This window comes from Pongo pygmaeus, chromosome 10 (genome assembly GCF_028885625.2).
Source record: "Pongo pygmaeus isolate AG05252 chromosome 10, NHGRI_mPonPyg2-v2.0_pri, whole genome shotgun sequence".
Lineage (NCBI taxonomy): Eukaryota > Metazoa > Chordata > Mammalia > Primates > Hominidae > Pongo > Pongo pygmaeus.
This window is the reverse complement of record NC_072383.2, coordinates 10,232,152-10,344,095: the sequence shown is the minus strand read 5'-3', so window position 1 is coordinate 10,344,095 and position 111,944 is coordinate 10,232,152. Positions and strand designations below refer to the sequence as shown.

Here is a 111,944-nt window from a genome sequence, read left to right as displayed (position 1 = left end):
GTGAGCCACTATGCCCGGCCAGATTCAGTTTTTTTAGATGTTGAGCTGTTCAAAGGATTTCTTCTTCAATGAGCTTTGGTGGTTACTTTCTTTCAAGGAATTTATGAGCTTCATCTAAGTTGTTTAATTTATTGGCATACCATTTTTAAAAATTATTTGAATATCTGTAGAATCTTTAGTATTGCCACTTCCTTCCTGATAGTGTTAATTGTATCTTTTTTTTTTTTTTTTAAACTAATCGGCTTAGCTAGAGATTTATCAATTTCATTTTTCCTCTCAAAAAAGCTATTTGGTCAACAGAGACAAGATGGCCAAATAGACGCAGACAGGAAGCACCACTCCCGCTGACAGAAAGGGAGACTGGGAACCCTGTTCAGGTTCTGGAACACCAGGGCCAGTTCCTGGCCCTGAACAACCCTTGGCAAGGCAGCCCACTCTTGCTGTGGACCTCTAGGATTCCAGCCACAAGAGATCCCACACTCCCCATAAACATTCGAACTGGCATGGAGATACGCCCTACAAGCAGGCAGAGGCAGAACTCCGGCCTGCATAGAGCCCGCTTTTGTTGTTGTTGTTTGTTTGTTTGTTTTGCGTTGGGGGCAATTCCAGTGGAACATGGCCATACGCACCCATCCCCCAAGGTTCCCCGTCTTCTTCCGAATAACTCTAACCCCACTGACTGCTGTGCATGGAGAAAAGCAGGGTCGACTTTCCATTCGGACTGGGGCACTTCCGTTCCGCACGACCTCCTGCCCTCCAGCCCCTCTCAAGTCCTCTGCCTGGCCGCTCTAGGAGCGTGTCAACGGTGCAGACTCCACTGCCCATCCTGGGTGCTTTGCAGGCCAACATGCCTGACTGAGTTCTTTCCCAACCGCTTGGGAGCACTTCCAACGCCCCTTCGCAGCCCTGCCGGAACCTAGGGTGCAGGATGGCGGATGTGCTGGCTGGGGCCAAAGCCCTGGGCTGCCGCGTGCAGCGCCGCAGGGCGGAGCCCAAATTCATGGCCTGCGCTCCAGCGGGCAAGGAGTCCCGAGTCTCAGAAAACCGAGGGAGTGGTATGCCCAGATTAGGGGCAGGCGCGGAAGGTCTGCCAGCTACGGGTGTCTGCCTGAGGGAGTTGCCCAGCCTGAACAACCTAGCAAAGGAAATGCGGGCATGACGGTGGTGACTGGAGAGGACTCTCCGAAGGCTTGAGAGCTGAGCTGGTGGGGTCAGCTCCCGGCGCTGGGCCACACCACAGGACATTGCCGCGAACTCGCTGAAACGTAAAAAAGACCCGCAGCGCTGGCCGTTACTCTTATGCGCCATCTGCTGGATGATAGCCCAAATTACACCAAAAATATTCTGCCAATATATTAAATATTGGTCTGTGAAACTCAGGGCAAGAATCCAGCCACAAAGATCTTGTACAGAGCCTTGGCCCTCTGACAGCACTCATAAATGAAGCAAATGACTATATTCAACTTACACCACAGTTAAAGGAATACCAGCCCTCTCAGAAGAGAATGAATTTTGCCAATTAAAAAGTAAGAGTGTCCCCTTACCTCCAAATGAGCACACTAGCTCCCCAGCAATAGCCCTTAACCAGAATGAAATGACAGACACAGAAATTAGAACCTAGATGGAAAGAAAGCTCACTGAGACTCAGGAGGCTGTTGAAACCCAATCCAAGGAATCCAGTAAAATGATCCAAGAGCTGAAAGATAAAAAAAACTTTTTTTTTTTTTTTTGAGATGGAGTCTTGCTCTGTCACCCAGGCTGGAGTACAGTGGCACGATCTCAGCTCACTGCGACCTACACCTTCCAGGTTAAAGCGATTCTCCTGCTTCAGCCTCCCAAGTAGCTAGGATTACAGGCGAACACAACCAGGCCTGGCTAATTGTTTGTATTTTTTGGTAGAGACAGGGTTTGGCCATGTTGGCCAGGCTGGTCTTGAACTCCTAACCTCAAGCGATCCACCTGCCTTGGCCTTCCAAAGTGCTGGGATTACAGGGGTGAACCACCACACCCAGCCTGAAAAAAATCATTTTAAGAAAGAACCATACTGAACTTCTGGAATTGACAAATTTACTACAAGAATTTCATAATACATTTGGAAGCATTAATAGCAGAATAGACCAAGCTGTGAAGAAATTCAAAGACTGGTTCTTTGAATCAACTCAGTCAGACAAAAATAAAGAAGAAATAATTTTTAAAAAATGGACAAAAGCCCAGAGAAATATGGAATTATATAAAGAGACCAAACCTATAACTCATTGGTATTCCTGAGAGAGGAGAGAGAGTAAGCTATTTGGAAAATATATTTGAGGATACAATCCATGACAATCTCTCCACTCTCACTAGAAATATTAACACACAAATTTCAGAAATATAGGGTCTGGTGTGGTGTCTCACGCCTGAATCCCAGCATTTGGGAGGCCAAGGCGGGTAGGTCAGTTGAGGTCAGGAGCTCAAGACCAGCCTGGCCAACGTGGCAAACCCGTCTGTACTAAAAATACAAAAATCAGCTGGGTGTGGTGGTGCATGCCTGTAATCCCAGGTACTTGGGAGGCTGAGGCAGGAGAATTGCTTGAACCTGGGAGGCAGAGGTTGCAGTGAGCCAAGATCGCGCCATTGCCCTCCAGCCTGGGCAACAAGAGTGAAACTTCATCTCAAAAAAAAAAAAAAAGAAGTACAGATAACCCCCATAAGATACTAGACACAACAAGCATTCCCAAGGCACATAGTTATCAGATTCATCAAGGTCAATGCAAAAGAAAAAATGTAAAGGCATCTAGAGAGAAGGGTCAGGTCGCTTACAAAATGAGGACCATCAGGCTAGTAGCAGACCTCTAAGCAAAAACCTTACATGTCAGAAGAGATTGGGCCTATTTTCAGTGTTCTTAAAGAAAAGGAATTCCAACCAAAAAATTTATGTCCTGATAAACTAAGCTTGACTGGTGAAGGGGAAATAAATTTCTCAGACAAGCAAATGCTTAAGGGAATTTGTTACCACTAGACTAGCCTTACAAGATGTCTTTATAGGAGTGCTATAAAGATGGAAATGAAAGAATGATACCTGCTATCACAAAAATACATTTAACCACATAGCCCACCAACAATATAAAGCAACTATGCAATAGAAACTACAAAGTCACCAGCTAAGAACATGATGACAGGATCAATGTCACATATCAATACTAACTCTAGGCCAGGCACAGTGGCTCATGCCTGCAATCGCAGCACTTTGGGAGGTCAAGGTGGGCGGATCACTTCAGGTCAGGAGTTCACAACCAGCCTGGCTGACATGGTGAAACCCCATCTCTACTAAAAAATATGAAAATTAGCTGAGCATGGTGGCGTCTGCCTGCAGTCCCAGCTTCTCAGGAGGCTGAGGCAGGAGAATCACTTGAACCCAGGAGGCAGAGGTTGCAGTGAGCCAAGATTGTGCCACTGCACTCCAGCCTGGGTGACAGAACGAGATTCTGTCTCAAAAAAAAAAAAAATTATTCTGGTGTGGTGGTGCATGCCTATAATCCCAGCTACTCGGGAGGCTGAGGCATTAGAATCTCTTGAACCCAGGAGGTGGAGGTCACAGTGAGTTGAGATCGTGCCACTGCACTCCAGCCTGGGTGACACAGTGAGACTCTGTCTCAAAAAAATGAAATAAAATAAAAAATAAAAATATAATCAAAGAGGAACTGAATGAAATTGAGTTGCAAAACACCATATGAAAGATCAATGAAACCAAGAGCTGGTTCTTTAAAAGAATAATCATGATTTATAGGTCATAAGGTAGATTAATAAAAGAAATAAGCACAATCAGAAATTACAAAGATGACATTACAACAAATTCCTCAGAAATACAAAGGATCCTAAGAGACCATTATGAAAACCTCTATGCAAATTAAAAATCTAGAGGAAATGGATACATTCCTGGAAACATACAACTTCCCAGGATTGAACCAGGAAGAAAGCAAAAACCTGAACAGACCAATAACAAATTCCAAAATTGAAACAATAATAAGAAATCTACCAACCAACAAAAGTCCTGAACCAGATGTCTTCAGAGCTGAATTATAGTAGATGGACAAAGAAGAAGTAGTACAAATTCTACTGAAATTATTACAAAAAATTGAGGAGAGGGCTCCTCCCTAACTCATTCTATGAAGCCAGTATCATTCGGAAACAACAAAAAAAGAAAACTTGAGGCCAACAGCCTCAATAAACATAGATGCAAAAATCCTCATCAAAACACCAGCAAACCAAATCCAGTAGCAAATCAAAAAGTTAATTCATCACAATCAGTTGGGTGCAGTGGCTCATGCTTGTAATTCCAGCACTTTGAGAGTCTGAAACAGGAGTATTGCTTGAACTCAGGAGCTCGAGACCAGCCTGGGCAACACAGCGAGGCCTGTCTCTAAAAAGAATAAAAATTAATAATACAAAAAAAGTTAATTAACCACAATGAAGTAGGCTATATCTATGATTCAAGATTGGTTTGACATAAGCAAATCAATATATGTGACTCACCACATAAACAGAATTTAAAATAAAAATTATATGATCCCATTTCAACAGACATGGAAAAAGCTTTCAATAAAATCCAACCTCTTCTTATGGTTTAAAAAAAAAAAAACTCAACAAACTAGGCATTAAAGAAAGATAACCTCAAAATAATAAGAGTCATCTATGGCAAACCCACAGACAACATTATATTGAATGGGCAAAAGCTGGAAAAATTTCCCTTGAGAACTGGAACAAGATAAAGATGTCCACTTTCACCACTCCTATTCAACATAGTATCAAAAATCCTAGCCAGAGCAATCAGGCAAGAGAAAGACATAAAAGGTATCCAAATAGGAAAAGAAGTCAGACTATCTCCCTTCACTGACAACATGATTCTATACCTAGAAAACTCTAAAGACTTTGCCAACATGCTCCTAAAACTGATAAATGATGTTAACAAAATTTCAGGATACAAAAACAATGTACACAACTTAGTAGCATTTCTAAACACCAGTAACATTCTAGCTGACAGTCAAATTAAGAACATAATCCCACTTATAATAACCACAAATAAAATGATTATTGGGAGTACCACTAAACAAGGAGGTGAAAGGTCTCTGCAAGGAGAACTACAAAACACTGCTGAAAGAAATCAGAGCCAATACAAATAAATGGAAAAACATGTCATGCCCATGGATTGGAAGGATCAATATTGTTAAAATGGCACACTGCCCAAAGCAATGTACAGATTCAATGCTATTACCATCAAATTACAAGTATCATTTTTCACAGAATTAGAAAAAACAATCCTGAGATTCATACAGAACCAAAAAAGAGCCTGAATAGTCAAAACAATCCAAAGCAAAAAGAACAAAACTGGAGGCATCATGTTACCCAACTTTAAACTATACTATAAGGCTACAATAACCCAAAGAGCATGATCGTAGTACAAAAACAGACACATAGACTGAATAGAGAACCCAGAAATAAAGTTGCACACCTACAATTATCTGGTCTTTGACAAAGTTGACAAAAATGACCAATAGGAAAGGACTCCCTGTTCAGTAAAAGGTGCTGGAATATACTGGCTAGCCATATGCAGAAGATTGAAACTGGTGAAACCCTACTTTTCATCATACATAAAAATTGATTCAAGATAGATTAAAGACTTAAGACCTCAAACTATAAAATTCTAGAAATAAATCGAGGAAATACCCTACTCAGCATCAGCTAAGGCAGATAATTTATGGCTAAATCTTTAAAAACAATTGCAACAAAAACAATAATCAATAATAGGACCTAATTAAACTAAAGAGGTTTGCATAGCAAAAGAAACTATCAACAGAGAAATTAGACAATCTACAGAATATGAGAAAATGTTAGTAAAGTATGCATCTGACAAAGGTGTAATAATCCAGAATCTATAAGAAATTTAGGCCAGGCGTGGTGGCTCACACCTGTAATCCCAGCAATTTGGGAGGCCAAGGTGGGTGGATCACCTGAGGTCAGAAGTTCGAGAGCAACCTGGCCAACATGGTGAAACCCAATCTCTACTAAAAATACAAAAATTAGCCAGGTGTGGCGGCACGCGCCTGTCGTCCCAGCTACTCTGGAGGCTGAGGCAGGAGAATCACTTGAACCTGGGGGGTAGAGACTGCAGTGAGCCGAGATTGCACCATTGCACTCCAGCCTGGGCAACAAAAGCGAAACTCTGTCTCAAAAAAAAGCAGCAGCAGCAGCTTAAACAAATCAGCAAGCAATAAACAACCCCATTAAAAAGAGGCAAAGGACATGAACAGACACTTCACAAAAGAAGACATACAAGTGGCCTACAAACATATGAAAAAATGATCATCATCACTAATCATTAGAGAAATGCAAATTAAAACCACAATGAGACATCATCTCTCACCAGTCAGAATGGCTATTATTAAATAGTCATAAAACAACAGATGGTGGCAAGGCTGCAGAGAGACGAGAATGCTTATACCCTGTTGGTGGGAATGTAAATTAGTTCAGCCACTATAAAAAGCAGTTTGGAGATTTCTGAAAGAACTTAAAACAGAACTGTGATTCAATCTGGCAATCTCATTTCTGGATATATATCAGAAGGAAAATAAATCACTCTACCAAAAAGCACATGCACTCATATGCTCATGACAGCACTATTCACAATAGCAAAGACATGGAATCAACCTAGGTGTCCATTGACAGTGGATTGTATAAGGAAAATGTGGTACATATACACCATGGAATACTACACAGCCATAAAAAAGAATGAAATCATGTTGTTTGCAACAACATGGAGGCAGCTGGTGGCCATTATCCTAAGTGAATTAACATAGGAACAGTGAACCAAATACTGCATGTACTCACATATAAGTGGGAGCTAAGCATTGAGTACGCATGGATGTAATAATGAGAACAATAGATACTGGGGACTACTAGAAGGGGGAGGGAGGGAGGAAGGGAAATGTCAGCTGAAAAACTACCTATTGGGTACTATGCTGTCTTCCTAGGTGACAGAATCATCTGTACTCCAAACCTCAGCATCATGAAATTTACCCATGTAACAAACCTGCACATGTACCCACTGAATCTAGAATAACAGTTGAAATTGCTTTTCAAAAAGGCTCTTTGTTTCATTGACTTTGTCTATATATTTTTGTTTCCTATTTCATTAATTTCTACTTTGATTGCTATTGTTTCTTTTTTCTACTTAGTTGGGTTTTAATTTCTTCTTTTTCTTGTTTCTTAATATGGAAGCTGAGTTCATTGATTTGAGGCATTTCTTCTTTTTTATATAGTCATGCAGTGCTTTAAACTTTCCTTTAAATATTGCTTTGGTGGTATACAACAAATTCTGATATGGTGATTTTTCACATTTATTCAGTTCAAAACACTTTCTAATTTCCCTTCAAATTTCCTCTTTGATTCATTGATTATTTAGAATGTGTTAATTTCCAAATACTTGGGAATTTTCCAGAAATCATTATACCATTGGTTTCCATGTGAGAAGAAACATTTTTAATGACCTAAATCATTAAATTTATTGAGACATTTTATGGCCAAAAATATGATCTATCTTGGCAAATTTTCCGTGTACACTGAAGAAGAATATGTAATCTGTTGTCGTTGGATGGAATGTTGTTAAAATGTACATCAAATAAATGTGGGCAATAATTTGATTCAAGTCTTTATTTATTTATTTATTTATTTTGAGAAGGCATCTCAGTCTCTGTCGGCCATGCTGGAGTGCAGCGGCGCAGGCGCAACCTCTGCCTCCAGAGTTCAAGCGATTCTCCTGTCTCAGCCTCCTGCGAAGCTGGTATTACAGGCATGTGCCACCATGCCCAGCTATATATACATACATATATATCTATTTTGTTTTTTGAGACAGAGTTTCACTTTTGTCCCCCAGGTTGGAGTGCAATGGCGCGATCTTGGCTCACTGCAACCTCCACCTCCCGGGTTCAAGTGATTCTCCTGCCTTAGCCTCCCAAGTAGCTGGGATTACAGGCATGCACCACCACAGCCCTCTAATTTTTGTATTCTTAGTTTCATCAAGTTGGCCAGGCTGGTCTTGAACTCCAGACCTCAGGAGATCCACCCGACTCGCCTCCCAAAGTGCTGGGATTACAGGCGTGAGCCACCATCCCCGGTCTGGTTCAAGTCTGTTATATCCTTGCTGATATTTTTTGTCTATTATCATATCAATTATTGAAAAAGGAGTATCTAACCTTTGATGATAATTATGATTTTGTCTATTTCTCCTGTAGTTCTATCAGTTTTTGCTTTGTATATTTTAAAGCTCTGATAATCAAGGCATAAATATTATGGATTTCATTCTCTCTTGATGAATTGACCTCTAATCAAGTAAACTTTTTTATTCCTGTTAGTAATGTTTGTTCTAAAATCTATTAGTCTGAAATTAGTACAGCCACTCCTGCTTTTCTTTGATTAATATTGGCATGATATATCTTTTTTTATCCTTTTACTTTTAACCTATTTTTTTGTCTTTAAACAGAGTATATTTCTTTTAGCTGACATACATTTGGGCTTGCTATTTTACATCATTTAACAATTTCTTTTGGGTGTTTAAAACATTTACATTTAATGCAATTTTGATATAATTATAGTTAAGTCTGTCATCTTGATATTTGTTTTCAATTTGTCTCAACTCTCCTTTGATCTTTTTCCTGTTTTTTTATCCTGCATTCTTTTGGATTAATTGAATTTTGTTTACTATCCTATTTATCCTGTTGGCTTATTAGCTATTACTCTGTTTTATTTTTTGTTGCATCATGATTTATAAAATATCGAACTTACTGCACTCTACATTAAAGTGGTATCATACAACTTTATGTTTAGAATAAGACTCTCACAATGGTATACTTCTATTTCTCTTCTTCCGGTCTTCATGCTAATGTTGTTATATAATTTATTTTTATGTATGTTATAAACAAAATTATTTTTATTATTTTTGTTTAAGTAGTAAATTGTTTAAAGACACTTAAATAATAAGAACAAAATCATATGTATTTACCTATGTAGTTACTATTTCCAAAGATACTCATTTCTTTTTCGAGTCCTGCTTTACCATCATTTGACATTGTCATTTTTCCTGAATAATTTTTTTTTTTTTTTTGAGACGGAGTCTTGCTCTGTCGCCCAGGCCGGAGTGCAGTGGCGCGATCTCCGCTCACTGCAAGCTCCGCCTCCCGGGTTCACCCCGTTCTCCTGCCTCAGCCTCCCGAGTAGCTCGGACTACAGGTGCCTGCCACCACGCCCAGCTAATTTTTTGTATTTTTAATAGAGACGGGGATTCACCGTGTTAGCCAGGATGGTCTTGATCTCCTGACCTCGTGATCCGCCAGCCTTGGCCTCCCAAAGTGTTGGGATTACAGGCGTGAGCCACCGCGCCCCGCCTCCTGAATAATTTTTTAAATGTTTTCTTTACTGAAAGTCTGTTTGTGATTAATTCTGATTTAAGATGTCTGAAACATTATTATTTCATCTGTACTTTTAAAAACGAAGCCGAGGCGGGCAGATCACGAGGTCAGGAGATTGAGACCATCCTGGCTAGCACGGTGAAACCCCGTCTCTACTAAAAATACAAAAAATTAGCCAGGTGTGGTGGCGGGCGCCTGTAGTCCCAGCTACTTAGGAGGCTGAGGCAGTAGAATGGCGTGAACCCAGGAGGCGAAGCTTGCAGTGAGCCAAGATTGAGCCACTGCACTCCAGCCTGGGCCACAGAGCAAGACTCTATTAAAGACACTATTAAAAACGAAAAAAGATTTTCTAAATATCCTACTCAAAGCCTCACTGAACATCTTTTCCAGCCTTGATGTTGGGAACGGGCACTGTTCCTTGCTGTGTGTGAGCACTGGGAAGTGTTTCTTCTAATCAGTTTGGATGTTTCTTTCCTTGGACCCTCTGGTAGCTCCTCACACTTGTGCTTTGATCTGAACTCTGCTGAGTCCTCAAGCAAGATCCTGTGTAGATCTCTGAGGTTCTTTCTTAATGCAGCCTACTCTTCTCTTGTACTCTCCTCTGAACTCTGTTTACCTTTTTCTTTTCTGGCTTTCAACTTTATATTTCTTTAATCCATGCAGTTTACCAGCCTCATCCTCAGTTCCCCTTCCCTGTGTGTGGCCTGGAAACATTCTAAACTTGGTAAGCTAGGGCGATTATAGAGCTCACCTTGCTTGTTTTCCATCTCTCAGGAATCACTGTCCTTGATTACTTGATAGCCAGTGTTTTAAAAACTATTGCTTTATATATGTGTATTCTTTTGTTTGTTTTAATTTGGAAGGTGAATTGAGTCCTTGTTACTCTATTGTGGCTATGAGAAAAAGTTCAAGATAACTGTTTTGTAATTAGGTATTTAAGTTTCTCTTTCTGTTAGAGCTACTGATATCATTGAACAAAGATAAGTTGAACTGACAGTATCCCTGGGGAAAAAAATTGTACTTCAATACTGAAAGATGGATTCTTGACTTTGTGTCTGGTAGTTTCTATTTCAAAGTTGATGACAGAGCTATCTTCTTTAGCCAAGCTGACAGTGCCTGTGAGTCATTGTCCATTTGCCCTTACTATTTCTGTCTTCAATCTTTATAGACACTGGTGCATTATTTTCTTAAACCTTAGATTCAGAGGCAATTGCCATGATCTGATCTATCCTGGGGATGACTCTTTCTATTAGTTCCTATACTGCTTTTTGATCCCAACTATATCATTTAAATCAGGGCTACAACTTCAGCTCTTGGCCTGAAGGCTGTTATGTGCATGCTGTGATCTAAGACTAATTTTTACATTTTAAAAGGGTTATTAAAAATATGTGCAGCAAAGACTGAAAGTGGACTGCAAAATCCAAAATAGTTACCCTCTCTCCCTTTTCAGAAGATATTTACTGACTTCTGATGTAAGTAATCTATTGTTCATGCATGCATTTCTTTAATGAGAAATAAATATGATAGCTTAGCACAAGGGCTCTGAAGTTGAACTGAGTTCAAATCCCAGTTAATTACTGAACATTTCTGTTGTCTAAGGCAAGTTATGTACCCTCTTAATGCCTTGAAGTTCTCAATTGAAAGAGGAATACCACTAATAGCTACCTCAGAGATATTTGAGGATTTAATGGAATGATGTTTATAAAGTCCTTCGCAATGTGCCTAGAATTTGGTAAGAGTTCAAGAAATGTTAGCTACTCATATATTTGTTTAATTTTTTTATCTTCTTAAGGCCCTATAAATATTTCTGGTTTTGATTGTCGATTCTTAAGTTCTTAGAGCATATGGGTCAAATAATCTAAAGGACCTGTTAATTAGGTTTAATTGCATTGGTAAACATTGCTTTGGATTCTTTGTTGTTGTTGTTGTTAAAATAGCATGCTGTGGAACCTATCCTGACTTGGCCCTTCTTTTACTAACCATAAAAAGTAACGTCCAGCATTTCTGCGGTTTTTTTTTTTTAATTGTGGAGATTTTTCTGAGGTTTATTGGGGCTCTGAAAGAAAACTTGAGTTGGTATGGGAATAGATGGTATATAAGTGAACGTAATTTCAAATATCTAATTACCTTAGAGTATTTCATACAGTAAACTTTAGGCTGTGCTGGCTTAGCAGAATGTGTATACTTTCCTGAATTTATTGTTTACGGTTTTTTGTTTGTTTGTTTGTTTATTTTTTTTTTGAGACAGAGTCTTAGCCATCCAGGCTAGAGTGCAGTGGCATGATCTTAGTTCAATGCAACCACCATCTCCTGGGTTCAAGCGATTCTCCCGTCTCAGCCTCCTGAGTAGCTGGGATTACAAACACCCGCTATCATGCATGGCTAATTTTTGTATTTTAGTAGAGACAGGGTTTCACCATGTTGACCAGGCTGGTCTTGAACTCCTGACCTCAGGTGATCCATCCGCCTCGGCCTTCCCAAGTGCTAGGATTACAGTCGTGAGTCACCGTGCCAGGCCTGTTCAAGTTTTTAAAATGTAACAAGTAAAATGAGCAAATTTAAGACATTCCATCTTTATATTAATACCTTCAAATGTACTTCCTTTGCTTCTGTGTTTATCTCCCAGATCCTCTTAATCTCCACTTTTCCATGATCCCCCTCATCCCATGATGGATAACACCTGTAAAAAGGTGCCATAAACCATAACACTGATGGAGTACTCGTTTCCTGGAAGTAAATTAAAAATATATGGACATATTTTTAATTGTTATTCTTTACATATACATATATTTTAATTGTTATTCATATATATATAAAAGAAGTGAGGAGTTCTAAGCATTGACAGAGTTGGGAAGCACAGAATTAAGTAGAAGTATCATCCATCTGACTTGTATGTGGACCATAAGGAAATCTGAGGGCTTTGATAATTATTAAACTGAACTTCAGTGACAACACAGTTAAATTTAACGGTCCATGTTATATTCCAGCAAACAGTCCCATGTCTCAGATCTTCCCTAGTTCTTTTACTCCTTTAACAGCACAGCTGATAGATAATTTGTGTCTCAACTCTCAGATAACATACAATCCAATAGCAATATTATAGATAATTCAAATTCAATAAAGCATCCTATAATACTGATAGCAGAAATCTCAGTATATTCATAAACATCAAATGATCTGCCTTTGCTAAGCTTACACAACATTTTCTTATTTATTTACAACAAATACCAAACTTTTTACAAATTAAAATAATTACTTATGCCTGTCTTATTACTTTGTTATATTTTGAAAATGCTATAGGATATCTACTATGTAATTTTTTTTTTTTTTTTTTTTTTGAGACAAGGTCTTGCTCTGTTGCCCAGACTGGAATGCAGTGGCACGATCTTGGTTCACTGAAACTTCCGCCACCTGGGTTCCAGTTATTCCTGTGCCTCAGCTTCCCGAGTAGATGGGACTACAGGCATGTACCACCATGTCAGCTAATTTCTGTATTTTTAGTAGAGATGGGGTTTCACCATGTTGGCCAGGCTGGTCTCGAACTCCTGGCCTCAAGCAGTCAACCCACGTGGGCCACCCAAAGTGCTGGGATTACAGGTGTTAGGCACTGTGCCTGACCAACTGTGTAATTTTTAAAAGGCTGAATATATACTTCAGTAAGTTAGATAAAAAATAACAACTTCAGATATTTTGATTCCCCTTTACTCTTATTTTGACAAAGATATATGGATTAGAAATGTTTTTTTCTCATTTTTTGGTTTATTCATTAATTCATTTATTTAACAACGCTCTAGTGAATACCTTCTTTCTTTAGTGCTAACAGGGTTGATAGTAATGAATATACGTAGAACCTGTTCTCGTGATGCCTACAGTGTGGTATGGAGGAAGAAAATAAACAAATGAAAAATAGCTAGATATATGATCTTATTCATCCATTTAATGTAGTTAATGCATCACTCTAGGCACTGGGAATTGGTACTGAGAAAGATATGTTCCCTTCTTTCTGGGAACTGACGGTGGCAGAAATTTAAAATTAAAAATAAATGTACATGGTAATTATTGAACTCTAACAGATGATCTTAATAGAAGCTAACTCTTAATGATGATAATTCCTTAGGAATGAAGAACCATAGATGCCTTTTAGCAGAATGAAAGTGCCATTTTTATTATGAGACAGGTCTAGCCTGCAGAAATTTTTCAGTTTTACTTGCAAATGAATAAAATAGATTACCTTCCTCCAACTTACCTTGAAATTCCTAAAACAAAGCAGCAGATGGCACCATCACCTCATTCACGCCTGCTGATTTTGCTACATCATTTTGGTTAACTCATGCTGGCTTAGCTTAGCTCAAACACCACAGGGGAATCTATTTTTATCAGTTTTTCTGTACTTATCTTATTTGCTATACAAGGATCCCAACAGAGATTTAAGACCCATTATCATTTTACTGGTGAAGAAGCAAGCATACACAATTAAACAATATATCTAAAGTCACACAGTCCATCAGTGACAGAGTCAGAAGCAGCAATGCCACATGCTGCATTTACTGGGTAGAACGTAGACTCTGAAATTCAAAGCTCTACAAGTAACTTGAAGTTTTTTCCTTCTTATGTAATTTAATTCACCTATATTGAGCTGTTTCTTTTTTTTTTTTTTAATTAATTATTTATTTATTTTGTTTTGAGGTGGGGTCTCGCTCTGTTGCCCAGGCTGGAGTGCAGTGGTACAGTCTCTGCCTCCCGTGTTCAAGCATTTCTCTCACCTCAGCCTCCTGAGTAGCTGGGATTACAGGGGCGTGCCACCATTCCTGGCTAATTTTTGTATTTTCAGTAGAGATGCGGGTTCACCATGTTGGCCAGGCTGGTCTCGAACTCCTGACCTCAGGTGATCCACCCACCTAGACCTCCCAAAGTGCTCGGATTATAGACGTGAGCCACCGCACCCACCTTTTTTTTTTTTTTTTTTTAGACAGAGTCTCACTCTGTTGCCCAGGCTGGAATGTAGTGTCAGGATCTCAGCTCACTGCAGCCTCCGCTGCCTCCCGGATTCAAAGGATTCATGCTTCAACCTCCCGAGCTGCTGGTATTACAGGCCTGTACCATCATGCCCTGCTAATTTTGTATTTTTAGTAGAGATGGGTTTTTGCCATGTTGGCCAGGCTGGTCTTGAACTCTTGGCTTCAAGTGATCTGCCCGACTCGGCCTTCCAAAGTGCTGGGATTACAGGTGTGAGCCACTGTGCCCGGCCTGTTATCTCTCTGTTAAAAAGTGAATGGAATTTGTCAGGTGAATAGCTTCCAAATATTTTCATAGCTCAATTGCTTTTCTTCTAAATGAAATTGTATATAAAATTTCCACCTATCAAAAAAGCAACATCAGAGATGCTCTGGTTGAATCAATATTGGGACAGTCCAGAGACCTTCCTGTTTGGCCTGTCCTGCATCACATTCTGCTGTATTTTTCTACTAAAGATGATGCTGAGTTATAGGACACAGGACTGAAACATGGATGTCCAATAAAGTAACAAAAGTGAATGCAATGGAACACAGAGCCGCTATGGGTAAAATAAAGAGGGATGACCCACAGGTAACCTAAAGCAAACAAATAAACATACACAGCTGAATTTTGCTTCCTATGCCATTTTTTTCTTGACTCCCACATTTGGAGATGCTTTTTTTTCTCTTCCAAGGTTTCTCCATTTGTACCCACAACAGGAACGGTCTATTTCGAGGGTATATTTTACCCCCATGCCATTGCTCAAGAGTCTCCTGAAACTATCTCCCGCAGTCAAAGTGAAAACGGCCAGTTTGGGACTCAGTGTCCTTGGTCAACTGCCTTGTTCTTGCTTCTTCCAGTTTATCTCACTGAACCCCAGGACTCCTTTTCCCAGCTACTCGGGAGGCTGAGGCAGGAGAATCGCTTGAACTCGGGAGGTGGAGTTTGTGGTGAGCCAAGATGGCGCCACTGCACTCCAGCCTGGGCAGAAAGTGAGACTCCATCCCCCCGAAAAAAGACGATTCAAAATTCAAGTAAATGATAAGTTTAAAAATACCAAAACTTGGTTTCAGGATTAATTCTAAAATTCATTTAATTGAATTTTTCTCTAATTGTACTCTTGAAAAAGAAGTAAGTGTAATATCATATTGAAATGGTCAGAAGAAAAGGAGGGAGGAGAAAAAATAACACTTTTTAAAAAAAGAGGTGGACATAGAAAACTTATAAATAGGCTGTTTATTTACTGTATATGAAATTCACTTATAAACTTATAAATAGCCTATTTATAAGTTTTCTATGTCCACCTTTTCAAGGAAAAGGAGTCCTGGGGTTCAGTGAGATAAACGGGAAGAAGCAGGAACAAGGCAGTTGACCAAGGACATTGAGTCCCAAACTGACCATTTTCATTTTTGACTGCCCAAGATAGTTTCAGGAGACCCTTGAGCAATGGCATGGGGGTAAAAATCTACCCTCGAAATAGACCTTCTCTATTGTGGGTACAAACGGGATTACAGGCACCTGCCACCACACCCAGCTAATTTTTGTATTTTTAGTAGAGACAGGGTTTCATCATGTTGGCCAGGCTGGTCTTGAACTCCTGACCTCAAGAGATCTGCCCACCTCGGCCTCCCAAACTGCTGAGATTACAGGCGTGAGCCACCACCCCCAGTCTGAATTGCCTTTTTTTCTTCCTATTTCCTTCTCAACATTATTTCTAGGTTCCTTACCTTATCACAAAACCTCCATGTGTATCTTCCACACTGTTCTTTCCATTTTCTTACTACTTAACATATCTGGTTGCACTTCTTTATTTTTTCCTCCTCTCATTACCATGACTACAATCCCTTCTCCTGAATCTTTTGAATTTTTTGGCTCTGTCAATTTAGATTTTCATTATAATCTGACTTCCTGAGAAAAAAGAAATGTCAAGTTATTTTGTCCTCTACTTAAAACTAATTGCCAGGATGCTCTGCAGCTTGAAGTCAAACTACCAGGGAAGTCTTTTAGGACAATGCCTCATACTCTTCTGTTTGATTTGTCTTGCTCTTTTTTCTTGTTTGTTTGAGACAGCCTGTAGCTCAGGCTGGAGTGTAGTACTAGGATCTCGGCTCACTGCAGCCTCAATCTTCTGAGCTCAAGCGATCCTCCTGCCTCAACCTCCTGAGTAGCTGGGACTACAGGCACATGCCACCATGCCCGACTAATTTTTTGTTGGGGTGATCGGACCCAACACCGGGTCATGGGGGTGACGAAGTCCAACAGAGTCAAAGGGATGAGAAAAGAGTTTGAGAGAGAAAGTGAGTCCAGGGGGCCAACACTAGTTATGGAGGCTGCGAAGGCTCTGAGCTCTGGAAGCCCAGACTGTTTATTGGTGATCAAAGAAACGGGTGGTGAGAACATGGGGGTCAAAAGGGAATGTTGCATTAAGCACATGAGTTACAGCTGTGATGGTTTAGCATTTATATGGCCAATTCTAAGACACAATCCATCTAGGAGCCTGGTAGGGCTAGAAGCAAGGAGCCAGCAAGTCTAGACACATTCGAGAGCCATGAGCCCTGGATTCTATCCAAGCCACGAAGGGTTTTATGCCCTGGGCTTAGATTATGGTGCATCAGGGTAGCCTTCCACCCTTAGCACAGAGCTTGGTGTTCCAAAGGCCACGAGGGGTTTCAGACTCTGGACCCCGGACATGTTCCAAGACTGTTTTACGTTATGTCAGTCATGCAAGCCCTGCCTCAGCTTCTCCCAACACTCATCTTTTCCCAACAATTTTTGTATTTTTTGTGGAGACAGGGTTTTGCCACGTTGCCCAGGCTGGTCATGCTCTTGAGCTCTAGCTATCCTCCCACTCTGGCTCTCCAAAGTGTTGGGATTAAGGTGTGAACCACCATGTCTGTTTTTTTTTTTTTGGCTTTTTCAATCAAAATGTCATTAAAGGCAGGGTGAGGTGGCTCACGCCTGTAATCCCAACACTTTGGGAGGTTGAGGCGGGTGGATTACCTGAGGTCAGCAGTTCGAGACCAGCCTGACCAACATGGAGAAACCCCGTCTCTACTAAACATACAAAAAGTTAGCTGGGTATGGTGGCACATGCCTGTAATCCCAGCTACTTGGGAGGCTGAGGCAGGAGAATCGCTTGAACCTGGGAGGCGGAGGTTGCAGTGAGCCGAGATCACGCCATTGCACTCCAGCCTGGGAAACAAGAGCGAAACTCCATCCCAAAAATAAATAAATAAATACAATAAAAAGTCATTAAAGATTAATTTATATGGAATAGTTTACAGTACCCATTCTCAATTTTGAACTTCAGGGACTATTAAAGGGAAGACCAAAGGCCTCTGGAGGGGGGTGCTGTGAAGAACAGATGCTCTGTGCCCTGGCAGTGAGTCCGGCTCCTTTAAGGAAGTACTGGAGACCTGCCAGGTGTCAGTTTATTTGATGGCAACTAAATGTTAAAAGCAAAGTCACAAAGAAGAAAGGAGGAGCATGGGCTTGGCAATTGGGAGCTGGGGATCCCTGGCAGGGAAGGTTGGAGAGCTATGAATGACTACACCATCTAAAATGAAGCATTTGTAAATTGTGAGTAAAGCTAAGTAAATTTGGTGCTTCAGTCAATCCAAGGGATACTGAAGTAATTTTTTTTACATGTCTTTCTTCCTCAAATACAATGAGAAATGAATTAGGATTGGGATTGAGCCTCAGGTTTCTTTGTGAATATAGTAAATGTTCAGTAGATATTTAATTGTTAATGGATGAATAGAGAAAACAAGGAAAGGAAGGAGGCAGAGAGTGAGGGAAGAGGAAGAGAGGAAAGAGGCCCAATTTAGCATTCAAATTGGAAGAGAAATTTGATTTTTTTTTAATTGGGAAGGTGCTTTGAAGTGTTGCTATCTTCTGAGGACTGAACATGTTTTTCTGCAGTGGTTCTTAAGTTTAATGCCTAGTTTGGTTTTAATAATCTTGTTTTCTTTATTTTTATTATTTTTTTGAGACATAGTCTTGCTCTGTCACCCAGGCTGGAGTGCAGTGGCTCCATCTTGGCTCACTGCAACCTCTGCCTCTGGGGCTCAAAGAAACCCTCTCACCTCAGCCTCCCAAGTACTTTGAACCACAGGCACGTACCACTATAGCTGGCTAATTTTTTGGTTTTTTTTTGGTAGAGATGGAGTTTTGCCATGTTGCCAGACTTGTCTCGAACTCCTGGACTCAAGCCATCCGCCTGTCTTGGCCTTCCAAAGTGTTGAGATTACAGGCATGAGCCACGGTGCCCAGCCATAATCTTTTCTATTTAATTCATGTATCCATTTATTTCTATATATTTACATGTTTACTTATTTCTCTTCATTTATTTGTATGAATTTTCCAGAAAGTCACATTAGACATGTGCAAAATAGATATTTGTTTGAAAAGAATGCTATTTTTTGAGGTTTAATTCTGAGAGTAAACACTACTACTTAATGTATATAGCAGTGAGTGAGCAGACTGACTCAGCTATTCTTTTATTTTTTATTTTAACAGGTTTTGGGGAGCAGGTGGTGTTTGGTTGCATGGATAAGTTTTTTAGTGGTGATTTCCTATATTTTTGTTGCACCCATCACCTGAGCAGTGTACACTGTACCCAATGTGTAATCTTTTATCTCTCACCCGCCTCCTGCCCTTCCCTCCAAGTCCCCAAAATCCATTGTATCATTCTTATGTGTTTGTATTTTCATAGCTTAGCTCTCACTTATAAGTGAGAACATACAATGTTTTGTTTTCCATTCCTGAGACTCAGCTATTATGAATTCGGTTCTTTCAGCTATTTTATTGATGTAATATTCAATCTACCTCTAGGTTTCACTAATTATAATTTTAGTTTATAAAATGTGTTTTTCACTTCTAAGAACTCTTCTCAGATTGCTCACTTTTCTTTTGTTCTTTTCTTTTTTTTTTTTTGACAGAGTTTTTGCTCTTGTTGCCCAGCCTGGAGTGCAGTGGCATGATCTCGGCTTACTCTTGGCTCACTGCAGCCTCCACCTCCCGGGTTCAAGCAATTCTCCTGCCTCAGCCTCCCAAGTAGCTGCGATTACAGGCATGCACCTCCACGCCCAGCTAATTTTGTATTTTTAGTAGAGACGAGGTTTCTCCATGTTGGTCAGGCTGGTCTCGAACTCCTGACCTCAGGTGATCCACCCGCCTTTGCCTCCCAAAGTGCTAGGATTACAGGCATGAGCCACCGCGCCCAGCCAGATTGCTCATTTTTCTTGGAAGACCCACTTGTTTTATGGATGCAAGTTTTCAATAAACTTCACTGAAAATGTAAATTAGATCATTGGTTTGTTTTTTGTTTTTTCTTTTTGTTAGGATGGTTTGTTTCCACCTGTTTCTTTCTTCCTTTCTTTTTTTTTTTTTTTTTTTTTTTAGAAGGAGTTTCACTCTTGTTGCCCAGGTTGGGGTGCAGTGGCACGATCTCGGCTCACTGCAACCTCCACCTCCTGGGTTCAAGTGATTCTCCTGTCTCAGCCTCCTAAGTAGCTGGGATTACAGGCACCTGCCACCCCACCCAGCTAATTTTTTATATTTTTAGTAGAGATAGGATTCCATCATGTTTGCCAGACTGATCTTGAACTGCTGACCTCAGGTGATCCACCCGCCTCAGCCTGCCAAAGTGCAGGAATTACAGGCCTGAGCCACCATGCTTGGCCTTCCACCTGTTTCTTGCATTAACATTTAATGAGGGGTATTTTTCTCTGAATACACAGACTATCTCTCCCACTGTCTTGAAATACGAAGGGTATTGTTTTTCTAGTTTGTCAATGATTTGTATAATTAATGTTTAATTGCTTTATTTTAGACAGAGACAAAAAAGGAGAATAATGAGAATTAGACTAAAGTTTATGTTTATTGAAAAATTTCTTTGACAACTTAGAGAGTTAACTGTTTTCATAGGATTGTGATTAAACACAGGGTGACAGTCAAAGTCACTATAGGGAAAAACTCTCCCATTGGAGGTCTGATTTGATAGTAAAGACAGCTTCTTATTACTGACTGCAAGGTACTCCCCTCATTATTGTTCTCTAGTTCTCTATTTCTATTTAGGAGGTCGACCCTTCTTCCTGGAGCCAATTTATTCACTGTTTGAGAAATTCCATGGTATCCCTTTGCAGGGGTGAAAGATTCCTTTTCCTCACTCATTGCTAGGTTCATGGCACCTACAATAAAACATAGATCAACAAGAGAATAGCATCCAAATTTATTTAATAGAAGTTACCTGAACAAACAGGCCTTGTTAAGTTCTACTCAGCTTATTACCATTAGATTATATCCTTTTGTTCTCCAATCATACTTCTACATGACAGTCCATAGAAATACTCAGTTTTCCCTGCGTCTTCATTTCAGAAGGCTCTCTTGTCATATAACATTTACATGCTTTTGTTTTGTTAATCTGTCTTTTGTTATAGGGGTCTCAGTCACGAACCTGGTGATGGGCAAGGAAAAGATATTACTTTTTCTCCCCTACGTTGGACAAGGAGGGTATGATCTAATGCTAATAAACTGGAGGGAGCTTAGCAAGACTAATTTGTTCAGATTCTTCTTGGCATCTCTGTATCTTCAAAGAAAAGGAAGTTTCTTTCCTCTAGGAAACAATACTTCTAGAATAAGGGTCTTATGATTTGCTTCAGGGCAGAAATATGGGGAAAGGTGTGAGAGTGAATTTCCTGATTCTGCTGTTTTCTCAAATGCCAAGAATCCATATTTTGGGGTTGCATGTCCTGAACCTCATACGCTGCTTTCCAAGCACTGCATTATAGGACTGAAACACTGATGAACGTTGAGATTAAGATCCACATTACCACTTTGCAACATGTCTACAAAAACTTAGTAAAACTTTTGTGGCAGCTTAAGTAAGGCGGGAAGCTCATTTATGCACTCTCTTGAGCTCTCTTCCATTTTGACAGGTGTTAGACCGTCAGAACTGCAGAGCCCTCATCATATAACAACTCCTCCCAAATCTCTGCACTAGAGACTTGGCAAACTCTAGCATGTCTTCTAGTAGCCTAAGGCAAGGTCCATAGGATGATTCGGCACTACTTAAAATGCCAGCCTGAGGAAGCCCAATGCTGCTAGGAGAATTACTTTTTGTGCCAGTCAAAACTTGGTTAACAGGCCAGGCGCGGTGGCTCAGGCCTGTAATCCCAGCATTTTGGGAGGCCGAGGTGGGCGGATCATGAGGTCAGGAGATCGAGACCATCCTGGTTAACACGGTGAAACCCTGTCTCTACTAAAAATACAAAAAATTAGCTGGGCGTGATGGCGGGCGCCTGTAGTCCCAGCTACTCAGGAGGCTGAGGCAGGAGAATGGCGTGAACGCGGGAGGCGGAGCTTGCAGTGAGCTGAGATCGCGCCACTGCACTCCAACCTGGGCGACAGAGCGAGACTCTGTCTCAAAACAACAACAACAAAAAACTTGGTAACAGATAGGCTCCTGAATTCCTTTTAGAGCAGTTACTTTAGAAAGTTTACAGTTAGGCCAGGTGCAGTGGCTCATGCCTGTAATCCCAGCACTTTGGGAGGCCGAGGCAGGCGGATCACCGGAGGTCAGGAGTTCAAGACCAGCCTGACCAACATGGAGAAATGCCGTCTCTACTAAAAATACAAAATTAGCTGGGCGTGGTGGCGCATGCCTGTAATCCCAGCTTACTCAGGAGGCTGAGGCAGGAGAATCGCTTGAACCCGGGAGGTGGAGGTTGCGGTGAGCCGAGATCGTGCCATTTGCACACCAGCCTGGGCAACAAGAGCAAAATTTCGTCTAAAAAAAGAAAAAAGAAAAGAAAAAGAAATCTTACAGTTAAATTCTTTCTCTGCCCTTTGAGAAGCAAATCTACCACACAGAACTGTTTCAAGGACTTGGGAGCTGTTTCTTTGAAATGCAAACGTTCAGGGAGATAAATCTTGCTCTTTCTTTCAGATGGAGCATAAGGACCAACTTAGCTGGGTGCTTCACTTCAACTATCACCATGTCCTTCTGTCATATAGATAGGTGAAGTTTCTCTCTCCTCTGGATAAGGGCCAATTAACAAATCCAGAGGGTCTAGTCACATTAACTTTCCTTAACACCACTCAGTATCTTTTCCTCAGCAAACTCCACTTTAAAATGTCATCAGCTTTACTTTTGGGGAAGTTGAGTTCAGTTAATGCTGCACTGGTTCCTGTTGCAATAGTATTACTGAATAAAACCTGTCCTGACCACATTAACTAGTATCCAGATTTGTTGATCTTCGACAATACTCAGATGTCTCCTGCACTCTACTGGCTTCAAGGTCTGGTAAATGAGTTGAACACTTCTTCAGTTTCCAGCAATGTTAGGTGTTTTCTATATTTCTTTGATTTGATCATTACTATGGAAACTGGAAGGCAGGGAAAAAAATCAAACATCTAATATAATATTTCAGTCTCAACACCTTCCATATGCTGTTCCTTGCAATATAAATGTATGGAATGATGAAAGAGGCAGTGTAGTGTAACAGAAAAGAGCACGAGTTTTGCAGCAAGAGTCAGCTTTGATTTGATTCCTTGCTCTAAATTTTTAAAATTAGCTTCTTAAACCTGAGAGACTAAATTTTGTCTGTCTCATTTTTTCATTTGAAAATAGAAATAATAATGCCTACTGTATAGACTTGGAAAAGTGAGATTGAACAAGAAAACATGTGCAACATGTAGTACCTAGCTCATAGTAATTGTTCAATAAATAATTATTTTGTGTTAATATCTGATAATTCCCAAAGAGATTTGTTTTCTCTGTCTGTTGTTACAACAGTGCACCTCCTCATGCCATCCCTCATTTACCTATCTATATATTTCCTCTATTAGGCAATGAGTTTCTTCATAGGTATCATTTTTCCTTGTATTCTAAGCTCCTGCCAATTGAAAAGGTGGGCATTCAGTACCTGTTTATGTAATTTAAAAAATACATGAATAAATACATGAACAAAGTTATGGTAAACTTAGAGCACCAAAACTGTAATAGTTTGCATCGGTTAAATTAATTAATGTCAGATTTAGTTGTGAGAGTAATGAAGGCAGCATAAAATTTCTGCATTTTTCTTACATTTGATCTGAAACAAAGATTCATCTGCTACGCTGCCTTTCAGTTTTCGTGACTCAGCAGTCTCAGAAACAGGATCTAAAGGTACAAATGGAAAATTACCACAGTATAGTTTCATTTCCTGCTCTTGAATATCTGGTTGAACTACTTAGGCTTAATTTGTTAAACTCCAGTAAGTACCTAGCCCACATGATTTGACTCAGAGATTCTCTTTCGTCCACAGACAGTCATCTCAGGAGCAGAAAGAAAAGAGCTCCCAAATGCTATATCTATTCAGGTGCTCTCAAGAACAATGGAATATCATCCTGATTTAGAAAATTTGGATGAAGATGGATATACTCAATTACATTTCGACTCTCGAAGCAATACCAGGATGGCTGTTGTTTCAGAGAAAGGTATATATATGTTTTTTCTAATGTATGCCTTTTGCTCTCCCGTTTGAAAAGATATAAGGGGAGGCTGGGCACGGTGGCTCACACCTGTAATCCCAGCACTTTGGGAGGCTGAGGCAGGTGGATTGACTGAGGTCAGGAGTTCGAGGCCAGCTTGGCTAACGTGGTGAAACTCTGTCTCTACTAAAAATACAAAAATTAGCTGGGCATGGTGGCGCACGCCTGCAGTCCCAGGTACTTGGGAGGCTGAGGCGGGACAATCACTTGAACCTGGGAGGTGGAGGTTGCAGTGAGCCAAGATCACACCAATGCACTCCAGCCTGGGTGGCAGAGCAAGACTCCATCTCTGAAAAAAAAATAAAAATAAAAAACAAACAAACAAAAAAACAAAACAAAAAGATATAAGGGGAGAAAATTTGAGAGGCTCGTGATGTGTACATTTTTATGGATATACTTTTAAAAGGCTTCAGATGTCACTGAAGATAATTTGAATGCACCCTAAACCTTTTTTCATGAAAATTATTCAGTGACCAATTATTCGTATTTAAATTAATTATGTCTGATGGGAGAAAATAGAATTTCTCTTTTCTATAGATATAGACATTTCATCAGTGAGGAATTGGTAATAAGTGGGATAATACACAAAGATAAAGGATTTCTGTATGAGTGACTTGTTGCTTGTTTGATAGAAAGGCTAGATTATTGAATGGAGGCCGGGAAACTTAAAGAAGCATATATATGAACAACATGTTTTTTTGTGGCAAGAGATTAATTTAAATTGTTTTTAAACAAAAACAATTATTGGTATACCAGTGATGGAAAACATATGAACATATGGTAGATAAAAACATCCCATCAGCAGGACATGAGTCTTAAACAAAGTGTAAACGAAATGAAATAGAAAGAAGGGCATTGGAGGGTCTCTGTATTCATGGAATGGGTGATTTAGCCTACTCTATGATTCTCCTATGTGACAATTCTATGAAATGTCCTGACAGCTTAGTCTCAGTGGAAAGCAGAAATACGTTCTGGTTATGGCAATGTTCATACAAAATTAGTTCCCTATTATCTTTGAGAGAGAGAGATCATTTGTCGGTTTTGACACCAGAGTTTGCTTTCTTCTGCTTTCTGGTTATTTACACTGCACAGATATTTTCCTCTCAGCACTGATGTAATTTAATCTATTGAGGAAGGGCGGAAAAAGTGGATGAGGCAAGAGGTAGGGAGACATGCGCATGTTTATGCATATGTGTGGGCAAACGGTATCCTGTAACAACACACCTATCATGTGCTAGCAGTCTCTAAACAAGGTGCTTTTATATGTGTTAGCTCATTTAATTCCCACAATAATCCTTTGAGATATTTTTACCCCAGTTTCACAAAGAGGAATAAAAAACAACAAAGGGAGTAATTTGCCCAGGGTCGTGCAACAAACATATGAAAAGGGAAAATTACCCTTAGTAATCAGTGCTATCTCCCCAACATTAAGCTATTTCCTCTAAGAATCAGTGGGATTTCAGGGATCCTACTAATGTCAAGACCTGTAGATGTCAATGGGGAGCTGAAATTAGGAGCATACAGATATCAAGGCAATGTGCTGCAATTACAATTCCAGCAATTGAAGAAGAAGGTATCCTTACTGGTGGAGAAGCACAGTGAATCCTAGATGACTAGATAACCTAGGCAGTGATTAATAATTCACTTTAAAATTTGCCAGTATTTGTTGTTGTTGTTGTTGTGTGTGTGTGTGTGTGTGTGTGTGTGTGTGTGTGTTTTAACAGGGTATCACTCTGTTGCCCATGCTGCTCTGGCATTCCTAGGCTCAAGTGATCCTCCTGCCACAGCCTCCAGAGTAGCTGGGACTACAGGAGCTCACCACCATGCCCAGCTAATTAAATTTTTTTTTCTTTCTTTTTTTTTGGTAGGGATAGAGTCTCCCTGTGTTGCCTAGGCTGGTCTTGAGCTCCTGGCCTCAAGCAATCCTCCTACCTCAGTCTCCCTTCTGGGATTGCAGGTGTGAGCCACTGTGCAAGGCCAGATTTTTTATGAACTGTAGAATTAAACTGCCTCACCATCCGTCATTCTCTTTCTTTATTCCATTTCTGCCCCCTCTGGCTCCTCAGGATCGTGTGCTGCATCTCCTCCTTGGCGCCTCATTGCTGTGATTTTGGGAATCCTATGCTTGGTAATACTGGTGATAGCTGTGGTCCTGGGTACCATGGGTGAGTATTTGGTGGAGGAGATTAACAGCAACAACAGACAATTTAGTAAGCAATTATTATGTGCCAGGCACTATTTTAAGGGCTTGACATGCATAATCTACTTTAATTTGTATATAATCTGGTTTTATCTGTATTGGGTTGGTGCTGTTAATGCCCATTTCACTTACAAAGGGTGTGAGAGACTGAGAGGTTATTTTACCTTTCCAGGGTTATAAGCTAGTTAGTGGTGGGACCATGATTAGAAATTTGGGTGACCTGTCTAAAAAACTCATACTCTTAACTACATTGCTGTCCTACCTCCCTTGCACAGCTGGTTTCAAAGCTGTGGAATACAAAGGATAAATTAATGAAGGAAACACATGGAGCTGAAGAAGAAAGTACAATATGGTGCTGTCTTCTTAATGAAATAAATTCATAAATGGACATTAAGCTATGTTTATGAGTCACATTATTTAAGGAAATTATTTCTGATCTTTAATATAAACCTTTGAATACACCAGAAATTTCCTGAGGCACTTGGTCTTAAGTCGATATTTTGTAATGGGTGAATTTTTTTTTTAGATTTTATATCACATGCAATCTGTTGTTAATCACCTTCAGAGAGTCTTCATGACTTTCCTTAATTAGTCAAATGTTTATTGAGTGCATTCTATGTCACAGGTACTAGGCAGTTTCTCAAGGATCTCTCATTTTTAAATAATAAAAGAAAGGTGAAAGATGTTGCTATTTCAAATCTGTCATGGGTCTAATTGACTCTATGACATTTGCCTCTTGCTACCTCCCTCATTCTATTTCTTCTTCTCCTCCTCCTTTTTTCTTTTCTTTTTTTTTTTTTAACTATACCTCCTTTATGAAAGTTATGTATTTCTTTTCATCTATTCTATCAATCGTCTTTATCTCTCCACAGCAATATGTCATCTATTTATCACTAATCAATAATGTATTCTTTTAGTCAAATAGCATATGGGTTTTGGGATTTTAATTTTCAAACACAGCAGAATGACATTTTTTCTGTCACTATTATTGTTGTTGGTATATGAAGCTATTTGGAGATCCAATTCAGGAAGCAACACATTGGAGAATGGCTACTTTCCATCAAGAAATAAAGAGATCCACAGTCAACCCACACAATCATCTTTAGAAGAGAGTGTGACTCCTACCAAAGCTGTCAAAACCACAGGCAAGGGCATAGTTAAAGGATGGAATCTTGACTCAAGAGGGTTAATTCTTGGTGCTGAGGCCTGGGGCAGGGGTGTAAAGAAAAACGTGTAGATTCAATGATTGTACACTTAAGGCAAATACACATATTAGTATTACCTTAGTGTAATGTATGCCTGTCATATATACAATAAGGTGAAATTATAAGTACCCTATGCACTTGGCTGAACAGTTCTAAATTGGACTTTATTAATTTTTAAAATCAGTAACTGATTTATCACTGGCCATGTACTTAGATCTACAGGAGATCATATAATTTGATACAAATAAAAGAGAAGTGTTCTCTCTCCTTACAGAATTGACATTTTAAATGTGATACAGTTAGAATAGGAAATATGACATTAGAAAGGAAGAATGACAGGCAGAAAGGAAAGAAGGGAAAATGTTGCCAAGAATAAGGAAGCTATATTAAAAATATACAAAAGAGGTAGACCTAATACACATGTCCCTGAAAACTCATCAAATTTGTTTAATCATACAATTTCATTTACTTAATTACAATTCTATACACACTTGACTTTTACTTCTAATTGCATCATAATTGACTATGACTTAATGTTTTCACTTCAATTTTTCATCTCTGGACCCGTACCTCCTCACTATTTTTATTAAGTAGCTAATAATATATAACAGAGATAGTGTGTAATATGAATAATTGACCTATACTTTTCTCATTTGGAAAGTCACATTATGAAGTAGATCTTACATCATAAAATAAGTTAAGTAACAATATGAAATTGCTGTGTACCTCAATGATTGATTGTGAGTAGACTTATTTTAAGGAGTTATTAAGGAGAAAGGTAGTTTTGAGCTGAATTAGAAGGAATAGAAGACAGGTCAAGAAAAAAAGGATGGTTGGCTGCCTAAAATACCATTTATAGTTAATTCATTTCTAAATTTTAAACGAATAGGAAGATTTGAATGTATTCCCATCTGTAAAATCATAGCCCTATAGTTTGAATTGAAAATGAAATATAATAATGGCAACTCATTGGTTATTTCATAAGCGTCCTTACGATGAATGGTGTTCACACTAAAAGAGTGAATTGGTATGCTATGAACCTCATGGTACTAATCTTTTATTTCCAGGGGTTCTTTCCAGCCCTTGTCCTCCTAATTGGATTATATACGAGAAGAGCTGTTATCTATTCAGCATGTCACTAAATTCCTGGGATGGAAGTAAAAGACAATGCTCGCAACTGGGCTCTAATCTCCTAAAGATAGACAGCTCAAATGAATTGGTAAGTGTAGACTTCTGTTATAGTTATCTGTGGTCTGTATCCAGAAGGAAGATAGAGGGAGATTCCAGGTAATGACAATTTTTCCTAAAATGAAGTCTTTTTTTTTTTTTTTTGAGGCAGAGTCTCTCTCTGTTGCCCAAGCTAGAGTGCAGTGAAGCCTTGACATCCCAGGGTCAAGTGACCCTCCCACCTCAGCCTCCTGAGTAGTTAGGACTACAAGGTGCACCACCACGCTCATCTAATTTTTTTTTGTATTTTTCATAGAGACGAGGTTTCTCCATATCATCTGGGCTGGTCTCAAAATCCTGGGCACAAGCGATCTGCCTACCTCGATCTCCCAAAGTGTTGGGATTACAGGTGTAAGCCACCACACTTGGCCAAAAGTAATTTTTAATATCTCTATAATTATAATCATAGCATGCCTTAAACACACAAAGTGCATAGTATATGCTTTTATTTTTAACTAATTAAAAAAAAACTATGTTTCACCTTAAAACAAATCCTTTCAAACACACTCCATGTATGCATGACTACAATAATCAGGCCACTACCCATTTTTGTGAGTTTGTATTTCAATTTTTAAATATGGTGGAACTAAAGTAGAAAATTCTTCTCCTTGTCATCATAATTATCAAGAAAAATGGTAACAATGATAATACATGTTTAGAAATTATTTACTCTTTGCAAGATACGGGGAAATCAAAGAGGGTTAAAACATAACCCTGCTATCACAGGACACATATAATCTCTTAAGTAAAAAAAAAGCAACTCAGCAGCTATTAAAAGTTAAATATCTGGCATTAGCAATAAATGCTATAGGAGTTTAAAGAGATCCCCGTGTTCTTAAGAAGTTTTCAGAAAAAGTGGCACTTATAACGCATCATGAATGAAGGGTAGAGCTTCAATGAGGTAAGATAAGGGGGTTAATAGGAAACATTCTACGTTATAAATCTAAACCAGTCTATAACTTCTACACCTACTTTCACTATTCTCATTTTGTTTTTGTTTCTGTAATGTCTTACCCAGTAGTAATAATTTATATTAAAGTTAATGGAACTAGATATATGGCAAAGAAAGAGTATTGGATTACAAGTCTATCTGACTTTTAGGCCAGCCTATAATTGAAAATAAATTGTTATAGATTTGTAAACAATTCAGATATCTTCACTGAACCTCAGATTACTTATTCATAAAATATACAGTTAGACTAAATTATTTTTAAGTTGTTACCTAACTCTGAGAAGTACTTCTTAACAAAAGTAGCATCAATTTATTTCTTCAACTGGAGGAGAAGACAGTGGCTAATCATCCATGAAAACTGCCTAGAGGGACTGTCATCTGGGATTTTGTCAGATAGGTTGAATGGAGGCGGTACAGTCTTCACATTACAAATCTATTCTTTTGGAAAATTAAATGATAATTACTTTAAATAAATAAGATAAGCCTTTTGAGACATTCAATGACATTCAAAAATTGACACTTCTCTCTAGGTTGATGTCAGGTTAGGCAAGCATTCTTTACCAAAGTGATTCAATCAGTTGTCTTTTTCTCAGTGTCCATGATAATAGTTTCTTTCTCTCTCTCTCTCTCTCTCTATTATATATTTGTATATGTTTCATTACAGGGATTTATAGTAAAACAAGTGTCTTCCCAACCTGATAATTCATTTTGGATAGGCCTTTCTCGGCCCCAGACTGAGGTACCATGGCTCTGGGAGGATGGATCAACATTCTCTTCTAACTTGTAAGTGTTTGGAGAGACAATGCTTCATCCTCTTTCTCAGAGAGGTTTCCACCTCATCTACGAAAACCTCTGTCAAGCAGCTAAGAACCTGATTTCGTGACCACATATGAGAAAGAGAGAAAGATATAGAAGAAGAGAAAGTGAGCTAGGACAAGAGGAGAAAGATGACGAGGACCTTAGAGTGAAAAGGAGCGAGGCCATCTAGTAGCATCAACACAGATATTCTTTTGGTTTTCTTACTAGGGAGGCATCGACATGTTTGAAGTCGTCCAGGCAAGGAGCAGTCACTGTCAGTCAGTGTAACCCCCTGGTTAAGAGCATGGGTTTTGAAGCCAGGCCTCAGTTTGGGTTAATGATTACCCCACTCACTGATTGTGTGACAATGGGGATAAGTCACTTTTCCTCTCTGAGTCCCATTTTCCATAAACAAGAACAGAAAGGTGCTCTTGGCCAGGTGCAGTGGCTCACACCTGTAATCCCAGCACTTCGGGAGGCCCAGGTGGCAGATCACTTGAGGTCAGGAGTTTGAGACCAGCCTGACCAACATGGTGAAACCCCATCTCCACTAAAAAATTAGCCAGGTGTGGTGGCATTTGCCTGAAATCCCAGCTACTTGGGAGGCTGAGGCAGGATAACAACTTGGACCTGGGAGATGGAGGTTGCAGTGAGCTGAGATTGCACCATTGCACTCCAGCCTGGATGACAGAGTGAGACTCCAACTCAAAAAAAAAAAAAAAAAAAAAAAGAGTGCTTTCCTCTTAGAATTGTAAGATGGGTATAAAGTAAAATAATTTAGCACAGTGTCTTGTACACAGTTAGTGTGTGATACTTATTAAGTTAAAAAGCAAACACATTTTCACATTTTGCATTTTAGAAATATATTTTAAATGTATTTCACATTTGCATGATTATATATTATTCCTTATTATGTGTTGGTCTTTGTCACTGCAGTTGTCATTCATTTGCTTTTTAATATCTGCAGAATATGAAATATGTCCCTTTTAAGTTCTTATTATTAGTGTGTGTGTGTGCACACCTGTGTGTGTTTTTTCATCTGTCTCAGTGGGAGTACTGTTTAATTCAGTTTTTCAAAGAAAATGACTTTTGACTTTGTTGACTGTCTCTTTTTATTATTTCTTTCATTAACTTTGATTCCAATCTGTATTACTTACTTCCATCTAATTTATTTTTATTTTATTTTATTTTATTTTTTTAAGACGGAGTCTCCCTCTGTCACCCAGGCTGGAGTGCAGTGGCGGGATCTCGGCTCACTGCAAGCTCCGCCTCCTGGGTTCACACCATCCTCCTGCCTTAGCCTGTAGCTGGGACTACAGGTGCCTGTCTCCATGCCCAGCTAGTTTTTTGTAGTTTTAGTACAGACGGGGTTTCACCATGTTAGCCAGGATGGTCTCGATCTCCTGACCTAATTTATTTGTTTTAAATTTGCTATTCCATCTCAAACGTCTTGTATTGGGTGCTTGCCTCATGAATTTAAGCCTACATCTCAAGTATGTAGATTTAAGGCTATAAATCTACATATAAATCTACATATAAATCAAGTATGTAGATTTAAGGCTATAATTTTAATGTATTTTCATTGTCATTCAGTTCAAAATACTTTCTGATTTCCACTGTGAGTTGCTCTTTGACCCAGGAGTTATTTAGAAATGTATTTCTCAATTTACAAACATATGTGTTTCCAGTTATCTCTTTGTTTTAGGTTTCAGGCTTAGTTCCACTGTGATCAGAGAACATGCTCCACGTGCTTGTAGTTCTCTGATTTTTACGTGCTTCTTCCTCTTTCCATATGAAAAAAATTGTGTTGAAATCTTCCGCTGCGATTCTACTTATAGTTCTGTAAACATTTTATTCGATGTGTTGAAGCCGTGTTATCAGGCACATAAAGATTTAGAATTGTTACTTTTTTTCCCCTTCTTTCCTCCTTTTTGGACTGATTTTACACTTTTTCTTATTTAGTTTTTTTTCTGTTCATTTGGAATGTGCTCTTTCATGTCTTTCACATCTCTTTTACTAATCTTTTAGTAGTTGTTCTAGGAATTACACATATATACTTCACTCATCAAAGACTAATATTAACTGACATTTTTATGTTTTTCCTGACCAATATAAAAATCATAGAGCATTCCTTTACTCTGTTGACTCTCTCCTCAATTTATATGCTATTATATTAATGTATTTATTTTTATTTATTTATTTTTATTTTATCGCCCAGGCTGGAGTGCAGTGGGGCAATCTTGGCTCGCTGCAACCTCTGCCTCCTGGGTCCAAGCGATTTTCCCACCTCAGCCTCCTGAGTAGCTGGGACCAAAGCTACCCGTCACCAGCTGGGTGTGGTGGCGGGCGCCTGTAATCGCAGCTACTCGGAGGTTGAGGCACCAGAATTGCTTCAACCAGGGAGATGGAGGTTGCAGTGAGCGGAGATCGTGCCACTGCACTCCAGCCTGGGTGATTGAGCCAAACTCAGTCTTAAAAAAAAAAAAAGAAAGAAATAGCCCTTGGGCCGGGCGCGGTGGCTCGCGCCTATAATCCCAGCACTTTGGGAGGCCGAGGCGGGTGGATCACTTGAGCTCAGGAGTTCGATGCTAGCCTGGCCAAAATGGTGAAACCCCATCTCTACAAAAAAAAAAAAAAAAGATTCAAAAATTAGACAGACATGGTGGTGCACAGCAGATTTACGCAGTTAGTATTCATTTCAATTTGCCCACATATTTATGATTTTAGTTGTTTATTTCTTTCTTCCTTTCCAACTGTACATTACAGGTATTTTTTCTTAAGACTGATATTTCCAATAACTATAGGATTGCGGTTTGTTGTTTTTCCTCTCAGCCACTCAAATATATTATTCCACTGTTTTCTATTTTTTAATTGTTGTTTTTGAGAGGTCATCTGTTTGAATGTAATATATGTTTTAAAACTAATGTGTTTACTCAGCACTGAAAAATTCTCAGCCATACTTGCTTCATATTTTGCTTTTCCCAATCTTTTTTCCCTTCTCCTGGAATTCCAGTTACATTCATTACAGACCCATTGACACCATCCTATATGTTTCTTTTGCTTTTTCCAGTGTTTTCATTCTTTTTTAGCTTTTTGCTCCAATCTATGTAATTACCTTTCACATATCTTCCAGTTCTATTTTTTCTCATCTGTGGCTAATCTACTGTTAAAAGCCTCTATTAAGTTGTTTATTTTGTTTGGTGACATTTTCAGTTTTATAATTTTAGTTTAGTTCTTTCTCAAATCTATTATTTCAACATGTATACTTCTACTTTTTCTTCCAACATTCTTAGGATTGTCTTTTAACTTTCAGAATACACTAACCATAATTGTTTTAGCTTGTGTCTGATAATTCCAATTTTCTATATGTATGTTTCTGTTTTTTTTTTTTTTTTTTTACTGTTTTTCTTTTGTGTTGATTAGTTTTCTCTTATGTCAGATTGCTTTTTATAGGGTTAACATTGTATCTTAAAATCTTTGTAGAATTAATTTGAAGTGTTTTTTCATTTGCCTTTGTTCTCATCACTAGGTCTGTTCACCCAATAGTGTGAACAGTACAAACTGCTGAGCATAATCACTTAACTGTTTTACTTCTACTAGGCCAAGTACAGTGAATTTATTAACAAACAATCAGCCAAATGTATTTTCTACTTTCTTATACCACTTGTTTGTCTTGAGTTTTCTTTTGCTATTTTAAACTTATGACTAGAGGACTCTTTCTATAATCACAAGTGGGCCCAAGTTAACATTTTGATATGTTACTACTCTTTGGTTTTCTGGGTGGCATTTATTTAATCTAGCTGTGTCTATGCCCCCAAAACACTTAGAGGTCAAGGAAAATTTTTAAGGAATAATGCTGGTCAGAGTTCTCCCCGAGGTCTGAATCTGAGTGGTTAATCTTAGCCTTAGTCATCTCTAAAGCAAAGTTTTCTCAATCCTCCAACCTCAGGGTCAAGAGGGAGAGACAGATAACCAGGACAAAGAGTGCCAAGTCATAGCTTTTGCACTGAGGCTCAGTGATACTCTTTGAGCTTGGCTAATTAACACTGCTACTTAAGGAGATTGAAGACCAAATTGAACAGGACCATGCCTGCGTTTACCAGTGTTGATTTCCATAACTGTCAAGCATTGTATTGTAATATAATTCTGCTTCCAGGATACATTAAAATGTACAGAGTTGTTTGTGCTACCTTTAAATGGCCTGGGCATCTCTGATTCTCTTTTTAGTTCTAGATCCCTTTTAGCATTAATGCTTCTACTTGGTCTACTCATTAAGTATATCCAGTAATAATTTAATTAAACTGTTACTTGATTTGATAAAGAAACATTTAAGTAATAGGCTGAAAGATATATAAAGAACTTTTTATAGAATATTAAATGATTTTTCTTCTTTTTCAGGAACTTTTTTTTAAGTTTATGCAGCTAGCAGCATTTCTTGAAAAAAAATTAAGTCATTTTTCTGCCTTAATAATGGAGACTATTCATTTAACCACTTGAGATTCACAACAATTTAGATTTAAGCCTCCTTTTCCAATAATAGAAACACTTCAGAACTCTTTTCACCGACATCCTTACTAATTTATTTGTGTGCCATGTAGACAGTGTTCCTTAACATTTGTTCTAATAACCTCACTATATTCTATTTTAACAGATTTCAGATCAGAACCACAGCTACCCAAGAAAACCCATCTCCAAATTGTGTATGGATTCACGTGTCAGTCATTTATGACCAACTGTGTAGTGTGCCCTCATATAGTATTTGTGAGAAGAAGTTTTCAATGTAAGGGGAAGGGTGGAGGAGGAGAGATAAATATGTGAGGTAGTAAGGAGGACAGAAAACAGAACAGAAAAGAGTAACAGCCAAGGTCAAAATAAATGCAGAAAATGTTTAGAGAGCTTGGCAAACTGTAATGTTAACCAAGAAATTGAAGGGAGAGGTTGTGATTTCTGTATTTGTCGACCTACAGGTAGGCTAGTATTATTTTTCTAGTTAGTAGATCCCTAGACATGGAATCAGGGCAGCCAAGCTTGAATTTTTATTTTTTATTTTTTTGTTTTTTTTGAGATAGGGTCTCACTTTGTCACCCAGGCTGGAGTGCAGTGGCACAATCTTGGCTCACTGCAGCTATCTCTCGCCTCAGCCCCCAAAGTAGCTGGGACTACAGGTGCATGCCACCATGCCAGGCTAATTTTTGGTGTTTTTTGTAGAGACTGGGTTTTGCCATGTTGACCAAGCTGGTCTCTAACTCCTGAGCTCAAGTGATCTGCCCGCCTTGGCCTCCCAAAGTGCTGGGATTACAGATGTGAGCCACCACACCTGGCCCCAAGCTTGAATTTTCATTCTGCCATTGACGTGTCATTTACCTTGGGTAAGCCATGAGCGAATCTTAATTTCTGCCTCTATCAGAGTTGTTTCATGCTCAACAATGCCATTGAAGTGCATGGTGTGTTGCCACGATTTGACCCTCAACTTCTAGCAGTATATCAGTTATGAACTGAGGGTGAAATATATTTCTAAATAGCTAAATGAAGAAATGGGAAAAAATCTTCACCACAGTCAGAGCAATTTTATTATTTTCATCAATATGATCATAATTATGAATATCGTCTTTAAAAAGCAGGAACTCCTACTTTTTCTTTATCAATTAAATAGTTCAGAGAGTACGTCTGCCATATCTCTAATAGAATCTTTTTTTTTTTTTTTGAGACGGAGTTTCGCTCTTGTTGCCCAGGCTGGAGTGCAATGGCACGATCTTGGCTCACCGCAACCTCTGCCCCCTGGGTTCAAGTGATTCTCCTGCCTCAGCCTCCCAAGTAGCTGGGATTACAGTCATGCACCACCACACCCGGCTAATTTTGTATTTTTTTAGTAGAGACAGGGTTTCTCCATGTCAGTCAGGGTAGTCCCGAACTCCTGACCTCAGGTGATCTGCCTGCCTTGGCCTCCCAAGTGCTGGGATTACAGGCGTGAGCCACCGCGCCCGGCCTAGAATCTTGTATAATATGTAATTGTAGGGAAACTGCTCTCATAGGAAAGTTTTCTGCTTTTTAAATTACAAAAATACATAAAAATATATAAAATCTAATGATGAATATAAAAAACTAACCAATCTCATTGGAACAAGTATTAACATTTTGGAATATGAAACATGTTTTATTAGTTTTGTGATGTACTGTTTTACAATTTTTACCATTTTTTCAGTAATTACTGTAAAATGGTATTATTGGAATGAAACTATATTTCCTCATGTGCTGATTTGTCTTATTTTTTTCATACTTTCCCACTGGTGCTATTTTTATTTCCAATGAATATTTCTGTATTACTAGGGAGGCATTTACAGTCCTCTAATGTTGATTAATATGTGAAAAGAAATTGTACCAATTTTACTAAATTATTCAGTTTAAAATGGATGATTTTGTTATGTGGATTTCATTTCAATAAAAAAAAACTCTTATCAAAAAACCCGTGGCCTCTAAATTATGTGCCTGTGTGTTACAATCACTATCACAATTTGCCCTCTCCCCAAAAATGATGATGAATTTGGTATGGGTGCAGTGGATATTTATAGTAGATATTTTGATATTAAAGCATTAATTCGCGATCTTAAAAATTGTAAAAACCTAAGAGAAGATAAAGATTTTTGTGAGGTTTACTATTGTTGTTTTAATATGCAAATTTGTTTTCATTACTTAAAAAAATGTAGAAAGGGAAGAGATAGATAGGTGCAGCAAACCACCATGGCACATGTATACCTATGTAACAAATCTGCACGTTCTGCACGTGTATCCCAGAACTTAAAGTACAATTAAAAATACATACATAAATAAATAAATGATGTAATGTATAACAAACTTAAAAAAAGAAAGGGAACAGATAGATCAGGCTGAGAACATGAGGAGTATGGTTAACTGTTTTAAGTAGTTAAAGCATAGGATGGAGTTTGGAAGAGATATCTAGTATTTTAATTTTGGTTTTGTTTTGATTCATTCCTCCTGGGTTCCCAGGATATAGTAGATGAGTCCAAGAAATTATGGTAATCAAGGTAAATAACTGGATGCTGAAGATCCAGCTGTACTAATCTAGTGAACAGACAGGCCAGGCAACCTAACCCATGATGTGGGTATCATGAAAGTGATGGTGTAAAGTAAGATTGCTCTAGGTTGTGCAAGACATACAGTACCTGACCTGTTGAGACACGTTTATATCACATCTTATACGGAAATATACGTGAATAAACAGAAAACATCCACACTTTCCAAGAGACAGAAAAGGTGAAATAGCTGCTAGCCGAACCTCAGTCTAAAAGTTAAATTCGAGATGAGTAATGGTCACACCAGAGGACATGCTGAGGGGCCACCATATTCACTTGTTTGGATTATAGCAATAATTTTTGAAGTAGTCTCTGAGCCTTCACCCTTGCCCTCTACAGTCTATTTTCAAAAAAATCAGAGTGAGACCATTAAATTTAAATAAAATCATGTCGGTTCTCCACTTAAAATTCTCATCAACTTCTCATGTATCTCAGAGTAAAAACAAAACAACACAAAAATGAAATACCTTTGTAATTATCTATAAGACGCCACATATTCTGTCCCTCTTAACTTTGAGCTAACCTCCTACTTTCTTCATCTTTACTCACTGCACTCAGGACGCTGGCTTCTCTGTTGTTTCTCAACCATGTCAGGCGTGCTTCCACCCCAAGGCATTGGTGATTCTTATCTGCTTTACCTGAATGATTCTTTTTTTTTTTTTGAGACGGAGTCTCGCTCTGTGGCCCAGGCTGGAGTGCGGTGGCGAGATCTCTGCTCACCGCAAGCTCCGCCTCCCGGGTTCCCGCCATTCTCCTACCTCAGCCTCCCGAGTAGCTGGGATTACAGGTGCCCGCCATCACGCTTGGCTAATTTTTTTTTGTATTTTTTAGTAGAGACGGGGTTTCACTGTGTTAGCCAGGATGGTCTGGATCTCCTGACCTCACGATCCGCCCGCCTCGGCCTCCGAAAGTGCTGGGATTACAGGTGAGCCACCACGCCTGGCCACCTGAATGATTCTTACCCGACGAAGCTGCAGGGCCTGGCCTCTCACCTCGTTCCCATCTCTGCACAAACATGACCTTCTTAATGATGCTTACTCAGATAACTCTGTTTAAAGTTACCAACCCTTTTTCCCTACATTCGTCATCTCCCTCACCTCTGTTTATTCACCATAGCATTTATTAGAGTTTAATATACTCTACTGTTTACTTACTAGGTTGGTGCGAAACTGCGGTTTTTGCCGTTGAAAGTATATAGGATGAAATTAATGGCAAAAACTGCAATTACTTTTGCACCAGCGTGATACTTATTCTCTTTCTTTTATATTGTCTTTCTTTCTCTTTTTTATATATCTCTTTCTTATATATCGTCTGCCTTTCTCCGTAGAACATAGTCTCTAAAAGGACAGACAGCTTTGCTGTACATGGCTGTATCCAAGAGTCTGAGAATAGTATTTGCCATACAGTTGATAGTCAAAAATATTCTTTTTGAAAAAAAAAAAGCTTTTAAGGAAAAGTAGTATAAATGTTAATGTAGGTTGTTTATCAAAAATTATTAGGAACATACTTGAATAACTGAAGCTTGGGAAATAGTTCTAATTGCTATTTTATGAGTATCATAATTACAGGCACCTCCTAAGTGCCTTTTTTTCTGATTCTAGCTGTTGTAATTTTTAACATTCTTTCTCTGTTTTATTCACATAGGGGCTTTACATAACTTCATCTTCACAATTTTGACTACCTTCTCTTTTATATGGCTCTCTGATATCCAACCCAATGCAAACAAATAATTTTTGATTTCCTACTTCTTACAAGGCACTGTGCAAGTGGAAGATATTTTTATTTTTATTTATGTATTTTTTATTTCAATAGCTTTTGGGGTACAAGAGGTTTTTGGTTACATGGATGAATTATATAGTTGTGAATTCTGATTGTAATGCACCTGTCACTCACCTGAGTAGTGTACATTGTACCCAATATGTAGTTTTTTTATCCCTCCCCCTCCCTTTTCACCTCCTGCTTCTGAGTCATTATATCACTCTGTATGGATTTGCCTACTTATAGCTTAGCTTCCACTTGTAAGTCAGAGCACACGGTTTTTGGTTTTCCATTCCTGAGTTACTTAGAATAATAGTCTCCAGCTCTAACCAAGGTGCTGCAAAAGACATTATTTCATTACTTTTTATGGCTGAGTGGTATTCCATGGTGTATATATACCACATTTTCTTTATCCACTCATTGGTTAATGGGCACTTAGGTTGGTCCCATATCTTTGCAATTGTGAATTCTGCTACTATAATCATACATGTGCAAGTGTCTTTTTCATATATAATGACTTATTTTGGGGTAGATACCCAGCAGTGGGATTGCTGGATTGAATGGCAGATCTATTTTTAGTTCTTTAAGGAATCTTCATACTGTTTTTCATAGAGGTTGTACTAATTTACATTCCCACCAGCAGTGTGTAAGCATTTCCTTTTTACCATATCCATGCCAACATCTGTTGTTTTTTTGACTTTTTAATAATGGCCATTATTGTAGGAGTAAGGTGGTATCTCATTGTGGTTTTAATTTGCATTTCCCTGATAATTAGTAATGTTGAGCATTGTTTCATATGTTTGTTGGCTGTTTGTATATCTTCTTTTGAGAAATGTCTATGTATGTCCCTTGCTCACTTTTTGATGGGATTATTATTATTTTTTTCTTGCTGATTTGTTTGAGATCCTAGTAGATTCTGGATATTAGTCCTTTGTTGGATGAACATATGTTTGCAAATATTTTATCTCATTCTGTGGGTTGTCTATTTACTCTGCAGATTATTTCTTTTGCTGTGCAGAAGCTTTTTAGTTTCATGAGGTCCCATTTATTTATTTTCATTTTTGTTGCATTTGCTTTTGGAGTATTAGTCATAAATTCTTTGCATAGGCTAATGTCCAGAAGAGTTTTTCTAATGTAATCTTCTGTGATTTTTATGGTTTCAGTTCTTAGATTTAAGTCTTTGATCCATCTTGGGTTGATTTTTGTGTAAGGTGAGAGATTGGGATCCAGTTTCATTCTTCTACATGCGACTTGCCAGTTTTTTCAGCACCATTTATTATATAGGTTTATGTTTTTGTATGCTTCATCAAAGATCAGTTGGATGTTAAGTATTTGGCTTTATTTCTTTTTTATGGGGGGGTTAAATTTTTATTTTAAATGCTTGGATAGCTTCAATATCCAGGTTGTGGCAAAATCAGGACACGTGTAAAATACCTTACATTAGATTCCCCAAAGGTACCAAAAAGTACAGTAAAATTAAGACTTCCATTACAGGAAATGTATGACATAAATAATACAAAATGAAAAGGTGACACTGGTTTCCTGAGATACAATTTACTCTTTACAACCAGGGTCCACAGGACCAGGCCGCAGAGTGCGGCAGCAGGAAGCAGAGACTGCCATTTTGTTCTGGGGGACCTGGTACGAAAAATCAGCCCATAATGCCTCTCTGGCCTCTCAGACACCACACGCTGCCTAAATAACTAGATCTCTGGAAATAGTAAACAAGAGAGTGATTTCCATGGGGGAACTTTTAAATAAGATGCACATGGGGCAAGCCATAGAAAGTTTGTCAGGTTAAATTTGGTACATAATTGTGTTCACTCCATATCCAAACACAACATGTGTGCGGTCGGTTGATCTCTCCTGCTGCTGCTTCAGTATGGCTTGTAGGTATTCTGATGGCCACCATGTCGCTGGCTCTTGCTGTAGTTTGTGCCCTGACCTCCACCTCCACCACCACCTCCGCTGCCTCGGTTCCCTCGGTTGTGGTTTCCACGGTCCCCAGAACCATACCGTTGCTGCCAATAAACTTTGGGCTGGGCCACCTTGATCTCACGCTTACTTCCACTGATAGTATGGAACTTTTTCTCCAGAACTTTCTTCATAGGTTCTTCTTTTTTAAAGGAGATAAACACAAAACCTTGTCTTTTGTTCAACTTTGGATCCACTGGAATTTCAATGGCCTCGATCTCCCCAAACTCGCCAAAGTACTCCCTGATCTTTTCCTCAGTGGCTTCAGGATTCAGACCCTCGACGAAGATTTTCTTCACCCGGTCCTTCTTCATAGCCATGGCCTTTTTAGGGTCAATGACACGGACATCCAGCCTGTACTCCTTCTGGTCTAGGACCTTCTCCACATTGGTTGCATCTTTGAACAGGATAAACCCAAACCCTCTTGCCCATCCAGTGTTGGGATCCATTTTTATTGTACAGTCAATGACTTCTCCAAATTTAGTAAAACGGTCCTTTAAATCCTTTTTGCTGGTATCCCAGCTCAGGCCACCAACAAGCATTTTTCCTGCGTCTTCCTCGTTCTTGCTGGCGTTGATCTGTTCGTCCTCGGCGATTTTTGATTTTGATTCCCGCTCGAAGGCGCTGCGGTCGCTCCGACGACTCGCCTTCGGGGCGGCCTCGGTTCTCGGTGGCGCCCGTAGTATCCAAGGACTTGATAGGCCGAGTCGCGGCAGCTACTAGCCCACTTGTCCCCACCCACCGGGGAAAGCGCTTTGGGCTGGGCCGTGCTCCAATTCGCGCTGCTGAGGTCTGGCCTCCACCAGCTGACGGAGCCGCTTCAACTGCAACCCCTCCTCCTCAGCCGCTGCAGCAGGGAACCCACCGACCCACAAACCAGCTCCCGCCGGCGTGGTGCCGCTGCCTCCTTTTTGTTTTCTGTTTTTGTTTTTGTTTTGTTTTTGGAGATGGGATCTTGTTCTGTTGTCCAGGCTGGAGTGCAGTGACACAATCTCAGCTCACTGCTGCCTCCGCCTCCCAGGTTCAAGCGATTCTCCTGCCTCAGCCTCCTGAGTAGCTGGGATTACAGGTGTGCACCACCACATCCAGCTAATTTTTGTATTTTTAGTAGAGAAGGGGTTTCGCCATCTTGGCCCTGCTGGTCTCGAACTCCTGGCTTCAAGCAATCTGCCTGCTTCGGCCTCCCAAAGTGTTGGGATTACAAGTGTGAGCCACCTTGCCTGGACATTCGGCTTTATTTCTGAGTTCTCTTTTTCTATTCCATTGGTTCATGTGTCTACTTTTATAGCAGTACCATGCTGTTTTGGTAACTATAGACTTATAGTAAAATTTGAAGTCTAATTATGTGATGCCTCCAGATTTGTTCTTTGTGCTTAGGATTGCGTTGGCTATCCAAGCTCTTTTTTGGTTCCATATGAATTTCAGGATTGTTTTTTCTAGTTCTGTGAAAAAATGATGATGGTATTTTGATGGAAATTGCAATGAATCTGTGGATCACTTTGGGCAGTATGGTCATTTTCACAATATTGTTTATTCCAATCCATGAGCATTGGATGTGTTTCAATTTGTGTCATCTATGATTTCTTTCAGCAGTGTTTTGTAGTTCTTCTGGAGCTCTTTCACCTCCTTGGTTAAGTATATTCCCAGGTATTTATTTCTGCAGCTGTTGTGAAAGAGTTGAATTATTGATTTGACTCTCAGCTTGGTTGTTATTGGTGTATAGCAGTGCTACTGAATTGTGTACATTGATTTTGTAACCTAAGAGTTTACTGAATTTGTTTATCAAGTCTAGGAGTCTTTCAGAGGGGTCTTCAGAGTTTTCTAGGTATACAGTCATATTGTTGGCAAAGAGTGATAGTTTGACGTCCTCTTTACCAATTTGGAAGCCTTTTTTTTCTTTCTCTAGCCTGATTGCTCTGGCTAGGACTTCTAGTACCATGCTGAATAGAAATAATGAAAGTGGGTATCCTTGTCTTGTTGTAGTTCTCAGGAGGAATGCTTTCAACTTTTCCCCTTTGGTATGATGTTGGCTGTGGCTTTGTCCTATGTGGCTTTTATTATTTTGAGGTAAGTCTTTTCTATGCTTAGTTTGTTGAGGGTTTTTATCATAAAGGAATGCAGGATTTTATTCAATGCTTTTTCTGCATCTATTGAGATGATTGTATGGTTTTTGTTTTTAATTCTAATTATGTGATGTATCACATTTACTGGCTTGCTTATGTTAAACCATCCCTGCATCCCTGGGATGAAACACACTTGATCATAATGTATTATCTTTTCATATATTTCTTTTTTTTTTTTCTTTTTGAGACAGAGTCTCATTCTGTCATCCAGGCTGGAGGGCAGTGACATGATCTCAGCTCACTACAACCTCCACCTCCCGGGTTTGAGTGATTCTCCTGCCTCAGCCTCCCGAGTAGCTGGGACTACAGGCACGTGCCACCACACCTGGGTAATTACTGTATTTTTAGTAGAGATGGGGTTTTGCCATGTTGGCTAGGCTGGTCTTGAACTCCTGACCTCAAGTGATCCGCCTGTCTCAGCCTCGTAAAGTGCTGGGATTACAGGCATGAGCCACTGCGCCCAGCATTGTACTATCTTTTTGATTGGCTGTTGGATTCAGTTAGCTAGTATTTTGTTAAGGATTTTTACATCTATGTTCATCAGGGATATTGGTCTGTAGTACTGGTCTTTTTAAAATTATATTATTTCCTGGTTTGGGTATCAGGGTGATATTGGCTTCATGGAATCATTTAGGGAGGATTCCCTGTTTTTCAGTTTCTGAATAGTTTCAGTAGGATTAGCATCAATTCTTTGAATGAATGATAGAATTCAGCTGTAAATTCATCTGGTCCTAGGCTTTTTTTTGTTGGCTTTTTTTTTTTTAAATTACAGATTCAGTTTTGCTGCTTATTATTGGTCTGTTTAGGGTTTCTATTTCTTCTTGATTTAATCTAGGAGGGTTGTATTTTCTAGGAATTTATCCATTTCTTCTAGGTTTTCTAGTTTGTGTAATTAAAGGTGTTCATAGTAGTCTCAAATGATTTTATGTATTTCTGTGGTATCTATTGTAACGTTTCCAGTCTCATTTCTTTTTTTCCCTGGAGGATAAACTATTTATATTTTATTTGTTACTGTATAACATATTGACTGCTTCAAAAAGCAATCAAACCGAAACCAAACAAAAACCTAGAAATCCAGAATTTGACAGATACAAATGTGTGACTGTTGCCTTATGCTTGGGAAGCTATATTTCTATATCAACAATGTCAAATTTGCAAAAGACACAAAACTAGAAAAAACAGTTAACACTCTTTTCGTAGATTGTATTATTCTCTTTTTTTATTTTTTATTATTTTATTTTTTTATTATACTTTTATTATTATACTTTAAGTTCTAGGGAACATGTGCACAACATGCAGGCTCGTTACATAGGTATACATGTGCCACGCTGGCCTGCTGCACCCATCAACCCATCATTTACATTAGGTATTTCAACCCATCATTTACATGAGGTATTTCTCCCAATGCTATCCCTTCCGCTGCCCCCCACCCCATGACAGGCCCCGGTGTGTGATGTTCCCCACTCTTTGTCCAAGTGTTCTCATTGTTCAATTTCCACCTACGAGTGAGAACATGTGGTGTTTGGTTTTCTGTCTGTGATAGTTTTCTGTCCTTGTGATAGTTTGCTCAGAATGATGGCTTCCAGCTTCATCCAGGTCCCTGCAAAGGACATGAACTCATCCTTTTTTATGGCTGCCTAGTATTCCATGGTGTATATGTGCCACATTTTCTTAATCCAGTTTATCACTGATGGACATTTGGGTTGGTTCCAAGTCTTTGCTATTGTGAATAGCAATAAACATACGTGTGCATGTATCTTTATAGTAGCATGATTAATGATCCTTTGGGTATTGTAATGAGAACACTGGGTCAAATGGTATTTCTGGCTCTAGATCCTTGAGAAATTGCCACACTGTCTTCCACAATGGTTGAACGAGTTTACACTCCCACCAACAGTGTAAAAGCGTTTCTATTTCTTCACATTCTCTCCAGCATTTGTTGTTTCCTGACTTTTTAATGATCACCATTCTAACTGGTGTGAGATGGTATCTCATTGTGGTTTTGATTTGCATTTCACTGACGACCAGTGATGATGAACATTTTTTCATGTGTCTGTTGGCTGCATAAATGTCTTCTTTTGAGAAGTGTCTGTTCATATCCTTTGCCCACTTTTTGATGGGGTTGTTTGTTTTTTTCTTGTCAATTTAAGTTCTTTGTAGACTCTGAATATTAGCCCTTTGTCAGATGGGTAGATTGCAAACATTTTCTCCCATTCTGTAGGTTGCCTGCTCACTCTGATGGTAGTTTCTTTTGCTGTGCAGAAGCTCTTTAGTTTAATTTGATCCCATTTGTCAATTTTGGCTTTTCTTGCCACTGCTTTTGGTGTTTTAGTCATGAAGTCCTTGCCCATGCCTATGTACTGAATGGTATTGCCTAGGTTTTCTTCTAGGATTTTTATGGTTTTAGGTCTAACATTTAAGTCTTTAATCCATCTTGAATTAATTTTTGTATAAGATATAAGGAAGGGATCCAGTTTCAGCTTTCTATATATGACTAGCCAGTTTTCCACACCATTTATTAAATAGGGAATCCTTTCCCCATTTCTTGTTTTTGTCAGGTTTGTCAAAGATCAGATGGTTGTAGATGTGTGGTGTTATTTCTGAGGGCTCTGTTCTGTTCCATTGGTCTATATCTCTGTTTTAGTACCAGTTCCATGCTGTTTTGGTTACTGTAGCCTTGTAGTATAGTTTGAAGTCAGGTAGCATGATGCCTCCATCTTTGTTCTTTGGGCTTAGGATTGACTAGGCAACGCAGGCTCTCTTTTGGGTCCATATGAACTTTAAAATAGTTTTTTTCCAATTCTGTGGAGAAAGTCATTGGTAGCTTAATGGGGATGGCATTGAATCTATAAATTACCTTGGGCAGTATGGCCATTTTCATGATATTGATTCTTCCTATCCATGAGCATGGCATGTTCTTCCATTTGTTTGTGTCCTCTTTTATTTCGTTGAGCAGTGGTTTGTAGTTCTCCTTGAAGAGGTCCTTCACATCCCTTGTAAGTTGGATTCCTGGGTATTTTATTCTCTTTGTAGCAATTGTGAATGGGAGTTCACTCATGATTTGGCTTCTGTTTGTCTGTTATTGGTGTATAGGAATGCTTGTGATTTTTGCACATTGATTTTGTATCCTGAGACTACGCTGAAGTTGCTTATCAGCTTAAGGAGATTTTGGGCTGAGACAATGGGGTTTTCTAGATATACAATCATGTCATCTGCAAACAGGGACAATTTGACTTCCTCTTTTCCTAATTGAATACCCTTTATTTCTTTCTCCTGCCTGATTGCCCTGGCCAGAACTTCCAACACTATGTTGAATAGGAGTGGTGAGAGAAGGCATTCTTGTCTTGTGCCAATTTTCAAAGGGAATGCTTCCAGTTTTTGCCCATTCAGTATGATATTGGCTGTGGGTTTGTCATAAAAAGCTCTTATTATTTTGAGACATGTCCCATCAATACCTAGTTTATTGAGTATTTTTAGCATGAAGGGTTGTTGAATTTTGTTGAAGGCCTTTTCTGCATCTATTGAGATCATCATGTGGCTTTTGTCGATGGTTCTGTTTATGTGATGGATTACATTTATTGATCTGTGTATTTTGAACCAGCCTTGCATCCCAGGGATGAAGCCAACTTAATCGTGGTGGATAAGCTTTTTGATGTGCTGCTGGATTCGGTTTGACAGTATTTTATTGAGGATTTTTGCATCAATGTTCATCAAGGATATTGGTCTAAAATTCTCTTTTTTTGTTGAGTCTCTGCCAGGCTTTGGCATCAGGATGTTGCTGGCCTCCTAAAATGAGTTAGGGAGGATTCCCTCTTTTTCTATTGATTGGAATAGTTTCAGAAGGAATGGTACCAGCTTCTCTTTGTACCTCTTGTAGAATTTGGCTGTGAATCCATCTGGTCCTGGACTTTTTTGGTTGATGAGCTATTAATTATTGCCTCAATTTCAGAGCCTGTTATTGGTCTATTCAGAGATTCAATTTCTTCCTGGTTTAGTCTTGGGAGGGTGTATGTGTCCAGGAATTTATCAATTTCTTCTAGATTTTCTAGTTTATTTGCATAGAGGTGTTTATAGTATTCTCTGATGGTAGTTTGTATTTCCGTGGGATCAATGATGATATCCCCTTTATCATTTTTTTATTGCATCTATTTGATTCTTCTCTCTTTTCTTTTTCATTAGTCTTGCTAGCCGTCTATCGATTTTGTTGATCTTTTCAAAAAACAGCTCCTGGATTCATTGATTTTTTGAAGGGTTTTTTGTGTCTCTATCTCCTTCAGCTCTGCTCTGATCTTAGTTATTTCTTGCCTTCCGCTAGCTTTTGAATGTGTTTGCTCTTGCTTCTCTAGTTCTTTTAATTGTGATGTTAGGGTGTCGATTTTAGGTCTTTCCTGCTTTCTCTTGTGGGCATTTAGTGCTATAAATTTCCCTCTACACACTGCTTTGTGTCCCAGAGATTCTGGTACATTGTGTCTTTGTTCTCATTGGTTTCAAAGAATATCTTTATTTCTGCCTTCATTTCGTTATGTACCCAGTAGTCATTCAGGAGCAGGTTGTTCAGTTTCCATGTAGTTGTGAGGTTTTGAGTGAGTTTCTTAATCCTGAGTTCTAATTTGATTGCATTGTGGTCTGACAGATGGTTTATTGTGATTTCTGTTCTTTTACATTTGCTGAGGAGTGCTTTACTTCCAACTATGTGGTCAATTTTGGAATAAGTGCAATGTGGTGCTGAGAAGAATGTATATTCTGTTGATTTGGGATGGAGAGTTCAGTAGATGTCTATTAGGTCTGCTTGGTGCAGAGCTGAGTTCAAGTACTGGATATTCTTGTTAACCTTCTGTCTCATTGATCTGTCTAATATTGACAGTGGGGTGTGTGTTAAAGTCTCCCATTATTATTGTGTGGGAATCTAAGTCTCTTTGTACATCTCTAAGGACTTGCTTTATGAATCTGGGTGCTCTGGTATTGGGTGCATATATATTTAGGATAGTTAGCTCTACTTGTTGAATTGATCCCTTTAGCATTATGTAATGGCCTTCTTTGTCTCTTTTGATCTTTGTTGGTTTAAAGTCTGTTTTATCAGAGACTAGGATTGCAACCCCTGCTCTTTTTTTACTTTCCATTTCCTTGGTATATCTTCCTTCATCCCTTTATTTTGAGCTACTCCTGCTCACACTTGGTTTTCATTTGCATGAAATATAATTTTCTACCCCTTTACCTTGAATTTATATGAGTCCTTACATGTTAGATGAGTCTCTTGAAGATAGAAGAAATTTGGTTTGTAATTTTTAAAACTGATTCTGCCAATCAGTTTCTTTTAAGTGGAGCATTTAGGCCATTTATGTTCAATGTTAATATTGAGATGTGAAGTACTGTTGTACTCATATTAATTGTTACCTAGATACTTTGTGTTTTTCATTGTGTTGTTGTTTGATAGGCTTTGTGAGTTTTATGCTTTCAGGAGGTTCTATTTTGGTGCATATTGAGCTTTGTTTCAAGATTTAGAACTCCTTTTCACATTTCTTTTTTTTTTTTTTGAGACGGAGTCTCACTTTTTTGCCCAGGCTGGAGTGCAGTGGTGCGATCTTGACTCACTGCAACCTCCAGCTCCCTGGTTCAAGCAATTCTCCTGTCTCAGCCTCCCAAGTAGCTGGGACTACGGGTGCCCACCACCACATCTGGCTAATTTTTTATTTTCTTTTTTTTTGAGATGGAGTTTTCCCTCTTGTTGCCCAGGCTGGAGTGCAATGGCGTGGTCTTGGCTCACCACAACCTCCACCTCCTGGGTTCAAGTGATCCTCCTGCCTCAGCCTCCCAAGTAGCTGGGATTACAGGCACCCACCACCACACCCAGCTAATTTTGTATTTTTAGTAGAGATGGGGTTTCACCATGTTGACCAGGTTGGTCTCAAACTCTTGACCTCAGGAAATCCTCCTGCCCTGGCCTCCCAAAGTGCTGGGATTATAGGCATGAGCCACCAGGCCTAGCCTAATTTTTGTATTTTTAGTAGAGATGAGGTTTCACCATATTGGCCAGGCTGGTCTCAAACTCCTGACCTTGTGATCCTCCTACCTTGGCCTCCCAAAGTGCTGGGATTACAGGCATCAGCCAAAACACCCAGCCCTTTTCACATTTCTTGTAGTGCTGGTTTGATAGCACTACAAATTCCCTCAGCATTTGTTTGTCTGAAAATGACTTTATCTCTCATTTCATTATATCTCTCTTTCATTGAGTTTTGCTGGATACAACATTCTTGGCTGACAGTTACTCTGTTTAAGGCAGCTAAAGATAGGGTCCCAATTCCTTTGGGCTTATAAGGTTTCTGTTGAGAAGTCTGCATTAGTCTGATAGGTTTTCCTTTATAGGTGACCTGATGCTTTTTGTCTGACTGCTCTTATATTTCTTTTCTACATGTTGACTTTAGATGGCCTGACGACTATGCCTTGGTGGTGATCTTTTTGCAATGAGTTTCTCAGGAGTTCTTTGAGCTTCCTGGATTTGGATATCTAAATCTCCAGCAAAGCCAGGGAAGTTTTCCTCAATTATTCCTTCAAATAAGTTTTCCAAACTTTTTGTTTTCTCTTCTTCCCTCAGGAACACCAATTATTCTTAGGTTCGGCTGTTTTACATGCTATCATATTTCTTGGAGGCTTCATTCATTTGATTCTTTTTTCTTCATTTTTGTCTGATTGGCTTAATTTGAAAGCCTCATCTTTGAATTCTGAAATTCTGTCTTCTACTTGTTCTAGTCTATTGTTAATACTTTCCACTGCATTTTGTAATTCACTAAATGTGTCTTTCATTTCCAGAAGTTCCTTTTTTATATTTAGCTCTCTAGAAAATTTTTCATTTATAATCTGAATTTTTTAAAAAGTTTCTTTATGTTGGTTTTCACCTTTCTCTGGTATCTCCTTGAGTAGCTCTCATACAACATTCTGAATTCTTCATTTGGTGTTTCTAAGATTTTATCTTAGTTTGGCTTCATTGCTTGAGAGCTAATGTGATCTTTTGGGAGGTGTTATACAACCCCATTTTATCATATTAACAGAATTACTTTTCTGGTTCTTCCTTATTTGGGTAGACTATTTCTTCTAATTATTCTTAAATTTATTTTTGATTTGACTGTGTGATTTTATTTCTTATTTTCTTTCTTAAGGATTTGACTTTAATGTTTATAGTTTGTTATAGCCTAATTTGATTCTTGGTGCTTTTAGGGGTGAAAACTCTGTATGATTTCCTTGGTTATAGAGAAACTTTGTATGATGGCTTTCTCAGATGCTAGACATAGTAGTAATGTGCTGAGTGTGTGAGCAAACTTACTGTCTCTGGAAGCTTATCTCATTCCAATGTGGTATGCACTTTTAAGTTTATTTACTTTTCCCCAGTATTTTATTCACTGGGTTGATGGTTCAGGCTTCAGGCCGGTAGTGGAGGTGTTCCTAGGTAGGAACCAGTTGCGGCTAGAGAAGGTGGGTAAATGCAATACCCAATGGTGGGCAGAGGTCTCAGCCTTGACAAAGGGGGGGAGCTGTCAGAGAGACACACTGAAGTCTTATCGGGGGAAGGGTGGTAGCCACCTTAGCTCCCCTGTCAGGTCAGCTGGGAAGCTATCCATCTCCCAGACTCACATCTGTCCCAATATTCTGGCTATTCAGATCAGACAGGCCTCTCTTTTCATCTGTTGGAATGTTAATGTTCCAAGTAGGGAATTGTGACTCTGCCTCTTATGTAAGTCTGAAACTGGAGGGTGCTTCCCCTGTGGGGATGCAGTCACCCTGAAGTGTTCTACAAAGTCTGTCTATGGGTGCACCGATGCTGAGCTTTTGTGGGAGAAGACCCAGCTGTGTCTGCAGTGGTGGATGAGGTTGTTAAGAAGTCCCCTTCTCCAAGATCCTTGATAAGCACCAGGGCTGTCTGACTGTTGGGACAGCTGTAGACATTCCCTGCTGAGCCCAGCACTTCAATTCTGCCTCTATTGAAAGGAACTTCCCACCAGTGGAACAATCTAATCCTTAAGACCTGCCATCTGGATTCTTTATTCACACAGGGTGTTCCCTTGATGTGGCACGCTCTCCCTTTCCTTAGGAGTAGAAGTTCTTGAGAGACAGACTACTATGAGTGCTGCTGCTCCTCAGGGTCTAGCCACTCAGTGACTCCAGACTGGTGCTGGGGGATGTCTGCTAAGGATCCAGTGATATGACCTGTCCTCCAGTTTTCCAGCAGCCGTTATCAGCACCAGGTCTGATGGGGGTGCCAGAGGCGTGACATAGACCTGTGAGATTCTTTGATTATAGATAACTTTAGTGTGTTGTCTTTCTTGAATGCTAGTTCAGGTAGTAATAAACTGGTCATGTGGATAGACTCAGGACCTCCTGGTTAGACAGGGTGGTGCAGGAAGTGGTAATAGCTGAGGTCACACAGTAGTTTTGTCCTTCCTGAGTGCAGTGTTATTCCACCTACAGATGCTGCAATGGACTGTGTTGGTGGGCTTCCAGCTACTGGGTGGCATTTGCAAAAGAGTATCAGGTGTGGTAGTAGTAGTGGGATTTGTGCTTGCCTTATGTTGCCCAGGGTAGGTAGTCTGGCTTCTCAGGTGATGGATGGGGCTATAAACCTCCCCAGGGTTTCTATCCTTTGTATTAAGTCCTTTGTATTAAGCTACCACGGCAGGTGGAGGGGCAAAGCCAGATGAGGGCTGTGTTAGGTAGGTCTGCACTCTGAGTCACGGCAAGCAGCGGCCCCTTTTGGAGATGTGGTTGCACAGGGAGTGGGGAGTAGCAGGCAGCAGTAAGCCTAACCCAGATTTCACACAGTTGTCAAGGCAGATCTGGCTCCTGCAGTACTCTGCTAGCAGCAGTGAGCTAAGTTCCAGGCAGTCTGCACTCAGAGCTCACAACTACCTGAGGCCATAAACTTTTCCCGTGGTGATAGCAACTGCTGGCGTTCAGGCCATGCCCCTCTCTGTCCACCCACACAGCTGGCACCCAGATCCTGCACTCATGGCTGCAACACATTTCCCACTAACCTTTCTGGTTCTGGCCAAGGGAGTTCATCTTCACTTGAGGTTATATTGTGAATTTCAGTTGGGAGTTTTTACAATGTGCAACTCCTGACTGAGCTAGTTGGCTGAGTTCCATGAGGTTGTCTGTGAGGTATAATAAGGAATAGCTTCCCTTGGTTCATGCTGGAGACTGGGAATGCACACAAGCTTCTTCCTGCTGCTGCTCTTAATTTTGTATTCATCACAGCTCTTTTAATTGGTTCCAGTGCTGGGACGGGTTAAGGCCTTCCCCCACGGCATGGACTTTCAGGTTCCCCAGTGGGGGTATGTATCCTGGAGCCAGTCTCTTCACCTCGCACTCCCTGGGAGCTTATAGCTTTTCACCTAGCTCATGGTGTAGGTGTAACCTGCCGCTTCCTTCAAAGAGTCTGGATTCTTTCAGTTTTCCTGTTCAGTTCCTGCGTTGCTTCTTGGGAAAAAGTTCACAGTGAGAAGGTTTTTTTTTTTTTTTTTAGATGGAGTCTCGCTCTGTTGCAGTGGTGTGATCTTGGCTCACTGCAACCTCTGCCTCCTGGGTTCAAGTGATTCTCTTACCTCAGCCTCCCCAGTAGCTGGGATTATAGGCACCCGCCACCATGCCCTGCTGATTTTCATATTTTTAGTAGAAACGGGGTTTTGCCATGTCAGTCAGGCTGGTCTCGAACTCCTGACCTCAGGTGATCCACCCACCTCGGCCTCCCAAAGTGCTGGGATTAAAGGCGTGAGCCACCATGGCTGGCCCACAGTGAGCATTTTTTACTCGCTGTTTTGTCTTTCCAAGTGGTAGAGTCATGCTAACACTGCCTCCAATCTGCCATCTAAAAAAAAAAAAATCCAGTTTTTAAAAAATTTAGAATAATTTGATGAACAACACACAGCTTGAAACACATGTGAATCCAGAATGTGCACTTCCTCAAAGGTCTTTTATATGGTCTGGCTACCCCAACTGGAGCATTCTGACACTCCTTCATATTTAGTGTGCTTCATTTTGCCCATCTATCACTTAACATCTGGAAAAGTTTTGGTAGAGTAATATAAGTCTATTGTACAGGTTCAGGAAGAACTTTTAGACATTATCTAAAACAATCTTCTTGTCTTTCAGTTTAGGAAATGTAGACGCAAATTGTTAATTGTCCTCCCAAAGCCACAAGGTTGTCACTGATACCTATCTTACTATGGTTTGAATGTGTTTCCTGCAGAATTCAGGTGTTGCCAATGTGGTAGTATTGAGAGAGGTGGGGCCTTTAAGAGATGATTAGTCCCTGAAGTCTTCTCTCTTGAGGATGGTATTAAGGCCTTTATAAAAGAGGCTACATGTAGCATTTGGCTGTCTTGACCTTCTGCTTTCTGCCATGTGAGAATAGCCTTCCTCCTCTACAGAGAGTGCAGCTCTCACCTGACATCCAAACCTGTCAGTGCCTTGATCTTAAATTTGCCAGCTTCTGGAATGCTGAGAAATACATTTCTGTTGCTTATAATTTATCTGGTCTCACGTATTCTGTTGTAGGTCAGCACAAACAGACTAAGACAGGGAATATAATTCTAATGTACTGATTCAGGAAGAATTTTTTCACATTACCTAAAACATTTTCTTCTCAGTTTAGGAGATTTAGGCACAAACTTAGTGGCTTCCCCAAACCACATGGTGGTTAGTGATAGTTTTAAAAGTTTTTACTTCCAGTAAAATGTATAATTCCTCACGATCATAATGTACCAAATGTGCTATAAAATGTTAAATCAAGTTCAGATACTATAAGAAAGATCACTACTCTGTTCTTGGAGAAAGGAAGGGGCTAGGTCCTATAATCTCTTTTCTTTTCACAAAGGCACAGAGAGGTTAAACTAAGTGACTCCCTAAAGGATGGGTAAGAAACAGGGATGTGTGTCCTTCCAAGTTATTATTATTCTGCAGACTCTGAAAGAACCACAGTGCTACACCGTGCTATTGTAAGTTCTTGACTTCTTTACACTGAAGTTACATGAGAAATGCAAACAGGTAAACAAAGGAGACCTGAGAAAGGCCAACTTTTTGATAACTGTTTAGACAGAGACTGCCTAAACAGAAAACACATGCTATTTCCCCTCAGCCTGACTGATTTGGCATTCAGAGTACAAGCTCACAGGACAGGGGCTGGGCCTGTCCAGTCAGGAACTGCAGCCAGAGACTTCCCCTGCTACTTGCTGGGAAAGAACATTAGGAATGCCTTTTAGTGCCTTGCTTCCTGAACTAGCTCACAGTAGCCCGGCGGCCCAGGGCAATCTGACCACATTTCACTCTCACCGCTGTAGGAATCCAGATGCAGGCCAAGTACAGCAGCACGAGGGACATGCTGGATGATGATGGGGACACCACCATGAGCCTGCATTCTCAAGCCTCTGCCACAACTCGGCGTCCAGAGCCCCGGTGCACAGGTACGCTGTCTCCTGGAGTCCAAATAGACCAGAGTGCTTGTGAAATGTGTGAGATGAGCTGTCCCTCCTAGAAATGGATATATTTAGCTTGCATCTTGTAATTTTATTTCCAATTACTCACCCTGTGACATAGTAGTGATTTTTTTTTTCAGTTCTATTCAGTTCCATAATTCCCACACTTAGAGAAGGATTTTATTTCCTGGGCCACTCAGCCAATCTAAAGCTAAAATATGACTTCAGTTCTAGTGAAAAGGACTCACATGGTCATATACACAGGACTAGGTTCTAGGTCCTAAACCAGGTACGCCACTTTCCTTCTGTGTAACTTTGGACGAGTTATTTAAGTATCCTGGTAGCATCATATTCTTTATTTATAAAATATTAAAGGCCACAAACATGTATAAAGGGCTCATTATGTGCTGGCAGTGTTTTAAATACTTTAAGTATATTAATTCATATTAACTTGAATTAATATTAAATAGAAGTAATGAAACTTCCTTTACAAGGTGGTTGTGAGTACTGAGAATGATAAATTATGTAAAATATTTGAATGTCTGTCTGATCTGATATAGACTGACACAAAATTGCTAAAAGGAACACTTTAGGAATTCTTAAGAAATGGAATGTTGAAAGGAATCCCACATTTTAACATTCATTCAGTGCCTGTATTTTAATATGTCCTTTCCCTTCTGATTATATCATTGTTTTCTTCACCTTTGTAAATCTGGATATACCTTTAAAAAAAAAACTATCCTGTTGCTTATTTCTTTATCAAATAACTTTTAGTTTTCTTTCCTTTCTCCTACTAAACCCTCCATTCACTTTCTATTTATTTCTATTTATTAAATGACTCTCCACCTGAAACCTACTAATATGGCTTTTTTTTTTTTTTAACTAAACTACCCAGTAAGCTGTTAAGGGACATTGGGGATTTCCAACCTCTTTGAAATGAAGCTAAGTGACAAAAGTAGGGATGTCAGCTTCTGTAGCCACAGGATATGTATAATAGGATGCAAAGTGTTTTCCTCCAAAAAAACTTAGGAAGAGTCCATTTTTAGGGCTGTGGTTTTGAGTAGCTTGTATATAACTTCATTTTCCACCTTTGACTGGAGCCAGGAACTCTCTCAAGGATTAGTGATCAGCATAATTAAGAACAGCATGTACAAATAAGTTCTGCTGAGGTTGAAGGGTGGAGAGGGAGGTGGAGCAAGATAAAACACTAGCTGCAATATCTGGGAGCTTCTTTGTAAGAAATGGATATTGAAACAGTAGAAGTGGAGTTTACAAAGAATTGTCTTGGAAGAAATCATCTGGAAATAGTTATCTTACGCAACATATATGAGATCTTGTTTTCATCTTTTTATGGTAATACAAACATTGAGGGGAATGCCATCATAGAAGTATAATTATTTCTTAGATAAACATATCTGATATACCTTCACTGATAAAAATAACAGCAGAAATCACTCAGAAATTTTCGGCAATGTGGAGGATTCAGATTCAACGTAATGATGTGACACCATTAAGAGCTGGCAACTTTTATTTTTTAGAATTAATAAAAATAAATCACACATTCATTTAATTTCTAGACTTTTGTCAATAACAATTGATGTAACAACTATGTTTGTGTTTAAAAATGTCAAACAATTAAGATAGTAAAAATGCCAAACAATTAAGATAGTGAAAAAGAAAAACAACAACCTCATACATTTTTCACAAACTTATGTCTGGGGTCATGTTATCCTAGTACTGAGGATATAATGTCCAATGTGATATGGTCCCTGTTCATAAGGAAATTGAAAGTCTAATACAATTCTCAACTAAGGAATAAGTATAATAAGGTGCTATGGCAGAAGCATGTACAGTACAGCTGAGAGCTTGGTTATTTTTACCTAATTAAGTAGAGGAGTTCAGGAAAGGCTTAACAGAAGGAGCGACGGTGGAGTTGAGTTAATTTTAAGATCTTCCACATAATAAGGAATCGGGAGTGAGGGTGTTTGAGAGGCTGGGGACACTACAGACAGAGAGACATATGAAGGGAAAGTCATGAAGGTTTTCAGTAGCTTTGTATTTTTAGAGAACTATAAGCAATATGTATGGCGTAGGTGTAGAGTTGGAGGAGGGAAACTTGGCAAAGGGGTAAATCTGGCAAGTTAAGGAGGGATTTTAGGGCATGCTGATCTATTTTAATTCTATTCAATAGTTAAAATGAAGTCAATGCAGGATTTAGATAGGGAGAAACAGAATTTTGCGTTTTGGGAAAACCTTCCTGGCTGCAATGGAAAGGATAGGTTGAAGGTATATGAAACTGCATGTACCGATACCAAATTTTTTCACTAGTCCAATACAAGAGTAAAAGAACCTGAACTGAGGCAGTATAGTAAAAATGAGGAAAAAGAATCAGATATGAAAGATGTCGAGGTGATGGAGTTTAGATAATCGGTGACTGGCTACATGTGAGGAGACAAGGAAAGGGACCTCGGTGGTAGGTTGACTAGGTTCTGTCTGATGTAATGTGGATGGTGCTGCTGTTAACTGAGACAGAAACTATAGAAGGGACAGGAAAGACGATGAATTGAGTTTGAGTTTAAGGGGTCTGCAGAAGGAGGGACATGAATTTGGAGCTGTCCAAAGACACCTGTATATGCAGGATGTGGATTGGGCTACATATACATGTGGGAATTACTGGCATAGTAAATAAATAAATAAATAAAGTAAATGAGGTACCTAAGTCATTAAGTCAAATAAATGGATAGTAATTAAAATGTATGAGAGTGAGTGAGATCACTGAGGGAGGGAATGTAAAATGAAAACATGAATGAACAGAAGAATAGAGTGTCAAGGAGATAATCTGAGGGAATATCAACACCTGAGGAGCAAGAAGAATGAAAGATTCCAAAAGGAGCTACTAGGGATGAATAGCAGAGAGTGGTACAAGCAGGAGTCTTGGAGAGAGGCAACAAAGGCATCAAGAGGCAATAAATTCAAGAGTAATGGAAAATTAGAGTAATGGAAGAGACAATAAATTCAAGAGTATTGGAAAAGTCAATCATAATGACTGTGAGTTTTAAAAACAACAAATAACAAATACTGCAGATATTTTAAGCAAAAGGAAGACTAAAATGATTATTTAATAATTTATCAATAAGGAGGAAAATATTTAGTTTTGATAGCAGTGGTTTGAAAAGGAACTGATGGTTACATAATAAAATAAACAATTTAAGTCATTTTCTCTTTTTCTTTCTCTCTTTTTTTTGAAGATAAAATGGGTTATTGCTGAGGTATTACAGGGTTAGGTGAAAGATTTTAAGAATTATTTTTTAAGATGTGGGAAATTCTAACTCAATTGTAGATTGAAAATAAGTTCAGGGAGAGAACTTCACATTAACAGTACAGTAAGAGGAAAGAGGATGAAATAACTGACAGGCTGAGATTCCTGCCAGAGACTAAATTTTATCCTATCAAAAGAATATGAAAAATTACTTTGGTTAAATAATTTAAAAAACATTTAATAATAAATTCAAGTTCCTCTTTTCCCTTGTTCACATTAATTACAGTACTATTGAATTTCCCAGCGTTTTAGTTTTATTTCCTCAATTACAGTATAAATCCCTCGTCACAGTCATGACATAAATCACTGTTAACTGATTCAACAACTCTTTAAATCAAACCTACTAATGACAAGACATTATGGGATGTACTAGAGGAGCCTCTTTTTCAGGTGCTTAGAGAAGTGGAAGGAATACTCTAAATCAATAGTTGTAGTAAATGTCATTTAGTGCTATTAAATCAATGTTGGAGGCCGCAGAAGCAATATAGGAATGAATGAGTTACTGATTGAGTTTAGTTTTGCGAGTTCCCAGAGGAAGTGACGTGATCTGGACCCATGAGGCTAAGAAGTATAATGGGATCCTATTAGGAGGAGCCTGATACAGCACACTAAGAAACTGATAAAACAGAATGAGCCTTGGGAAACTTTTCTTCCTATGGAAGAGAGGAAGTATGATTAAATTTATGCTTTCAAAATTCATCTTGCTGGTAGAGTGGACATTTCATAATATAGAAGGGAAAAGTTGCAAGCTGCTGTCGTTCTATGATTCCAGATGCACTGCCATGTATAAATATTGATCTGAGATGTGTTGGGAGGATAGGAAGATGATTGAAAATGTCCAGCTCTGGAATCAGTCAGCTTGGGTAGCTCTGTGCAACTTAGTGACTTAGGCAACTTAAGTGACTCCTTGGTAATTCAATTTTTGTAAAGGTTGTTTCCAGTGAAATAAAGTGTATCTAGAACACACTTATAGTTACTATTAATAACTATTTCTCTCTCTCTCTTTTTCAATATTCTCCATCCAATCATTCTATATAAAGACATGGAGAAACACAATCCTGGGGAGTTACTAATAGTTCATTAGTAACTATTACTAATAGTAGCTGTGTGTTCCTGAATAAGCTGTCTAAACCTGCTAGCCTCAGTTCCCTATCTGTAAAATAAGATAATAATATCTACCTTATAGGGGGTGTTTGTGAGGCTAGATGAGAACATTCATATAAGACATTTTTCTCAGTAACTCAAGAAATGTGAGCAATTATCATTAATGGTAATGTTGTTTTTGAATTATATTTCAGTAAATAATATCTGTTGATGGGGATATAAAATTGAGTCACCTAACTTTTACTGAAGAGGAAAAATATAATTAAGTTTCTAAATACTGTGAATTGGAACCTCAATGATATTCTAGAAATAGCTCATATGTTTTTAGATGTATACTCTTTTCAAATAATAGGAAGGATAACACACATTTTCATTTAGAGAGTATGAAAATAGCAATATTTGAAATAGATTCATAAGAGAAAAGAAACCTGCATTTACATGAACACAGAAAAGCAGACTCAACCCATGAACTCAAATTCCCATGAGGAGGTTTCCTATGCACTACATGTGAGGATTAAGGAAACAAAGACATTTACATTTCAAAATACAAAGGGATCAAAAAGTGCTTTCTGAAATATTATGTACATTGCCACCAGTTTTGCCCCCATGTCTCTGTGACTCCTGACTGGCTCACGGAAAAGTGTGCAAAATATAGCGTTAAACATAAGGATTTAATTCTAGCTCTGCAACTAGTTTGTAACATGCACATTATTTAAACTCTCGGTGTCTTCCCCAGCTTTTAAGACCTTTTGCATTTCATAGGTATACTAATAGACTGTATATGGTAATGTCAGCTTAGTTTCTTAGGTGGAAAACAAAATTTTCCCTCTCTGACGCCTAATGAAGGGTAACTGGTTAAGTCTGACAACTCTCCACTCACAAAGTTTCATATAATTACACAGTAATTGGTATCCAAAATTTGACCCTAGCACTAAGACCTTTTATAGTATGGTTAATACTAAGAGGATACAGGAAAGGTTTTTTTTTTCTATATATATCTTATTATTCCTAGGGGTGTTTATATCATTCCTTGGCCTGTCCACACCCCTTTCTAAACATGCCTCAGGAGACACCAAAGGGGTTCTTTTCCAAAAAATAAAACCACAATAAAGCCAAACCAAACTCAAGCGACCTCCTAGGCATCTTATTTTTGTGAAAATCTGTCTCATGTTAGGGTGAGGGTGATCCCTGGAGAGAGACTTCAGTATGATTAGGAGCACTTGGAATAAAACTGAGAAACATTAGACTCACAGTTAGAAGAAAAACATCTAGAAGGAAAAATAGTATCAAAGAAAAAGAAAAAGTGAAACTTTCAGTTTCATGGACTTTCTGTCATGGGAGCTTGGTTTCCTGGAAGATGAACTCCCTAGGATTGTGTTTCTCCATGTCTTTTATATAGAATGATTGGAAGGAGAATATTGAAAAAGACAGAGAAAGAAAGTGAGAGAGCAAGAGGAGGGAGATGGGAAGAGAGAAGAAAAATTTCAAAATGTGAAAATTTGATCAGAGAAAGAGGATTTCTTAGAAGAGATTTTAAAAAACTTTTTAAAGCCTATTATACTTCTTTTATTTTTTCTGCCCTTGAGGCAATCTTAGGAAGGATCATGTATTTTTTTTCTTTTCATGAATATAATTATTATTGAAAGATGTTCTGATTTCTGAAGTCCAGGCCCTCACTTCACAGTAGGAATTTAAGTTCACTCTTTTTGGTCCTTTGGGCAGAAAAACAACAACTCCCATGTCCTCGATATTACGCGAGAGAAAGCAGATTTATTTTATTTTATTTTATTTCATTTCATTTCATTTCATTTCATTACTGCTTTTGAGAGAAGATCTTACTCTGTCACCCAGGCTGGAGTAGAGTGGCACGATCACGACTAACTGCAGCCTTGACCTCCCTGGCTCAAGCAATCCTCCCACCTCAGCCTTCTGAGTAGCTGCGACTGCAGGTGTGTGCCACCATGGCTGATGAATTTTAAAAACTTTTTATATAGATGGGGGTCTCATTATGTTTCTATCTTTTGTAGAGATGGGATCTCACTATGTTGCTCAGGCTGGTCTCGAACTCCTGGCCCAAAGCAATCCTCCTGCTTCAGTTGGGAGGATTCCAAAGTGATGAGATTACAGGCCTAAGACACTGTGCCTGGTGGAAAACAGATTTATAAAGAGATAAATAAGTTGGTTGACTGTCATAGTTCTACTTCTCCTTTACTTCTTATTTTTAATTTCAGCCAGACAAATATTAACTATAAGAAGTAACAGGATTTAAAAAATTATTATGACTTTGAGATGTGTATTAATGTAACTGTGTTTAAGTAGGAGTAGGCAGGCATATAACACAGATATTTGTATATAATGGACCTATTCATTCATTTATTTAAATTTAATTGAGCTTATTTCAACTACTGCCCTAGGAATTGGGTTGCAATAATGGATAAATAGATATTTTCCAAGAAGGAGCTTAATTTTTCCTGGAGTAAGACAAATATAAGCTAAATGAAATAACAAAGATATACAATATATTTAATGGTAATAAGAGGTATGTGGAAAAATAAAATCACCATGGTGGTGGGCTCACATAAGCACTTTTAACTATGGAATCTAGAAGCATCCATATGACTAACTTTCTTGGACTGTATGGAAGCTTACAAATATAGGGTTTTGGAGAGGATGATTAACCCAAACTATATTCTGCCTCTGATCTTTTTTTTTTTTATGTTCTGCTGATCTGAAATACTTTTACAGTCAATACCACGAGAAAACCATTCTTTTTCAGAGAAACTAAGACTAAATCACATAGCTCAGTTAACTGAAAGAAACAGGAGGAAGCAAATCTCCCTTAGATTTGTTCATGATATAATCTCACAAAAGTCAGTGTATAGAAACCAACATGGCTGGGAGATGTATTTAGCTGAGTCTGTTTTCTGCTGACATAGATGTTGCTGAAAAGTCAATAGACTACAAAAAAAAAAAACCAAAAACCTGTAAACTTAACTTTGGAGAACCCATTTATCTCTTTAAAACTTAAATAGTTTAAGTCATATTAATTTTTTATAATTTCATTTTTTGATTGTTTAAACTGTCAAAGATTTACTCAGCCCTTATGTCCCAGGCACTACTTTCAGTAGTGGAAATAGACTGGTGGACAAGATAGACAAGATCATTGTTTTAATGGAATGTTAAATGGAGAGAAAGGAGACAGACAAAAAGAAACAAAAGTCATGAAAATATTACCTAGTACAGGGTGAGTGATATGCTAGAGATGGACTCATGGACCTCTTCCAAGGATGTGCCATTGAAACTGAAATTAATGCAGAGGCAGAAGTAGGGCTGATAAAGGTGCTTAGGGTCAAGCTTGATCAGATCAAGGACTAAACGGAAGCCCATTGTGAGTAGTACAAGTGAGTGAGAGGAAAATAGTTCAGAAAGGGGTGAAAGAGCTAAGGCAGGTCTCAATAAGACTAATGCAGGATTTAATTCTAAGTGCAATAAAGCTTTTGAAGTTTTTAAGTAGGGAAGTAGCATAATAAAATTGCCATTTTTTTTTTTTTTAAAAAGGAGCAATCTGTGAAAAGCGATTTGGATTTTATTCTAAATGTAATGAAAGCTACTTACGAAGGAGATGATTGCTAAGAAATAAGATTCACATTTAAAAATATATCAGTATGTCTACTCTGAGACTTTAACTTATTTTGCCTACTAGATTGTAAGTTCCAGAGGATAGTAATCATACTGTCTATTTCTATATTCTTTACTAGTTATTATTCCCCATTTGGAAATAACGTTTCATATAAATCTCTACCTAGAATTGGCCGGGCGCGGTGGCTCATGCCTGTAATCCCAGCACTTTGGGAGGCGAGGTTAGAGGATCACTTGAGCTCAGGAATTAGAGAACAGCCTGCAGCCTGGGCAACATGGTGAAACCTCATCTCCAACAAAAATATAGGAAAAAAAAAATTAGCCAGGCGTGGTGGCACGTGCCTGTAGTTCCGGCTCCTCAGGAGCTGAGGTGGGAGGATTGCTTGAGCCTGGGAGGCGGAGGTTGCAGTGAGCCGAGATCGCGCCACTGCGCTCCAGCCTGGAAAATCTCTGTATTATGTACCTAGAATGTATTATGTATAGGCCCTTGCTAGAAGGAAAAGAATTTTCCTTTCAAAAAGCCCCTCCTATCTCTTTAATCTTTCTGTTTCAGAACGTGACTTGAATTCTCAGTGAAGTAGAACTAACCGGCTACAAAGAGATCAGAGTTTGTTTGAGGATTTCACTCTCTGTTTCATTTTTATCACAATGCTAGATGCTACCTGCACCTGACTGAGACTCTTCCCTGTCAGATATGTTAGGTCATTCAGACTCAGATAGGTGACCTCACTAGGTGAGGGGTCTGCTCATGACTTACAGTAAAACCTCTGCAATTACTAGTCAAACTTATGGCAATGGAGGGCAAGGAAAACATGTTTGCCACAGTTTTAAAAATTATTTAACTGTTGCAAAAATAGTTTAGATTCATCTTTCAGAAATTGATTATCATGTTTCTTTATAATCTATTTTTGAAAAAATATAAATCAAATGAATGAACAAACAATATCCTTACAAAAGAGGGACTTTCAATCAAGCAATTCCACAGAAAAACAGTAAAATTATTACTTCCCATTATTATTTCCCCTTTAGAAAAAGCATATACGGAACTTGGGGGAAGGGGGATGTTTTTCAAAAGTAATAACAAATTAATTTCATCTTTCCCCTGATTACGTAAAAAGTTGTCCCTTGGTAAGGTTCAGAGATTCTCAGGCTGTGTTTCAGACATTTTCATGACAGTCTTTCATAATTAGAATTTTGACAAGCAGAAGGTTGTACAAAGAACCACATAAAGATAATGGTAATGCATAGTGTGATTCAGTGCAAAGTAAGACTTGAGGGGTGGATACAAATGGGTGGGGCTTGTGAGAAAATCTAGCTGTGATAAGTGAGGCTTGCACTGAGCCTTACGATGATGTTTCTGAGGACAGAAAGCAAGTTATCCAGCCCCTGTTACTGTTGTCCAGCCTAATTTGTTCTTGTGCAGAATCAACTCCACTCCCTTACCTGTTATTGCCTTAGATGCAAGAGGAAGAAAGAGCCAAACCCTGCTTTCTCTTCTGTTCCCTGCAGAGCACAGGGCTCCCTCTTCAACGTGGCGACCGGTGGCCCTGACCCTGCTGACTTTGTGCTTGGTGCTGCTGATAGGGCTGGCAGCCCTGGGGCTTTTGTGTAAGTCTGCGCTCTGACCTGGGGGAGGATCCTGGTTCCGAGGTTTGTCTAGGATGAGGAACACTTGTTATGGATATGTTTTTTAAACTTTAATTCTTTAGCCTTTGGAAAATTCAGTGTATCTTTTTTTAAATGGCAACTATGTAAATAGTGAATAATGGAAGAAGAATTAAAAAAAAATCAGTTGCCAACTAGAATTAAACATTCTGTTTGAGATAAGAAGGGTTTTGTCTGTTTGTTTGTATGTCAATGTTTAAAAAAAATCATTTATTTTAAATAAATGCATGCTTCAGCCCTCTCCCATTCCACAAAAGACTAGGGTATCAGAGGTTTTGGCTCTGAGAATACAAGGTTCAGTGGGCTAGTGCAGAATATACTACCCACAGAGCCACGTGTACCATCAATAAGAGGAGAGTAGGTAAATTCCTTAATCACCATATTTTTTAAAGGCCAGGAAGTTATACAGTCACTTTATAAAAACTTGTGAAAATCAAATCGGAAAAATGCATATCTAAAAATATTTAAATTTCAAACTAGTAAAAACAAGTTAAAAGGCTTAAAAAAAAAAGTGGATGAATTTGCCTCAGTAGGTGAAGACCCCACAGCAATGTTTCCTAAACAGCTGAAGAAGGTTATTCAAAGAAAAATGTTATATAGAAGAGCAGATTTTAATGTCAAAAATTGGGTTTTATAGGAATTTTAATACTTGTGTTTGTATCTTATATTTCAAAATTAAAAATAATTTCTTATTGCCCTTTTTGATCCCAAAAGTTTTATTTCATTGTGATAGAACTATTGTTTTGCAATCACCATTATTCTTGGAAATATAGAGGAACTCTCATGATTCATGAGGGATTTCTATACTTAGATGTAGAGACCTGAATTTCAAATCTGAATGTTGAAAATTTCTAGTCAAATGACATTAGGAATTTACTTGTTCTCAATGATCCTAATTGCAAACTGTAAAATCATGGAAAAAATAATAACACTATTTCAATAACTGAATAAGTAACAATATATGGTATATTGTCAATACTCAATATAATGATCAACATATAAACAGATTGGTGGTTTTATGTTGAGTAACATTTGAGAATATACATAAAAATATTTATCAAGCAGTAAATATAGGTTGAGAATTTATTCCTGAAGTTAGGAACTAATATTATAACTCCACATTTCTATTTATTTATTTATAAATATATATAGATACATTATTTAAATTATACATTTTTTTTAGGCCAGGAATGGTGGCTCATGCCTGTAATTCCAGCACTTTGGGAGGCTGAGGCGGGCGAATCGCTTCAGGTCAGGAGTTGGAGACCAGCCTGGCCAACATGGTGAAACCTTGTCTCTACTGAAAATACAAAAATTAGCCAGGCGTGGTGGTGGGCATCTGTAATCCCAACTACTCAGAAGGCCGAGGCAGGAGAACCGCTTGAACCCAGGAGGCGGAGATTGCAGTGAGCCAAGATCACACCACTGCACTGCACTCCAGCCTGGGTGACAGAGTGAGACTCCGTCTAAAAAAAAAAAAAAAAAACTATATATATATATATATAAAACATTGAGGTATGTCCTTTATATGCCAATTTTGCTGTATGTTTTAATCATAAAGGAATGCTGGATTTTGTCAAATGCTTTTTCTGCATCTATTGAGATGATCATAGGATTTTTGTTTTTATTTCTGTTTATGTAATGTGTCATATTTATTGACTTGTGTATGTTAAACCATCCCTGCATCCCTGGGATGAAACCCACTTTATCATGTGGTATTATCTTTTTGATGTACTGTTGGATTCAGTTAGCTAGTCTTTTTTTTTTTTTTTTTTTTTTTTGAGATGGAGTCTTACACTGTTGCCCAGGCTGGAGTGCAGTGGCATGATCTCAGCTCACTGCAAACTTCGCCTCCCGGGTTCAAGGGATTTTCCTGCCTCAGCCTCCCGAGTAGCTGAGATTACAGACACCCACCACCACACCTGGCTAATTTTTGTTTTTAGTACAGACAGGGTTTCTCCATGTTGGTCAGGCTGGTCTCGAACTCCCGACCTCAGGTGATCCACCTGCCTCGGTCTCCCAAAGTCCTGGGATTGCAGGCATGAGCCACCGCTCCAGGCCTCAGTTAGCTAGTCTTTTGCTGATGATTTTTGCATCAGTGTTCATCAGGGATATTGGTCTGTAGTTTCCTTTTTGTTCTGTGCTTTCCTGGTTTTGGTATTAGTGTGATACGGCTTCACAGAATGATTTAGGGAAGATTCTCTTTCTCTATTTTTGGGAATAGTTTCAGTAATATTTGTACCAATTCTTCTTTGAATGTCTGATGGAATTCAGCTGTGAATCCATCTGTGAATGGACTTTTATTTGTTGGCAATGTTTTTATTACTGTTTCAATTTCACTACTTGTTACTGTTCTGTTCAGAGTTTCTATTTATGCCTGGTTTAATCTAGGAGGGTTGTATATTTCCAGGAATTTATCTATCCCCTCTGGACTTTGTGATCTTTTGTATTTGTGTGGCATCAGTTGGAACATCTCCCATTTCATTTGTAATTGAGGTTATTTGGATCTTCTCTCCTTTTCTTGATTAACCTTGCTAACATTCTATCGATTTTATTTATCTTTTCAAAGAACCAGTTTTTTGTTTCATTCATCTTTTGTAATTCTTTTTTTTTCTTCATTTCAATATCATTTAGTTCTGCTCTGATCTTTGATACTTCTTTTCTTCTGCTGGATTTGGGTTTGGTTTGTTCGTGTTTCTACAATTTTTCTTGAGGCATGACCTGAGATGGTGTATTTGTGGTTTTTCAGAAATTTTGATGTAGTCATTTAATGCTACGAACTTTCCTCTTAGCACCGCTTTTGCTGTATGCTAGAGGTTTTCGTAAGTTGTGTCACCAATATTATCGTTCTGTTCAAAATATTTTTTAATTTCTATCTTGATTTTGTTGTTTACCCAAAGATCATTCAAGATCAGATTATTTTATTTCCGTGAATTTGTGTAGTTTTCAGGGTGCCTTGTATTGTTAATTTTCAATTTTATTTCACTATGCTTTGAGAGAATACTTGATATAATTTCAGTTTTCTTAAATTTATAGAGACTTGTTTTGCGGCCTATCATATGGCCTTTGTTGGAGAATGTTACATGTGCTGATGAAAAGAATGCATACTCTGCAGTTGTTGGATGGAATGTTTTGTAAATATCTGTTAAGTCAATTTGTCCTAGGGTATAGTTTTAAGTCCACTGTTTCTTTCTTTCTTCTTCATTGTTGACTTTCTGTCTTCAAGACCTGTCTGGTGCTGTCAGTGGAGTGTTGGAGTCCCCCACTATTATTGTGTTGCTGTCTATCTCATTTTTTTAGGTCTAGTAGTAATTGTTTTATAAATTTGGGAGCTCCAATGTTAAGTGCATATATATTTAGGGTTGTGATACTTTCCTGTTGGAAAGTGTATATATATTTAGGGTTGTGATACTTTCCTGTTGGAAAGTGCATATATATTTAGGGTTGTGATACTTTCCTGTTGGAAAGTGCATATATATTTAGGGTTGTGATACTTTCCTGTTGGAAAGTGCATATATATTTAGGGTTGTGATACTTTCCTGTTGGAAAGTGCATATATATTTAGGGTTGTGATACTTTCCTGTTGGAAAGTGCATATATATTTAGCGTTTTGATACTTTCCTGTTGGATTTTTCCTTTTATCACTATATAATGTCTATAATGTCTCTCTTTGTCTGTTTTTTTTTTTTTTTTTACTCTTTGTGCTTTAATGTCTGTTTTGTCTGATAAAAGAATAGCTACTCCGGCTCATTTTTGTTTTCCATTTGCATGGACTATCTTTTTCCACCTCTTTACCTTAAGTTTATGTGAGTCCTTATGTGTTAGGTGAGTCTTTTGAAGACAGCAGATACTTGATTGGTGAAATATTATCCATTCTGTCATTCCTTATCTTTTAAGTGGAGCATTTAGGCCGTTTACATTCAGTGTTAGTATTGAGATGTGCAGTACTGTTCTATTCATTATGCTAGTTCTTGCCTGAATACCTTGTTTTATTGTGTGTGTGTGTGTTATTGTCATATAGGTCCTGTGGGATTTGTGCGTTCAGGAGATTCTATTTTGGTGTATTTTGAGATTCTGTTTCAAGATTTAGCACTCCTTTTAGCATTTCTTGTAGCGCTGTCTTGGTAGCGGCAAATTCTTGCAGCATTTGTTTCTCTGAAAAAAACATTATTTCTATTTCATTTATGAATCTTAGTTTCACTGGATACAAAATTCTTGGCTGACAATATTTTGTTTGAGGAGGGTAAAAATAGGACCCCAATCCTTTCTGCCTTGTGGGGTTTCTGATGATGTCAGCTATTAATCTGATAAGTTTTCATTATAGATTACCTGATGTTTTTGTCTTACAGCTTTTAAGATTCTCTCCTTCATCTTGACTTTAGATAACATAATGAATATTTACCTAGGCGATAATCTTTTTGCAATGAATTTCCCAGGAGGTTTTTGAGCTTTTAGTATTTGAGAGATTGTTTGGAGGTTCTAGCAAGAGAGTGCAGCTACTCGTATACCCTTGACCAGACTGGTCCTCCTCTATCGGGTATGGTTGTCCTCTTCGACCGAGTGCACAGCTTCAGGAGGGATGCACATGGAGCAGTGAGGGAGGAAGGGGACACACGCCTAGCCTGCCAGATCAGCCAAATCAATACTGGCAATCAATGGGGTGACAGATATCGCAGCCAGATCGCCCTTACATCCTGAGCTTCTAGTGTTTGGATGTCTAGATCTCTAGGAAGACCATGGGTGTTTTCCTGGTTTATCCCCTCAAATAAGTTTTCCAAACTTCTAGATTTCTCTTCTTCCTCAGAAACAACAATTATTCTTAGGTTTGGCCATTTACTATAACTCCGACTTACTTGGAGACTTTGTTCATTTTTTTTTTCTGTTATCTTTGTCTTTGTCAGATTGGGGTAATTCAAAAGCCTTGTCTTCAAGCTCTGAAATTCTCTCTTCTTGTTCTAGTCTATTGTTGAAACCTTCTACTGCATTTTGTATTTCTCTAAGTGCATCTTTCATTTCCAGAAGTTGTGACTGTTTTTTCTTTATGATATTTATTTCTCTGGATAATTTTTTTAATCCATATCCTATATTGTTTTTTAAAATTTGTTTAGGCCAGATGTGGTGGCTCATGCCTATAACCCCAGCACTTTGGGAGGCTGAGGAGGGCAGATCACCTGAGGTCAGGAGTTCAAGACCAGCCTGGCCAACATGGTGAAACCCCGTCTCTACAAATAATATAAAAATTAGAGAGGCATGGTGGTGGGCACCTGTAATCCCAGCCACTTGAGAGGCTGAGGCAGGAGAATCACTTGAACCTGGGAGGCAGAGGTTGCAGTGAGCCAAGATCACACTACTGCATTCCAGCTTGGGCAACAGAGTGAGATTCTGTCTCAAAAAGAAAGAAAACCATAAATAAGTTTCTTAAGTTGGTTTTCATTTTTCTCTGGTATCTCCTTGAGTAACTTAATAATCAACCTTCTGAATTCTTTATCTGGCAATTCAAAGATTTCTTCTTGGTTTGGATCCATTGCTGGGGAGCTAGTGTTACCTTTTGGTGGTGGTGTAGAATCCTGTTTTGTCATATTACCAGAATTATTTTTCTGTTTCCTTGTCATTTGGGTATGTTGGGTATTTCAGTGAAAAGATCTGGAACACACAGGCTGCTGTTCAGATTCTTTCATCCCATGGGGTGATCCCTTGATGTTGTACTCTCCCCCTTCCCCTAGGTATAGGGCTTCCTTAGAGCCAGACTGCAGTGATTGTTACTGTCTTCTGGGTCTAGCCACCCAGTGGTGCTACCAGGCTCCAGGCTGGTGCTGGGGAATGTCTGCAGAATTCTGTGATATGATCCATCTTCAGGTCTCCCATCTGTGGATACCAGCACCTGCTCTGGTGAAGTTGGCAAGGAGGTGAAGTAGACTGTGTGAGTCCTTGGTTGTAGATATGTTTAGTGTGCTGGTTTTCTTGAATGTTGGTTATGCTAGCAGTGAAGTCAGATGGACACACTCAGGACCTCTGGTTAGCCAGGATGTTGCAGGCAGTGAAATTAGCTGTTGTCTTCTCCCTCCTTGGAGCAGGGTTATTCTGTCTTGAGTTACTCTAATGGTTTGAGTTGGTTGGCCTCCAGCCAGGAGGTGGTGCTTTAAAGAGAACACCAGCTGTAGTAGTAGACAGGGGATGTAAGCTTGTTCTAAGTTTGCCAGGATGAGTATTCAGGTTTCTCAGGTGATGAGCGGGGCCATACGGTTCCCAAGAGTTTATGTCTTTTGTGTTTGGGTACCAGGGTGGGTAGAGAAAAAACATCACATGGGGTCAGGGTTAGGCAGGTCTGAGCTCACACTCTCCTTGGACGGGGCTTGTCATGAATGCTGTGGGGGATGGGGGTTGGTTCTCAGGGTATTATGGCTGCCTCTGCTGTGTCATACAGGTCGCCAGGGAAGTGGGAGAAAGCTGGCAGTGATAGGCCTTACCCAGCTCCCACATAGCTGGTAAGGCATCTTGCTCCTCCCGTGCCCTACCAACAACATGGAGTTTATATCCTGGCAGCTCATGCCTGGGGCTCTGAACTTGCCCCAGGCTACAACCCTTCCCACTGAGAAAGCAAGCAGGCTTTCAGGCCACACCTCTCCCCACCTTCCCACACCATGTCGCAGTTCCTGTGCTGATATCTGTAGCAGTTCCTCTGTGCCCCCTGGATTCTGCTTAAGAAAATTCATATCCAGTTGAAATTATTACAAAATTCATTTGGAAGCTTCTTTCATCCTGTGACTCCTCTTTAATTACACTGGCTATCTTGTCCAATGACCCCTGTGACACAAAGTCAGGGATGGCTTCCCTGGGCTTGAGCTGGAGAATGGGAGTGCCTACAGGACTCTTCCCTCTGCTTCTTCTACTTTTATATTTTGCATATATTTTATATTTGGCTCCCTACATCCATTTCTGCTCCAGGTAAGGTTAAATCCTTCTCATGTAACCCAGATTTTCAGGTTCTCCAGTAGGGATGTGTGTTCAGAGGTGGGTTTTCCCCACTTCACACATTTTTGGCTGTCTTGGAGAATTTTCAGTATTGAGTTGCTTCTTTCAAAGGATCTGTGAATTCTTTCAGTTTTCCTAGTATGTTCCTGAGGTGGTTCCTGGAGGAAAAGTTCACAGTGTGAGTCTCCTCACCCTGTTCTGTTGTCCAAGTGGGAGCTCCATCTTAGCCCTCTTAGCTGCCATTTTCTCCCCATGACTTCACATTTTTAGACAGACTTAAAGAAATTAATTTGCCCAAGGTGATACAACTGCTTATATATGTACTAGAGTCCAAACTTGAATATAGGCAATATGAGAACTCAGAGGCTGAGATACTAAAAAATACACTGTTTTGTCTTCCCCATAGGCAGAAAGTGGAAATAAAACATAGAAATAAGCTGTCCAGTCTGACTTGGTCATTTGGGTTAGTTTTTCAGTACTACCAGCTCTCCAATACTGGTCAAGACACCATTTCTCAAATGGAAGAAAGATTAGGAAATATGTCCCGAGAGTTGCAATCTCTTCAAGTCCAGAACATAAAGCTTGCAGGAAGTCTGCAGCATGTGGCTGAAAAACTCTGTCGTGAGCTGTATAACAAAGCTGGAGGTAAGTGTGTCCTGGTCACTCTGTCCCCATGTTGTCTGGAAACAGAGAGATGGATTTCCTGCTGGTGAAAGTGAGAGTCAAGTATTATTTAACTAGAGGTCTGGCAAACTGAAAAAGGGTTTGGGCTTCAAGATCATGATCAGTTGTTGGGATTACATGATTCATATGTGTCTGTGATACCATACATCAAGGGACTCTTCAAATGCAGACATTTTAAAACAATAAAAACAATTAACTAAGAATAACCAAAATAAGACTACAAGTAAAGAAAATACAGGGGTATGTCTCAACTTACGTCGGCAAATGTTCTTACAAATTCTTTCCTAGTAAGAAGTAAGCAAACTCATAACTATAGTTCTCAAATCTTAAAAATCATACAGGGACTAGTCTGAAAATGCAGATAAGCTGAATCAAATTCAAGTTATTTTAATTCAGGATAACTTGGCTGGGTATCAAAAATAGGTAGTTTAATAAGGACCACAGATGATGACAGTGCCAATGGTAGGTGAACCACCATTGATAAAATTACTGCTGGAGAAGTCTAGGAGCATCGCTTCAGTGTGAGTGCGTGTGTATTCCTATTCTATTCTTTTCAGGTTTTGTGATAATCTACTTTATTCAGATCAGCTCTCTCTTCTGCTCTCTTTATCATGCTTACTTAGGAAATGGCATACGTGTTCAGGTTTCCACTTTTATTTCTTTTTTAGCAACTCTGAAGGAGGGCAAAGTCTCCTCGTCTACTATACACACACCACTTCCCACCTGAAACAGACATCCTGATTGCATGGCTACCCAGGAAAAAATATTAATAGGCACAGTTTTACTTCTCTAAGTGATTCTTTCCTACATGACTAATGACGTCAATGGTCATAATGTCCTTATTTACTAATTTTTCTTTTTCCTTTTTTTTTGGGTGGGGGGAGATGGAGTCTTGCTCTGTTGCCTAGGCTGGAAGGCAGTGACACGATCTCAGCTTGCTGCAACTTCCTCCTCCCAGGTTCAAGCAATTCTCCTGCCTCAGCCTCCTGAGTAGCTGGGACTACAGGTGTGCACCACCACACCCGGCTAATTTTTTTTTGTATTTTTAGTAGAGAGGGGTTTTCACTGTGTTGGGCAAGCTGGTCTTGAGCTCCCAAGCTCAGGTGTTCCCCCTGCCCCAGCCTCCCAAAGTGCTGGGATTATAGGCGTGAACTACCGCACCTGGCGCTTACTTACGAATTTTTCTAACAAAGCCCAGTATGCATACTTTCCTTTGTTGGTTGCCATATCTTCAAAAAGGTAATGAACTACTTGACAGGCTGAGGCTGGAAAATTGAGCTGAGGAGATCAAGACCAGCCCAGGCAACATAGTAAGACACTATCTCAAGAATTATTTTTATTTTTATTTTTAATTTTATTTTTTATATATACTTTTTAAGACAGAGTCTCACTCTGTCACTTAGACTGGAGTGCAGTGGCGTGATCTCGGCTCCCTGTGGCCTCCATCTCCTGGCTTCAAGCGATTCTCGTATCTCCTCTTGGGTAGCTGGGATTACAGGCATGCACCACCACATCTGGCTAATTTTTGTATATTTTAAGTAGAGACGGGGTTTTTCCATGTTGCCCAGGCTGGTCTTGAACTCTGGCCTCAAGTGATCTGCCCGCCTCGGCCTCCCAAGTGCTGGGATTACAGGCATGAGCCATTGCACCTGTCTAAAAAAAAAATCTTTTTTAAGGTAACCAAGATTTTCCTAACACAAATGGTCTTTCAAATTTTTATTTAGGTATGTAAAAACAAACAAAAAGAGAGGCTATGCAAATAAGTTATATTTAATTTAAATATAAAATCTAAATGCAAATATATTAATGCTTCTTCTCATAAAAAATTCTTACATATTTTTGGTTAGATGTCAGTTCTCAGTTTTAATCTGCTACTTTTTATTTCTTACCCTCATCTTACCCATTATCCATCCATCCATCCATCCATCCATCCACCCACTGAAGTGATATTTATGCATTTAGTTAGTACTGCTACCAGTATGGTTGGAGTATTTACGGAATGCCTGCTGATGCCTATCTGACAAAACACACAGGATGTCTACTCTCATGGACCACTTACTCTAGTGGGGTGGTAGAAGTAAATATATTGAAAAACGTAAAATAAGATGACTAATGTCTTTGTCTGTTTGTGTTGCTATAAAGGAGTACCCGAGCCTGGGTAATTTATACAGAAAAGAGTTTTATTTGGTTAATGATTCTGCAGGCTATACAAGAAGCATGGTGCCAGCATCTGCTTCTTCTGAGAGCCTCAGGCAGCTTCCACACATGGGGGAAAGTGCAGCAGGTAACATGACAAGAGTCCAGGAGGCAAGAGATTGGGGAGGGACGTGCCAGGCTCTTTTTAACACTCAGTTCTCCTGGGACTAATAGAGCGAGAACTCACCAAGCTGTTCATAAGGGATCTACTGCCCTGACCGAGACACTTCCCATTAGGTCCCATCTCCAGCACTGAGAATCAAATTCCAATATGAGATTTGGAGGGGACAAATGTTCAAACTATATCAACCAGCATTTCCAAGTTGGCCCCCAACGTTCCTTATTTTAGTACTAAAAGTCCCACATTCTGGGAAACTCTAGGTCCGAGGTATACAATAATGATCGGCCAACCTAAATATAATGTATGAGAGATTAATCAATCCTATGAGAAATGAAGGTAAACAAGGCAAGAGGGATAAGGAATTCCAGGGTAGTCTGTTGCTACTTTAAATAGAGCTGTCATAAATCCTTAATTAAGATGATTATATGGTAGCAAAGACTTGAAAAGAGGGAGTTAGCCATGTAATATAGAGAAATAATAAGCTTTGTAGGTAAAACAGGAAACACAAGAGCCTTAAAACATGAATGTATCTGCATATTCAAGGAATAATGAGGAGCTCATGCAGTTGGAGTGGAAGACTACCAGGAGGCTAGGTAGAGATAATACACAGCATTAGGTGCCTTTGTGAGAGATTTGGCTACTATTTTGAGCAGATGAGGATTAATTATGGGGTTTTGAGCAGAGGAAATACATGATCTGGCATAAGTTTTTAAAGGCTTAATCTACATTCTGTTAAAATTAGACTGGAAGAGGAAAGAATAGCAACAGAGAAATCAGATAAGAGATGGCTATTACTAAAATCTAGGAGAAATATGATGGTTCTTCTAACTAGGATATTGTTTGTGGAAATGATGGCATGATGGGATATAAATGGATGTGTGAGAAATTAAAGATTCAAAAACAGCTCCAGAATTTCGAGGCAAAACAACTAGAAGCATAGAGATGTAATCGAGTGAAAGGAGGAAGAATTCTCTGGCTACAAGGGGAAAATTAGAAACCAGGAATGCTGTTTGGGGAGCTAGATATATGAGGAAAAAATTCTAGGCCAGACATATAAACAGACTTACATTCCTTTTGTCCAAAACACAGCAAAAATAAAGGAGAAATGGAGAGAGAAAGGACTATAAGGAAAAAAAGACGATTAGCCTTTTTTTTTGGATGACATATTTTCATGTATTTATGAAATGGAATGCCCTTCCTTGGGTTATTGGCCTTGCTAATATGAACATTATTGTTTATTGATCCTAAATATCTATAAACATTTATTGCACTATATCATATAAAAAATGGTAATTTATAGGTAAAGAGAGTTCATAGAAAGTGTACATGTTCTGTTTAGAAATTAGTTAGTATTTTATTTTTCCTAGGTGTATATGCCATGGACAAAACATCTGAAAACAGTTCATTTTCAGTCCACCCATTTTTCTGGCCAAAAATATGCATTTTCTCCTTTAAAAATATATATTTTTGGGGGGAGCAGAGAGGTGGGGAAAACAGGGTCTCTGTTGTCTAGGCTGGAGTGGAGGGTATATGTATATGTATATCTATCTATATCTATGTCTATACCTATATCTATATGTATATATAGAGAAATGAATTTCTTCTGATCTGTATTCTATTTTCCTCCTCCAATGGTTTAAGTAATAGTATATCAAATATTAGGCAGTTGAAGTTAAGAAGGTAAAGTTGTTTCTCTATCTCTGTCCCTTTAGTTACGTAGTGTCACTACCTATTTCACATAAGGCTCTCAGTCCTTTAGTCTCTCACCTTTCGATCTAATTGTCCCTTGCTTCCTCCTAAACATTCACTGAAAATTTCTCTATTAATTCTCTTACAAGTAGGGGACGTGTTTTTACACAGAGCACATAGAGAGTCACTTACCATATCTGAAGATTGAAGGTATTTAAGAAAACATTGTAGGTGAGACGGGAATGAGGTATTAATACACTGTACCAAATTTGCAGTTACATAGTTTTTATTTACTGAATCCAGAGCAGAATGAACCAAGATTCTCCTTGCTGAGTCCAGTTGCTGCTTCATAATCTTTTTCAGCACAGCACTCCAAGCATGTATTACCTATCTAAGTTCCGATAACAACAGGGACCACAGTTGAAATGGACCTTTATTAAATGCTTTTTATGCGTAAGTCTCTGCACAAACTGGACTCTGGTTTTTATGTATTTACTCTTCACAATAATCCTTTTAGGTAAGCATCATTCCCATTCTTGTTCTGTGTTTCAGAACGTCTGAGGCTCCCTGCATTTTTGCTTGAGTCTCTCCAGGTTGTTACATTTCTCCTGGTAGAATTCTGAAGCAAGAAGACCTGTCTGAAAGAGTGTAAAAGCTATTGAGCTCCACAGCAAGTTTTTCATAACATGACAAAGATATCCTTCTAAGTTATTTATTTATTTAAATTTTGTTTTACTTCATGAAATATTTCAAATTTACAAGAAGATGTAAACAATAATATAATAGCTACCTGTGTATTAGCTACTGAGATTTTAACATGTTAACTAGATCGCTTTTAAAATAAAAAAATTGTTATGGATATGACTTGGGTTCTCATCCCACTACAAACCCACAAGAGACTGGATTAGGTTCCTAATTCTAAATGACCCAGGGTCATGTATCCACACAGGGTTAAAACTATAGCTGTCAGGGCTTGGCGCCTATATTTGTGATCACTACCCACACTTCTCTGGCCTGGATGCCCAATTTAATTTGTGACACATGGAGATTCGGCATTCTAACTGCAGGCTTGCCTCAGTGTTTTTTTTCCTTAAAAAGACTCCACATCATATTGGTATATACTGTATTTTTTAAAGCTTATTTTACTATTATGTAAGATAATTTTGAGGAGAACATTATAGAAACTTTATTTCCTAAACACAATGCAGTTGGAGTTTCTGTACTGCTTTGTGAAATTGAATATGCTCTTCATGTGCTGAATTTCATAGGCAAGTGGCAAGAAAGTTCTAATCATTTTTTACTAGATTCCACATAAGCAATTAGTGTCTGTTTTAATTTCTACAACATACTTAGGACCAGTTATAATTCCTGGCAGTTAGTAGGTATCCAGAAAACATTGTAGTTATCATTGCCTGGGTAATTAATTAAATCTTGAAGAAGAGTTAATTCTTTCTTAGGACATCAAATACTATATAATTTCAAGAGAGGAGCAAGACAGACTCATGCAGAAAATAACAACAAAATTGGCTTTTTTCCAAGCACACAGGTGCAGCCCTTGTACAGAACAATGGAAATGGCATGGGGACAACTGCTACCGGTTCTATAAAGACAGCAAAAGTTGGGAGGACTGTAAATATTTCTGCCTTAGTGAAAACTCTACCATGCTGAAGATAAACAAACAAGAAGACCTGGTAAGATTCTGAGGCTTTTCAATGTTTGAAGGATTTCAAAAAGAGGCCTTAAAAGCATTAGGCAAGAAGATTCTAAGGATCAAGAATATCGGTCCACAGGTTTTTCACACTTTTCAATCAGGGCCTGAGTCTTATTCCTATTGCTTTGAACGGTCCCCAGAAGTAGACAGAAGCAGTTGTGTTCTCCACAAATACACACCCTTAGAAAGATGAGCAACATCACTTTAAACTCCCCTCTCGGGGAGCAAAGGTAGAATGTCTTAACTTCTTTCCTGTTTTGGTTTGGGTAGAAAAGGAATAATATTGATGCAATGTCAGAAACATGAAAATAGGGCTGCCTGCTCTTCCATTCTAAAAGTGGCAAAGCTTTTAAGTGGAAAATATTTAACTAAATTATTACCATAATCTGCAAATATATATCTTGCTTTCCAGAAGTTTACAGCCTAGGATAGACTGGTCAAGGCAAATGTGACAATAAAACTACAAATTGATATATATTGAGTTAGTATATGCAATTAAAGAACATAATTAAAATATGATTATTCCTCTTTCTCTCATATTTATTATTGCCTTTGAATTGAAGTTCTCAAATAGTATGGCCATTGCTTATTTATCATTGTTTCTGTAGAATTTAGCAGAGATTTTTCTTGATGAAGAGTAGGTTATCAACAAAGGGTTAATTGAATTAAATGCTCAGCTCACTACACAAATTCTTAACATCATTCTAATTACTTCTTAATTTCTACCTACTTCCTGAAATCTGTGATGAAAGAACCTCTGTAATTTCTCTCAGCTACTAATACTTTATAACCCTCTCTCGATGGCTTAATTTAGGCATAAAGCGAGGCAATTTCTTTGACTAAGACAGTGTGCCCCAGCAAAAACCCTGCTAATTTTTCTAATTCTCTTTGATTCCTCTGCCTCCAGCATACACTGCAAACTCAGGTATAAAGTTGAACTATATTATATCATGTGGTAGGAAATTTTCTTGTTAAAGCTATGTAGTTATTTTCTATCGTGAACTTCATATATTTGTATATATTTAAATCCTTTTCATATGATTTGCTTTCAAAACTTTTAATTTGAAGGCACCCCCCCGTTTAATTGGAATAAATATTTTCAACTACAGTTATTTTCACATGTTCACTCTATGACTATTGCTTGGTAATAGCTTCATTTACATTTTCAATGATCTCTCATTAAATCAGTATATTTTATTAATTATCTGAGGGGTTTTGGATGTAACAATGAAACAAAGTGTACGGCCTTGAGAAACTCATTATTTGAATGGATAATTATAATAAATATTTAGATAATTTCTATGTTAAAATATTAGGAGTGCACTGAGCCTGGGGAGGTTGAGGCTGCAGTGAGCTATGATCGTGCCACTGCACTCCAGCCTGGGCGACAGAGTGAGACCCTGTCCCCACCAATCCTCCAAAAATATCTATTAGGAGTGCAGAGTAAGACTAGATAGAAGTAAGTAAACAACTTTTAAAATGTAAACATATGTTAAATATGGATATTGGGAAAAGGATTACCACGTATAGGACTATACACATGTGTGCACATAAATTTTTTTTTTTTTATTAATTATTTATTGATGATTCTTGGGTGTTTCTCGGAGAGGGGGATATGGCAGGGTCATAGGATAATAGTGGAGAGAAGGTCAGGAGATAAACACATGAACAAAGGTCTCTGGTTTTCCTAGGCAGAGGTCCCTTCGGCCTTCTGCAGTGTTTGCGCCCCTGGGTACTTGAGATTAGGGAGTGGTGATGACTCTTAAAGAGCATGCTACCTTCAAGCATCTGTTTAACAAAGCACATCTTGCACCGCCCTTAATCCATTTAACCCTGAGTTGACACAGCACATGTTTCAGAGAGCACGGGGCTGGGGGAAAGGCCATAGATCAACAGCATCCCAAGGCAGAAGAATTTCTCCTAGTCAGAACAAAATGGAGTCTCCTATGCCCACCTCTTTCTACACAGACACAGCAACAATCTGATCTCTCCTTCCTTTCCCCACACTTCCCCCTCTTCTTTTCAACAAAACCGCCATCATCCTCATGGCCCGCTCCCGATGGTCGCTGTCTCTTCGGAGCTGTTGGGTACACCTCCCAGACAGGGCGGCCGGGCAGAGGCGCTCCTCACCTCCCAGACAGGGCGGCCGGGCAGAGGCGCTCCTCACTTCCTCCCAGACGGGGTGGCAGCCGGGCAGAGGCGCTTCTCACCTCCCAGACGGGGTGGCCGGGCAGAGGTGCTCCTCACTTCCCAGACAGGGTGGCAGCCGGGCAGAGGCGCTTCTCACCTCCCAGACGGGGCGGCCGGGCAGAGGCCTCCTCACTTCCCAGAGGGGGCGGCGGGGCAGAAGCACTCCTCACTTCCCAGAGGGGGCGGCCAGGCAGAGGCGCTCCTCACTTCCCAGATGGGGCCGCTGGGCAGAGGCGCTCCTCACTTCCCAGACGGGGCAGCCGGGCAGAGGCGCTCCTCACTTCTTCCCAGACGGGGTGGTGGCCAGGCAGAGGCGCTCCTCACCTCCCAGATGGGGCGGCCGGGCAGAGGTGCTCCTCATCTCCCAGACGGGGCAGCTGGGCAGAGGTGCTCCTCACTTCCTCCCAGACGGGGTGGCAGCCAGGCAGAGGCACTCCTCACCTCCCAGACAGGGCAGCCGGGCAGAGGCGCTCCTCACCTCCCAGACAGGGCGGCCGGGCAGAGGCGCTCCTCACTTCCCATACGGGGTGGCGGCCGGGCAGAGGTGCTCCTCACTTCCCAGATGGGGCAGCCGGGCAGAGGCGCTCCTCACTTCCTCCCAGACGGGGTGGTGGCCAGGCAGAGGCGCTCCTCACCTCCCAGATGGGGCGGCCGGGCAGAGGTGCTCCTCATCTCCCAGACGGGGCAGCCGGGCAGAGGTGCTCCTCACTTCCTCCCAGACGGGGTGGCAGCCGGGCAGAGGCACTCCTCACCTCCCAGACGGGGCGGCCAGGCAGAGGCGCTCCTCGCTTCCCAGACAGGGCAGCCGGGCAGAGGCACTCCTCACATCCCAGACGATGGGCGGCTGGGCAGAGACGTTCCTCACTTCCTGTACGGGATGGCGGCCGGTCAGAGGCGCGCCTCACTTCCCAGATGGGGCGGCTGGGCAGAGGGGCTCCTCACATCCCAGACGATGGGCGGCCAGGCAGAGACGCTCCTCACTTCCTAGACGGGGTGGCGTCGCGGCAGAGGCTGTAATCTTAGCACTTTAAGAGGCCAAGGCAGGAGGCTGGTAGGTGGAGGTTGTAGCCAGCCGAGATCACGCCACTGCACTCCAGCCTGAGCACCATTGAGCATTGAGTGAGCGAGACTCCATCTGCAATCCCAGCACCTCGGGAGGCCGAGGCAGGCAGATCACTCGAGGCCAGGAGCTGGAGACCAGCCCAGTCAACAGGGCAAAACCCCGTCTCCACCAAAAATACAAAAACCATTCAGGCGTGGCGGTGCGCGCCTGCAATCCCAGGCACTTGGCAGGCTGAGGCAGGAGAGTCACAGGAGCCCGAGGCAGGGAGGTTGCAGCGAGCCGAGATCACGGCAGTACAGTCCAGCTTCGGCAACAGAGGGAGACCGAAAAAAGAAGGAGAGGGAGACCAAAGAAAGGAGAGGGAGAGGGAGAGGGCACATAAATATTTATAGATAGAAATTTAAAAATTTCTTTCTCCTCTTCCTAGTCTAAGACAAAAATCATCCTTGCAAATTTTTCTTTTACTTCTTTTCTTCCTTTCCCAGGTATTTATAACGGTTACTACCTCATTCCTGCACTTTTCCCTCCATATTCTTCCATGTCCCAGAATCATTCTGCATCTCTTTCTTAGTCTTTCCCTCATATTTTTATGTCAACATTAATGTTTAATTCTGTGCTTTAAAAGCCATGGGTCAGGAACAAATCTTGGTTGATGTGATTTCCGCTTTCAGAATATCGACATGTGTTCCATATTTACTAAGACAAAATAAGTTATTAAACCTGGACAAATTTCTGACTGGCCTCAGCATAGATGCTTTTTCTCTTAAGCATATGAGCATCTATGTGAAGCAGGACTTGTGTGTGCCTTGAGAAAAGTGCTGGCTGGCCCATGCATGTCTGCACATGTGAGTAATCATGCCACCAACGCTAAAGCTTTTCTTGTGTGCTTTTCACAGGACTTTGCCGTGTCTGAGAGCTACTCTGAGTTTTTCTACTCTTATTGGACAGGGCTCTTGCGCCCTGACAGTGGCAAGGCCTGGCTGTGGATGGATGGAACCCCTTTCACTTCTGAACTGTAAGCCTTCAGGATATTTTATGGGAAAGGCATTTAACAAAGATATTTTGCTTGAGTGATAGAGCTCAAGAATTTGGTCCATCAAGTATTAATCAAACTTCTGCTTTGTACTGGATACTGTGTTTGCAGGAGGATACCTGAAGATATTTGAACCATAGTGCATCCTCATTTTGTTTGTGTGTGTGTGTGTGTGTTTGTTCGTTTGATTGTTTTTTGAGATAGCGTCTTGCTCTGTTGCATGGGCTGGAGTGCAGTGGTGCAAGCTCTGCTCACTGAAACCTCTACCTCCCAAGCTCAAGCTCTCCTCTCACCTCAGCCTCCTGAGTAGCTCGGACTACAGGCGTGCACCACTACATGCGGCTAATTTTTTGTCTGTTTTGGAAAGACAGGTTTGTGATGTGTTGCCCAGTCTTGTTTAGAATTCCTGGACTCAAGTGATTTGCCCATCTTGGTCTCCCAAAGTGCTGAGATTACAAGCATGAGCCACTGCACCCGGCCAGTGCTTGCTTTTGAACTGCTTATAAGCCAGTGAGGGAGACAGATACATAGCATTAGTAAAATATCAGGGTAGTTCTCTTGCTGCTTTCAGAAGTTTGTGTCTGGGACATACTGCAGATGAGAGAAGGGAGAGGCAGAGAGAGAGAGAGAGAGAGAGAGAGAGAGATCTTTCCCTGAGTGACTAAATTGAAGCCCAGGAGTCCAGGCTGTAATGGTGGTTGCCTAAGGTCACAAAACTTGTCAGTACCCAGAGATAGGATAAGAGTTCTTGGCTTTCTGTGCAGTAAAATAGGGAGCACATCTTTTAAAAAATACAATCTCTGAGAAAAGATTTGCTGAAAATGTAAGGGGTAATATAAAACACTAGTCGTACATATGCTGTGAGCATTTAGACAGGAGTACACATGGTATCTGTGTTAGTCCATTTTTGCATCAGCATAAATGAATGCCTGAGGCTGGATAGTTTATAAAGAAAGGAGGTTTAATTGGCTCACAATCCTGCAGGCTGTACAAGCATCTGCTTGGCTTCTGAGGAGGCTTCAGGGAGCTTTACTCATGGCAGAAGGCGAAGCCAGAGCTGGCATGTCCAATGGCAAGAGAGAACACAAAAGAGAAGGGGGTGGGGGGAGGTTCCAGGCCCCTTTAAACCACCAGATCTTGCATCAACTAACTGAGTGAGAACTCACTCATCACCAAGAAGAGGGCGCCAAGCCATTCATGAGGGATCCACCCCTATGACCCGAACACCTCCCCCCAGGCCCCATCTCCAACACTGGGGATGACATTTCAACTAAGATTTGGAAAGAACACACATCCGAACCACATCAGTATCCTTTGAAACAGGAAATTGTAATTTCTCTATCAAAATATATCACATGTAAAGCCACATTTGAACAGACACCATTCTTCCCTATGTACAATATATCATTAATTCTCCCAGGAGACAGGATATATTTGATGTAATCATTTGTATTTTACAGTTAAGTAAACTGAGTTACAGAGAAGGTAGAGAACTTTTTAAGTGGCAGAAAAACTATATAAATTTGGAGGAGAACACATAGCTTCGCTTTAGTTAGAAATGATTTTTGCTGTTTGGGGTGACCTGCTGTTTCTAAGAATGAGTACGGAAACTTAGGGACTGAAGAGAAAGAGGCACATGACCCCAGTTTCCTGGTAAACTTTTTCTGGTATCTATACTATAATTTTATCACTCTAGAAAGAATGGGTATTTAATATTTTATTTTAGAAATAAACTGTGATTAAATTTACTTTTTCTTCCTTTTTTGAGGTTCCACATTATAATAGATGTCACCAGCCCAAGAAGCAGAGACTGTGTGGCCATCCTTAATGGGATGATCTTCTCAAAGGACTGCCAAGAATTGAAGCGTTGTGTCTGTGAGAGGAGGGCGGGTATGGTGAAGCCAGAGAACCTCCATTTCCCCCCTGAAATATTAGGCGAAAGTGACTGATTCATCTTCTGCAACTACAAATAGCAGAGTGAGCCAGGCGATGTCAATGCAAGGGCTACTTGAGACATTGGGAAATGGAACATAATCAGGAAAGACTATCTCTCTGACTAGTACAAAATGGGTTCTTGTGTTTCCTGTTCAGGATCACCAGCATTTCTGAGCTTGGGTTTATGCACATATTTAACAGTCACAAGAAGTCTTATTTACATGCCACCAACCAACCTCAGAAACCCATAATGTCATCTACCTTCTTGGCTTAGAGATAACTTTTAGCTTTCTTTCTTCTAAATGTCTAATATCCCCTCCCTGTTTTCATGTCTTCCTTACACTTGGTGGAATGAGAAGCTATTTGAAGTAGAGGAAATACATTGAAGTAACATCCTTTTCTCTGACAGTCAAGTAGTCCATCAGAAATTAGCAGTCACTTCCCAGATTGTACCAGCAAATACACAAGGAATTCTTTTTGTTTGCTTCAGTTCATACTAGTCCCTTCCCAATCCATCAGTAAAGACCCCATCTGCCTTGTCTATGCCCTGTTTCCCAACAGGGATGTCACTTGATATGAGAATCTCAATGCCTTATAAACATTCCTTCCTGTGTCCATTAAGACTCTGATAATTGTCTCCCTTCCATAGGAATTTCTCCCAGGAAAGAAATATATCCCCATCTCAGTTTCATATCAGAACTACTGTCCCCGATATTCCCTTCAGAGAGATTAAAGACCAGAAAAAAGTGAGCCTCTTCATCTGCACCTGTAATAGTTTCAGTTCCTATTTTCTTCCATTGACCCATATTTATACCTTTCAGGTACTGAAGATTTAATAATAATAAATGTAAATACTGTGAAGTGTGTGTGATTTTACAATGGACTTATGGCTTGTGGGAAAATTCAGCATGGAAATGCTTTTCAAAATATGATAGCAATCATTATTTTGATTGTGCCTTACTGGGAGTTTTTGGGGAATTTACAAGAGTGCTGATTACATGATTATCTGGAGAAAATAAGATGTCTTTGAAATACATGTTGGCTTCAAGAGAACAGTTTTAATGTTTTCCTAAAATGAAATCTTTTGAGGCGAGCTTATGGCATCAACACATGGTTGATGAGGAAGCTGAGTTGCATTAGTGCACATGATTTCCAGTCAGGTCATGGGGAAATGAACAGAGACAGTGACATCTTTGTAGCTGCTCCTTTGTGAGGCACTTCTTTCTTGAGATGACTCCATGCACAAATATAACAGGGATCATTGGGAATGACACCATCACAGCCACCAAGTTTATTGGTTTATTGATAAATCAATTTTGAGGGTTTTATGCTAGAAAGGATAACATTATAAATCTTTGTTTTCCAACAGTGGAAGCTGAGGTGCTTGAGTTTTGTTTTTCATAAACATCTATCTCATGGTAAAATGATGTATAGTAGCAATCATATGATAGAAAGAACACATTGGTGCTCATTTTCATAAACTTCATTTTGTTAGATTGTCACTTAGCAAAGACTATTGCAGATTCTTCCTTGAGAACTTTCCTTTCAATTTTCTGTTGATTTCCTTAAAATTTTCTTCAGGGTTGAGCAAGTTCTGTTGATATATTGTGTCATGCAAAGAAAACTGTATTTGTGGTTAGAAAATGAAGATTTTAGACCTCTTATTCTGATTTACTTATTAGGCAAGTCACTTTACTCCATGAAACCTATTTCACTGCATATGAAGTAGAAATAGTTATAATTTCCTCATAATGTTACTGTTAGCTGAAATGAAGTAAATGTGAAATCAGTTTCATAATGTGAACTGCAATAAAAAATGTAAGGGAAGTCGAGAAAATATTTTTAAAAGGATCTAGTGATTTATTTTTAAATATAGAGGCGCACATACACATGCATAAGCAATGTTAAAAGGAAAAAACTTCAGCTCAATTAAATTTAAAAGAGTTTAATTGAGCAATGAAGCGTTCCCAAATCGGGCAGCCTCCAGAGTCAGAGTAGACTCAGAGGCTCCAGTGCAGCCATGTGGTGGAAGAAGATTTATGGACAGAAAAAGGAAAACGTAGTAAAGAAAAAGGAAGTGAGGTACAGAAAAAGCTGGATTGGTTACAGCTCGGAGTTTGCCTTATTTGGACACAATTCAAACAGTTGGCTACATTTGATTGGCCAAAGCACAGTGATTGGCACAAGTGTAGGCTAGGGTCTGTTTACCCCTCAACTTGTTATAGTTGATGTTATGTACAGAGAATCCTTTAGGCTAAACTTAAAATATGTAAGAAGGCAGTGTTAAGCTAAACTTGATTTATTAATAACAGCAAACTTCTTTGGAAATTTGTATTTATGAACAAATTGTAGAAGGGCACCTACTTTGGGGAGCTAAGGATTTTATTACCAAATATTTTTGACGAAGAGTGCAGATTTTCAATGAAAGTAGTTCATATAATAGGTACATAACAAGAAATGAGAAGTAAGCCTGCAGCTAAGCAATTGTTATGTAAGCCTTGTTACTACAGAAAGAAAATATGACTGATAGGAGGAAGTCAAATGATTTTGTGGACTAAGCTGTAAAACAGATTGCACTCATTTAAGTTTTGACTCCTAGCATCCTATGTAGCTGCAGTCTAGCTCAGGGATGGATGACAAGCTTCTCTTTAAGTGCCATTGATGTGAAGGGTCTAGCTGCCTGCAGAGTGAGTTTTGAATGGTATGTCATTCCAAGTCTGGGACTAAGGGATAGTGTCACTTTAGATTGTGAGGAGGAAAAAATAGCATACATTTGACATACTTCAGCTTCTTCCCTGAGCTTATTCTTCTTCATCTGTCCCCTTAATCCCTTCATCTTTATAGCAAAACTCACAATATTGACCACAATGTGAACAAACATTTCAAAACAACAGAAAAAGTGAATAGCATAACATTCTCACTACACACTTTTGAAAAATTGGTATTAAGAATAGGAAATAATGATAAAGTGAATTTTAAAATCTGATTTGCTAAGAACAATATCCAGTTGAGAATCAGAGAGGGGCACTGTATGAATTGGTTTTTCCGGATGAGACTTTTTTCTTTCTAGGTTCTTGTTTATGTAATTCTGAAGAAATTGCAGGAACAGTCAAACGAGGAGCCCAGCCTTTCCTGGTAGAGCTGAGATCCCTGGGTACACAATAAGCTCTTTCTTTTCCTGAGGATATTGAACCCGCTCTCAGGATTTATCAACAGGAAACAGGCCATGAGCACTGTAACAGCAGGAAGTGTGAGAAGAGTAATGGGGAGCTTTTATTTTGAGGATGCAAACACATTATGAACAAGGTAGAAAAGTCTAGTAGGTTGTCTCCGGGCCAGCTTTAATATTTGGGAGTCAACTCCTCTGTAGAGAGATTCTTACAGTATTTGAAGATTACAAACAGCAGGATCCTCTGATTTAAAGTCTGCATGACATTTGTGCATGCTTCATTATATGAATAGATTTTTAGGCTCGAATAGTATCTACTGTTATTCTACCAATATTATTATTATTATTATGTATATATTTTTATACATTTAATATACTTTAACCAAACATGTAACAAAAGCTCTTCACATTTGCAGGATAGTTTTATTTTTAGTTTTCTTTTCATTTGTTTAAGACTAACTTAGAACTAAATGAAAGAGATCTAAGATGCCCAATTCATTGTTGGTGGGACTAGGATATAAGACTGGCATACTCAGTGTTGTATCTGAAAAGCCTTGGTATCCTGGACCAAAAGCAACCTGCAGAGAAGAATCACCCAACTATAGCATCTGTGTGGAAAGCAGCATTGTTGCTGAGGAGATTTGTAGGAGCTGAAGTCAGCTGCACTGTAGATAAATTCTAAATTTGAAAATACTGCATCATACACTACGGGATGACATCAGCTGAAGGATGTTTGCCTTTTGCTTTATTGTACTTTTTAAAGAATGATTATAAATGCTTTGTATCCTTTCTCTAAACATAGTTCCATGACAATACTTTGAAGAATCTTTAAGGCAAACAGTTTTTGCTAGTAAATTCCGCTATTGTTTCTCCTTTATTCCAGGTTATTACATTCAGCTGCCAGCTGTCAGCTGTAAAAATCAAACACAGGAGACAATATATGCTGTGTTTTCTCTGCTATTCTCCTTTTTCAGGTTCAGCAGAAAATTAGAGAAAAATCTCTTTTACTTAAACTCCCACATTTAAACTCTAGGTCAAGGGTAAATAAACAAAAACATACTCTTCTCATCCTTACACAACCTTACTCATTGTAAAAGGACATTTAGGTAAGAGGATATTTAGTTTCATTAAAATGATTTCCAGTGACTCAGAGAATTAGGTTTTATTTCTACTTTATATATTTAAGTGATGCCTTTATGCTTAGGAAGAAAAGATGATAATCTAATGAACCTCAGCTCCACCTTATGAGAAATGAAGAATTAAATAAAATTATATTGAATTAAGCAAATATTTATTGAGAACCTACTATGTGGTACGGCGTTCTTGTAGGGACATAAGTGGTAACAAGTAATATAATAATAATTAAAGGATCTGTTCTTTCTGTAGATCACAAGGTTCTTTGCTATTAATGGTCTCTAGGGAATAAGATAGTCTGTGCTTCAAGGAGCCTACAGACTTGGGGCAGAGAATGTCTATAGATTTATTTGAGGAGAATCCATTAACTTTAAAGCAGATATTCTCTCCAGAGAGTTGCTGACATTTTACACATTAACTTCTCAATATCCCTGCAACAGAAGCAAAAAAAGGGATCATTTTTGCCTGGGATGCACAAATAAAGGTTGATGTATAGAGATGATTGGTGATGTAGTCCAGAGAACAAACCAAGCACTGATAGAGTGTTCAATTCTGTGCAAGACTATTCTCAGCACTGACATATATTTACAGTCTACTCCTCATACAATATTCTGAAGTAAGTTCTGTTGTTATTTTACAATGAGGCAATTGAGGCACTGAAAGATGTAATCGAAAGTGCTGGCATGTTAACCCTGAGGGACCAGACCATGAGCCCTTTAGTTTGTGAATGCCAGGCATGGTCATTGAGAGGAAAGAGGGAATTCACAGAATTCTCTGGAGAACATTCTGATCCTGGCATCCTGACTATTCCTTCTGCTTATGTCAAATTCTAGTAGTTCATCTTTCTAGAAGAATTCAAATCTTAAAAAGTACATCCTCTCCCTCTCCCTCTCCCTCCCCCTCCCCCTCCCCCTCCTCTCTTCTTCGGTCTCCCTCTCCTTCTTTTTTCAGTCTCCCTCTGTTGCCGAAGCTGGACTGTACTGCCGTGATCTCGGCTCACTGCAGCCTCCCTGCCTCAGGCTCCTGTGACTCTCCTGCCTCGGCCTGCCGAGTGCCTGGGATTGCAGGCATGCGCCGCCATGCCTGAATGGTTTTTGTATTTTTGGTGGAGACGGGGTTTTGCCGTGTTGACTGGGCTGGTCTCCAGCTCCTGGCCTGGAGTGATCTGCCTGCCTCGGCCTCCCGAGGTGCTGGGATTGCAGACGGAGTCTCGCTCACTCAATGCTCAATGGTGCTCAGGCTGGAGTGCAGTGGCATGATCTCGGCTGGCTACAGCCTCCACCTACCAGCCTCCTGCCTTGGCCTCTTAAAGTGCTAAGATTACAGCCTCTGCCCCGCTGCCACCCCGTCTAGGAAGTGAGAAGCGTCTCTGCCTGGCCACCCCATCTGGGAAGTGAGGAGTGCCTCTGCCCGGCCGCCACCCCGTATGGGAAGTGAGGAGCACCTCTGCCCGGCCGCCACCCCATCTGGGAGGAAGTGAGGAGCATCTCTGCCCGGCCACCCCGTCTGGGAAGTGAGGAGCGCCTCTGGCCGGCCGCCCCGTCTGGGAAGTGAGGAGCACCTCTGCCCGGCCGCCCCCTCTGGGAAGTGAGGAGGCCTCTGCCCGGCTGCCCCATCTGGGAGGTGAGAAGCGCCTCTGCCCGGCTGCCACGCCGTCTGGGAGGTGAGGAGCGCCTCTGCCCGGCCGCCCTGTCTGGGAGGTGTACCCAACAGCTCCGAAGAGACAGCGACCATCGGGAGCGGGCCATGAGGACGATGGCGGTTTTGTTGAAAAGAAGGGGGGGAAGTGTGGGGAAAGGAAGGAGAGATCAGATTGTTGCTGTGTCTGTGTAGAAAGAGGTGGGCATAGGAGACTCCATTTTGTTCTGACTAGGAGAAATTCTTCTGCCTTGGGATGCTGTTGATCTATGGCCTTTCCCCCAGCCCCGTGCTCTCTGAAACATGTGCTGTGTCAACTCAGGGTTAAATGGATTAAGGGCGGTGCAAGATGTGCTTTGTTAAACAGATGCTTGAAGGCAGCATGCTCTTGAAGAGCCATCACCACTCCCTAATCTCAAGTACCCAGGGACACAAACACTGCAGAAGGCCGCAGGGACCTCTGCCTAGGAAAACCAGAGACCTTTGTTCATGTGTTTATCTCCTGACCTTCTCTCCACTATTATCCTATGACCCTGCCATATCCTCCTCTCCGAGAAACACCCAAGAATCATCAATAAATATTTCATAAATAAAAAAATAAAAAAATATATATACAAAAATTAGCTGGGTATGGTGGCATGCACCTGTAACCACAGCTACTTGGGAGGCTGAGGCAGGAGAATCGCTTGAACCTGGGAGGCGGAGGTTGCAGTGAGCTCAGATGGCACCACTGCACTCCAGCCTGGGCAACAGAGCGAGACTGTGTCTCAAAAAAAAAAAAAAAAAAAAAGGAAGAAAATCGTAAGATAAACTATATTTACAATTCATTAAAGAAGTGGATCATCCAAAAAAAAAGAAAAAGTACATTGTCTTACAGGCTGCAGATAGAAGTCTGCCTTTCTTCCAATTTGGAAATTCGTATTTCTGTTCTTCTATCTTATCAGTCTGATAACATAATGCCTGAAAGCCTAGAAAATGCATAGAAAGATCTCACAGACAGTGAGTTTAAAAGGCCAAATTTATTTATTTATTTGAAAAATTAATTAGTCAGCTGTAACTGCATCACCTCCCCCAAAAACATAGATGCGTACCTCGTGTGAAATTTACAGTCATTCTGGGCTTTAAACAATAAAAATTATTTCCTTGTGTTTGTTCTTAACTCTTCAGGGTTTTGTCCTCTGTAGCTCTAAATAAGTTTTATTCTTGCAATGTGAACAATATCAAATGAAATCTGGATGGTGTGGAAGAATATTCCCTAGTGTACTATTGAGTCCCAGGTTGCTAATTTCATTGCTCACATTTTTGGTTTACTGTTCTGTTTTTTTGGGGGGGTGGGGGTGGGTTTTCCAATGGCATGTTCCAAATAACAGTGTAATAGAACACTTTGAACACAATTTCTTTCAGGAAGAGGATCTCAACGCATACTTCTCACAGATAAAATACTTCCAAGTGCTGCAGTTAGACGAAAGAAGGGAATTGTTTTTCATGTATCCACAGACTTGGTTAGTTGACTGGGATCTCTCTACTGGCAACCTGGAAAGGCAAGTCAACATTTCTGAGGTTAGATTTGGGGGTTTCAGAAATGCTCCTGAGGGTAACTAATGAGAGGTGTGTAGCTGCTTGTTTTGTTTTGTATTAACACAGCAACTTCCTGTGGTGGTTTCGTCCTCCTTCTTCAGTAACTGCTTCTTTCTCTCAATAAAGAATGTTAATATAATTTGAACAAAAACAGCATGTAAAGAAAAAGAAAACATAGATACCCAAAGACAGTCCCTAAATTAGAATCTCTTTGCTGACTCTTAATTTTCAAAATACTAAGGCACCTGATTCTGCTTCTCCATCTGAAAAGCTTAATGTGGAAATGAATAGTTACTCTCTAAACATTAAGCGATACAAAAGAAACACACTTGATAATTATATTATTCATCAGACACTCAAATTGTGAGGTGAATTTTCTATAAGATAATAGAAGCAGGGCTGGGAAGGAGAGAGACTTAGAAGGCATGAAGCTACTCTTAATTTTGTTAGCTTTAATCCCAATTAGCCACCTGTAATATTATCATGCTGCTTGTCCCTTGGAGAAAATTCATGGTACAAGGTAAAATAAACTTTTGAATTCCCTCATGTTTCTAACTTTTCTTGTAGCATTTCACTCAGAGACTTACAGGCCAGGAGAAGGAGAGGAGCCATCTTGCCAAAGCCAGCGTCCGCTGTGTCCATCCTGAGACAACCCCACCCAGTAATCATAGCTTCCTTTTATCTTCCTCAAGCTGCCAGTGATAAAATCCTATAAGAGACAAGACCTGAACTGTGAAATGAGAAAAACAAACAAACAAAACTCTAGTGAAATATAAAGTGTGACATTTTGCCTAGCTAGAAATTAATGGGAACTTGAAATCTGGAAAAAGAGAGAAGGGAGTATTATAAAAAAGTGCAGATACATTTTTTAGACTATTTTCTATTGCTATATGATCCACGTGGTGTTAAAAACTATGAAAAAAATAGGCAACTGGGATTTTAGAAGTTTCAACATATTTAGAGGCTGGCAGGTAGTATACGTCAAAAAAAGAAAGTGTTATACTGAACCTTCATTATCAAAAATAAAAATATTCTTGACATCATAGACCACATAGAATAGTCTTTCTCAGTATACTTCGATGTGGAAAAATAGCTCATGAGATTCCAGGAGTAACTTAACTATGAGCACATTTGGTTAGAAGAAGCATTTCTAATTTGTGTCATCAAATTTGCACATAAAATAACTTTTTGAACATACAACTGTAATAATTTACTTCAAGTGTTCTTGGTTTACTGCATATCCTTAACAAATTATTTTCTCATGATTTTTGTTGAAATGAACTTCATCTAATTACTGAATATATAGCAGGTATACATTTTTTATAGGGCCAAAAATGTGCAATTTTGCATTCTATTTCATATATTTGTGGGTAGAATGAGTTCAAGGAAACATCTTATTGTTCACTTGTTTTATTTTATTATTATTATTTATTTTGAGATGGAGTTTTGCTTTTGTTGCCCAAGCTGGAGTGCGATGGCGCAATCTCGGTTCATTGCAAACCTCCGCCTCCTGAGTTCAAGCAATTCTCCTGCCTCAGCCTCCCACGTAGCTGGAATTACAGGCTCCCGCCACCATGCCCGCCTAATTTTTGTATTTTTAGTAGAGACAGGGTTTCACCATCTTGGCCAGGCTGGCCTTGAACTCAAGTGATCTACCCACCTTGGCCTCCCAAAATGCTGGGATTACAGGTGTGAGCCAACCTGCTCAGCCTATTCACTTGTTAAGACATTGGTAAACTAGATTTAAGGCTAATTAAACATTTCATTTAGCAGATACTTATTTTTCAAGACCTATTTATTTCATGGCATCACTTCAGTTTTTATACTTCTGTATTTTCTTGATAATTACAAGATTATTATAGGTTACTATATTTGCCTACAGCATTGAAAAAAATACGTTTAAAACATATCTGCAGCTATAATGTATGTATATCTTGAAGTGGATTATCATGCTACGAAATAGTATTCTCCTTATTCTCTCCTCTTTTTAATTAACCAAGGACATAGAACAAACATATTCTTCTCGATTTCAGATAACCAACCTGTTTTTATGTTTTCCCATTAAAAAGAAAACAAAAAATACAGATTCCAACTTTGTTTCTTTTAAACCTTTATTTTTACAATTATACTGCTGTTATAGAATATTAAGGAATTTTATCTTATGAGAATGAGGGATTTCTTTTAATAAGTAAAATGATATTTTCAGAATAACATGAGACCGCAAAACAGTGTTTACCATTTCTTCTTTGCTCTCTATTTGTAGCAGCGTGGAACCTTCCTTTAAACAATTCTCTTGACTGGTGTGCCAAATGCTCCAAATTTCAGAGACATAATAACAACTTTCTCTGTTCTGAATCCAATTGTTTGGACAAGGACTGCTGTTATGGGCTTTGAATATAAACATTTTACTTTAGTATCTTATTGTAAAATATTAACAGCGTATATCCCCCCAGAAAGCCCCTTGCCTCACCCTCAGTGAGGCTGAATCCCATAATGTAATGGTTCACATGATGTAGCACTTACCAATTTCAGCTTCTCTGAGGCTCAGTATAGTAAGATTCATCTAATAATTTCTATCTGCAATGGGCCTTTAACTTAAATATGAAATTAATTTTGGGATATATTTAACTAAATTTTTTCTCTTCTATAATAATTTATCTGATTATTCCGGTTTTATCAATCTTTCCTTTCTTTGAATTCACATCGTTTATTGTCTTCACTTGTTTGCTTATTGTTTCATGTCTGTTAGTCTTACTGCCCCAGTTTAGCCAGAAATGTACTGGACCACTGGATGGATTGAATAATAAGCCTTGAATTTATGTTTAAATTCTGAGAGCTAAACAAGGAAATATTTTATAGATAATGGAGAGAACAAGTAATCCACCTTAAGGAGTGATTTGAAAACATGCAGGTGAGGAAAATTGGAGAAGAACATAAATGAACAATATGCTTAGTTTAGGACTCTGAGACAACTAAGAAGTAAGCCTTAATATTTAATCAGTTTTATGGAACTTGTTTTAAGACGGAATATAGTCACAAAAGAAGGATGGTCAAATATGTAAAAGGGGAACCAAAGACCAAGAATTTGACCAAGTGTTTCTGGCACAGGTTTATAGAAGGAAAGACACTGAAACTTCCACAACTCCGGTTTCTAGACAGTCCCTGTATTTAGGCTAATAAATAATTCATCAGTAGCTTCCATGGGCCAGACGTTGAGTTGTTTAAAGCTCTTCAGTATCTTTTGTTTGGAATCCCTGCTAACCAATATCCTGAACATTGTTAGAGTTATAGTATAAATAGTGTAGACAATGGTATTTGTGGCGTTGAAGAACGTGTTGGTCTCCAGAATGGATATTGTTATTCTATTCAAGGTTGATGGCTCAGAGGTGGGCCTCACTCGAGTTTGCAATGGCCTGCTGCATAGAGAAACATTGTTGGGCACACAGTGATCCTTCAAACACTCAATTAAATTTTAATCAGAAGGAACTATGATTGATGTTTGACTTCTCTCATTGGCAATTATGTAAATGGTATCCAGTCTAGGAAAGTTAATTCTCTAAACTATATGTACAAGCATTATGAAATGCCAATTAAGTAACCATAGAATACATGACAAACTATACGACAGGTAGAAATAGACTGTGCATTAGGTTTAAAATGCTTGTAAAGCATATAAAAGATTAAACTGGAGTAACTTCATAGAATTTTAAAAAAGAGCTAGGTCCTGCATTGTAAAAGAATTTTGTGGTAAATACTCTCATTTTCAAAATGCATTTTTTTGCTCAAAGCTATCTAAACTTGAATCGAAAACAATATCTAAACTAAATATATTGGGAAATTTGGAGCTAGAATTAAAACATCCTTACAAATTTGAATGGCTGGATAAAACGATTTTTTTTGTGCATGTATTTTTTTAATCTAACCTACTAATTGCACACACACTTCTTTGGCATTTGACCTTACATTTCCTTTGGTTGCGCTCTTTTGGATCCCTAGTGTTTCCACGTAGTATTGGATGTGATAAATAAGATTGAACTGAAGAGTGAACAAAATTATGTCACTCTTATTATAAAATCCTAACAGTTTTGCAGAGAACAAAATGTGTGTCACTGTTTCTTTTGAGTTATTGGTGTATATATTTAGATGTATACAGTGGAAACTGATTTTTATTCATTACCTGAACTTAAAGAGTTTTGCATTAAGGCTTGGCAATATTTCATCTGAAGGGCATGGCTTCTCTTCCATTCTGTAAAGTTTAGCAGTGCCCTTTCTTGTTGGATGAGTTTTTCTTGCTGCTGCATTGCAATGGTGGACACCTGCAACACTTCAAATGACAGCAATCATTCCTAATAAAATCCTGACATTTTATAGCAAAAGAATCCTTCAACACAGACTAAAGACAAGTACAAATTACCATTATTTTTGAGACTTGAATTTGTATTATTTTAGGTTTTTGCTTAAAATTTACATTGTACAAGAATCAAACACTACAAAGGATGTGGAACAAAACGTCTCTTTGCACCCATTTTTAATTCACTAGATTTTACTCCCCCCAAACAACCAGATTTACCAATTTATATTTTATTATTTGGGAGCTTTTGAATGTTACACGTAAGACAAAACAAAATGAAACTTTACAAATGAAAGCAAATGAATATAAAACTCGCTCTCTCCCCTTAACACAAATGGTAACAATATATTTACATGGTTTTGCACCTTTTGTTTTATCATTAACATGCATATTTTAACACAGTTCCATATCATTACATAGACATGCAAAATTTAGTTCAATAGCACAACCAGGATATTGACATTGATACAATCAAGATACTCGGCTCCTCCACTACCATCAGGATCTATACTTGCACTTTTATAAGTACATCCACTTCCCTCTTGCCTTCACCCCTTGTTTACTCCTGGCAATCACTAATTTGTGTTCCTTTTCTATTTTATCACATGAATGACATATAAATGGTATCTTACAGTATGTAACCTTTTGCTATTTACTTCGTTCACTCAGAATAATCCTCTGGAGACTCATGCAGATTGTTGCTTAAATAAATAGCTCACCTATTTTGTATTGTTGAATAGAATTCCATGATATGGATTACCACTACTAGCTTAACTGTTCACCCACTGAAGGACATCCAGGTAGTTTTCAGGTTTTAGTCATTGCAAATAGAGCTACTATAAGCACTCATGTACAGGTTTTTGTGTGAACATAAATTTTCATTTCTATGAGGTATACGCTCAAGAGTGCAATTGCTGTATTTTAAGGAAATGTGAAGTTTAGATTTTTAAGAAACTGCTACACTATTTTCCAGAGTGGCTACAGCATATGACATTTCCACCAAGAATGAGTGAGTGATCCGCTTTCTCTGTAGCTTGACAAGCATTTGATGTTGTCACTTATTGTTATTTTAGCCATTCTGATTACGTATGTAGTAATATCTCACTGTAGTTTTAATTTGCATTTCCTTAATGGCTAATGACATTGAATATCTTTTCTTGTGCTTATTTGACATCTGTATATTCTCTCTGGTGAAATGTCTCTTCATGTCTTTTTGCCATTTTCTCATTGGATGGTCTAGTTTTTTACTAACTGGAGAGTTCTTTGTACATTCTAGGTTCTAATCGTTTGTCAGATATTGATTTACAACTATTTATTCCCAGTCTGTAACTTGCTCAGGATTGTCTTGAACTCCTGGGCTCAAGGAATCCCAAAGTGCTGGGATTATAGGCATGAGCCACCACATCTGGCCTGTAACATGTCTTTTTACCCTCTTCCTAGTGTCTTTTGCAGAGTATGTATGTTTTATTTTGATGAGGTCCATCCAGCTTACCAGTTTCTCCTTTCACTAATCATTTTTTAATGTAAGTCTAAGAATTATTTGCCTACCTTTAGATTCTGAAGATTTTGTCCTATGTTTTCTGAAAGTTTTACAGTTTTATGCTCTACATTTAAGACTGTGATCTATTTTGAGTTAAATTTTAATTTTTGTGTAAGGTTGAGACTTAGGCTTATTTTCTTTTTCTGTTTTTCTTTCCTATGGATGTTTAATTTCTCCAGCACCATTTGTTAAAAAGGCTATCCTCCTTCTTTCAATTGATTTGCACTGCTGACAAAATCATTTGGGTATATTTGTATGAGTCTATTTCTGGATTCTTTATTGTATTTTATATCTGTCTTTTTGTCCACTAATACACCTAGCTTTAATTCATACAGGTTTTGAAATCAGGTAAATTCATTCTACTCAGTTATATAATTGGTTTAAAATAAGTTTATGATACATTAATCATTATTAGATTGTGGCTATTGAATAGACATATTGTATAGAGAGAATGGCATCAAGAAAAATTAATTAGTGAATTAAAAAACAAATAAAAACACCTATGCATGTCAGCCAGACCTTTAGGATTAAAAATCCTCTTTTAGAGAGAAATAGAACAACAAAAGAGGAGAACAAATGGGCAAATCTGTAAAATTATTTTCATATTTTTAACCACAAAACGGAGGTAACCAAGATCACACACAAAAATCATCTGACCAAGACAGGCTGGGCGTGGTGGCTCTCGCCTGTACTCCCAGCATTTTGGGAGGCTGAGGGGGGTGGATCACTTGAGGTCAGGAGTTCGAGACCACCATGGCCAACATGGCGAAGCCTTGTCTCTACTAAGAATACAAAAATTAGCTGGGCGTGGTGGCGTGCGCATGTAATCCCAGCTACTTAGGAAGCTGAGACAGGAGAGGCACTTGAACCCAGAAAGCAGAGGTTGCAGTGAGGTGAGATCATACCCCTGCACTCCGCACTCTGGCCTGGGCAACAGAGCAAGAAAAGAAAAGAAAAAGAAAACGTTTACATATCTACATATTCTGATCTGTTTTACTTATCAACATTGCTGCTGAGAAGAAAATACCAGAGATCAAAAGCCATGGAGTAGAGAAAGCAGATGTTTATGCCCTGTCCATCGGTGGATAGTTAAAAAAAAACCAGGCTGTCAGCTGCTTGGATCTTTTTCCCTCTTTTTAGCAAAATGATGGATCTAACCAGAGTTGAGTGTAGGACAGTGATGCTCTGATTTTATCCTATTAATAATCTGGCATATTTAGACATTGAAAAATAATAATTTTCCTCTTAGATTCAAGATATAATTCTGAAATTTTATATTTAGATACTTTTTAGATTAGCTATATTATAGAAGCTGTTGTTTATTACTGTCTGAACAGCTTATACTATATGAAACTGTAATAAAACTGGAGAAAGGGAAATGAGACTTCTCTTCAGAGTTTCACCCTAAATGGGAAGCAAAATATAGCACCTTTATTGGGGTTGAAGTTGTAATAAATTTGTAATGAGGAATAAAGACAAAACAATATAATTACCTGGGGAAAAATAACAAAATACTTTTAATGTCCCCTAAATAAAATTATTTGTTATATGATATTATACATTATACCTAATTGATGAATTAAGAAAATGAACAGTAAAAACAAATTAAAAAGCTGATTTCTTAGAAAATATTTTGAACTATAGAGTTTTTTTAATAAAAATATTAATGGCATAAATAATGTGGTAGAAAAATTAGAAAATGTGAAATAGTAGGAAGAAAACTAAAAACTAAGTCTACTTACTTTGAAACCTACCACTCAAATAATAGCCATTAGTATTTGGTTTATATCTATTGAAACTCTTCTCTATGTATGTATATAGAAAAGTATTTTATATACAACCTTTAGAAAACCATATTTTTATATAAATGTCTTTTTAGAAATCTGCTTCTTTTGTGAGAAAATATTGCATAACCATATTTCCAAAACAATAACAATGGTTCTAGAAGAATTCTTTAAATAATGGCATTGTGTTCTTTTATATAAATATGACATAATTAATTTTACCAGTCCTTCTATTGTCAGGTACTGGCCTTTAGTAATATATATGAGTGATTTGTAATTAGCACTTTCATTATGTTCATGTTATGATACTTTTAAATAAAAGGTTATAGTTTTCATTTACCACTTTTTGTCAGAAACATGGTCCTATTTAAAAAATATATATGTATATAATTTAAATATGTTTTCATATTTGTCTTACAATGCAAGTTTTCATAAAGAAAATTGGATGTAACATTTTAATTTAAAATGGAACATAATCAAAATGGAATATTTATTAAAAAATAAACATGACTTTTGTAACTCAAAGCCTACTGGCTATAACATAATCTATAACTAGCTGGGACAAGTAATTAGTTATTGAACAGAATGTTTCACATGAAGAAGCTGCTTATTGCTTAACACAACAGTTTTATTATGGTAACTGGTTTTATTTTTTTAAAGCCTTAAGTGTTAAAAATGTATAAGAAGACCTAGGCAAATTATAAATTTAAAAACAACAATAAAAATTAATAGTCACTGGAACAAAAGCTAAAGGAAAATATACTTTACACCTGTATAGTGATATTTAAGTTTTGTAAGTATATATTTTTAGCTAGTAAGACAAAATAAAAAAGGTAAAAACTTTTATTTGTAAGAATTTTCTAGAAATCACTGGAAGTCTTAAGCACATGGTTTTCTAGCTACGTTTCTTTTATCCTCATCAAAGTAACATTTTCTTCATGCAATTTGTGTTTGGGGAGTTAACATTTTTTAAATATATACTACATTCATGGGATTAAAACATTTAAAAAAATCCAAAAAGTAAACATTGAAATATCTTTTTCTCCTCATCGTCACTATTTATCTCACTCCTCTTACCCTCACTTTTAGTATTTCTTATATAACCTTCCATTGTTTGTTTAAATTCAAGAAAATGTTCATTCTTAATCAAATTGTAACATAGCATATACATTTAAAAAATAATTTCAGCTTTTATTTAGATTCAGGGGGTACATGTGCAGGTTTGTTACTCAGGTACGTGATGCTGATGTTTGGGGTACAATTGATCTCATCAGCCAGGTTTTAAATGCTGCTTTTTTGCACTTTACAGGCAGAAGTGTTTCTTCTTTCTTTTGTTGTTCTTGCTTCAAGGTATTCTATTGTATAGATGATGTACCATTATTTATTAACATGGTCTCTTATCAATGTGGTGGGTATCTGAGGCTGCCCCCTATTGTTAAATTGCAGGTTTATCTATAGGAACAATTTCCAAAAGTGATACTGCTGGGTCACAATTAATTAATGCAGTTTAAAATAACTCACTGTCTTAGGAACATGATTTATAGGTTTCATATAAAGAGATTTCATTTACTAGACGGAGAAGACACTTATGTGTACACTGAACAGCAAATCTTTTGACAACATGGAAAATGTAGAGTATACTTTTTTTTTTTTTGAGACAGAGTCTCACTCTGTCACCCAAGCTGGAGTGCAGGTACAATCTTGGCTCACTGCAACCTCCACCCCCCTGGTTCAAGCAATTCCCCTTCCTCAGCCTCCAGAGTAGCTGGGATTACAGGCGCACACCACCACTCCTGGCTAATTTTTTTGTATTTTTAGTAGAGATGATGTTTCACCATGTTGGGCAGACTGGTCTTGAACTCCTGACTTCAGGCAATCCGCCCGCCTCGGCCTTCCAAAGTGCTGGGATTACAGGCATGAGCCACCACACCTGGCCTAAAGTGTACTTTTATAATCATCCTTATTATGTAGTATATGATTTTTGTCTATACAGTAGACAAAATATTTGGGAATTGGAGACTATAGAGTTATGTTTATATAAAAACCAAATTATATATCCCATTCCCTTGACAACAGTGCTTCAAGATGTTGCATCTTCAGTTAATTTTGTTTGTAATTGGAAATGATTTTATATGTTAAGTTTTAAAATCTTATTACCCCAAATCATTATCATTTGTAAAATAACATTGAAATTCATTATATAGAATTAACATTTAAAGAGTATTTTTTGATATTTGCAACGCAAGTTAAACATGGATTCTTATATTGTAGAGTCACAATGAAGTTTGGCAATGTGTCATTTAAAGTCCTCAATTTTTACAGAAGAAAGTGGATTATTAGATGTTAATTGACTTAACTGGTCTTTTAAATATAAATTGTTTCCACAGGTATTTAATATGTGTGCTTCTTAAAAAACGAACTCACATTTGCCTAAAATATGTATTCCCTAATAAGACCCAAAGAGAGTAGATAGAGAACAAGAAAGCTGTCTTGAAGTTCTGACATTTCTGTTAAGCTGTGAAACTTTACTTGAGGAGACAGACAAAGTAACAATTACTGATTAAGCTGTTGGCAATTCTTAAAACGTTCCTCTAAAAACCAGCAGAAAATGAAGCTCACGACATTACCTAAGCAAGATCAAACTTCCTATACTTTGTGAATGCGAATCTGAACCTTTCCCTTCCTTATTCTCAGAATTCATAATTCTTCCTCTCCAGCTGATGTCTTTTAGATAGAGATACGATTTGCAAAGGCATATAAGAAAGAAACATCTACATTTTTCTTAGTGCTAGCATGAGTGATGTTAGAGGTTCATAGTTCTTTTTCTGGAATCTGAAGCTCTGTAATTATTATATTTTATAAAAATTTCACTTGCCAAACATAAAAGTATGTCTTCTATTTGGACTAAAAAGCAATGTGGTTAAATGTGGTCGAACGAAGCTCTCGGGTTTGCATTAAACATTTTAAATTGAAACTTGCCTGATATAAATAATCTTTAAAAGTCAAATTTAATTTAAATGTATATTAGAAACAGAAAAGCAGAATGTGAAATCTTTCAAATTGCATGCTTTAGCACGTTAACATGACTCACAAATTGATTCAGAATATGTTATTATTTTCATTGTTTCTCCCAGAGACCTATAGCACATGATTTGAGTTAAAAAACATGGAATAGATCATTGAAAGTTATCAGTGGCATCCAAGTGCTCAGAGAGTTCTATCAAATGATTGAAATTTGAGGCCACTATTTTATATCATTTATGTGCATTCACATATGAATTGATTTTCCATCCATTCCATAATTTATAAATGTATAAATTATGAAGTTTTATATATAATGATATACATATTTTGAAAATATCTTTTAGTACTTACACTTGACGCCCAAGAAAATGGATGCTGTTAATAATCCCATGCAGAAAATACATGAAATCACCATCACAAGACAGCATGCTCCTAACCATGGAATAGGAAAAATGATACCGGGTTAGAGAAAGTAGATAAAAAAGACGGAGCAAGGATAGATTGCGACTGAGTAAAAGAAGGAATTAACATTGGCATTTCTACTGAGAGTTGTTGGGGCCTGGGATATGTAAAAGAAAAGGAAAAAGAGAACTTTTGCTCAAATGCACTGAAATACAACTCATAACTTGGAATATATGTGATATGGAAATTGCCAAATTAAGTGGATTTAATAGTAGACTTCTGTTATCCTTATCTTTGATGTCACACCTTACCAACTAATTATATGTATTATTTTCCAACAGTCTTTTAGAGATTCCCCCAAGTCAAATGCTGGCTTTATGTTTTGAGATAAAAAATGCTGTCTCACATCTCCCCATCTCTTCAGTGTTACTTGAACATGATTAAATAAAAGAAAGATACACATTTTAAATATATACTTTTAAATATACATTTTTGGAAGACGAACAAGTTTTCCAAGGTAATTTTACAACCCTGCACAGAGGAAAAAAAAAGGAATATGTGATTTTTTGTATTCAAAACACTAATCAGAGAAAAATAGTTAAAATTTATCTTTGAATATTGTGATAGGCAGAGAAATGCCCCTGCCTAACATGCCAGTGTCATAATTCCTGGAACTTGTGAGTTACCTTATGTGGAAAAGGGACTTTGAAGATGTCATTAAGTTAAGGATTTGGGATGGGAAGATTAGCCTGAATTATCTGGATCCTTTTTAAATGAGAGATAGGATATTGGAGGGACAGAGTATGGCATGATAATGGAGGCTGAGAAACATTTAAAGAGGTTATGTTGTTGGCTTTCAAGACAGAAGAAGGGTCCATGAGCCAAGGAAAGCAATAAATCCAGCTCTAGAAACCAGAAAAGACAAGGGATAGAATCTTCCACTCGATCCCTGCCAACACCTTGGTTTCAGTTCATTGAAATCCATTTCAACTTGTGACATCTAGAGCCCTAAGATAATAAATTTACATTCTATTAATCCCCCAAGTCTGTGTGATTGGTTACACCAGCAGACAGGAACTAATATAGATATTAAATGATACAGACAGAACTAATCACTGTAGCCAACAACTCTAGGCCAATGAGATCTTGCCAGTTTTTCAACCTATGTTTTCTCTTTTTATTTCTTAGTATTTATCAGATAATTTGCAGAATGTTTTAATAGGAGTTCAATTAATTAAAGTTGTATTTTTTCACGTGTTTCCCAAATCTAGGTATTCCTTTTCTTTTCTAGAGAGGCAGAGAAAAAAGTAGTTCTGCATATTTATCAAGTTCATTGCTCTTTTTATTTTTCACCTTTACTTACTCCTTCTCCACTTCATTAGCATTTCACAGACATTACAGTACCCTTAAGTAGATTATCTCAGATTAGAATAAACATCTTGGCCTCATGATAGAGCAGAAAAAAAAACAAAACCATGAACTCTAAAGTCTCACACAAAATAGTTAGAACTGGTTACCCGAACATTTGTTGGAAGACAGACATTTCTGGTAAGTGTCTGGTGCTGGGCTATCCCACTGAAGAGAGCTGTACATTTCTTCCTCATGCATGTCTGAGGTGCTTTGATAGGAAAGCAGTCCACACAGGAGGCTGGAACAAATAACTCCTCTTGTGGTTTGGAGCAGGTTGGTGTGAGAACTGAAATTGGTTACATTTTCACAGTAGTGGGAAAATATATTTGTGTTTAAGGAGTAGAATAGATGCACCTTCATTCAGAAAGTGGAAGTTTATGAAGTCTAAGCCAAAACACAACTTGGTGAAAAAGGAAATGAGAGAGAACTGAATTTAGAATGGCCAATGATAGAACATTTTTTATCTGGTTTCCAAAATGTAGCAGATGTTGAAGGTGATAGCAGTGAGTTCGGAAGAAAAAGATGTAAGTGCAAAGAACGCACTTGCATTTGGTATAGGAGATGAAGCATGGGGTGACGTGTATAGTGAAGATATAAAGATAACTCACATTGGGCAAACCACGGTGTAAAGGGTGGGAGATCACTGGGTAGCCTTAAACAACAAAGCTAGGAAGGGATTTCAACCTTAAAATAAATTTACACACTGTATATCTGTTAGTGTAATGCTACTTACTGTGATAAATAAACCTCAAAATATCAGTAACTTAACACAATAAAAGTTTGTATCTTACGTAATGTTTTAGCTCCAGGAATCCTAGTTAGTGATAGCATTCCTCCAAATGAGACTTGGGATTCTTTCATCTTGTGACATTGGAGTCCTTGACTTCTATCCACTGGAAAAGAAAAGAGAAGGTGATGAATCCACACCTGCTCTTGAAAGCTATAACCTGGAATAGCATGTCTCACATTCACATCCACCAAAGGCATGCCCACTTTTAGACATAAGGTTTGAGCTTGAAAAATGTATTTTTTGCCTGGACAGCAAGCTCTTGATGACCACTTCACTCTAGAAGGAAAGCATGAATTATTTAGCGTTTCTGCCACATCTTGTGACTAGAGCATCAGAAATTTGAGACTTTAATCATCATTCATCATTTGACCACTTGTCTTTATGGCCAAAGGTTATGTCTAAGTAACATAGTCTATGAGGCCCAATAATATGCAAAATTACACTGTTTACTTTTGTTTCAGTGTCTCACTGGATTCATCAGTCTTCTCCCCAGCAATCAGGCCCCCAGAAGGAAACAAATGGCACACTCAAGGGGTAATCTAAGGGCATTTAATTAAAGGACTGTATATAAAGTTTCGGGAAGTGTTAAGGGAACCAAAAAGTGGTGTGACATATGCACTGGGAAGCTGTCAGGTAACCTGAAGAATTAAGTTGAAAATGTTTATTGGAACTGCATGACCTGCCTGACAAGGGCCCTGGACTAATAGAGAGAATGTGCATCCTTTGCCAAACCAACACATGGCAGGGAGGGAGCCAGTCGAATAAATACCCTACCTCTGATCACCAGTGCCTTCCATTGGCTGAATTAACTAGAAGCCAGGGGCCAAGTTTGTTTGCCCTGATAATGTGTTCATTTGAGCTCAGCCTCTCAAAGCACAGGTTGGAACTGAGAGAATCCCCAGGGGCAATTGAAGAGAATATCCAGCAAATTTTATTTATTTAATTTATTTATTCATATATATATTTTTTAAGACAGTTTCACTCTTGTCGCCCAGGTTGGAGTGCTGTGGCCCTATCTCGGCTCACTGCAACCTCTGCCTCCTGGGTTCGAGCAATTCTCCTGCCTCAGCTTCCCAAGTAGCTGGGATGACAGGCACCCACCACCACGCCTGGCTAATTTTTGTATTTTTAGTAGAGACAGGGTTTCACTATGTTGGCCAGGCTGGTCTCAAACTTCTGACCTCAGGTGATCTGCCTGCCTCAGCCTCCCAAAGTGCTGGGATTACAGGCGTGAGCCACTGTGCCTGGCCCCATTCTTCAATATTTTATATGATGCTCATGTGACCTGAGATTCAGATCTGAAAATTAACGTAACTTAATCCCACATAGCCTTAAAGTAGGATCACTTCTATCTTGAGGAGAAACAGAGGAAGAAATCATAAGCATACCAAATGTACATTGAGACTAATGTTAGGAACACAGTAACAGAAGCTTAAGTTGTCATTAATTTCCAATTGTTCTCAAATTTTATCAGCACTAAAAATCAGGCTCAGAAAGACTCCTTTTCCCCAAATATAGAACATTCCCTGATAAATTTCATTGTATGGAGCCATTGGCTTCTCCCAATGAAGGATTAATATGTTCCTTTTATTACTTTTGATGTTTTTAATCGTACCTTTATTTATTGTTAATTATATTCCGAGTACTATTTTCAAGAACTTATACATGAATTATTTTGATTATTACCAATAGCTCAATGAAATAGGCACTATCATTAGTATAGAGTACAGGCATATCTTGTTTTATTGAGCTTTGCATTATTGCGCTTTGCAGATATTGCATTTTTTAAAGTGAAGATTTGTGGCAACTCTGTGTCAAGCAATCCTATCAGTGCCATTTTTTCCGACAACATATGGTTACTTTATGCCTCTGTGTCACATATTGGTAATTCTCATAATATTTCAAAACTTTTCATTATTATTACCTGTTACGGTGATCTTTGATGTTACTGTTATAATTGTTTGGGGGACCCACCATGAACTATATACCCATACAAGATGGTTAACTTAATTGACAAATATCAATAAATACTGTGTATGTTCTGACTGTTCCACCAGCTGGCTGTTCCATCATCTCTGTAACTTTTCCTTGAGCCTCCTTATATTCCCTGAGACCTAACAATATTAAAAATAGGTCAATTAATAAAGCTACAAAGGCCTGTAAGAGTTGAGGGAAAGAGTTGCATGTCTCTCACTTTAAATCAAAAGTTAAAAATGACTAAGTTTAGTGAGGAAGACATGTCAACAGCAAAGATAAATCAAAAGCTAGGCTTATTTCGTAAAACAGCTAGCCAAGTTGTGAATGTAAAGGAAACATTCGAGAAGGAAATTAAAAGTGCTGCTCCAGTGAACATACAAATAATAAGAAAGCAAGATAGCCTTATTGCTAATATGGAGAAAGTTTAGTGGTCTAGGTAGAAGATCAAGCCAATTACAGCATTCTCTTAAGCCAAAGCCTAATTCGGAGCAAAGCCCTAACTCTTTTCAATTCTATGATGAGTGAGAGAGGTGAGGAAGTTGTAGAAGAAAAATTGGAAGCTAGCAGAGGTTGGTCCATGAGGTTTAAGGAAAGAACCCATCTCTAACAAAAAAACGAAAGATGAAGCAGCAAATATTGATTTAGAAACTGGAGAATGTTATCCAGAAGATAAAGCTAAGATAATTGAAGGTTGCTACATTAAACAACAGATTTTTAGTGTAGATGAAACAGCTTTATATTGGAAAGATGACATCTAGGACTTTTATAGCTAGAGAGGAAAAGTCAATGGCAGGCTTGAAAGCTTCAAAGGACAAGCCGACTCTATTGTTAGGGGCTAATGCAGCTGGTGACTTTAAGTTAAAGCCAATAGTCAATTATCATTTCAAAAGCCCTAGAGACCTTAAGAATTATCCTAAATATACCCTGCCTATTCTCTATAAATAAAACAACAAAGTCTGGATGACAGCACATTTGTTTATAGCATTGTTTACTGAGCATTTTAAGCTCACTGTTGAGAACTACTGCTCAGAAAAAAAGCTTTTTTTCTCAAAATATTACTGCTCATTGACAATGCCTCTATTCATTCTAGAGCTCCGATGAAGATGTACCAGGATATTAATGTTTTCATTTCTGCTAACACAGCCTCCATTTCTGCAACCAGTGGATCAAGGAAGAATTTTGACTTTCAAGTCTTATTCTTAAAGAAATAAATTTCATAAGGCTATCACTGCCATGGATAGTGATTCTTCTGATATATCAGAGCAAAGTTAAATTGAAAACCACCTGGAAAGCATTTACTACTCTAGATGTTATTGAGAAGATTTGTGACTCATGGAAGGAGTCAAAGTATCAACATTAACAGGCGCTTGGAAGAAGTTGACTCCAACCCTCATGGATAACTTTTTGGGGTTCAAGACTTCAGTGGCGGAAGTAACGGCAGATGTGCTAGAAATAGCAAGAGAATTAGAACTGTAAGTGGAGCCTGAAGATGTGGCTGAATTGATGCAATCTCACGAGGAAACTTGAACAGATGAGGAGCTGCTTCTTATGGATGAGCAAATAAAATGGTTTCTTGAGACAAATATTACTCCTGGTGAACATGCTGTGAACATTGTTGAAATAATAACAAAGGATTTCAAATACTGCATAAACTTAGTTTTTAAAGCAGTAGCAGGATTTGAGAGGATTGACTCTAATTTTGAAAGAAGTTTACTATGGGTAAAATGCTATTTAACATGATTTCATGCTACAGATAAAAATTTCATAAAAGGAATAAAAGGAAGAGTAAATTGATGCCACAAACTTCACTGTTGTCTTTTTTTTTTTTTTCCGGAATCTCACTCTGTCACCAGGCTGGAGTGTAGTGGTGCAATCTCGGCTCACTGCAACCTCCACCTCCCAAGTAGCTGGGACTACAGGCATGCACCACCACGCTCAGCTAATTTTTGTATTTTTAGTAGAGACAGAATTTCACCATGTTGGCCAGGATGGTCTCCAACTCCTGACCTCGTGACCCACCCGCCTCAGCCTCCCAAAGTGCTGGGATTACAGGGTGTGAGCCACCGCACCCAGCCCACTATTGTCTTATTTTAAAAATAGCTGCATCTGCATCTACCCCATCCTTCAGCAACCACCACTCTGATCAGTCAGCATCCATCAATGTCAAGGCATGACCCCTCTACCAGCTAAAAGGTTTCCACTCACTAAAGACTCAGGTAATCGTTAGCATTTTTAGCAATACAGTACTGTATTTTTAAATTAAAGTATGTACATTTGTAGACATAGTGCTATTGCGTACTCAATAGGCGACAGTTTAGGGTGAATATAACTTGTATATGCCTTAGGAAACCAAATAATTAGTGTGACTTACTTTATTGCAATAATTGCTTTACTGTGGTGGTCTGGAACTGAGTCTACAATACTTCTGAGGTATGCTTGTAACTTAGTTGTAATTTGAAGCACAGAGGAGTCGAATTTTGCTAAGTTCACTTAGATAATACGTAGATGATTTAGTATTTGGAATGAAGTGTTCTGATTTGTGCTACTAACGTTTGTGTTATTTTGATTCCATGTGTAAGATGCTTTAGATATGAATACCAGGAACAAAATCTTTGTAGGCACAGTTTGATTGGCTTACATTTTTAAATTGTATTGTTGCCATGCACTAAAATACTATTCTTCTAAATTTATGTGTGCCATAGTGATGTATGAACATATGCTTTTCCATTTTGGGGAGACGAAACAAAAGCCAAAGATATGGCTAATTTTTGGATAGTGTTCTGAATTATTAGTTCCTATTTGGTTTCTCTAAATAAACAGTTAAAAATAAGAAAATAATAATACATTCACTTCAAATCCAAGATCTCTAGACATTTGAAGTAGCAAGTAAAATTTGAGGTGTTTCTGTTATTTTTCCTAAGCCCTCCAAATCTGCTTGTTTATTGATAGTCTAGAAAAAAGATAAAGATTCAAGTGTCTTTGAGTGTTAGTGCACAAAGCTTTAAGAGTAACACACACTTATTGAGTATGTATTACATGCTTGGTATTCTGATCAATACTTTATATAGTCATATTAAATGAGCTTTACAATTACCTTATGAGCAAGGTCAAAATATTAAACCCATTTCATAGATGAGGAAATAGAGTTTTAAAGACACTAAATTACTTATCCAAAGCCATACAGAGAGTAAGTTCTGAAGTAGTGATATTTCTCTAACTGTATTAAAGACTACTTCTACAAGAATTGTCATGGTGCTTGTAAAAACCCACGTCTGTGTGTCCTCAGCCTTCCCACTGAGTAACATCAGCATTTGTGTTTGAACATCTCCATGTTTTAACCAACATCTCATTTGAGATGTCTGAGAATCATGTTTATAAACTGTATTCACTAGTTAAAGAAGGGAAGCTGTGGGAAAGAAATGCAGTTTTTGCCTATTATCCTGTGAAAGGGTGCCTTTCCATGTATTCTATAAATACTTGCTGAGTTATTCAGCAAGAAGCAAGCATAGAGCTATTAGGAAAAGACCTAAATATAGCATTTTAACTTGTCTTTCTGTGTAGTAGCCTCTGGGCCTTGTTGAGAGCATTTATTCATTTTAAAAACCCCATGAGCTTTCTTACAAACTTTCTTTCCCTTCTTTTGCACAAAAAATTACTGCTGTTGAGTCTAACCAGAAATGAACTTGGAATAGTAATTGTATTTGTGTAATGTCTCTCTGTTTCCTGTAAGCCAGGATCTGGGGTTGGTGCTGGCAATACAATAGTAAATGGAGAAGTCACAGTGCCTGTTTTTGTAAAGTTTCTGGTATAGTTAACACTACAAAGTTTTATTTTAAGTTGTAGAACTGTGAGGTATAAATGAAGGATGTATTATTCCTATTTCAAGTATGAGAAAATAGAAGTTAAAAAATCTATGTGACTTGTTCATGACTGTATTTTAAGTGACATTATCTAAATTATTCTACCGATTCCAAGTTTAGTATTCTTTTTGTTACGTCACGCTATCTTTCAAACTTAGATATTCTGCACACATTTTAAGCTTCGATATTTTGCCCAACTTAATTAAGCACTAATCTATATTGTCCTGATTTTAATTTTACATGTGTATATATGAAGATGCAGTAAATCATATTATATTCAGGTAATTAGAAATTAGACAAGAGAAAGAAAATTAAGGGAAAGTAGAATAATTGAGAAGCAAGTGATCAATTTACATGTTGGGTTCTGGATATTCAAAGAAGGGAGTAGGTAAGTGATTCTGGTAGTAAAGATAATACCAAAAATGACATCAAGGAGAAGAAAGGAAGAAATAACCAATTTATGGCTATTGATTTCTTCATTCAGAACTTTTATTGTGCAATAAAGCCCTTATCTGTGATATCCTGCCCCTTTCTTTGCATTGAGGTAGCTGGTCCACCTTGGCCATACCAGCCTTCCTCTCACACATTAAATAATGTTTGTTCTCACAGAAGGTAGGGTGCCTTTTCTGATTATGAAAATAGGCACAATTCATATTTCCTTTTCCATCTTCAGAAAGCTCAAACCTGTGAATGGGAAAGGTAGAATAAATTCCTTCAAAAACTAAGGGAAAAATCAACAATCAAACTCTGTTTATAGTATTTTGATGCACAAAATGGAGACTCTGGGGAAAACAGGAAAAAAAAAAGTTTCTCATTGTTGAGTAGCTCCCAACCTGCTTGGTAGTACAAGGTATGTATATCTGAAATGCTCAGTAGCAATTTCATGTAGCATAAGATTAAGGTGCAAGGGAACACTAGTACAATAGGAGCCCCAAAGAAGAGATTGAGATAGCTCTGAAATAATGGGAAAAGGCTTTATCTACAAAATCAGACTTTAGTTCGGTATTGATGGAAGGGCAGGATTTAGATGAACAGGACACGGAGCTGCAACGGATGGGACAGGAGACAGGAGATGGACAAGACAAGTAGCTGCAATGGATGGGAACAGGCTCATGGAAAAGTGAGTTGATTCAGTATTTTTGAACTGAGGATTTATGTTACAGGATAGATGATCTAAGACAGCATGCTGTATTGTAATGGCTGTTAA

General features: G+C 38.6%; 4 protein-coding genes and 1 pseudogene across 14 annotated transcripts in view; 2 read left to right on the top strand and 3 right to left on the bottom strand.

Annotated features, from left to right (window-relative positions):
- Positions 1-23,695: 23,695 nt before the first annotated feature.
- On the top strand, positions 23,696-36,814 carry CLEC7A (C-type lectin domain containing 7A). Of its 6 annotated transcripts, none has more exons than XM_054443837.1 (6): positions 23,696-23,915; positions 26,036-26,134; positions 27,177-27,314; positions 28,442-28,593; positions 30,218-30,336; positions 35,003-36,814. In XM_054443837.1, exons 1-6 carry the CDS (start codon positions 23,813-23,815, stop codon positions 35,133-35,135), a joined length of 744 nt encoding a protein of 247 aa, XP_054299812.1. In that variant the 5' UTR covers positions 23,696-23,812; the 3' UTR covers positions 35,136-36,814. The 6 variants fall into 6 exon arrangements, with proteins under 6 accessions (XP_054299812.1, XP_054299814.1, XP_054299816.1 ...); XM_063672410.1 differs by having other exon boundaries at positions 23,708-23,915; positions 35,560-36,719; XM_054443839.1 differs by lacking the exon at positions 27,177-27,314.
- CLEC1A (C-type lectin domain family 1 member A) lies at positions 30,239-84,941 on the top strand. Of its 6 annotated transcripts, none has more exons than XM_063672406.1 (7): positions 30,239-30,336; positions 54,625-54,747; positions 64,280-64,429; positions 71,927-72,103; positions 77,688-77,839; positions 82,009-82,127; positions 83,914-84,941. In XM_063672406.1, exons 2-7 carry the CDS (start codon positions 54,633-54,635, stop codon positions 84,092-84,094), a joined length of 894 nt encoding a protein of 297 aa, XP_063528476.1. In that variant the 5' UTR covers positions 30,239-30,336; positions 54,625-54,632; the 3' UTR covers positions 84,095-84,941. The 6 variants fall into 6 exon arrangements, with proteins under 6 accessions (XP_063528476.1, XP_054299809.1, XP_063528475.1 ...); XM_063672409.1 differs by lacking the exon at positions 30,239-30,336 and adding an exon at positions 61,034-61,131 and having other exon boundaries at positions 54,639-54,747; positions 64,331-64,429; XM_063672408.1 differs by lacking the exon at positions 30,239-30,336 and adding an exon at positions 61,015-61,131 and having other exon boundaries at positions 54,659-54,747; positions 64,331-64,429.
- LOC129009833 (heterogeneous nuclear ribonucleoprotein A/B-like) lies at positions 41,078-52,348 on the bottom strand (annotated as a pseudogene).
- Positions 84,942-91,022: 6,081 nt separating the features above from the next.
- CLEC9A (C-type lectin domain containing 9A) lies at positions 91,023-104,573 on the bottom strand. The gene is made up of 6 exons (XM_054443833.1): positions 104,218-104,573; positions 102,650-102,730; positions 95,777-95,923; positions 93,836-93,987; positions 92,187-92,308; positions 91,023-91,554 (listed from the first exon to the last, which is right to left on the bottom strand). The coding sequence occupies exons 1-6, from the start codon at positions 104,468-104,470 to the stop codon at positions 91,422-91,424; spliced, it is 888 nt and encodes a 295-aa protein (XP_054299808.1). The 5' UTR covers positions 104,471-104,573; the 3' UTR covers positions 91,023-91,421.
- Positions 104,574-111,213: 6,640 nt separating this feature from the next.
- LOC129009929 (C-type lectin domain family 1 member B-like) overlaps positions 111,214-111,944 on the bottom strand; it is a 6,908-nt gene continuing 6,177 nt past the window's right edge. Inside the window, 1 exon segment of the mRNA XM_054443518.1 lies at positions 111,214-111,421. Within this exon segment, the coding sequence (XP_054299493.1) occupies positions 111,214-111,421 (208 nt within the window).

Coding starts and splice junctions, on each gene's coding strand:
- CLEC9A (XM_054443833.1), bottom strand. CDS start 104,470: ATGAAGGTGCATCTATTCTACTCCTTAAACACAAATATATTTTCCCAC. Junction 102,731..104,217: donor GTCTTCCAACAAATGTTCGG/GTAACCAGTTCT, acceptor TTCCATGGTTAG/GAGCATGCTGTCTTGTGATG. Junction 93,988..95,776: donor GCAAAACTCTTTAAGTTCAG/GTAATGAATAAA, acceptor TTATATTCAAAG/CCCATAACAGCAGTCCTTGT.
- CLEC1A (XM_063672406.1), top strand. CDS start 54,633: ATGCAGGCCAAGTACAGCAGCACGAGGGACATGCTGGATGATGATGGG. Junction 54,748..64,279: donor TCCAGAGCCCCGGTGCACAG/GTACGCTGTCTC, acceptor TTATTGCCTTAG/ATGCAAGAGGAAGAAAGAGC. Junction 72,104..77,687: donor GCTGTATAACAAAGCTGGAG/GTAAGTGTGTCC, acceptor CTTTTTTCCAAG/CACACAGGTGCAGCCCTTGT.
- CLEC7A (XM_054443837.1), top strand. CDS start 23,813: ATGGAATATCATCCTGATTTAGAAAATTTGGATGAAGATGGATATACT. Junction 23,916..26,035: donor GGCTGTTGTTTCAGAGAAAG/GTATATATATGT, acceptor CTGGCTCCTCAG/GATCGTGTGCTGCATCTCCT. Junction 26,135..27,176: donor TGTGGTCCTGGGTACCATGG/GTGAGTATTTGG, acceptor TGGTATATGAAG/CTATTTGGAGATCCAATTCA.